Source organism: Chanodichthys erythropterus, chromosome 21, assembly GCF_024489055.1.
Source record: "Chanodichthys erythropterus isolate Z2021 chromosome 21, ASM2448905v1, whole genome shotgun sequence".
NCBI lineage: Eukaryota > Metazoa > Chordata > Actinopteri > Cypriniformes > Xenocyprididae > Chanodichthys > Chanodichthys erythropterus.
The window spans coordinates 13,129,989-13,258,958 of NC_090241.1; the positions used below are offsets into that span (position 1 = coordinate 13,129,989).

The 128,970-nt window shown below is 38.0% G+C and overlaps 3 protein-coding genes across 6 annotated transcripts; 2 read left to right on the forward strand and 1 right to left on the reverse strand.

Moving 5' to 3' along the window:
- Window positions 1-3,863: 3,863 nt before the first annotated feature.
- Window positions 3,864-13,325, forward strand: rhebl1 (Ras homolog, mTORC1 binding like 1). Of its 2 annotated transcripts, XM_067373437.1 has the most exons (9): window positions 3,864-4,056; window positions 4,143-4,208; window positions 7,669-7,740; window positions 7,962-8,029; window positions 8,128-8,210; window positions 11,061-11,117; window positions 11,207-11,254; window positions 11,686-11,767; window positions 11,931-13,325. In XM_067373437.1, the coding sequence occupies exons 2-9, from the start codon at window positions 4,157-4,159 to the stop codon at window positions 12,021-12,023; spliced, it is 555 nt and encodes a 184-aa protein (XP_067229538.1). In that variant the 5' UTR covers window positions 3,864-4,056; window positions 4,143-4,156; the 3' UTR covers window positions 12,024-13,325. The 2 variants fall into 2 exon arrangements, with proteins under 2 accessions (XP_067229538.1, XP_067229536.1); XM_067373435.1 differs by having other exon boundaries at window positions 3,864-4,208.
- Window positions 13,326-40,948: 27,623 nt separating this feature from the next.
- mtmr14 (myotubularin related protein 14) lies at window positions 40,949-69,171 on the reverse strand. Of its 3 annotated transcripts, XM_067372696.1 has the most exons (20): window positions 66,305-68,444; window positions 66,144-66,221; window positions 65,636-65,784; window positions 63,015-63,123; window positions 62,528-62,603; window positions 56,351-56,411; window positions 55,975-56,094; window positions 54,502-54,575; window positions 54,283-54,353; window positions 54,056-54,130; window positions 52,515-52,581; window positions 52,320-52,405; window positions 52,063-52,139; window positions 51,373-51,409; window positions 51,038-51,108; window positions 49,641-49,699; window positions 49,155-49,287; window positions 48,250-48,456; window positions 46,468-46,626; window positions 40,949-42,913 (listed from the first exon to the last, which is right to left on the reverse strand). In XM_067372696.1, exons 4-20 carry the CDS (start codon window positions 63,066-63,068, stop codon window positions 42,733-42,735), a joined length of 1,608 nt encoding a protein of 535 aa, XP_067228797.1. In that variant the 5' UTR covers window positions 63,069-63,123; window positions 65,636-65,784; window positions 66,144-66,221; window positions 66,305-68,444; the 3' UTR covers window positions 40,949-42,732. The 3 variants fall into 3 exon arrangements, with proteins under 3 accessions (XP_067228797.1, XP_067228796.1, XP_067228795.1); XM_067372695.1 differs by lacking the exons at window positions 66,144-66,221; window positions 66,305-68,444 and adding an exon at window positions 68,477-69,171 and having other exon boundaries at window positions 48,250-48,444; XM_067372694.1 differs by lacking the exons at window positions 66,144-66,221; window positions 66,305-68,444 and adding an exon at window positions 68,477-69,171.
- A 13,425-nt stretch (window positions 69,172-82,596) lies between these two features.
- On the forward strand, window positions 82,597-120,584 carry lhfpl4a (LHFPL tetraspan subfamily member 4a). Its single transcript, XM_067374274.1, has 5 exons — window positions 82,597-83,008; window positions 110,402-110,638; window positions 113,012-113,028; window positions 113,624-113,662; window positions 120,531-120,584. Exons 1-5 carry the CDS (start codon window positions 82,603-82,605, stop codon window positions 120,582-120,584), a joined length of 753 nt encoding a protein of 250 aa, XP_067230375.1. The 5' UTR covers window positions 82,597-82,602.
- Window positions 120,585-128,970: the final 8,386 nt, after the last annotated feature.

The following is a 128,970-nucleotide window of genomic DNA, read 5'->3' on the forward strand; positions in this document are numbered from 1 at the left end:
TTTTCATGTGATTATTCGTTTGTTTACGGCGCTTGTGTAAGATGTCAAAAAAGTATCAGTCCACTGATCTATATAATCTAGATTCAGATTTTGTAAATATTGTATTCCTCTAATATCATATCAGTTTCTCTTTTCGGTTCGCAACAAATTGCTCATCAGCCGACACTCATTTTCCCTCCGCTCCTGCTGCTTCGATGTGAAATGATGCGCATTTGTCCAGTCAGGCGCGGAAACACACCCTAGCAGTCAAACACTGCAGTTCATAGGAACGTGAATTCTTGAATGAACTTATTTACATATCCTCTTAATCAGTCAAGACGCATTATCGAGTAGCCTATTGAGGCAGAACAGTCTAAAAAAACTGAAGAAAAAAAGTTTGTTAAAGTCACCATGAAATAAAAATAAACATTTTTATGGAATATTGCAGTATTTATTATAAATAAATAATTATGTTGCACGTCATTATTATTTTTTTTTTTAAGTAATCGTAATCTTTAGTCAAAATAATTTCCCGTCCCTCTTGCAACATCTCTTCTCTGATGACGTATTCACTGGCGCGAGGGCTGTACAGCCTGTCATTACATTACAATAATGCTTTTAGCTTTTAAAGCGACTTACAAAAGAGGAACAAAGCATTCATCAAAGAGCCAACAAAAACGTTGAAGCACACAATGCCAGGTTTAGATTAGGAAACAGCTAGAGAAGAGAAGAAATGCAGAGGAGAATTAATTAATTTATTTTTTTTTTTGAGAGTGTACAGTGATTAAGTGCTCGGGGAAGAGGTGTGTCTTCAGCTGCTTCTTGAAAGATGTGATGTTCTGTTCTGATGTTCTTTTGTTCAGTTGGGGTGGAGGTTGGCAGCTCATTCCACCAGAGAGGAACAGAGAGGGTGGAAGTTTTGGAGAGTGACTTTTTACCTCATTATGAGGAAACAACAAGGCATCGCTCATTCAATGACATTTGTAGTAGGTTGAGGTATGGGGAGGAGCTGTTCAAGTGGTAGTCCTGAAAGCCAGCGTTAAAACTATAAATTTGATGTGACGTGGGTTTTCTTTGGCTGATTGAAGACTCAACGCGCTTCCACATTCTGGATTATCAGCAAAGGCTTAGTCATCCTGATTGGAAGGCCCGCCAGTAGAGCATTGAAGTAGTTCAGTCTTGAAATGGACAATTAGCTGTGCTGCGTATTCTAACAGGAAGGGTCTGATTTTCCTAAAGTTGTAAAGTGCAAACCTGCACGACCGGCCATTCTTAAGATGTGGGTGTAAAAGCTCAGCTGGTCATCAAACACTACACCCAGGTTCCTTGCAATCTAACGATTCAATCAATTCCTGATGAACAAAATCAAGTTCTGACGTAGAATTTTTCTTGTTCGAGAAGCCATTTATACTTCACAATAGGGATGAAAAGACAATTGCAACTTCAGTTTTATGTCGACTTATATATTTTGGATAAACATGTTCTGGGTGCAGTCTTGCTCCTTACATTTTCTGAGAAATAAGTGTTTATCCTCGCCTGTCACTCATTATGGGTCAACGCAGATGCAAAAATAATGTCAAATATTTAGTTTGAAAAATCTAGCATTCTCCTCATTTAATTAATTAATTAATTCATTGAGACTATCATTTTAAAACTGATTTTCAGATCAGTCTTTTGAATTACCATAACATTCAGACAGAAAATCTCCAATAGTTTTATCAAAAATGTGACAGATAAATAAGATAATCATATTTATATATTATTTATTTATATATTTATTTAATCAAACTACCATTTATAAACATTGCAGCGCATGTACAATAAGTGGTAAACACAGCCGATTTAGTTTCAAATTTCAATCCCCCTGCCAGATTATTACCCCCATCGATAAAGCATGCAGCCTAAACCCTACCCCCATAAGTAACCCTAAACCATAACCATACTATAGGCTGAGTTTTCCAAAAGCATCATAAGCCTAGATTGTAGAACCATTGATGGTCAGTTACACAAGGGTTACAATAATGGGAGCAATCCCTGGGAGCAATCTGGTGTTGCAAATAGTAGCTACAGTAGGTTCACAGGAATCCTGAAGGTTCACAGCTATTCTTTTTTTTTTTTTTTTTTTTTTTTTTTTTTTTGCTTTGTCTCCTGAAGACAACATTTGTATTCAACAAAACTCATATTTTTAATCTAACAAAATTGTCTGATTCACTTTTTTGTTCTGTCTTATAAGTGAGTGTGTGATCCAACCAAACAGACTTTAAAGGCCAAATATAGCCTATACTTTAAGCACTTACCTCACTAAAAATTTGACTCCATATCAGAGGTCTATAGGCACATATACATTGTATGCTTTTTCCCAGGGCTTTTTCCCAGGGCTGTTACTGTATATTAACTACTTCTGAGGATCAGTATTTTCGTATACCCTTATACCCATTTGTTTTACTGCTTCCGAAGTCCAGAATCTACTTTCAATGTATCTGATTCTTTGTTCTAATTGGTGCATTATCATTTTAATTTTTCCATTCCCTGCCTGTGACAACTGCAACCACCACTGTCATTAATTGAGGCAAGACAGAGAATGAGTGAACTGAAGACAATGTAATGGTTAAAGTTAAAGTCACGGTTAACCTAACATTCCAATAACACTAAATACATTTTGGAATTTAAAAGTGTTTTCCTTTTGAGGAAGAAATTGTCAAAGATTTTATTTACTGAAGCAGGTGGCCTTGGTGCTTCATACTTTATAGTAAAGCAAAGATTTGCTCTGTGCACATTTCAGTGCTCTGACCAGGCCATTAAGGGAATGCGAGACTTAATTGAATCTCCCCATACTGAGTGCCAAGATTTGAAACCCCCTCAGGAACTGTATGCAGACCTTTCCTGTCAGACAGTGGAATGCAGGAGAGCTTTTAGTCTTATGAATATAATTGTCTGAAAGGAGGTCTACGTGTCTTGTTTTAAACATTGCAGGATTAATGATAATTAACCTTAATGACCCATCAGTTACCGAGATGTGTGTAAAGCAAATGGGTAAAGCAAGATATCACCGCACTGCATGACCAACAGTAAAAAAAACAAACAGACTGCAGTCACATTTTTTGTATTTGCTTTTATAAAAGAATAATCATCTTACTAATAACCCCCCACACACTCACTTCTCTTCTGTTAATTACTCTCCTGAATTAATTAATTTTTTATTTTAATTATTATTTTTTTGCGTGGTTAGCTTCAAGGGATTCTGAAATAGAAATAGTATACCACAGTATATTTTATTCAAAGAACTTCTTTGCAAAGATTCTGTGTTTAGAACTCAAATGGAGCTGAATACAATGTCCAAAAGATGCAATAAACCTGAGTTTAAAATAAATTAAATTTAAAAGTGTTAGTGCAAATATAAGTGCTTGTGCAGCCTGTATAGGATAAATATGCAAGGAGCTTCAGGATATTTTTTATAATACTGACCAAAACATAGCGCCACAGCTATGAAGCTTTATAAAAGTGGCAGCATTACCTTGCAGCAAGAAGGTCCCTGGTTCAAGGCTAAGCCAGAAGGCCTACCACTAATTGTTGAGATTCCTATTCAGCACTTGTATTGTAAATTGTAATCAATGTGGACTTTCAGAAACTGTGCATGTGCTGATAAAATGTGAATAGAGAATCCAGCTCAGAGAAGAAATCAAAACCTCTTGATATAAATTTCATATAAAATTGTTTATAAAGAATATACATTTCTTTTAAACTATTTAAAATAAATAACTTTTAAGCTTTTATATTTTATAAGCTTTTTTCTTTTCTGTTTTCCCTTCTACAATAACGCTTCACACTCCATCCCAATAGGTGGTGGAAATGCACCAACAGATATTTTACCAACCGCTATTAAACTAAGAAGAAGAAGACACGCTACTGCAGTGAATAAGCATTTTAGTTCATTCGTCGTAGTTTTAAGACGTCACTGTATGCTTAAATGTTTACTTCCAAAGAAAGATATTTTTGATTATACAGCGTCCACCAACCGAAAAGTTCATTTTATGCGACAGAAACAATGATGAAGATCTTTCTGGAGGGCGTGGAAAAGTTTGTTGTTATCACGTGATAGACCTCTAATATTTGATAAACTATTTCTTTCTTAACCTCCAGTTGTTTGGTTTTGACGTTCAAAGGTTATTTTCAAAGAATGCCTCAACCTAAATACAGAAAGATCGCTGTATTGGGGTATCGTTCAGTTGGTGAGTGTTTGATAAACATTTTTGAGTAGGAAGTATTTGATGTTATGTAGTCGTTAAGTTAGTTAGCAGAGTTCTTGCAGCTGAATCGTAAATTTCATTTTAGCTTTTTACTGGTTTCCAGCCACTTTAATTTTTACGTATTTACAAATTTACATATTTATTTCGATGCTGTCAAGAATCTTCTAAAAGCGCACCAGCATTTGGCGACATGATGGGAAAGCGCATGGTGCTGGCAGGAATTAGCAACGTGCTTCTTCAGTCAAATAACACTCAATAATCGTTTGCCAACCAATATTCGAATATCACCAATCGGGTAATTCTAGTAACATGTCAGCATGTCTTAAAACTGATCTGTACAGCGATGCATTTCATTCGTAGCCTATTATTCGATAAGCTAAAAAGATAGCGCTTTCTGTTCCACCTTAAATGACGCTACGCTAAACGTGTTGGTGTCTATGGCGCTGTGTCTATAAAGGGATTTAAAGCGCTGGTTCTCGGTCATTTTCAAGTGTACGTAAAATGGCATTTTAAAGTTATAAACGGTGTAGTGCCCTATCAAGATTTTTGGCCTCGAATCGAACAATTTTAACATAACATTTTTAATTGTCCTGTAAAATGCATGTACGATAACAAAGAATAAGCTGTCCTGTTGCATCTCTTAGGCAATTTGTCTATCTTTCTCTCTCTAATTATGAACAAGTACCAGTCTTTTTTAATTAACCCATGAACTTTACATTTGAGCCAATACATATGAATGAATCAATATTTATTTTACCCTATGCCCATGTGAAATTTCAAGTGTGCCTGGAATATGAGGGCTGATACAAAAACAACAAATTTAAAGAATTACTACTATACAAATCAGCATTTCAAAATCAGATATAAGTTCTAACAATACAGCAGATTGTTGAAGCCACCATACATGAAATTATTTTTTGCTTAAGTTAGTCTTGTACAGTTTTACTAAAAAATATTTTATTTGGAAAGTGTATATTTGTAGATTAATATCAACCTATGTATAGCTTTATCTTGCACACCTGTCGACCTGTGAAATCCTTGTATTGCCTCCTGAAGTGCCAGGTCCTGTGGTGGTGTTTGCAGACTGGTGCCGTTAGGTCTGCAGGTTCACCAGTTGTCTGGGAGTTGAGGGCATCAAGCTATATCTTTCTTATTCTATCATAACTCACTGCATGTCAAATTTTTGGTAATGTAAGGAACCTTGGTGTGATATTTATAGCATCCATTAAAAATAAAGAGATGGGAATTGCAAATACAGTGCTCAATGGCAGTAGTTTTATGAATTGGTGGAAAACTGTGTGGTTAATTGCTCAAATATGATAGATATATTATTATAATTTTGTACTTTGTTCAATGCGTTATGAACAAACTGTTTAATCTTTGTACTTTGATTCAAGGTCACACTGTGTATCAGTTTCCATTATCATATTTAACACGGAGTGGTGCTGAAAGGAAATGGGCGGAAGGTTCAATAAGATTTGACGCATCTATATTTATTTACCCATATGTAAAGTTCATGGGTTCATAAAAAAAAAAAGGTATGCTAAAAAGAGAAATTGGGCAGAAGGAACAAAGAAATGGCAACTTATTCTTTATTATCCCATACAGTATGTTGACTTGAAATGGTTAGTTCACTCAAAGATAAAATGTCTGTCATTAATTACTCACCCTCGTGTCATTCCACAGCCGTAAGACCTTCATTCATGTGTTCCAAAGATGAACGAAGGTCTTACGGGTGTGGATTGACATTGAGTACTTAATGACAGAATTAAAATTTTTGGGTGAATTAATACTTTAATGGAATCATACACATTTTGAATGGCAATACCAATTTTGTATTTTCACAATACATTATGCAGTGTATCAAGCCTTAATGTCATATTTAATGTACCAATGAAAATGTCTGAGAAACCTTAACCCCGAATTGGACAAGGGTTGCAATTCCGTATTCCGTATAGGCATGTGACGGTATCAAATTTTCACGTTGTGATAACTGCTGAAACTTTTATCACGGTATATGATATTATCACAATATTGAAATAAGTTGCAAAAAAAGTGTTGTCATACTATTAAAGGTTTTAATAACTTCTTATAACAAATAGACCTCTGAACATTTAAATATAAATAAAGCAATAGACAAAAATGTTTAAAGTGAACAAATGTTTCAAACAGATTAAAGTGCAAAAGAATTATAAAAAAACAATAGGTAACTTTAAAATAAGGTCTCATTAGTTAATGCATTAATTAAAATTAATAATGAGCAATAGCTACATTTGTTGGAGCCTTATTGTAAAGTGTTGCCGAACAATAATAAAGAATCAGCATTTTTAGTCAATATCTAGGACATGTAGATAAAAATGTAAAAATGTTCAGGTTTGAAAATAAATTGGTGCTGCGATGAACGCCATTTTGAATACAAAAATGTCAATGGCTGTTTAAAACATTTAAAGGGTTAGTTCACCCAAAAAGGAAAATTATGTCATGTCAGTCATGTCATTCCAAACCCATAAGACTTTTATTCATCTTCGGAACACAAATAAAGATCTTTTTGATGTGAATAAAAGCCTAAATTCAATCTGTTCATCATATAAAGCGATCGAGTCTCTTTACAAAATTTGGACTAAACCGCTTCAATTCATGGATTAGTTTTACGATCTCTTTATAAACATTTTAAAGCGTCAAAGTGGTAGTTACGTAGCTATGGAGCGACCGAAATCACTCATATTTCATCAAAGAGATCTTCATTTGTGTTCTGAAGATGAACAAAAGTCTTATGGGTTTGGAATGAAAACAACGAGTTATTGATGACAGTGTTTTCATTTTTGGGTGAACTAACCCTTTAAATACTGTTCAGAAACAGAAAGTAGTGCAGCTGCTGTGTGTATAGTGTTACCGGGAAAAGCTGCATTTCTCCTGTTCCAAAAGCGTCATCTGTTGTCAGAGAGTGAATGTGCATTTTCATTCATCACATCTTTACTCGTTCTGCCAAGTGCATCTCATGCTTGTTGGGGGTTGTTTCAGAGTGGATGCATTCTAAAAATCTATTTTGAAGTGCCCATGTTAACAATATCACACATGTTCATTATCATGATATATCGTATTATCGTATACCATCACATGTCTCCATATAATACACTGTCAGTACATTTACATGTAATGTTAGTGGTATACTCTTAACCTGCCTATACATGTGGCTTGATCAGTAAGCAGCTTTCTCAACACTTTTCCATTACTTTTGTTATCATTTTTTTCATAATAATAATAATAATTTTATTAGCCTATTATTTAATGCCATTCAACACACTTATAAAAGGTAATAAAGCGTCCTTGGGTTCTTGAAAGGCGCTATATATATAAAACATATTATTATAATAGCTGTCACTGTTGTTGTTACTAATTATTAACATAACTTTGATAATCATTTTAATTTATTTTACAACAGGAAAATCCTCCCTCACGATACAGTTTGTAGAAGGACAATTTGTAGATTCCTACGACCCTACTATTGAAAACAGTGAGTACTGAAATATTTTGACCTACTATATTACAAGTATTATGGGCAAATACATTAAATGAAATAGCTAGCAACTAGTAGATCCAAGTTTTAAGATCATTGTATAAAGTAGAAGAATATTGTAATATTGTTGCTCCAAAATCATACAATTACCTGACATTTGGTCCCCTTTGAAAGTTTTGATGTCCCCAGTTCAATATATCTTTCTGTTTGTCTTTAAGCTTTTAATAAAATGGTGTCTGTGAATGGCCAGGATTTCAATCTCCAGTTAGTTGACACTGCTGGACAGGTAAGACCCCTCCCCCCCACAATTGTTCTGTATAAATCTTTTTCTTTTTTTTTTCATCATTTTTCATACCAGTTGTTCCCCTCCCCTTTTCTGTTTAGGATGAGTATTCCATTTTCCCCCAGTCTCATTCTATGGATATTCATGGTTACGTTCTGGTGTACTCTGTCACTTCAATGAAAAGGTCAGGGTTTTTTTTTTTCTTACTTGCATTGTTATTAATCTTTTTTGTTTTGTTTTTTGTTTTGTTTGGTCATACAACTGGAATGTTTAAATGTTTGGTCCATTTTGACTATTTTATTTTCTTAAAGGGTTAGTTCACCCAAAAATGAAAATTCTGTCATTAATTACTCACCCTTATGTCATTCACACCCGCAAGACCTTCGTTCATCTTCGAAACACAAATGAAGATATTTTTGAAATCTGATGGCTCAGTGAGGCCTGCATCGCCAGAAAGACAATTAACACTTTAAGTGCCCAGAAAGTTACTAAAGACTTATTTAAAGTTCATGTGACAACCCGTAATGTTTTAAAGTGACGAGAATACTTTTTGTGCGCCAAAATAACGACTTAATTCAACAATATCTAGTGATGGGCGATTTCAAAACAGTGCTTCATGAAGCTTCAAAGCTTTATGAATCTTTTGATTCGAATCACTGGTTCGGTGCACGTATCAAACTGCCAAAGTCACACCCCCCAGTGGTGAACCATTGAAATTTCAAAACACTTATGATGTAACGAAGCCACATTTACTGAAATCATGTGACTTTGGCAGTTTGATTCATGAAGCAGTGTTTTGAAATCTTGATAATGTTGAATAGTCGTTAATTTGTTTTTTGGTGCACAAAAAGTATTCTCGTTGCTGTAGAACATTAAGTTGAACCACTGTAGTCACATGAACGGTTTTAAATACGTCTTTAGTAGCTTTCTGGGCAGTGAAAGTGTTAATTGTCTTGCTGGCAATGTAGGCCTCACTGAGCCATCGGATTTTATCAAAAATATATTAATTTGTGTTCCGAAGATAAACGAAGGTCTTACGGGTGTGGAACAACATGAGGGTGAGTAATTAATGACAGAATTTTCATTTTTGGGTGAACTAACCCTTTAAGTGACAGGTTAATAATGCAAATAAACAAACTTGCATGCTTATGTAATCATTCTTTTTTATTATTATTTCATTCTTCATTCTTGGACTCAATATATTCATCAATATACCCAGTGTTGTTTTTGTGTGTTTAGTTTTCTGACTTTGTTTGCACTGACTTTGTGAGCCTCGAAAGTTTGGACTGCACGTGCAGTCCTTGCAGCAGAACCTGCTGCTGATGAAATTTACATCATGCACTGTGCAAGACATAGCAGCAAATGAACAACTGAAGCATACCCTATTGAAGGGTCATAATCACTAATTTTAGTGCTGGTCATCACATCACATTTCTCTGCCTCGATATGTACTGAAAGTTGTCATACAAGATTTAATCTCTTAGCCCCACTTTTTGCTCTTTCAGTCACGTAAATTATGCGTTTACATTCCATCCGTTATCACGAATCCCACGACACACAACAAACACCGCTCCTATCATGGCATCCTCCATCCACCGGTTTTTAGCGTTTGTAATGCCGGAAATAGTTCCTATTTCCAGTGCAAATGCAACCACATACATGGCCCAGGGGGGAAATTAGTTCTTGGGGAACTATCCTAGTGACTACTTCCTATAACTGAGTTCCTAGAAGTAATCTGTGCGAAAGCCCCTATTATCTTTAGAATTTCTGTTTAAAATGTGCGATAACATATTTAAATCTTACCACATATGTGCACTAATTCTACTTAGTACATTTATCAAACTGTTACCGTTTTCAACTAAAAATGGGAAACATTTTATGCGTTTTTGGCATTTATTTACACGCCAATGCCGTTTTGGGGGCCTGAAAACTTTTGAAAATGGATTTCAAAGTGCAAGTTGTTGGAAAAATATAGCGTTATTAAAAACGTGAATTTGTGAAAAAGGTGACATTATGCGCATGCATATTAGGTATTCAGTCTATGGGCAGGTAGTGTTTCTTTACAAAATGACATCGCCAACTACTGGCCTGGCATGCATGCCTGTACAGCATTTTTAAGTCATTTAAAAAGAAGTCAAGAGTCTGTGTGAATGAGTATCATTTTGCCAAACATTTTCTGTTTTTGTTGTAACCACTACGACTGTGCCAAGACATACACTATACTATACTATAGATATAAATGTAACTGCTAAAAATGTAAATAGAATGCTGAAATCATGATCACTGGCTTTGTCAAGACCCCTTTTACTCTGCCATGGTTCTGGTGCAGGTTACTTTCCACTGTCAATTCTCCAACTGTTCTAGGCTGGAAAAATCGATTCCACTCATGCCCTATGGCAGTCTCACTGAGCAATGTAATAACATTGCATAACATTACTCTGTAGGTCTTAATATGTTAAATTGCATGAGAGAGAATGAATCTGCGGGTTCAGTTTCAATCTCAAGCAAGTACAGAAGAGAGCACGGTCAATATACCTATACCTATATACCTATGACTACCGGTACCGTGAACAACATAACGTAGAAGTGCTGCTTACACAAACATTGACACGTCATTTTTGTTTTTGGACTGGTTAGTGGTTATGTAGTCATAAACAACATAAACAACACATATCACCTTTTATCAGCTTGTCTGTGGAGAAACAGGGCTGGTTCTAGACAGACTTCAATTCGCCCAGCGAAACACTGGCCGAGAACTTGATTGGCACCAGAAATATTTTTATTGTGTGCCTTAAATCAAAAAATGAATGAATTTGAATTATATTTTTTATTTTTTTTTTAAACCATTGTACTCTTTAGACATTTCTTCAGATACTAACACTAGTGACACTCATTATTGGCTGAGAAAAAGTAGCTTTATTTAACCTCATAATCTGATATGTGTAATTACTTTTCTGATTGTAAGGGCCTAGATGCTGATTTGAATGCTTTTCAGAGGCCAACAAAATTTAAACATAATCCACTCTGTTTTCAGTTTTGAAGTTGTGCAGGTTCTACATGACAAGCTTCTTGATATGGTTGGAAAGATACAGTAAGTGTGGTTTAAACTCATAAACATATGGTCAAAATATTATATAAGGTCACAAAACATGTAGTCATAAATATTGCATATTTACCCAGGGTACCTACTGTTCTAGTTGGGAACAAAAAAGATCTTCACATGGAAAGGCAAGCATATACTATTTATTCACCTCTTGCATGGTGTTGGTCTAATTACTTTTTATTATTATTATTATTATTATTTTTTCTATTTTAAATGTATATTTACATTTCTTTGGATGTTATAAACAGTACATTGCATAGACCCCGACTTACACCTAACTTTGTAGAATGGTCCCAAATCCTGATAATTTTGTAATTAAGTTATTAACATTAAATTCATAAATACTCCCCATCAATGTGATGTAATGTACTCATCATCAATGTGAGTTTTTGTGTTTTTATCTATAACATAAGTTCTTAATTTTTTTTAAATATTTATCACATTTCAGACCACAAAATTGTCTTCCAGACTTTGAAACTTTTAAGGTTTTGTACCATTTTGAAGGCCAGCTTTGTCATATTCTCTCTCTCTCTCTCTCTCTCTCTTTTAAATTTAGAGTGATTAAACCAGAAGAGGGCAAGAAGTTAGCTGATTCTTGGGGTGCTGCTTTTATGGAGTCGTCCGCTAAGGAAAATCAGGTAACACTTTCTTTGTATCTTGAATAGGAACTTTTGCTTGCCTACAGTTAGTTTAACAAAACATTTTGTAGACACATTTATGCAATGAGCATATATTTGTTTTCTGTACAGTTTGGACATTTGTGTATATGTTCTCCTTTTTAAAAGAACATTAATTTTACAGACCGCTGTAGAGGTTTTCAAGAGGATTATTCTGGAAATGGAAAAAGTGGATGGAAATGCCCCATCAGAGGAGAAGAAGTGTGCAGTGATGTAGGCATGCAGTAAACTCACATGCTGAAATTAAAAGACACATCACCTTGCTATTAATTATAACGAAGCAGTTCAGAAATGGGTCCTCTCCTGATTAATTTCCAAATGCATCAAGAAACATTATTCCAAAAAATCATATTCAGTATTGGGAGTTAAATATTGATGCTTTTTGATGCTCAAATTACTGTAAAATGTTTTACTTAAAATCTCCCATCTCTGTTACCTTCAGCTTTGATATGCTGACTGACATTTCATGTTTAATCTGACAGGTACTAACCTGTCTACACCTACTATATCTCCATTTATCTCAGCAATACAGAGTTGTTCTTTTATTTTATTTTATTTTTTGCTGTCCCTCTGACACATATTTACTAATTTTACTTCTCTTGTGTAACCAAAAGAATTAAAATGGATAAAATGGGTAGGCCATTTAAATTGAGTTTATACAGAGACATTAAGATGGCACGTATGACAATTCAGTGCTGTGCTACTCCTTTCCTCTTCCTAGTGGAGTATGTAAAGTGTGGGTATATATAAGATGATGTAAACATAACCCCAAAAAGATCCACTCTTGCCTGCCACTGGTGGTTTTATACACAAGTGACTGCAAGAATTGTGTTCTTTTTAAACCTTCAGTATAAAGTAAATATGGGATCTTTAAAACTTTATTAGAATTCTATCTTTGAGATTCAGCCTTTTTTTTTTTTTTGGTTTTGCTTTGCTTAGATTCAGAAATTAATTTTGTTACCCCTAAAGGTGCCCATGGCATATAAAAGTGTTCATTAAATAAATGCACTTTTTTAGTATAATGCTGAACGTCATACATACCACATTTGCAATTTGTGAAGGCATAGTCTAATATTTACATAGTTACCTAGGACTGATTCATGGTCAACAATTTCCCCCTGTGGAGTCTTATATGATCTTAATCTTGATTTAAAAGCAGGGTCACCAACATTATCTCTGTAGAGCAGTTAAGACTGATAATACAATGGCTACAGAAAAATGTTGTTCCAATGCATTTCTGATATATTTTGCATCATCCTCCCCACTTTCTGTTTGGTAACATTTAGCTATATTAAATAGTACCATGACATGAATACCATCCTGGAATTTTCTGACCCATACTACATTAAATTAGCACTACTGAAGTCCAAGGGTCCTTTAAAATCTGACCTCCTCATTTTCCTGGGAAATTCAGGGTGCCAGGTTTTTCATTTTTATAATTTTGACAACCTTCATTATAATTTTAGGGACTTCTGTATATGGATTTTTTGTATGTGGAAAAATAAACATTTAAAGAATGTGTTTTCTGTGTAGTTGTTGTTCTTCCATTTGGATCTCTCACATCAAAGTTGAAGTAGACAGTTTCCATAACTTGCTGCTTACCCACCTTATTAAGTACGAGTCGTTGGAGAGTATGGTTCCCTTTAATCTGTTCACTCAAAGCTGTGATACAACGCTATGGGAACACCTTAAGCCGAGTTCAGACTGCACGATTTTAGCCCCGATTTTGGCTCGCCGACAGGTTGAGAAATCGCCGACAAATGCCCGAAATTACAGGCAAATCGGTGCTCGTTCACACAAGTGACAATCACACAGTGTGAATGAGCAAGACGCGATCTGAGAGAATCGCCGACGAGTCGCCGACACCCGTGAGATATTTGGCATGCTAAATATCTGGACCTGGCGGCGATTCAAAATCCTGCTGTGTGAAAAGTTTTCTGACTGAAAACTACATCGGCGATGACCGACAGCCAATTAGAGAGCAAGATACAGAGCAGCGGGGAGTTCGGGGAGTTATAGACCACAATATCAGCAAGCATGGCTTCGTTTCAGAAAAACATTACAATTCTATCAAACAGAAACAAAGCACAAACATTTGCTTGACCATCCGCAACAGCAGCACATTGAAAAGTTATGTATTTAGCTCCAACTCTCATTGCAGAACACACAATCCACAGTCTCCTCAACCATTTCCTCCTCCATATTCTTCTTTTCTTTTTCTTGTTTTCGCTGCAAATCAGCGCACAGGCAATTTGTATTGCAAGCTTCTTGCGGGCTACTATTTTTAATAATAATAATAACTTCGGTCTTGCACGCGTGATATCGCGTTGTTTCCTTGTCACATCTCGCGTGTGTTTGGTTGTGAAACGTAGTTTGCGTGCCAGACAGAGTTGTCGGCGATTCTTCCTATTGTAAAGTCATGCAGTGTGAAACCTTCTATCGCCGATCCATCGTGCAGTATGAACACAGCAGCGACTGAATGCTGGCCAAGATAGTCATGCAGTGTGAAAAGAACAGTGACCCAACTACTTTGAAAATCGTGCAGTCTGAACTCTGCTTTAGGTGTGGCCAGAAGTGTCTAGTCCTACCCCAAGAATATGTCACATATGCTTCATATCAGTGTACTAGGCGCCATTTCATCAGAGTTCATTCCTTCAGGAAGTGGATTTTCTGTTGCCAGTTGGAAAGTTCTTTTCACGTGTCCATAGCTACCTTTTCAGAGCAGTTTTCACTCCTCTCAAGAGGACACGATGAGTTACAGGAGATGTATAGACCCGTGTGACAGGCTCATAGCAGGAGGAGACACTCATGGCAGGTGCGTGCGATGTTTGGGCCTTCAGCATGTTCAAGAGCCTATCTTAACAGCCTATCTGACTGTCGACACTGCGATAGCCTGCGTTTAAAAGTGTTGCGCTCAAGGCTTTCCTACTTTCTGAGGAAAGAAGGCTGCTCGCCCAACCCCCGCCTCTCTGTTTCTGGGGTGCCGCATGAGATGGACGATTGGGGTGATGAATATAAGCCAGAGCTTTTGGAGAGCGAGCAGATGGATTTTTACCCCTTTCTCTCCCCGTCTCATGTGCATGCATTTGAGAATCATGACGCTGACCCTGTTGTTTTCATTCATGACAAAATGCGGCCTACCCCAGAAGCTTGCGATGGGATTTCTTTTGGCTGTGGCCCCTTTGATGATGATGTGTTGTCTACAGCAGCCTCTGATTCTTAAGAGCTTGTGGGTGATTGTTCTAGCTCTCTCCCTCTGAGTGGACAGGAGAAACGCACATCCCTGTCGTATAACAAGCTTTTAGAAGTGGTCACTCGTGCTGTAGATAAGCTGGAGATAAGCAAGACTCAAAACACATCTTTTTACCTATGCATTTGCTGATTGAGCACTGTGCTATGTCTGAACTGTTTATACTTTATTTTATACACACTATCTTTTTTTCTTTCAACTCTTTCTTATTTTTTATTCATTTCATTTTTAATGCATTTTATATATTTTATGTATCTCTTTTATTTTCTGACTTTTAATGCATTTTATATCTTGCTGTCTGGTTGAAAGAGCTGGGAGAATTAGGAAGTAAAAATTTTTTTTTCCTTTTTTTTTTTTTTGTTATCCCTGGATGCAGCTCTGTGACATATTTATTCATGTATTTATTTATTTTTGGTCATCCCTGGATGCAGCTCTGTATAGAGTTAGTCCAGGAAGAATTGTCTGTAAGGGTACTGTTTAAATGCACAGCTGCCTGACAAATATTTTTATTTTTTTAGAGTTATCCCTCGATGCAGCTCTGTGTAGAGTCAGTCCAGGAAGATTTGTCTGTAAGGGTAATGTTTAAACGCACAGCTACCTGACAAATATTTTTAGTTATCCCTGGATGCAGCTCTGTTTAGAGTTAATCCAGAAAGATTTGTCTGTAAGGGTAATGTTTAAACGCACAGCTACCTGACAAATAAAAACCTCTGCGTGAGGAACATTCATTTAGATCCGCTCTGACGGACAACAAAAAACTCCCTGAAATTTCCTAACTCTTCCATCTAGATAGCAGATAAAATTCTCTGTTTTTACTGTTTTATCTATTTCTTATGTCTTCCATTATTATTATGTATTTGGTTCTTCTTTATGTTAAGCACTTTGAATTACCATTGTGTATGAAATGTGCTATACAAAAAAAAATTGCCTTGCCTTACTTTACCAAGCATACTGCCCATGCAATAGGCAGGTCTATGGCAGGAATGGTGTCAGTAGAGCACAACCTTTTAACTGACATCAAGGAAAAGGATAGGTCTTTCCTATTAGATGCCCCCATGTCCAATAACGGCCTATTTGGTGAGTCTGTGACCGCTGTGGTAGAGAAATTTTGAGCAGCAAAACAACAGTCCGCTGCCGCTTTTCACCAGCTCATCCCACGCAGGTGAGGCCGAACGACAACCACTGTCAGTTCATTCATGTTCGTCTTCTCCACAGCGCCCCTGTGAGGTACAGTGAAGTGAACCACCACCTATAGAGCCCCCCCATCCACCCACCAGTTCGCGCACGGCAACGCAGATGGATAGACCTGAGGTCGACGGCCAAGGCCTCTTGTTCTCAGGTCCCCAACAGCAGTTTTCGCTCGTCTTCAGAGGCCAGGCCCTCCATTGGAGAGTTTTGACAAACCACGCAAGCGTATTCTCATTGTGAATCTCTCATTGTGCATAGTTTTCAGCAATTTAACTAAACACACTAACACAGTCAATTGGAGGCATCCTTTTTTGTTTATTCTTGTACAGCCTGTTCTGTTTCATACAGAGCGCACTCTTTCTGTGTTGCCATGGTCACTCATTATAAGCATTTTGGGCTTGTTGTTTAAGCTCGTCTTATTAAGCGAACGGGTTTATGGAGTTATTAATGTGAGCAGACATGAATCACAATATATTGGTCTTATTTTTAGCAAAAAGCATTTGGATTTATTTTGGCTTTATTATGGGCTTAATTTTGTTTGCTGATTTTTATTTATTTTTTTCTAGCAAGGTCTGGCAATTCGAATGAGTCAAGGCTTGTGCTTTCCCTGTGCATACAGAAGAGAGACACATCTCCGATGCACATTAAAAAACGTCATTAACAACTAGTTGTTCAGTTCGGTTCCATACACACTGCATAGAATTTCTGTAAATGCGGTTGTCACTACTTGTATTTTCCAGGAGTTAATACGGTTGTAGAATGTGGTTGTCACTCCCATATATTACTGAACTGTGTGTGTAGAGAACGAGATGAAGCACTAAAAGGTGAATTGACAACCAAATTTAACTGCAGTGTGTACGTGGCCTTACAGAAAGTGGCTAATACCCCCGCTCAGATAGAGTAAGTCTTTTACAGACGTTATTTTGTTGTGCCCAAAAAGGATGGTGGTTTATGTCCAATTTTGGACTTGTGTCACTTAAATCTTGCGCTCAGAGTGGGCAAATTCAAAATGCTGACGTTAAAGTCCATTCTGTCTCAGATTCAAACCGTTGATTGGTTTGTGATCATCGATCTAAAGGATGCATACTTCCACATCCAGATCATCAAGAGTGTAGCATTCCCGGCTGAACAGATGCAATTTACTCTCAGGAACTGATGTTTATAAAGAATTTAATTTCCAAAACACCGTAAGAGCTAAATAAAAAACAAACAAACAAACAAACATTAGACATCTGCCTGCAAATTGTATACAAATATTCATGAATCTATAAACAAATACACATTTGCAATTAATTGGCTTACATCGTGAATAATGTGTCAATAAATCACATTTTAGTAAACTTGCTAACGTAATAACCTATATAAAATTATTGTTTTAATTACAACAATCTCCTTTTAGAGTGCAACGTCAACTACGTAACATGAAACATGAGTTAACAATTAATTAATTTTAGTAAAAGAATTAAAAACAACAATAAAACAATTTAGAGAAAAGCATCAATTAATTATATAAAATGACCAAACAAAGTGCTGGTTTAGTGTAAACAATTTATCTGGGGCCTGTACCATGATGGTAGATGAACAAACTCAGGGTTATAGGATTAGTTTCGAGTTGACAAAACCAAACCACTCCAATCCGGCTTTGTTGGTACCATGATGCTGATCATCAACTTTCTCTGTCAACTCAGGCTTTGATCCTGAGTTTGTGAAGTGTGTGCACATGAATCTGTGACATCAGTGGTGAACAGCCAATCACATGCCTTGCAACAGAAATAAACTGTGATTCACTTCTCACGAGAGAGCCAGCGAGATTCAATTCACTGAAAATTAAGAATTTAAACGCATTTACACTAATGGAAAATACTTATCTTTGAAAGAGGACAAATAAAAGAAATGATCTTTCTCTATCAGTCCAAGTGAAGTTAGTTTATATGGTTAATAATATATAGCGATAGAGACTCAAACATACAAGCTCACATGTAGTCATATTTAAATAGTATATTTACACCTTATTTATATTAGCCTACATATGATCAATATTCATTGAAACTAAGTGCTTAATAACAACTGTTAAACTAAACTTGCATGTGTGTAATGGATTAATAAAAATATAGATCATATACAAATCATATATAAATTATATTATCATTAAAACCAGACAATTTCATCATTAAATATTTGTTTTTACTATATAATGACCTTTAATTTGGAGGAAGAGAAACTGGGGGAGTGACTTTATTGCGTTGGGTGTGTCAGTGTCACTTAGCTTACACCTGATTGGTCCAATTTCAGTTTGAGATCTCTAACCCTGAACATAACCTGCCCCGGAGCAGGTTAGCCGTGGAGCGTAAGTTACCATGGCGATGAACACCGCTAAAAGCCAAGTCACTTTCATGGTACCTAAAACCCAGGATTGGTGCAAACTAATCTGAAACTTACCTGGCTAGCCAGCTAATCCAGCTTCATGGTACAGGCCCCTGGAGTGCAAATCAAGAGAAACACTGACGAGGCAATAACAACATGAGCTAAAGAAAGAGATAGATAAAATAAACACTTTAAAGTCCTTCAAAGTTTAACACACAACATAAAGCTAAAACGGTACCTTGTGCCCTTCAGCCAGGAGCTAAGATGTAGAAAGAAACCTTTTTAAACGAACATTTGTACAGTGAATACCCAAAGGTTTATCTCTTGCAACGTTAAATCAGAATGACGCTTCACCTAAAAAGTGCGCAAAAGTACACACAGGGTGCCACTGCACTTCCTTTTCCAGACTTCAAAATAAAAGCATGTGAGGTAAAAATGTAAACACTTAATAAAACAAATAAGAATACAAATGTCCACATTAAGTATGCAGCGAGAATTATTAGTAAACCAAAACAAAGTAACTTTTGGCACAATTTTAATAATAAAGTCCTTTCTTGTGAAATCCTTTCTCAGGAATTCTATGGCAACACTGCCCTCTAAGGTTGGAGGTAAAGATGACGGCCTACTTCAGTGATTGAGGATTTAATGGTCATTTACACTCCCACCAAATCATGAGTGAGTTGTATAACGTTAAGAAATATAAATTACAAATGATTTTTAAATAAAAAATGACCTTTAACTCAGAAACGGACGAAGAGTGCCCATACTATGGAGATTAAATGCTAGAATTTAAGTAATATAATGAAAAGGATACACTTGGTTGCTATTGGAAGCAGCTAGACGGTCTCTAGCAACAGGATCAGCTTCTGGACTGGGCGTTCAATGACAGACAGTTTGTTGAGACGACGACCATCCTTCTCCAGATTCCGGTCGCCAAGACATACCTTGACTCTTCTCACAAACCCATCTTTATCTGTAGTGGCCTCTGTAACTCTGGCCAGCCGCCACTCATTTCTAGGCAGACCATCAGCCTTTTCCATGATAATATCTCCTACTCGCAGGTTTCTCTTTGCTCTGTGCCAGCACTGCCTGGTGGCAATGTTGGAAAGATACTCCCTACGCCAGCGACTCCAAAACTGCTCTGCGAGGTACTGAACATGACGGCACCTTTTTCTTGCATAGATGTCTTCTCTGATGAACCTGCCTGGTGGTGGTAATGCTGGAACAGACTTCATAGTAAGCAGGTTATTAGGGGTGAGAGGTGCAAGGCTGTTGGGGTCATTTAGGTTGTCAACTGTTAGTGGTCTACCGTTTACGATCGCCATAGCTTCGTAAAAGAATGTCCGAAGTGATGCATCATCCAGTCTGTCAAAAGAGAGTGAGAGAGTTGAGCGAGGAACATTTCTCACTGTTCTGATTTGTCTCTCCCATACCCCACCTGCATGACTTGAATGGGGCGCATTTAGGACAAAGTCGCACTGCTTCTCAGCTAAGAATACTGTCAGACGACTGGCATCAATCTCTTTGAGGGCATTTTTCAGCTCATTCTTGGCTCCTACAAAGTTGGTGCCTTGGTCACATTTGATTTGGCGCACTGCTCCCCGTAATGCAACGAAACAGCGCAGGCCATTGATGAAGGCATCTGTAGACATGTCATTTAGCATTTCAATATGAATAGCTCTGGAGCTGAAACATGTGAAGAGGAGGCCATACCTTTTATGTTCCTTTCGACCCTGTTTAGTGACAAAGGGCCCAAAGCAGTCCATACCACAGTATGTGAAGGGTGGAGATGGATTTGTACGCTCCGAAGGGAGGTCGGCCATTCTTTGTTCTTCGGTGGGTCTCCTGAGCTTCCGACATGTCACACAGTGATGCACATGGGATGCTACTGCTCTGCCCATTCCTGGAATCCAGTAGCCTTGTGATCTGATCTCATTAATTGTAAGGCCCTTACCTTGGTGCTTGACATTCTCATGACATTGAGAAATGATCATCTTTGTTAAATTGTGATCTTTAGGAATGATCACTGGGTGTTTGACTGAGCTAGGTAGGGGTGCCTCGCAAAGCCTTCCTCCCACCTTGAGTATTCCTTCTTGATCTACAAAGGCATCAAGATGATACAGCTTGCTGCTAGGTGACAGCTGGGCCCCCTTATTCAGTAACTTTATATCCCCTGTATAGGTGTTTCTTTGGAGGTCTTTAATGATGATGCGTTTAGCATTTTCTCGTTCAGCTACCGTACTGTGACCGATGGACTTATCCCCTTTGGCTCGTCGAACAAGGCGAGCCACAGCTTGTACAGCTCCAGACCATGAAGACAGCTTTGACAAGCGGTCTGAGAGGGTGACTTCTGTTGTTTCTGCCCTCAGTGTCTGAGCCTGTCTCACTTCAGGATCTCCAGTCATTAGTGCTGTGTCAATATCTGCAACAGGAGGTATATCCTTCTTCCATAAGAATCTTGGCCCTGTCAACCAATTGGATGTAAGAATCTCACCAGCATTTAAACCCCTTGATGCATAATCAGCAGGGTTTTCATTAGTGTGAACATATCTCCACTGTTGAGGAGTAGAGCTGAGATGTATCTTCTGCACTCTGTTTGCCACAAACGTGTGAAAGCGGCGTGCTTCATTATTAATGTACCCCAAAACTACTTGGGAGTCGGTCCAGAAGTGTTCTTCTATGTCTGCATATTCCAGCTCCTTTTTAAGCATATTGCTCATGGCAACTGAGATGACAGCAGCAGTCAGTTCGAGCCTGGGAATAGTCTGGACCTTAATGGGAGCAACTCTGGATTTACCTATGACCAGGGCACAATGGATGTTACCTTTTTCGTTTGTGACTCTTAAATAGGAACACTGGCCATATCCGCTGTTGCTCGCATCAGAGAAGTGATGAAGTTCTCTTTTTATGACCTTTCCAAAGTTTGCAGGTACATAACAGCGGGATATATTGATCTTTTCCAAGTTCATAAGATCAGCTTTCCAATGCTCCCACCTTGGCTGAAATTCTTTAGGAAGAGGGTCGTCCCAGCCTGTTCCGTTTCTGCACATTTCCTGAAGCACTAATTTTCCACGGAGCACAAAAGGAGCAATAAAGCCCAGCGGATCATACAGTGATGCAACTGTGGATAGTATGCCACGGCGTGTAGCTGGCTGGTCTTTGAGGTCAACAGAGAATCTGAATCTGTCAGAATCAATGTGCCAGTGGATCCCTAAAGCTCTCTCTAACGGGGTGTCATCAAAGTTGAGGTCAAGGGCCTTTACTTCAATGGCTCGTTCAGAAATTGGAATGCTATCCAGGACAACTTTGTCATTTGAAATAAATTTGTGCAGTCTAAGACCACCTGAGGCACACAGTTGTCGAGCTTCTTTTGCTACCTGGACAGCTTCTTCTGCACTGGCTACACTGGTCACACCGTCATCTACATAAAAGTCTGTTGTGATGAATTTTGAGCCAAGAGGATACGTACACTCATTCTCCTTGGCGAGATGTTTCAGACCATAGTTGGCGCATCCAGGTGATGAGGTAGCACCAAAAAGATGGACCTTCATGCGATATTCTTGTGGTTGTAAAGTTAAGTCTCTGTTTTTCCACCAGAGAAAACGGAGGTAGTTTCGATCTGCTTCTTCCACATGAAATTGGTGAAACATCTTTTCAACATCGCACATAAAGGCAACGGGATGCTGTCTGAATCTTACAAGAACACCAGTCAGCTTATTCATTAAATCTGGGCCTTGGAGCAAATGGTCATTGAGGCTGGTTCCCTGGTACTTGGCGGAGCAGTCAAAGACAACACGGAGTTTGTCTGGCTTTTTAGGGTGATGCACCCCATGATGAGGGATGTACCACCTCTCTCCAACCTTTCCTTCATCATGCACTTCTTCCGCATCACCTCTCTCAATGACCTCTTCCATAAACCTAACATAGTGTTCCTTGTACCTTTCATCTTTCAACAATTTCCTTTTAAGATGATTGATCCTTACAATGGCAAGCTGCTTATTGTTAAGCAAGTGAGGTCTCTCTTTGAATGGGAGAGGCATCTCGTAATGCCCGTGATCATTCTTCCTTATGCCTTGCTGTAGTTTGTTCAAGAAGAGGATGTCATCCTGCGACACAGTTTTATTATCTTCACCAGCATCTTTGAAGTCAGACTCCAAAACCTTGATAACATCTGCTGGAGTCACTGGGGGAAGCTCTTTAATGCTGACTCTATGACAGATGGTGCTGAAGCTTTGTGATTCATGGTGTGAAGACAGACGACCAACAATACTCCATCCTAGGTCTGTATAAACTGCATAAGGCTCATCGTCTCCTCCTAAAATCACCTGTTTTGGTGCTAAAGCCTTTGGACAGCTGTAGCCTATCAGGAGACCACCCTCACAATCCTGCAGTAGTGGAATTTTGTCCGCTATTGTAGAGAGATGCTTCCAGTGTCGTGCTGTGTCACAAGTAGGGATGTGAGTACCGTTCACTGGAATGGAGTCCTTAGTGTAGGCAGGAGGAAGGTTGAGGACAACAGGTGAGCTGAAACCTCTTACTTTGAGACCGGACACCTTTTCACTCGGCATAACAACATCTTTTGCAGTCATGGTTGTCAACTTCAGTCTCACAGGACAGGAGTCAGCTTGTAGCTTGTTGCTCAGATCTCGGTCGACAAACACAGTATCACTCTGGGTATCAAGCAGAGCATAAACAAGTTTTTCAAAGGCTGGATTCCTCTCGGTTGATACCCACACTGGCACTATCATTGAAGTATTGGTGGATGGCTCATCATTCTCTACTTTGTGAGACGTACTAGTAGCCATCTCTGTGCCACCTTGGTTTGAGGTTGGTGCAGAGTTGACTTTCTTTGTGTAGTTTTCATCATGTAGACACGTTGGATGTCTACCTCTACAGGTGTCACAGGATAGACGGTGACGGCAGTCTTTTGCACTGTGGCCTGGTCTCATGCAACCATAGCAGAGCTTGTTCTCCTTCACATATTTCCGTTTCTCTTCTAATGACTTTGCCACAAATTTAAAACAGCTGTGAATCTTATGCTTGCTGTCTTTGCAGAAAAGACACATATTATAATTTCCTTTAGTGGGCTTTTGTTCGTTTTTGTCATTTTGTTTATTTTCTGTAGCCGTTTGAATGTGAAAGACATTAGCCCTGTTCCTTTTACTGTCCTTAAGGTTTTGTTTTTCTGAAGTGGTGTCAGAGGCACGAAGAGCACTGAAGGAGGTGACTGGATTGCAAGTAACCTCTGCTTCCATTGACATGAAGGTCACAAAATCTATAAACTTTGGAAAGTCATGAGTCTCAATAAGTGTCTGTGTGACCTGACGGTTCCACCGTGCTGCTGCCCAATCTGGTAATTTGTGTACAAGTTTCTGATTTTCATCACAATCATTCAATATTTCAAGCCCTTTGACATGAGGCATAGCTTGCTGACACGCATTCAAGAAGTCAGAGAAATATCTGAAACCTTCAGCATCTTTAGGCTGAATCTTAGGCCATTTAGCTAGTTTTTCTCTAAATGCCTTCTGTATGACAAATGGCTGACCATAACGTTGGTTCAACTTGTTCCATGCATCATTATAAGCCTCATCATCATTTCTGTAGAAGATGCCATCTAGGGACTTACGAGCTGGCCCACCAACATACCTTTTTAAATAGTGCAGCTTGTCAGCAGAAGAAATAGCCCTTCCATCAATGAGCAACACAAATGCAGCCTTCCACTCAATGAACTGGATAGGATCACCACTGAACACAGATGGTTCTGTTATAGGCAGTCTGTTCAGGGCTATGCTATCTTGAACAGCTTGAGCGAGATAAGATATATCAGATTTTGGAGGAGGTAGTGTTTCTGTGATGTTGGTAGGACATTGGATGGGACATGGAACCACATGCTGCTGCACTGCTACACTCACATCCTGCTGTTCCCTTGTATGCGAGCGTGAAGAATGAATGCTGACTTCCTGTGCCATTTCTTGATCATAGGCCTGCAGTCTGGCTCTAGCTGCTTTTAGATCCTTCTCTGCCTTTAGTTTTTCCAGTTCACACTTTCGAGCTTCGATCTCTTGTATGACTGAGTATTCCGCTTCTTTGGCTGCTAAATCAGCTGCTGCATCTGCACGCTTGGCTGCAATGGACATAACTGTAGACCTTGATGATGTGGGGCGTGAGACTGTGGATCCATAGACGGAGCAAGCATAATTGTGATGGAGTAACTCATGCAGGCTGTGTTTTACATTTTCTCTGTCAAAGTCCTCAAGACATGCCATTCTGTCAAAAATTATCTTTGAAATATCTTTTGTCACAGCTTCACACGTGTCGATTCTGCGTCTAGTGTCACTGGATGGAGCAATGTAATCTCTGATTTCCATGTAGACATGCATAACATCATCCCTTCCCTTCTCAAGTGTGTTAACAAGCACTACCAGTTGACTCTCACTAACGTCTGTTTTTAGCTATTCCCTTGTGTTGCGAGCCAGGTCCTTCCATTGTTCATACAGCTGAATCAACCTTTTCTCCCTTTTCAGGGCCTCCTCCTTTTTATATGCACGCATCTTCTCCGTGGGGTTGCGTTGTCGACTACAACGGTGAAGCTCCTCCTCTTCCTTTCCATTATGAGGGGCCTCCACTTGCTGGTCGGGGTCTTTATTTTCAGAAGCATCCATTTTCTTTACAGGAGTGCATTGGACCAGATTATCAGATCAAGTCCTCTGGTTGTCATTAGACAGCTGAGAGAGGTGAGGAAGGACTGATTAGGTGAAGCTATTGTTCTTCTGGGTAAAGCTCTTACTGTAGCATTCCCGGCTGAACAGATGCAATTTACTCTCAGGAACTGATGTTTATAAAGAATTTAATTTCCAAAACACCGTAAGAGCTAAATAAAAAACAAACAAACATTAGACATCTGCCTGCAAATTGTATACAAATATTCATAAATCTATAAACAAATACACATTTGCAATTAATTGGCTTACATCGTGAATAATGTGTCAATAAATCACATTTTAGTAAACTTGCTAACGTAATAACCTATATAAAATTATTGTTTTAATTACAACAATCTCCTTTTAGAGTGCAACGTCAACTACGTTACATGAAACATGAGTTAACAATTAATTAATTTTAGTAAAACTGGCAATCTCAATTTAGAGAGAAAAGCATCAATTAATTATATAAAATGACCAAATAAAGTGCTGGTTTAGTGTAAACAATTTATCTGGAGTGCAAATCAAGAGAAACACTGACGAGGCAATAACAACATGTGCTAAAGAAAGAGATAGATAAAATAAACACTTTAAAGTCCTTCAAAGTTTAACACACAACATAAAGCTAAAACGGTACCTTGTGCCCTTCAGCCAGGAGCTAAGATGTAGAAAGAAACCTTTTTAAACGAACATTTGTACAGTGAATACCCAAAGGTTTATCTCTTGCAACGTTAAATCAGAATGACGCTTCACCAAAAAAGTGCGCAAAAGTACACACAGGGTGCCACTGCACTTCCTTTTCCAGACTTCAAAATAAAAGCATGTGAGGTAAAAATGTAAACACTTAATAAAACAAATAAGAATACAAATGTCCACATTAAGTATGCAGCGAGAATTATTAGTAAACCAAAACAAAGTAACTTTTGGCACAATTTTAATAATAAAGTCCTTTCTTGTGAAATCCTTTCTCAGGAATTCTATGGCAACACTGCCCTCTAAGGTTGTAGGTAAAGATGACGGCCTACTTCAGTGATTGAGGATTTAATGGTCATTTACAAAGAGAGACAGGAAGTTCCTCAGGTTCGCTTTCGAGGGCAAAGCTTACCAATACTGTGTTCTTCTGTTTGGACTTGCTTTGGCTCCTTGGACCTTTATGAAATGTATGGACGTTGGAGAGGATGTGATAAGAGGATGTGAATATAATCCAAATATAAACGTTAAACCCAAATACAAAGAAAATAGGTGGTGAAAGATGTCCAAACAGTCAAAGAACTCTGGCTCGGGCAAATCCTTGACAAGTAAGCAATCTAAAATAACAGATTGTGCCTCTCCCGGGAACGTGGCGGCCCAAGCTAGTGCTGGTAGGCCAATGACGGCAGAGACTGATATCGCCCGAAAAGACAGCACACTCGAAAGGGTGATTGAGAAGCTGGATGGTGTGTGCCGTAGTGTGGAGAGATGGAGAGCTGAAATGAGGGCTGAGATTGTTGCTCTGAGGACTGACCTGGGAGGAATGGAGAGGCGTATCCAGGGCCGCATCAGCGATACAGAAGACAAACTCCCCGAGTTGAGAGAGCTAAAGGCATTGAAAGCGGAGGTGGCTCAGATACGTGAGGAGAACGCTCAGTTGCGGGCTGAATCTCAGAATCCTGGGAATTCCGGAGGGAGAGGAATCAGCAGATGTTGAGGGCTTCCTCAAATCGTTGATCCAGGAGCTGGTAGAGGTTCCTCAGGTGACAATAGAATTGGCGCACAGGCTCGGTGTGATAAGAGGAGATGTGAATCCTCCGCATGGCTTCATAATGAGATTCCTGTTTTTCAAGGACAAGGAGCGAGTCATGCGCGCCGCCAGGAAAAACATCCAGTACAAGGGGAAGAAGATCTACTTTGCCCAGGATTTACCGTACCCCATTCGTCAGCAGCAAGCAGAATTCCAGCGGGCCTGCAAGGAATTCAGAAGAAGGAAACTAAGGCTTGGTTTTTGGCTTCCCTGCTACATTGCTGTTGACATACGAAGGAAAGAAATATGTGTTTGCAGAGAGCCTCCTGAAAAAAAAATAAAAAAATGCAACAAAGCAGTGCAAGGGACTGAGCAGATGGACTGAAAGAGATCCACCAATATGAGGTATGTGAGTTCATGTCTACTTTGAGACTTTTTTGCTCTGAAGTGGCCCAGAAATGTAGCTATATGGCCGTTTTTTTTTTGTTTTTTTTTTATGTTCTGGGGCAAATGAGAATCGGATGATTACATTACCTTCTTTATTTGGGAAATTATCTGATACAATGCATCTGAGTTACTGGACACTTATAATCAAATACCCTGTCATTGGCTCTGTGATCATAGTATGTTCACTATGTGTCAACAAATAAGTACTTAAGTGAGTACCAAATGTGGAGGGTTGGGTTTGAGAAAATTCAATATATTACTAATGAAGGCAGCAGAGCATAGTGGCTTACCTTTGTTTTCATGGACTGGATGGTTACCAGAAGTCTTGGTATGGAGGACCCTCATTTAGAGATGGCTCTGCCTCCAAGTTTTGATCTTTTAGTTGATCAGGTTTTGGAATCATTGCACGTTTTTTGTACAAATCCTTTTTTTTTTTTTTTTTTTTTTTTTTGCTGTTTTTTTGCTGTTTTTCTTTTTTCTATGTTAATTGTTGTTGCTGTTCCTGTCCTAGTGTGTTCTGTTTGACCAGAGAGCTTTACTATATCGATGTTTTAATGGTGGTGAATTCAATTCAAGTGAAACAATGGCATCTGATAAGTTACGAGTAGGATCCTTTAATGTTAACGGCATATTAAACCTAATCAAATGGTCAAGAATACTAACGAAAATGAGGAAAGAAAAAATAGAAACCCATTTAAATGACTCAGAACATCAAAAACTAACTAAACTCAGTTATAATAAACTGTACTTTTCCTCGTTCAAGGGTAGACATAAGAGGGGAGTTGCCATATTGCAAGGGGTAATATTTTGAGGGGTAAAATTATCGCCATCACCTCAACCAAGAAGAAACAAAGGCAGAAAAAATTGAACGATCTGCAGGACAGACTTAAACAATTAGAGATCAATCACGCAAAGAATAGAAATCCTCAGTTGCTACAGGAAATTAAAAAGATAAGAGACGAAATTAATGATCTGACCACACAGGAAATAATTAAGAAAATGCTCTTTACTAAACAAAGATATTATGAATCTGGATCAAAATTCTCTAAACTACTAGCTTGGAAACTTAGAAAACAACAAGCTGAAATAGCAATATTTAAAATACGAGATGGGCAGAATAGTGTAATTTTAACAAAACAAGACCAAATTCAATCAACATTTGAATCTTTCTATAAAAAGCTTTTTTCTAAAATCTCAGGAAGATGAAATAGATTCTTATATATATATACACAATAATCAATAATTACCTGCTCATACCTGAATCGTCAGGGAGGGCTACGCTCTCTCCTCCTGTACAGGCTGGCGGAGCATGTGCTTCTTTGGGCACAGACCGGGTTTCTGTCAATCAGAGCGGTTCACATTCCGGGTCATTTGAACCTAGGAGCTGCATCCTCGAATAGTGAGCCGATTCGTTTGCTCCCAGGGGTGCTGCACAGGGTACGAATGGACAAAGTGAGACATCTGTTGTTAGTGGCCCCCTTCTGGCCCAGTCAGATTTGGTTCTCAGGCCTGGTCAGTCTGTTAGTCGGGCCTCCATGGGAGCGGGACGCTTTCAGCTAAGATCATAGATCCTGCCACATTAATGCGAGAGCCCCCTCCACAAGACACCTGTATGCTTTTAAGTTGAGGTTATTTGCCTCTTGGTGCATGCAACATGAACTGGACCCAGTTCATTGCCCTGTCAGTTCAATATGGAGTTCTTCCGCAGGAGCAGCTCCCGCCACTCTTAAGGTTTATGTGGCAGCTATATCTGCCGATCATGTACAGCTAGGGGGTGTTTCTGTTGGATGTCAACCCCTGGTCTCTCATTTTCTGCAAAGGACGAGATGCTGATTTTTCTGTCGTCTTAGAGGGGCTAACAGGTGGCCCATTTGAACCATTGGAGCTGGTATCAGAAAAGTTTTTGACCCTCAAGAGGGTTCTTTTGATGGCTCTATCCTCTCTTAAGAGAATAGGAGATCTGCAGGCTCTTTCAATCAGCCCCGGGGTTGGTTAAAGTCTTGTTGCAACCAAGGCCAGGATATGTTCCTAAGGTTGCTTCAACACCTTTTCAGTCCCAGCAAGTGGTCTTGGAGGCTTTTTCCTCTCCTGACTCGGAGACTGGGAGTGATGTGCGGCCTCTTGGTCTCTGTCCAGTTAGGGCATTAAAGATCTATGTCGACATCCCAAGTGGTGTAGATCGGAACAATTGTTTGTGTGTTTTGGTGCTTCAAAACAAAGGAGCTGCAGTCACCAAACAGAGAATGTCTCATTGGGTGATCGAGGCTATCTCTGCGGCCTATGAGGCATGTGGTTTGGCTTCGCCTCTAGGTATACGTGCTCATTCCACAAGAGGAATGGCTTCTTCTCAGGCTCTCTTTAAGGGCTCTTCTTTGGAGGATATTTGTGTTGCAACACAATTTGGTGCTCTGATGAACAACATTATGAATACAAAAAAATGGCAAACTGAATGGCTGTTTGAAGAATTTCAAATATTGTTCTAACAGGATATCATCCGCATTGACCCATGTATGTTCCTCCGGGCCATACCCCTCCCAGTTGACCAAGTACTGGAGCACTCTTCCTTGGCGCCTGGAGTCCAGCAGCTCGTGAACCTGATAAGCCTCTTCGCTCTCCACTGCGATGGGCGGGGGGCCCTGACCACCGGACACCTCCTCTCCCTCCTCGCGGGGACCATCGGCAGGCTTGAGTGGGGAGACATGAAACGTGGGAGAAATGCAAAAGTGATTAGGTAATGCAAGGCTAAATGAGACTGGTGTAATCTGACGTGTAATATTAAATGGGCCAATGTACCTTGGACTTAACTTCTTGCATAGAAGTTTGAGATGTAGATCTTGTGTGGACAACCAAACCCATTGACCCGGGTGGTACGTGGGACCTGGATGACGGTGGAAATCTGCTTGTTCTCTCAGGCGACTGACTGCGTGTTGCAGGTGAGTATGAGCTCTGTCCCATGTATCCTCACTCCGATTCATCCAATCGTTCACAGCAGGTACGTTAGGGGGCTCGCCGGACCAGGGGAATAATGGTAGTTGGAAACCCAGAATGCATTGAAATGGGGTAAGTCCAGTTGCTGGCTTGCAGAGGGAATTTTGGACGTATTCTGCCCACATGAGGTAACGAGCCCAGTCGTTCTGGTTACAGTTGCAGTAGGACCGAAGGAAGCATGTGAGTTCTTGATTCAGCCTCTCTACCTGCCCGTTCGACTGTGGGTGATAGCCGGAGGTAAGGCTGACGTTAATGCTGAGAGCTTGACAGAAGGCTGACCAGAGGCGGGAGGTGAATTGGGGCTCACGGTCGGATACAATATCCTCTGGCAGGCCGTAGATCTGGAACACCCAGTTGCAAAGATGCTGGGCCGTCTGCATGGCAGTGGATAGTTTAGGCAGAGGAATGAAGCGGCAGGCTTTGGAGAAGCAGTCGATTACGGTCAGGATAGTGGTGCATCCATCTGAGACAGGAAGGTCAGTAATGAAGTCGATGGCTATGTGTGACCAGAGATGCTGCGGCAAAGGCAGTGGTTGTAATAAGCCTGCTGGGACCTGATGGGATGGTTTGTTGATGTTGCAGGTGTGACAGGATCTGACAAACTGTGTGGTGTCCTTGGGGAGTGACGGCCACCAGATCCGGTTTTGCAGTATCTGTATGGTGGAAGCGATGCCCGGATGACCAGAGGCGGGTGAAGAGTGGACCGACTCCAGGATGCGGCTGCGGAAGTTCGGCTGGACGTAGACCTTGTGAGGAGGACAGTCGGCAGGTATCTCACCCTCTGCATTGGCCTGGTCCAGTTCAGCCATTATATTCCACTGTATAGGTGCGACAACGAGAGAAGCAGGTAAGATGGTTTCAGGGTTAGTTATGTTGGTCTCACCTTCGAACTGACGTGAAATAGCATCTGCCTCGACATTCTTAGAGCCTGGGTGGTAAGTGACAGTAAAGTGGAATGCCTCCTTCATTGCCAGTAACTCTGTCACTCTACTGCGGTGAGTTTTCTGGAATGAAAAGCACAAGGGTAGAGTTTAGGTGGGTTACCTTGTCGTTGGGACAGGACTGCCCCTAGCCCAGTACTGGAGTACCTCGACGGTGAACGGGAGGGACGGGTCAGGATGATGCAGAATGGGGGCTGTGGTGAACCGTTCTTTTAGTTGTTGAAAGGTGTCGATGGCATGGGAAGTCCATTTTAACAGGTGTTGACCCTTCTTCACCATAGTGGTAAGTGGGCAAGCGATGGAGCTGAAGTTTTGTATGAAACGGCGGTAGAAATTGGAGAACCCCAGGAATCATTGCAGTTCTTTAAGGGTGTTGGGTCATGGCCAGTTGAGTATGGTGGAAACCTTCTTTTCATCCATAGCGATGTCGTCAGGGCTCAAGTTATAAGTGCTGCGGAGGTCGAGTTTGGTGAAGTAGCGTGCCGTTCATAGCTGTTCTAAGGCTGCCGGGACCAGAGGTAGGGGATAGCGAAACTTGACAGTAATCTCATTCAGACCCCGGTAGTCAATGCAAGGGCGGAGACCCCCGTCTTTCTTGCCCACGAAGAAGAAGCCTGCAGACGCTGGTGACATGGATGGGCGGATGAAGCCTTTAGCCAGTTCCTCCTTGATGTATTTCCTCATGGCCTCTGATTCAGGTTGGGAAACAGAAAGATTCGGCCTTTGGGAGGTGCAGCTCCTGGAATTAAATCAATGGCACAGTCGTATGAGCGATGTGGTGGTAGTTGTGAGGCACGTACCTTACTGAAGGCTAACGAGAGGTCCCAGTATTCGTCGGGAAATGGAAAGTCCAGAGTGAGTTCGGCTGGCTCAGTGGGCTCGACAGCTTGGATGGTTCTAACGCACAGTGGAGGTGAGTGAGACAGACATTTGAATAAACAGTTCTCGTTCCAGTGGATAATTTGTCCCTCTCTCCAGCAGGGACCTAGGATGATGGATGAGGTAGAAGTGGGCAAGATGTGGAATTGGATGTCTTCTGTATGGAATATACCAGTTTGCATGGTGATCTGCTGGGTTATGGCATTCACGCATCCCATGCCCAGTGGACGACCGTCTATTGCTTCAACTGTGAGAGAAGAAAAGCATTCAATTAATTTGATGTTGCTGGGCATAACTGTGGGACATAAAGTTCCCCGCTGCCCCGGAATCCAGTAGGGCGGTGGTTTCTAGACACGCATCGTTTATCAGCAGTGTTATGGGTACAGAAACACACATATCTGAGCAATAGTAAGGATTGGATTCACTCACCGACCAAGGGCTCACTGGACGGGTTCGAACTGGACAGTTATTTCTCACATGACCTGGGTTACCACAGTACAAGCACAGGTGGCGAGTTAATCGGCGACTTCTCTCCTCTTCAGACAGGTGGTAGGCATTCACTTGCATGGCTTCTGGATTATCTGCATCAACAGGTAACGGGGCACGCACACTGCGTTTCTGACCAGCTTTACGGGAACGAATGAGATTGTCTATTTGTATAGCGAGTTCAATGAATTGGTCTAGGCTTTTACCCTCATCACGGCAGGCCAGCTTCGTCTGTTACTCATGGTTTAATCCTCTCCTAAAGCAGACTTTCAGAGTGTCACTCACCCAGCTGGTTTGAGCCGCAAGCATTCGGAATGCCAGAGCGTATTCAGACGCTGTTTTACGTTCCTGGGTGATCAAAAACCTCCTTAAACCTCTGCAGGAAATATTCATATGTGGGAAAAGCAGTACCATCATCTCTCCACACCGTAATCCATTCCAGTGCCTTCCCCGTGAATAATGAACAGACTAATGCAATCTTACCAGTGTCGGTAGTATACACGGCAGGTTGCTGACTTATGAAGAGGGAACACTGGAGAATAAACCCTTGACTTATGATCATTTGTTTACTGTTTTTAGTAAGACTTGTTCATTGTCACCCCCTACTTGTGGAAATATGCAGTGTCAATGTTCATATAAAAAAATGTTCTTATAAAAAAGATTTCAAACAATTTCACAAATAAAATAAGTGTTTGTAAAATAAGTAGGTTTGCATTGCTGAAATATATAGTAGTTCAGGTAGGTGTCACATCAATTTTAGATGAACACTTTTGATCAGTACCTATAGCAACGTTCTGCTTGGTGTTTTCTATAAACCTGACCGTCTCATCAGGATCATTCTCCACAACACTCTGTGGTGAATATTTCAACGATTATTGAGCTGAAATCTGAGTTGATCGGTTTTAAGTTTTGTGTGGTGGAATCCGAACACAAGAACTGTCAACATGTCTTGTGTTCATTATAATTTTCCAAGTAAACTCACCCACAACACGGTCCCATTTGAGGGACTTCACATCACCCTGAGAGAGCTGAAACGCCAAATTATGAGGCGCGAGAAACTAAAGCTCTGTGACCTGCAGATCAGCAGCACATAAATCTCATTGATTTCAGCTTTCAAGTTCGGCGGTTGCAACGCACTTAATTCCGCCAGTGTCCACGGACAAGATGGGTGTTCCGCCTGTGTCTATGGACAAGATGGTCGCTCCTGTATTCGCAGAGTCCGCTGCAGACTCCGCACCTGAACTCTTTGCCCTGCCGGCGCCGCCCAAGCGTCTTGCCCTGCCGGCGCCCCGTTCCCGTCTGCGTCTCCAATGCACCCACCCCCCCTCCTGAACTCCATTTCCCATAATCCTCTCTTTGTCCTGACCCTTGCCTTGTCTACTGTTCTGTGAATGATATCTGCCAGCCCTGAGCGAGAGCCATCGCTATTTTCATTTTTAAACACTTGCAGTCTGTATAATGCACAAACACAACTTCATTCTTTATAAATCTCTCCAACAATGTAATGTTAGCTTCAGCCAAGGAGCACTATCAAACTCATTCAGAATCAATTGTAAACATCCAAATAAATACTATACTTACATGAACTGACTCATGCATGCAGCATGCATGACGAACATCTTGTAAAGATCCATTTGAGGATTATATTAGCTTGTGTGAACTTTGTAAATGCACTGTATTATAGTCGAGAGCTATGGGCTATTTTGAGCTGAAACTTCACAGACACATTCAGGGGACACCTTAGACTTATATTACATCTTGTAAAAACTGGTTCTAGGGCACCTTTAAAGTGGGAACGTACATGTTTCAGTATAATCAATATTGTTGTGTACTACGGGTGCAACGGTTCAAATTGCTCATGGTTCAGTTCGTATCACGGTTTTAAGGTCACAGTTTCGGTACGGTATTTGCTATGTTATGGCAAAATAGGACTATTGTCTAAAAATATAGAAAATAAGAACAAATAAACTATAAGCAACAGCACAAATAAATACAATAGAGCAAATATTCAAATTAAATAAACAGTGATTTTCAGGTTTTTCAGGTATCTAACTGTAGTTTTCAGGTACAGAAAATGGATAAAGTAATTAAATATAAAATAGCACTGTATATTATCTTCACCGTATAAAATAAATGAAGATTAATCATTATTGAAGAAAACACAGGCAGCAATAGTTTTTTTTTCCTTTAAGACATGCACGATCCAGTACATATATTGTTACACATGATACAGTATGTCTTTCTTGACTATTATATGTTCACTTAAGACATAACCGACTATGTTTGCTAGGATACTCGTCAGGATGGGCATGCTGACATAATTTTTGTATAAATTTGTCTGGTGAAGCGCAAAACCTTGAAAGAGAACTCAGTATTTTTGCACTGTCTGAAATAAACGTGAGCCTCTTATCCCTGCCCTCTCTCCACCCTGATCTAATTACTGTAAAGAAGTTTGAAAGTGAGCTGTTCTTGGCATGATCCTTCCTTCATGATGATTGACTAGTCCTGTCTACCTTACGCTGAACAATTAAGGAGAATTAAGACGACGTATAGATACTATTATTTGTAAACACCAGTTGTTATGATTCTTCTTCATATCCATCTGATGTTTACTGAAGGTCCCTGATAATTTCAGTTCATTTCATGCATATTTCAGCACGGATTGCTCAATGTAATGCAGGCTTTGCAGTCCTGCAGCTCATGACAAATGATGTTTAAACACGTTTTGAATGCACAGTAGCAAAAACAGCCTTTTTATATTATCTAAGACAGAATCATAAAAAAGTCATGTTTACATAAGTTGACCCCAGAGGAAAAAAATAGTGTTGAGGAAAGTTATTTTTAAAAGTAATGCATTACAATATTGAGTTACTTCCTAAAAAAGTAACTACTTGCGTTAGTTACTTTTTCTGGAAAGTAATGTGTTACATTACGTGTTACTTTTCCTACTTTTCCTTGGGCTGGGCTTGCTTGTTTGTTTTTTAATAACAACAAAAAGGTTATATTTTTTGTCAAATGTAAAGGCCCTTTCACACCAAAATTGAAATGAATAAGCCTCAGGCTGATTTTGTCACGATCACCGTCAGTTCCTGTCACTTCCTGGACTACATTCCCCATAATCTCTCTGCCAATCACCTGCACTCACTCTACCAATCACTACACTAATCCCCACACCCAGCTGCCATGCATTACCTGGACTATAAAAGACTCACACACTCATCACCTGATCGCGAAGTCTTGTTTTCAATTGTGTTACATTTCTGAGCATTTCTCTGTATCCTGTCTGCCTATTTGTTCTTGATCCTGCCTGGTTACCGGTTTATGATTCCTTGCTGCATACTTCTGGACTGTTTATTGTTTCCTGGACTGTGAATGACATCTGCCTGCCTCAATCTACTGCCTGTACCCTGACTACGATTCTGCCTAGCCCTTGCTGTTCCTGTTTGCCCCTGCTTAGACCCTGCCTGTACGACCACGCTTACTTTTGTAATAAAGCTTGCAGATGGATTTCTGCCTGAGTCTCCATTTGTTACAGAAGACTTCGCCACAACAACGATCCAGCAGCTTTTCTGGTGAACCCTGGTCTGGTAGGAACACTGCATTATTGTTACTAGGGCTCAAGCAGGGCTCACAATCGCTGGAGGAATATGTTGCGAAATATTTGGACATTGCACATTATTCAGACTTGCCGGACTGTGCACTCATTGACTTTTTCTGTGAGGGTGTTAATCAACCTCTCAAAGAACAATTAGTTTGTAATGGACCACGTTTCTCCCTCAGTCATTTCCTGGAGTATGCTTTATGGTCTGTTGGCTCTCGATTTTTACCGTGGGTGTCGCAGAGAATCATGTAATGGCTGCCACTAGGAAGGACACTCACAAAATGGTGGCCACCATCACAACTACACCAGTCCATGTCCCCGCTGATCGCCCAGAGCCGCATCACGCCTCCGCTGATCGCCCAGTGTCACGTCACGCAGAAGATGCATTCCAGTGTGGCTGATCTACTGCCTGTACCCTGACTACGATTCTGCCTAGCCTTTGCTGTTCCTGTTTGCCCCTGCTTAGACCCTGCCTGTACGACCATGCTTACTTTTGTAATAAAGCTTGCAGATGGATCTCTGCCTGAGTCTCCCTTTGTTACAGATTACAAATGTGATATTTATCTAAAGTCATTTTTGCTTATTGGTATGGTTGAAATAGTTCATGAAGGTCAGCAGCAAAGACATTGGTTAATAAAGTGAGACTAAATACATAAAATATATTTGTTTAATATATTTAATTGCAGGTTTATGCAATTTTCTGAGATTGCATTTCACAGTTTTTATACATTTTGTGGAATTTTATATTGTTTTGCTTTTGTGCAAGTGAGATGAGTAAACGCTCACATTTAATCTAGAACTACAATAACCATCATGTTTACACACAATGGGTCTCATTCATGAAACAAGAGTAGAACGAATTTGTGTAAATCGTGTGTAAAGTGGTTCTGGCGTAAATTTTCGGATTCATTAAAATGTTCGTATTTTCCAAATGTTAGTTGGTACGAAAGAAATCTACACCTGCTCCCAGTCACGCATAAATAGTGCGTTTAATATCCGAACGTTTTGCTCATTAATAAGGCTGCATTTTAATTCACCTTAATAAGGTACATATTTACAGCATTTTGAGAAAATTATATATAGTAATCACATTTTTTTTTTTTTTTTACTTTTGTTGTGAGAGCCAGTAATAAGCTGCGTTCACGTCACCTTGTATTTACCGCTATCTTGAAATGACGCTATATTCGGAGCTGTTCACGTCCTTTTGGTCCTTGGACTGGAAATTATGCGTTTCCATGGCACCACTATCAACGTGGTCAGGTGGCATAGTGGCCACATGTTACATGTGGGAGCTTTCAGAAAACTCCCAGCTTACAAAATGTAATCACGAACTCTACGAGTACGTGAACGCTTTTTACAAGCTAGAATCTTGTAACTACAATAGGGCTGGGCAAACTATGGAACTTGTTTCCTATAAAATGGTGGATTTAATGGGCGGGATTTATGGTAATTGAGAATGAACGTGCACGCGCGTCCCATTTACGACTAATTGGAATTCATTAACACACAAACATTTCACTATCACTTCTGACGTAACGAAGTATTTGTGAATCAGGAGGAGAGTTTTCGGGAAAGTCTGTTTACGTGCAAATCACTCACATATTTACTCGTATATTTACGAATGTTTCATGAATGAGAACCAATGTCTCTGCACTTAATCTTGATTTATCTAAACTTGGGGACAGGAGAGCTCAGTCAATACATGGAAAAACATGGTAACTTGCGTTATTTATTTGAAAAAGCAACTCAGATATGTTGTTGTAAATTTAAAAGTAATGCATTACTTTAGCTACTTGAAAAAAGTAATCTGATCAGGTAACTTAAGTTACTTGTAATGCGTTACCCCAACACTGGTTAAACAGTTAGTTTTAACTAACCAAACTAGTTAAAATGTATTCACTTCATATTGCATGTGTTAGACAAACACAGGTTTACTGGTAAAGAGGATTTTATTTACACAGGATAAAGGTGAGGAGGGACGATGGTCCGCATTAGGAGAAGCAGTAGTTGCGGTTGTGCTTGTTGATCCACAAGTGCTTCAGTTTCGAATCGTTTATGTAGCGTTCAAGCAACAACTTTTTCGCGTCGCTCCTCGATTATGTTCTTCTCCTCCTTGTTCTTAGCCTTCTCCTCTGCCCAGGAGAACAGAAAAAGTGGCACTTTTCTTTTGCACTTTTCCTGGATGTTCACCGTGTGCAGGGTCTCATTCTTGGGACAGTCAGGAGAGATTACGCAGAAGAGCTTCATCGAGAGCTCATCGAGCTCTGTTTTTGTAGAGGCTTGGCCTTGTATGGCACTGGAGTCTCCCATTTCACTGGGGTCCTCTTCTTCAATTCCCTGGACATCCACCACTTTGCATTCCCACGCTTCCTCCTGCACCTCGCTGTCCTTCTCCAACCAAGCAACCATCTTTCTCGGTTTCATTTCTGCCTCCGGCATTTGGGGGCGTATTCGTTCTCCTCATCCTCTATATCAATCAGCATAAGTTCTGGAAGCGGCTCAAACAGGGAAGAAGTAAACAGCTGAGGCTTCCGGTTGGGAGGACGTTGCAGAGCAATGACTTTATCAGGTGCAGGAGTCGGGCTCGGAGGAAGTCGTTTGGAATGACGCTTTTGAGATGAAGAGTTCTGGAGTGAAACGACTTCATCAGGACATGGAGGAACCACAGACAGTTTGGGAGGATCCACTTGAGGTGCTGGAGGCAGTTTCTGAGGACTCTCAAGTGGTTTTGTCTCCGGCGGCAGGGGTTCGAAGCGAGCAGCTGGTAGAGCGAGGTGTTCGGAGACACTTGGAGGCATTGGTAGTTCTCCCTCTATTGGCTTCAAGAAGGAAGATCTGACTGGAGTATGCAGAGGTTTGACCTCCACAAGAAGTGGTGTTGGCTCTGTGGCCTTCCGTTGCTTCGGTTTTCTCTTCTTTTTCTTTTCTCCAGCTTCCCTAAGCTCACTTCCTCCCTCCATCAACTTTGAGACTGTGCATCTCTTTTTTTCTGATGCAGACGTCCACTCTTCTTTATCTTTTCAAGTCTGAGTGGCACCCTCTCCTCTTCAGCCTCATCTTTATGACTGATATTTCCCTCGATCTTCACCTCTCTTTCGTCCTCTCTCTCTCTCCAAGCTGGCACTTCTTAGGTACCTTGCGGCGTCTCTTCCTGCACTTCCTGTCATTGGCAGTTAAGTCGAAGCCCTCACACTCCTCTGGAAGTTTCTCTACTGCCACTAATTCTTGCGCTGCACATGGCTGTCTCCCTTCTTCTCAAGAAGTCGCATAAAAACACTGCTAAACAGCACCATTAATGGTCAAATTCAATATTTGTCGATATATCTGCAGAGAGTCTTGAAAAGTATTCGATCAGTTCACTCCTAACACACCAACAGCAGACCAGAGTCAGAGTTGCAGTTTAGTGCTGCCAGAATGGAATCTACACTATGATGTCACAACAGTGAGAACTCTGAACAATGTGAGCTTTTAAAATAGCTTTTTTTCCTCTTTTTTAATATAAAATAATATGAAATATATTTTAATGTTAATATATTGAAAATATATTAAATGCATTTTAATATTACACTAAATTGAAATTTATTGTAATGGCAAAGCTGAATTTTCAGCATCAGTCATTCTGTCTCACCTGATTCTTCAGAAATCATTTGAATATGCTGATTCGCTAATTTGATGGGAAAAAAAATATTATCAATGTTGAAAAATATTTCATATTATTATAACTGTTGTTCTGCTTAATATTTTTGTGATTCTGTTTGTGAAATGATGCTGTCCCGGTGTCTGTTTCCTCTGTATGCCCCACAAAAACTACAACGTTTCCCATCGAAGATGATTAGTTCAATTCTAAAGTTAATTTTACTTTGAACCTTAGAAAAAAAAACAACTTTGTATTGTGAATTCCACACTTCTAGGCCCGGTTTCAAAGAGAGGGCTTAGACTAAGCCAGGATTAGGCCTCAGTTCAATTAAGACATTTAAGTAGCCTAGCTTTTATAAATGTACATTTCATCTAGTGGAAACATTTGGTACTGCGCCCAAACAAAATCTTACTGAAAGCTAATTTTTTGATAGGCTATATATCAACCTCAAATTTGGAATTGGAACAACTTTAGATTTATGGCTTTTATTTTCTCAGTTTTAAAGTAAAATGTGTTTTGAAAAATATAGATTTCATATAAAAATTGAAAATAGTATTGCGGTGATGAGAATTTCAGCAGAAAATGTAGTAAAATAGGCTAAAAAAAAAATTTCTTTGTTGAAATTACTATTTCTGCAAGGTAGAAAGCACAATTTTATTATTATGATATTTTATATTACTAAATTATATTTTTTTAATATCTGAAGTCATTAGTGACATGGTGTTTTAATGGTTTCATGAATGACCCAAGTATAAATAAATAAGTTTAAATGGTTTCAATTTCAGCCTACTAGATTTTCAGCTACTTCAACTTTTTTGACGGGGAAAAAAACAACTGTCAAACTCCTCCTAAAATGTACATCTGATCTTCACTAAGGTTGGCACAGAAAAAAAAAATTACTTTATAAGACACACTAAGAGGACAGTTGAGGACATGCTGCCTAAAAGTTTTTTAATATATTAAACTGTTCTCATGTAACAACAACAAATATGATGGCAAGATGTCAAAATACATGAGGCTGTATTGCAATGCTTTGGCATACTGACATTTTACATGAAACCATAGTCTGATAACATAAACTCGGTGACAGTGCCACCTAGTGTATAAACAAGAGCTGCAGGCAATTATATTATAATTATGTTTAATTATGTATTTTAATCACTTTCATAAAATAATCACTGGGATGTTGCATCCTATTAAACTTGTAACAGATTTGCCACCACTGTGCTTGACCCCTCATATTCAATCAAAAAAATCAAACTCGTGAATTGACAAGGAAGAATTATTTTATAAGTCTGTATTTTGCCCAACACCGGAAGTTGCTACAGTGCAGAAGGACGTTATTGTGTCATAAATTAAAAAAAAAAAGAAACAGCAAGGCATGATCTTAAAATCTAAAAGTTGAAATAATGAAATAATGCAGCCATGCATGAAAACAGAATTTTAGCTCCTTTAAATCAAAAGGCACAATAAAAGGCCCTGAGGTAAAGAGGCCACAATGGTTTTATGACCAAAATACTACAAATGACATGTTTTCAATCCTTGAATTCAAGTGCCACTTTATAGGCATTCATGTAAGTACAGGAATTAATATCTGTAATATTCTGCCAAGGCAATTCAGTTATTTTGAGGCATTTACCAAAAAAAAAAAAAAAAAAAAAAAAAAAGAAAGAGAAATCATTAGCAAGAAAAACAAAATTTTGTCTAATAATAAAACAACTTTGCTTCGGAAAACGTAAGTGCCAGACAAGGGCTGCTGCTCTCGATAGATTAGTTCTGATAAAATTAATCTTTACTATTTTGTGTACTTTATTGATACGGTTTAAAATTAATTGAATTAAAAATAAATTGAATTAAATTCATAACACACTCATTAAATAATCAAATAATTGATCATTAAAAGAACAATGACATTGTCTTACATTACTACTGCCCAAACAACTGACAGTCTTTAGGCTTAGTTCAAATCTTGAACACAGCTTAAGGTCTTTACAATAATTTCAACAGAATAATTTTACAATAATTTCTTTTAAGTGTATAAGACAGTCAGCAACTAAAATAAAACAAGCATTTAAAATGGGGAAGCAAGACCCTCTTTCTGTGTGAAAACATTTTCCCCCAATTACATTTACCTTTGCCTTTTTATTCCTTGAAGTATAATTTTTTTATTGTTGAGCTTGGTGATAATTTTCCCTTTTCTGCCAGGATCTCATTAACTTCTCTATTCTTCCCTATTACAGTACAAATGTGCAACACGCAAAATAAGTAACAAGGGTAAAGAAAAATAAAATTGAAGCAGCGCTAATTAAAATCTAAATTAGAAAAATCAACAAATTATTTGGTCTGTAAAAACAAAAACACTAAAAAAGTAAAGGAAAAAAAATAAACAGTCAGTTTAATGTAGCCCTGTATTTAGATTTGGCACTTTTCCTTTCTGCAAGTAGAGACTTGCATTGGAATAAGTGAGAGAATTGAAATTGAAATTGAATTTAAAGAGAAGAGAATAAGAGCGAGAAAAGAAGAGGAACTAGAGGCTGAGAGATGGAAAAGAAAGGGATGAAGAAGGATTTACTGTACAGCTACACCAATAAATTAGATACTCCTGATGTGGTAGATATGGTGCCACATCAAGGTGCAGTAGGAGGAGAAAAAAACAATGACATCAAAAGTCCTGAGGATGTGTAATAGAGTTGAGTGAAAATTATGGCTGCAACAGAGGAAGGCTCAGATAATGGCGTTGGTGCCCCGAAGGCCGACCCCACGGGCAAACTGCTCCAGCAGGCCTGAGATGGCACCGGAAGGGCTTGGAGATGACGATTTGAGTCCTACTGTAGAGCTATAGGCTGAAAGGAACAATTCCCTCACTGCCTCCAATCTCACCTGCCTATCAGGTACAAATGTGCACCTAGAAAGAAAAGAGAGAAGAAAACACAGAAACTGCATTTATCATATTCTGTCCCTTCACTTAATGACCAAATTTTTGTGCCTTCCTCACAGCTCAATATGTACAAAAAAAAATCTTCATGCACTTTTAGATCTTACAATATCATAAAAGCCTGTGTCCTATTCACTTTGAAGATTTTACATTCCACTGTAAGAGTTTGTATGTGTTTTAATTTCAATATATTATTAAAAAAAAAAAAAAAAAAAAAATATATATATATATATATATATATATATATATATATATATATATATATATATATATATATATATATATATATATATATATATATATATATATATATATATATATAGAAAGAATATGCCTACTTCCATACTGTATAAGTAGGTAAAAAAAACAGTATGTGAGTAGTATGTCCGAATTCATAGTATTCATAAAACAGTAGGCGAAAAGTACCAGGATGACTACTTATGGTAAGATTCTGAAGTGTGCATAGGATGGAAACTTTACTATCCCATTAGGCCAAAGGAGAGGGTTTGTGATGCAACTGACAGCGTGGGCAATGCTCAAAGTGGGCTGGTACGGAACGGTACGCAGTACCAGCACTTCTATATTTTAAGCTGTAGCATACCCACATTTTTTTCTTGTGTACCGGCACTTCTCACATGTTGCCGGTACGGTGTCACTAGGCCCTTTTTCTACTCAAGAAAGTGGGCTGGTACGGAACGGTACACGGTACGCAGTACCAGCACTTCTATAATTTAAGCTGTAGCATACCCTAATTTTTTTCTTGTGTACCGCCACTTCTCACATGTTGCCGGTACGGCACCCCCCAAAAATTTTTGATTAGCATCGTAATCTGTACACAAATTCGTAAAAATTAAACCGCATATGAAAACGCCGGCAGACTTTGGCTCCCTACTTCTTTAAATCTGTGCTATATAGCGCATTCTTCAGTCTGCAGCGGTGCAGCGCCAGAGTATAAGCAGAGGACAAGGTGTGTGTTTATCAATAGACTCATGATATCTGCATCTTTTTTGTCATAAATTCCATTTACATAATGTCATGCAGGTAATTCTGTCATAATGTCATTCTGTCCCTTCACTGAAAGTCCATTCCACCAATACTTTGATGCTTCAAAAAGTTATAAAGAAATTGTATTGAATCAGGATGTTTAAGTCTTCTGAAGAGACATGATCGCTTTATATGATGAACAGATTTAATTTTTATTATTCACATATAAACATTGGTTAGTGCACTTACATAGAGAATATCAAATATGGCAAACAGAAGCTTAAAGGGTTAGGTCACCCCAAAATGAAATTTCTGTCATTAATTACCCTCACCCTCATGTCGTCCCAATCCCGTAAAACCATCGTTCATCTTCGGAACACAAATTAAGATTATTTTGATCAAATCTGAGGGTGTGAGATCCACACATAGTCAGCAATGTCATTGCACCTTTTGACATCCAGAAAGGTAGTAAAAACATTGTTAAAATAGTCAACGTGACTACAGTGGTTCAACCTTAATGTTATGAAGCGATGAGAATACTTATTGTGCACAAAAAACAAAACAAAAATAACGACTTTATTTAACAATTTGAACTGTTGACATAGTGAACACAGACTTCTGTGTTTAAGCCAAACGCCAGCTCAGTATTGGCCAGCTCCTGCGTCAGCATCACATGCATGCGCCATGGTGCTCACATGTACAGCTTTCGCCAATACTATTTTAAGAATGTTTTTACTACCTTTCTGGACCTTAAAAGGTACAAAGACATTGCTGTCTATGTATGGTTCAGATACCCTCGGATTTTATCAAAAGTATCTTAATTTGTGTTCCGAAGATGAACAAAGGTCTTATGGGTGTGGAACGACACAAGGCTGAGTACTTAAAAGAAATTTCATTTCTGAGTGAACTAACCCTTTAACCGTACTTGCTTGATGCACAAGAACAAACCTCTTTTTGTTCTTTCTTAAAGGGTTAGAGTTCCCAAAAATGAAAATTCTGTTATTAATTACTCACCCTCATGTCATTCCAAACCCGACTTTCTTTCATCTTTGGAACACAAATGAAGATCTTTTAATGAAATCGGAGAGCTTTCTGTCCCTTTGCTGACAGCCTACACAACTACCACTTTCAAGCAAACCAAGAGCAGACAGAAAGCACCACGACACATGCGTGTTATGTTGACACGAGAGCAGATGTTGTTGCGTGAATGTGCGTTGGAGGTTATTATTTTGTAAATAAAGTAGTAAATTATGTTTTTTGCACAAACAAAGCACACGTGTTTGAGGTTAAACCACCGGAGACACATGGATTACTTGATGACGTCTTTACTACCTTTCTGGGGTTTGAAAGTGGTAGTTGCTTAGGCTGTCAATGGATGGACAGAAAGCTCTCAGATTTCATTAAAAAGACCTTCATTTGGGTTCTAAAGATGAACAAATGACTTACGGGTTTGGAACGACATAAGGTTGAGTAATTATTGAGAGAATTTTCATTTTTGGGTGAACTAACCCTTTAAGCTCAAACATGCTTGTGTGACAAGCAAGAACAAACCTCATTGACAAATCTCGACTTTTTAATCAATGTTTTGGGTGAATGGAGAGAAATCTCTGATTTCATTAAAAATATCTTTATTTGTGTTTCAAAGATGAAAAAAGTCTTATGGGTTTGAAATGAGGGTGAGTAAATGATGACTGAATTTTCATTTTTGGATGAACAGTTATGTCAAGGGTTTGTAAACAGATGTGACAAAACATCTCATGTCAAAATAGATCTGTACATTAGGTATGCCCATAAGCATAAATGCAGCCTATTAGACATGTCGCTGTCTATGATGTCATTAATAATAATCAAACAACAATAATGCTGAGAGGGAAAAAAAAAAAAATCACGCACTGCTCCTGTCTGAAACTTTAATAAGCCCTCTACAGTTAGATACTTAAAGTATTCTTTATTGCTTTCAATGTTTCTTTGCTCTTCTTTATTACCTATTTTTCTTTGTATGTTTGAATTCGACTACATGACTACACACAGTTTTTTTAATTATTTTAATAGTGCTTTAAATAGGAAATTTATTTATACAATACTCCTTTAAAAAAGTAGTTAGGCTAAAGGTTCAGTGAACAAATTTAGTTCTCTTAATTACTGATGTGTGTGAATACTGACAAAAGCACGGTGCTGTGTCATAAAATTCTTCACATCTTCCAATGATGAAGCTGGCTTGGGAGCCTATTCCCATCATGAGAAACTCATAATTATCATATTGTTTGCGAATATATTACTGTTTTAATCTCTTATTTTCACAACTTTGTCCATTTTTTTACATGCCAAACCACCTTTGTACAGAGAGCACATAAAGTTTGGAACAAGAATTTCTAAACAAGAGAATGGGGGAAAGGAGGGCTAAATTGCATTTAAAGTTATGATTTTTGCAAACACCTTCTTAGTTAAAGTGACTTAAAATCTAGTGCCCAAATACAGGTAAACTGCAGGACTGGCAAGATACAGTGAATAGGTGGGGTTGGAGTATGTTTGAGACTCACATTCGTCCACTGGGACCCTCATCCTGGAAGCTGAATGGAAGAGGAGACTCTGAGGGCACCGGGGGAAGATCATGGATGCTCCCACATCCTGAGACAATCTGCCAACTGCCATAATCTGTGGATAGCGAGGAGCCTGACCGAGCATACTCGACCATTGGTCTGAGATTGAGAAAGACATTGGAAGTATTAAAAGATTAATAGAGCAAGAAAAAAAAAGATAGTTAGAAAAGACATTTTGTATAAAATTCATTTTGGCCAGTATGGTTGGTCCAATAACAAAATTTTGGCTCTTTGGTACTTAAAATTATTATGAAAGTGTGTGTGTGTCGACAAATTTCAACTTGTTATCATTAATTCATGCCTTTCGAACACAAAACAACTCATATACACTGCCAAGGTCAAGAACTAGAATTGGTTCTTCTTTACTTAGTTCACTTGAGTGCTGGTTCAAAGCCAGAGCCTTGTTTCAAATCAGTTCTTTGTCTTTCGACACCCAAAGCACCAGCTCTGAACCAGGAAAAGTGGTTCGTAAGTAGCACCAAAACATTGCTGGTCTAGAAGTAAGAACCATTTTTGTCAGGGGCTGGGGGGCGGGGTTACCATGACCAACAAGACGAACAGAAACTTGTGCCATTTTTGAAATAGCAGCTAATCGAGCTAATAGCAGCTCAATTGTAATCTCTGTCTATGCAAATTACGGGGAGCTTTCACAAACACACTGGATTTTAAATTGGTTCTTTTAAAAAAATACTATAGTTCCGAATACAAGACGGTGCTTTTTTATTGGAAATACATCTGAAAAAAATTGGGTCATCTTATATTCAGGATCTAGACTTTAGACCCACAACAATAGGTAACGCCAATTACATGTAAAATGAGTGTGTCATCAAGTGTCAGAGCGCAATTTTAGAAGATGGCAAGGCAAAAAAAAAAAAAAAAAAGAGTCTTAAAAATACTAACAGTCAAATAAAAAGCTTACAGCGGTCCTAAAAGCAGCCGCTTCGAAGAGACTGGCAGGCGGGTGTGTCGGTGTGTGGCCAAGGGAAGAAATGAGGGGCTTCCCATAACCAGAGCAGTCATCCAGCTGAAGGCACTGGATATGGCCAAAGAGCTGAACATACCCACAAGCAAGGCCTCTCATTTCTTGTTTCGCTGCATGCTGACACGCTTGCCTGTTGATTTCTTAGAAGTGGCCGCTTTGATGCAGCGTAGGAATAATACGGTGTAATGGATTAGCATTATGCTACAGAACAAGTCCTCCAACTTCATGGAGAAACTGCTGTCTTTTCAGCACTATGTGATTGGCCTAAAGAAAAAACATTCATAACCCCTGGATCAGATAGGTAATGCGGATCAAACACTTGTGTTTTTTGACATGCCACCATCTGTCACTGTACGTAAAAAAAAAGGTGAGAAATCAGTCATTGAGAGTTCTACTGGAAACGTAATGGTATGTTTTTTTGTTTGTTTGTTTGTTTTTTAATGTGATTGTTGGTATATTTTACCAGTATTTATCAATTTCAATATAAAAATTAAAATAGGAAAAATATTCAATAGGAAAATTATTTTCAAATAAAATAATTTTCTTTATAAAAGGCAAGATTAGGTTCTCAAAAAGCCTTTTTCCAAAAGGAACCCTAAGGTGCTTTCATCAAGCATGTACACTGAAAGACACAAATGGTTTGGTATAACTCCTTCCAAACAAAGACAAAACTATTTAATCGATTTACAAGCCAAACAAAACTGGCAAAAGCACTACAAATAAACTTTACAAGTACCAACCTCCTTCCTGGTACAGCTAATGGGGTGCTTCCCGTCCGTGTGAGATTTTGATCTGAGTGGTTGGATGAGGAAGAGCTTGAGGACTTAAAGGACCCCAGAGGACTAGCCTCAGTGATTACATTAGGTATTCGCTCCTCTGAAGTGATTGGTCGGTTCCAAAGCACAGAATTAGAAGACAATGGCATGCCTTTCCTCCTGTGATAAACACTAAATAAGTCAACAGCATTTAAAACCGCAATTGTTAAAACAACAATTATTTATTGCAATATAAAATGTGAACAAGAAACTGAAAATAATGAGTTAATTTCTGTGATTAAAATTGATTGTTTAACGCATTAAATAATAATATAAACACTTTACAATAAGGTTTCATTTGTAAACATTAGTTAACTATATTAGTTAACATGAACTAACAATGAACAATACTTCTACAGCATCTTAATATTAATTTAAACATTTATCAAAACATTATTAAAATCAAAAGTTGTATTTGTTAATGCACTGTGAACAATACTTTTTTGAAAGCATTTTTACTAACATTAACAAAGATTAACAAATGATATCAAAAATGTATTGTTCAATGTTAGTTCATGTAACTAATGCATTAACTAATGTTAACAAATGAGTCCTTATTGTAAAGTGTTACCATAATTATGCAGCATCCATTTTTCCTCCACTACTGAGGGTACGCCAATATATTTTCTCCACTTTCTGTGGCAGAGGTTTAAGCTTACAGTAGAGTGAAGCAGACCTACAGAGGACAATTGGCAAGAGACCCATGTGTAACCACAGTCTCCATCTGGCCACCTGACTGATCCCGCCAGTGATCCTGCTTGTCTTACATAGGTGTAAGTGCATTCATACTAATAAGGTGCCATTAAAACTGCTTATTTTGTAAGCCCTACCCGCTAGAAGTATGTGGTCCAGTGGTAATTGGGTCTGTAGCTTCTGCATGTAGACTGGAGGGAGCAGATGTATCTTCTGTGATGAGAGAGAAATCACTGCTCAGACTTGTCACACTACCCCGATCTCTGGACTCTGAGAAAGAAAGAAAGAAAGAAAGAAAGAAAGAAAGAAAGAAAGAAAGAAAGAAAGAAAGAAAGAAAGAAAGAAAGAAAGAAAGAAAGAAAGAAAGAAAGAAAGAAAGAAAGAAAGAAAGAAAGAAAATAAAACAGCATTTAGTCTATTTAAAAATAAAAATCCTGCAGGGACAACCACAAGCAGGAGGATCAAATACTATGACTATAACTAGATAGTTCTTATTATCACAGTATACATAAAGGTTTGTGAGTCTGCTGCTTGGCCACTGTAGTCAGAATATTCACTGAATCACTAATTTTAATGAAAGGATATTCTGAAAAACTGCAGAAATTTAGGAAAACAGGACTTACTTAACTGGCAGAGGTCATCAACTGTGAAGTCAGCATCTTTGAACTGAGAATTTTTTCTTCTGAATAGCAAAAAATAGGGAAAAAGTACAGCCACAAGATGCAATTATTTGGGTCCAAGTGCATTGAGAAATGGAACAAATATTACCTTAGTTTCCGAATTTAGCAGAACAGAATACATGTTTCACCAATTTGGTAAATCAAACTTTACGTTATGAAACAATTACAGAACCTATAAAGATGTTGAACTTACAGCCTGCCTTATTAGTGGAATTTGACAACATTTTGAGTGCAGTACAAGTGGAATGTATTTGCTAAACAATTTATAGAATTTTTTCCTGTGGGAATAATACATACAACATGTCACACCAATTAGACAAACTTTCTGGGAGGAGTTTGATTTTTATTTATAATGATCTAATCTAAAGAAAGAGAAATCCATATGGCCATTTGATTTGGAGATACAGACAAATTTAGAGGAAGAAAAAGCCTTTGTCTATCATCAGGCTGGTGCAAATCAAATTACAAACAGAATTTTGTCAATTTTGTATATTTTGTTTAGGTGTTATAGATGCTTTGTGATGTTAGGCAATGCCAATAACTGCTGATGGTCCTGTCGATATGCCAAATTCAAAGTTCAGCATGTATTTGATAATTACTGACCTATGTACTCCAAAGAATCTTCCTCCACAGTTTTTTTTTTTTTTTTTTTTTTTTACTTTGGCAAAAATCCAAAGACTAGTTTGCAAAATCTTAAATATTTTATAAAACTTTTAACCAACACCACTGGTTCTTGAGGCAAAGTTCATCTGTGGTACATGAAACAATTTGCCTGCATGTAAAACATTTCCAGTGGGTGTTTTTTTTTTTTTTTTCCTTCCAAAATTTCCCACAGACCCCCAAAAGTCAAATAAGTCAACCACATTTTGTTTCCAAATGACCTTGTTCAAAAGCTACTATAAGTTGTTTGGTCAGCATTTTTTTCCAGATATTTGACTCTCATTATAGACTGGGGGCAACTCTGGGCCTAGAGATCCACTTTCCTGAACTTAGCTCAAACTAACCAAACACACATCAAAGTCATTGATTTGCTTGTTCATCTCTCTCTCTCTCTCTCTCTCTCTCTCACACTCTCTCTTTCTTGCGCGTGATCAGTTCTCCTTGCACCTGAATGGTCAAATGCACACATAGTTGTCAAAATGTCTATCGTGTGGAGTATCTCAAGTAAATACAGTCGGTTATGGCTTAATTGGACGTAAACATATGGGTGTATACATATACATATACATATATATTATTCCCCCCAAAATCAAAATGAGAACCAACCTGTACTGAAATTACTGGTTACTGTTTTTTATTGCTAATACTGGATATCATATTTAAAATCATAAATAGCTTACCTTTGTTTTTTCTTGACTGAAAATGTCTCACAAACAATATGCTTCAGAAAATTGAAGCAAAAAAAGAAAATCTAGGAGAGAAAATATCAAAACTCAAATTGTTTTCATACAAAATAAAATTATAAAAAAAACACTCTTGACTTATATCTATATCTATATCTTGACTTATTTATTTATAATAAACATAGCAATCAACATTTATACAATTCTCACACACGAACAATGTCTGGAAGATGCACACCAAACCATAATTACCATCTAAATCACATAGACTGTTACTCCATTCAAAAGTAACAGATATTCTTGGCATAGGTTAAAAATAGGTGAAGTCTCACCTCCTCCCCCTTAGAGAGTCGGTCAGGCAACATGTGACTAGAAAACAAGGACAAAAAATAAAAATCAATAAGAATATTCTTATATTTTGTTGCATATCTAATGATGTTACAGCACTTCCTGCAGACACAGTTTCTTTTACCTGTAGCAAAAATGTTTATATTCATGTTGTTGAACAAAATGTGAAAATTAAATATATATATGTGGTAAACATTGCTTGAAGATGCATTCATGTTTTGTGCTTATTGCTTACAAAATTCAAAATTAATCAAAGGGAACACATGGTGCCAGGTAGCTTTATGGATTTCCTACAAATTAACGTCATAAAGCTGCTATTATAGTTATCTTATAATTTACTGAGTCACATTGCATACTGCATGTACCAGTCAAACAAGTGCCAAGAGATGAATGAGAATGTTAATGAATAGCTCTCTCCAGGTATATCAGAATTCCTTGCAGTGTTAGTTGTGTGCATTTAATAATAGCACGGTCGGTGTCTTCATGCATTAAATTAGTTGAGTTCAGTACTTTAGTAACATGAAAAGTTACCTTGTGTGATATATTTTATATTTTTTCTAATTTTTAGAAAAAATAACATGAAACGAATTATCAGCTTATTGTTATGTGCCAGATGTTTAATATTGGTACATTCCAAGACACAGATGTGTAAGTGAAACAGGAATGAGACTAACCCAAAAAGAAACCAGTCATATGCGATAGTCAGGTAAAGGATCTCAGACGGCTCCAGACTGGCATGAATGGCACCGTCCTATGAAAATGCAAAATTAATTCAAACATTCAACTCTTAAAACGTAATAATTGCCCAACATTAGCCACAACACAAACAATGGTAAGGAAAAATAGAAGAAATGAGTGTAGTTAGCACTGTGGGGTGAATAAAGTTATAAAATGAGGACAGATGTAATGAGATACAGGAATGGATACTCACTGCCCACAAGGAAAGTCTGAGCAGGGACACAAAGAGGGGTGTCCTGTCCCAGCCTGATATACAGTGCACCAGTAAACCGTTCATATCTGTAACACACAACAGGCCACAACACACCAAACGGTTATCCAAAACTACACAGACAAGTAAAACCTGTCGTACAGTTTGGTGAGGACGTGTGTAAGGACAGAAGTTTACCATCAGAGTTGATGATGTGTAGAAGCAGTTTCAGATAGTTCTGAGTCTGCTGCACCAGGTCCCATGACTGAAAAATACAAAGGCCCTAATTAAATTTAAGAACATAAATCTGTGGATCACCATCCTGCATTCTTTATTAACCTTTGTTAGAGTATTAATCATTAAGCTACACTCTTTATGATAACAATGACATTTTTCAAATTTTTCATTTAATTTTGTGAAGACACCTAAAAGCTATCGGTCAATGCAATATTCTCCCTCTTTGTTTTAATATGTATTTATATACACACCGATCAGGCATAACATTATGACCACCTTCCTAATATTGTGTTGGTCCCACTTTTGTTGCCAAAACAGCCCTGACACATCGAGGCATGGACTCCACCAGACCCCTGAAGGTGTTCTGTGGTATCTGGCACCAAGATTTTAGCAGCAGATCCAATAAGTCCTGCAAGTTGCGAGGTGGGGCCTCCATGGATCGGACTTGTTTGTTTAGCACATGCCACAGATGCTCGATTAGATTGAGATCTGGGGAATTTGGAGGCCAAGTCAACACCTCAAACTTGTTGTTATGCTCCTAAAACCATTCCTGAACCATTTTTGCTTTGTGGCAGGCCACAGCCAACAGGGAATACCATTTCCATGAAAGGGTGTACATGGCCTGCAACCATGCTTAGGTAGGTGGTACATGTCAAAGTAACATCCACATGGATGGCAAGACCCAAGGTTTCCCAGCAGAACATTGCCCAAAGTATCACACGGCCTCCGTCAGCTTGCCTTCTTCCCACAGTGCATCCTGGTGCCGTGTGTTCCCCAGGTAAGCAAAGCACACACACCCGGCCATCCATATGCAACAAACTGTGATACACTTGTGTATTCTGACACCTTTCTATCAGAACTAGCATTAACCTCTTGAGCAATTTGAGCTACAGTAGCTCGTCTGTTGGATCGGACCACAAAGGCCAGCCTTCGCTCCCAATGTGCATCATTGAGCCTTGGCCACCCATGACCCTGTCGCTAGTGCACCACTGTTCCTTCCTTGGACCACTTTTGATAGATGCTGACCACTACAGACCGGGAACACTCCACAAGAGCTGCAGTTTTGGAGATGCTCTGACCCAGTCATCAATCCATCACACTATGGCCCTTGTCAAACTCACTGCCCATTTTTCCTGCTTCTAACACATAAACTTTAGGCAGCAATTGAACATTTTCTCCTCAATGTATCCCACCCACTAACAGGTGCCGTGATGAAGAGATAACCAGTGTTATTCACTTCACCTGTCAGTGGTCATAATGTTATGCCTGATCGGTGTATATCCTTATACATGATATCAGTAAGCACTGTGCCTTGGCACCAATTACTAAACTGTTTTTGACAAAAACTCTACAAATTCACTCTCAAATGATCCAAAAAGTATTCTTGCAGGCAGTGTAGTTTGCTTCAACACATTTTTGGAATACGAAGCTGTCCAGCACACTGTATTTCCATCTAAAAGACAAAAAAAAAGTAAATAAAGTTGATGAGGAGCTCTGAGCACCTGGTATTCACTCCAGTTGATGTTGAGGTTACTTGTAAAGCGAATAGGAATTGTCAACGGAGCATCCACATAGTCCTACAAACACACAAACAACCAAAAGTGATGGTCAGTGTAAAATCAACTTTATTTACTGAAACAGTTTCTGTTACCTTCTCTGTCCAAACAACAATCTAGCCTAATATGCTGACATATGAAAGTGACTTTTAGTGTTTGTACTTGGTACAGACCTGATTCCAGTTGAAGACAAGTCCTTCTGCTGTGTAATCTCTGTCTTTATATTCCCTGAAGAATTCACATCCTGAAAACAAGCACATGAAACTACTACTATTAAAACTACAGTCCATTGTAACGATTACTGCCACTGAATAAGCAAAATAGAACAAAACTTGTTCCTTTAAATGAAATCAGCACAAGCATAAAGTGAAGAGCAAAGGCAAGATCTAGACCTGGATAAGGCACAGAGAGTAGGGTGAAGTCAGAGTAGCGTTGGGCCTTGTCCACCTTTTCTGAGGAAGTCACACTGAAGACAAACACAAAATTGTAAAGAGAGTAAGAGATCACTGGAAAGGCATCTCATACACGTATGAATAAAATTGAAGTCAACACACACAGTCATATCATAATTAGCAGTGGCCAGGGTCCAAAATTAAATCCCACAAAGTGCAAAAAGTGGGTAAATTCTCCATTTGGCCAGGGAAATGATGAATTTCAGTGTTACTGTAAGGTAATAAGACCATTACAGATTCGTTGGATATGTGTGCTGTGGGGGTACAGAAAACCTTACAGAAGTTAAAACAATGTTAGCATGAAGACCTATTTGAAAAAAATGGCCACAGGGTAAAGTGCAGCAAGACAACTGCCAAGTTGTCAAAAATCTGGAAAGCAGCCGTGCATTTGTGCAGAGTGCATGTGCCGTTTAATGTGCTTGAGAGACGCATCTCTCAGTGCAAAACTTACATTTTACTGTTATTTTCTATATTCTGTAAATGTTTCAAAATGAAGTCCAAAACAGTCTCTCATGACACCAAGTGAATTGTCTTTAAATTTCAAATGCCTTCCTGAGTGAGTGCACATGTACGTCAACTAGATGAAGCCAAAAATAGAAAGTACACCAAATTTATGTAAGAATGTATTTATAAGAACTGTAATGGGATTATAATAAAGAATCTCTTGCATTTAGAAAAATAAATAAAAGGTGCATTCATGCCATTTCGGAATTAATATAATAACGAGTTTCCTACTTTTTGTAAAAAGTGTTCACGTCCTTGTAGAACTCATAATTACAACTTGTAAACTATGATTTTTCAGAGAGCTCTGTACCACATGGCAAATGTACCACATGGCTGCTGCAGATTCGTGCCATTGATAGTGTAGGCATTGAAATGCATAGCTCTAGAACATGCTGTCATCTCATATTTACATCTTGTATGAACATAGTATAAATGACAGTAACATGTTAACACATTCAGAGGTGTGAATGTGTGAGTTTCTGGAGATTATTCTTCCGCTTACCACTTGAAAACTGTGACTGTGCTTTTGTTTTTCTGTTTTATCTATAATGTAGTAATTGTCCTGCTGTGGGCAAACAAGCTATATTAAGTGTATATTGTAACATTTATACATTTAATCTCTTTGGCAGATAATATAGAGCATATACAAAATAATTTCAGAATAAATTTAGAATCTATTTTCTTACAGTGTATGTTTAGAATTTGATTTAGAATAAAAATAAAGATTTCAATGGTAATAGTTTTGCCACCTTGGCTGGTAGGCAAAAAGTTCATTTTGGACCCTGATATTTGGGTATGAATGCCCTACATTATTTATGGCAGACACCATTTACAAAAATTCAGAGAATGGTACATAATGTAAATTTTAACAGAAGCATTCTAACATGAATATAACAGAAGTTCACTCACTTGAGGCCAAACTTGACCTTCTTCTTCTCTACCATGAGGTCACAAATGTAGTGTACAGACAAATACTTCAACAGCTTAATGTCAGAGCCCCTAACCTTATCAAACAACTGTGAATCATTCCTGTAGAAAGAAAGAAAGAAAGAAAGAAAGAAAGAAAGAAAGAAAGAAAGAAAGAAAGAAAGAAAGAAAGAAAGAAAGAAAGAAAGAAAGAAAGAAAGAAAGAAAGAAAGAAAGAAAGAAAGAAAGAAAGAAAGAAAGAAAGAAAGAAAGAAAGAAAGAAAGAAAGAAATTATTCTCACAAAACATACAAAAAATTAGTTAATAATTCAAACATTTGGCTCCTTGTGAGATTGTGTTCCTTGCCAGCTTATCTTACCGAACTGCACAGTCATCCTCCAAAACCTCTTCAGCCTCACCCAAGGTGTCATCTGAACCCCCTGAAATAGTTTGAGATTAAACCTAATGCAATCCAACAAGTAATTTCCACAACTACATCTATACTGCCCCATAGTATAAGCTCTCCGAGTCAATTACTGTATCGTGAGAGGTTCAGACCATGTGGTTCAAATGTTTCAATAATCTCTAAAACGTATTAATGGGGGGCAGTAGTGACCTAATGGTTAGAGAGTCAGACTTGATTCTGAAGGTTGTGGGTTTTATACTTAATACTGGAAGGAAAAATATAGGTGGGAAAGTGCAAGAACAGCGCTCTCTGTCATCCTCAGCAACTGAGGTGCCCTTGAGCAAGGCACCAAAGCCCCAGTCGCTACCCGATCTTGCCGCTGGAGGGCCACTACCTTGCAGAACATTATTAAACACACCTGAACCAGCTAAACAAATGCTGTGTTCATTCCATGTCATAATTACTGTAAAGAAACCTCATGCTTTTTAATCGCTCTCGCAGTACTTTGATGTCATACACTGATCGGTTGCTGCTTCAAGTCGAACACCTGCCGTGTGGTCAGGTGGTACACACCTAAGGTCTTCAAGGTACTGTGCCTTGAAGACCTTAGGTGTGTACCGATGTGGAATGACATGAAGGTGAGTAATTAATGACAGAATTTTCATTTTTGGGTGAATTAACCCTTTCATGATTTCTATATAGAAACTTCCAGGCAGGTGTGTTGATGGAAGTTGGAGCTAAAGTTTACAGGAGGTTGACCCTCCACAAGCAAGATCAGACCACTGCCAAATATGTGCTTGCACTGGTTCAGCGACTAGATATGAGCCTGTGCTACAAATACTACAACATTTTCATGCATATTCTATATTATTTTCACATAATCCCCAAATGTGAGAGATGCAGTGACAGTGGTGAACTGCTCCAACCAATCAAAGCACAAATGATAGAGGAGGTAGTGGGTGGAACATAGGGCTGGGTGATATGGCAAAAGTGTAATCTCGATAATTTTTTCCCATATCGATCGATAACGCTATACATTTCGATATATAAACTGTTAATGCTGCCAGCTTTAAAAAGATTATTCCAACTATGACTGAAGCCACAAAAATTTGAGGGTTCATTAATTACATTTTAAAGTATAGTTTATTAACAAAAACAGATTACACATTTGGCCTTAAAAAATTAAGACAACTTACTTAGAGTGCGACTTAATTATAAACAAGCCCGAAATACACCGGGACTCTTATTTTGAAATGTCTACACAATTGCAGGCTGATCCTTCAGATTACAGCCGTCTAAAACATTTTATATAAAAGCCATAAAGTAGACATTGTAATAATTCATCAACCCGAGTTCATTTGTGAAATATCCACCGCATCTCTGCAGCGCACGTGGGAATGTCAGCAGGAGTAAACAGTTCTGGCGCACACATAATGAGCAGGTACGAAACAGGTAGGGCGAGGGGAGATTTTCCACTAGTTAATTGATCGAGGATGGTTTCATTATCTTGGGCGGATACAAATATGAGATATGAGATATGAGAGGATAAAAATAATAAAAGCATAAATGTGTCTCCAAATATATTTAGACGGCCGTTAATATACCTGGGTGGCCCGCCCAAGTTAAGTCTATGTGTGGGAAGCACTGTGATGGAATAGGTTGGTTGAGTTGCCAGTCTTGTTTTTCACCGTCCGACGACATATTTTACAGATCGTTTTAATCTACGCCTGGTCGCTTTTCAAATAACCAAACCACTTCCATATAACTGAATTCTACTACCTTATTTGTTGACAATTTCATCTTTTTTGGATAACTCGAGGTTAGTTTCACTTTCGTCACTACTTCCACTCAGTTTTGTCGTCCTTGTGTCGAGCTTGCTTTACAAATTGCCGAAGGAAATTCACATCGTTCTTTGACGTGAACGTTTAAAGCTGCACGCTGATTGGCTGTTGTCGCATATTTCTGCTGTATGATTGGCTCTTATATTAATCCATATCGAGTAAAAATGCCTAGAGCTTATCATCGTTATTGACATATATTTTATCGCGATTCAATATGATATTGTTTATCGGCACAGCCCATAGGCACAGCCCTACATGATCAACACAATACAACTAGTCATATGCAAATTTTATGTGAGAAAACAGCCGATGGCCATGGGTGGCCAAAAGCTTACTTTGAAGCAACAATAGCTACATTAAGACTTTAATTTCACAAACCCATAACTATGAATGACCAACTGAGTTCCAAGGAAGGATAGAAGAACCAAAAAATTACTTATATGATACAAAGAGTGGAGGGGAGAGGATATACGCCATTACAACAGAGGAATAATTGTACATTTATTTTTTACCATATGTGTGCATTTTAGGGAACAATAATGCTTTAATATTTTAACTCCACTTGAGCAAAAAAACATATCTAATCTCCCAAGATCTATAAGCAGTTGTTTTGTTTTTTTGTTAGCTCTGGCTGCAATGTTGGAGCGAGCTTTGAAATTTGCAATACAAAGTGACTTGAGCTAAGTCAGTGCAGTGAGACAAGGAGTATGTTCAGTAATGAACAGTGATCCATTGTTTTTGCCCTTCTGGAAATTGAAACCTGATAGCACTGTTAATTTTGTTGACAAATGATTTTTCATATTTTCCGTCAACAACATTTTTTTCACTGAGAAAAGCTGGATGATAACTGAACAGTTTGTGATGACAAAAACTATAACGAAAATCTACTGACCTTTTTGTCAACGAATAAGTAAGAGATGAAAATGTTAGGGTGGGACTATTTGAGAAGAGATTTAATTACAAATATAGCTGCAAGCAGCAATTACGGGGCCAAGCACAAAAACGGCACAAGAAGCCAGCCAACATGGCCGTGAGCATCAGACCAACAGCAGCAGTGAGCAATTAGAAAAAAAAGTTATTAGCATTTTTGTCAAGTTTGTTATAACTTTTGAGCACGAGGTGGCGCTGGTCCGAAACTTCTCAGGCTGCTTCAGGGCATTGTCCTGATGACCCATACCAAATTAATGAATTTTGGTCAAACCCATCAGAAGTTATAAGCAAAAATAGCCATTTTTCATATCTCCACTCCAGTAGGTGGCGCTGCGCCGAAACACTGTATGATGCCTCAGGTCATGCTTGTGATGACACGTACCAAGTTTGGTCTGAATATGTCAAAGCATTGTAGAGATACAGCTTCAAGAGTAATTTTTGCATCATCTCTCAAATTCTTTGCTCCGGTATACGAAAACGGTTTGACTTATCAACTTGAAATCCATAACTTTTTGTCGGCATGGTCTGAAGATGATACGGTTCAATTTTGGTGAAAATCGGAGCAAAGGTCTAGGAGGAGTTTGAAAAAGTAGGTTTTTAAAGAAAAACAATATGGCGGACAGGAAGTTCAGCTGAATATGGCAAATTTGATATCTATGTTCTCAGCATGACCCAAGGAATCTATTGAGACCAGTTTCATTACAATCGGTAGATATTATCAAAAGTTATTAGCATTTTTGTCAATTTTGTTATAACTTTTGACCACAAGGTGGTGCTGGTCCGAAACTTCTCAGGCTCCTTCAGGGCATTGTCCTGATGAACCATACCAAATTTATGAATTTTGGTCAAACCCATCAGAAGTTATAAGCAAAAACAGCCATTTTTCATATCTCCACTCCAGTAGGTGGCGCTGTGCTGAAACATTGTATGATGCCTCAGGTCATGCTTGTGATGACACATACCAAGTTTGGTCTGAATATGATAAAGCATTGCAGAGATACAGCTTCAAGAGTCATTTTTGCATCATGCCTCAAATTCGTTGCTCTGGTATACGAAAACGGTTTGACTTATCGACTTGAAATCCATAACTTTTTGTCAGCATGGTCTGAAGATGATACGGTTCGATTTTGGTGAAAATCGGAGCAACGGTCTAGGAGGAGTTCGAAAAAGTAGGTTTTTAAAGAAAAACAATATGGCGGACAGGAAGTTCAGCTGACTATGGAAAGTTTGATATCTATGTTCTCAGCATGACCCAAGGAATCTACTGAAAACAGTTTCATTACAATCGGTTAATATAGTCAAAAGTTATTAGCATTTTTGTAAATTTTGTTATAACTTTTGACCACAAGGTGGCGCTGGTCCTAAACTTGGTATGCTCCTTCAGGGCATTGTGCTGATGACCCATACCGAGTTTCATAACGATACGCTAATGCGTTCGTAAAATACAGCATTTTAGCACCAAATTTAAAATGGCCGACGGCCAAAATGTCCAATATGGGAAAATTGGATATCATTCGACTCGGCATGATTCCCCGAATCCAACGAGACCAAATTCATGATTTTTGGCCAAACCCATCAGAAGTTATAAGTAAAAATAGCCATTTTTCATATCTCCTCACCACTAGGTGGCGCTGCGCCGAAACGCTGCATGTTGCCTCAGGTCATGCTTGTGATGACAGTTACCAAGTTTGGTCTGAATACGATAAAGCGTTGCGGAGATACAGCCTTATGTCTATTTTCGCAAGCACTACGTACAATTCGTTTGCGTGTTTTTCGAAAACGGTTTGAGAAATCAACTTGAATTCCATAACATTTTGTCGGCATGGTCTGAAGATGATCTGGTTCAATTTTCGTGAAAATTGGAGTAACGGCCTAGGAGGAGTTCGAAAAAGTACGTTTTTCAGAAAATTCAAAATGGCGGAAAAATTTTCATGACGGAAAATGACGTCATATGGTGCAATCGATTCGTCTTGACCCAAGGAATCAGAGGGAAAAAGAATTTTGTTTCTAGCCCTTATGGTTCAAAAGTTATTAACATAAACATAAGTGCAACTTTGGACAGCTGATGGCGCTAGAGGGATTGAGTTAGAGACTCCAAATTTGCTATGGACAAAGGTCAGACTGTCCTCTAACTGTGTGCCAAATTTCACAACTTTCCCGCAAGCGGTTCTATGGGCTGCCATAGACTTCAAGAGCGGAAGAAGAAGCGGAAGAATAATAATAAGCGTACGGAACGCCAACAATAACAATAGGTGCCTAAGCACCTTCGGTGCTTGGCCCCTAATGAATCTCTTGGTGAGGTAGTGAGGTTGAGCAAATTTGAATAACATACTGATCTACCCAGTGGGTATATAGCCTAGACGTGCTGCACATCTTATAAAATGTTTAAAAATGTCAACATCTGCGAGAAATGGAAAAAACTGACATATAGGGATAAATTTCACATTTGATGTCAAGGAAAACAAGACCATTTGTAAACCTTGTGGAGCAACGTCACAATCTCCAGGAAAACACACAGAAACTTACAATACAATACAGGGCCCAACAATAAGAACTGCACGATGGCCCTGGACAGTTGAAGGATTTGACAAAAAGTTTTTCATGCATTTACATGTGTTTTTCCAATTTAAAAAATAGAGTAATTTTAAACTATTTAAGCACAAGAGGATGCGAAACAGAACACAATTTGGGATGGTTCAGTACTCAGGGGCACACACATACAAAGCGCACACACAGAAAGCTGCCTCTATGACAGCTTACGAGTGCTGAAAGGACGAATACACATTAAAAAAAATATATCAAACTGTGAGTATTCATTTAAGCAGTCAGTTATGTCTTAAGTGAAAGTAAACAGTTGGGAGAAAATTGTATTTGAATCCATGCATTAGTTCTTAAAGTGACAATAGCCTAAACCTGCTGCTGTCTGAGTCCTTAATGTTAATTCAAATAACAAAAGATAAAGAGAAAATCACTCACTGCTTTTTACTGAGTAACTTTAGTAGCTTTAGTCGACTAAAATCCTATGATATTTAGTTGACTAAAACTAGACTAAAACTAAAACGATTCAGATGACTAAAATATGACTAAAACTAAATGGCATTTTAGTTAAAAGACTATGACTAAAAATAAATCAAAATTTGCTGTCAACATTAACACTGTCTGTGAGAAATCACTCACATAAGACACATTCTGTCTGCACTATTTTTCCATTGTTGGGAAATGTCTTTTGTGGCAGTTGCACCATGCATTTTCAGCATCTTGCAGCATGCTGTCAAGTTAAAAACTGTCAAATTTTGACATCATTTTGATGCTGGAACAGCTTGTTTTGGGAAGACGAACAAACACAGAGCTATCTTAGTAGCTTATTTGGAGTGTGTACCTGAAAAAATGTAGTTGTATCCAGTGCGACCATAAAGTTCACCCCAACCTGCTAGTGTGGAAGATCGACACACATGCTGCAACAGAGAAAAAAGGAGAGCTTAAGGTTGCTATACCAAAAAGAGAAACACAGGCCCCTGGTAAAGCTAACTACAGAGAAGTCTTAAAGCTTGTTGGTAGCTCCCAGTAAATTATACCAACCTTCAAAGTCATAGGCTGATAGTCCAGAACTCAACATTTAAGATCCCGACAGCCAGATTTCACAAGAAAAAATTAAATCTGTTATTGACACTATGATTTGTCTACTATCAATATATTCAAATATTCTAAAAGGGGCATGTCCTACAAGGATAACATAGCAGTTTGTTGAAGCAGCATGAACATGAAACATGAAGCAGCAACAGAAAGCATCTGGTGGTCCAAATATACAATGCGGCAAACTTTTCAATGAAAATTTGGCCATTTGATTGGAGTAGCAAGATAGTTACCTTTCCATTGTAGAGGATGACAGGACAGACAAATCTCCCTCTACAACGAGCCATCTTACTACGGTTCACCAAATCCTGTAATTTACTGATCTGCACTGTACTCTCAAAGCTGAACAAAGATGAAGAAAAAGAAGACAAGAACATTTATATATAAAAAAAAATAAATAAATAATAATAATAAAATGTACAAAACACTGGTGACAGACCAAGTTATTGGCTGATAATCTACCATTCGATACAAGATCAGCCAAGAACTTGACCAATTAAGTAGAAGTAGTTATAAGAATAAAAATGTAATGTCAACATTATGCTAAAACAGAATTCATTAAATATTAGCCTGTATTTAGAGAAAATCAGGGGATCAAACATCCAATTTCTTTCAATGAAGTCTTCCCACATTGTTCTTTACTATAGATATGGCATTACGATTGAGCAGGGAGATAAGAGATGTAGTTGCATTAGACAAAGTAGTTAAAAATTTCTATACCAGTAATTAGTAAATTAGTATTTACTAATTACTAGTACAATTTCTATACTAGTAATTAGTAAATTAGTAAAGTAAAAGACAATTACAAGGTAGAGACTTATGAATCAAAGTAGGTAGGCTACTTATGTTTGAGCAGCTACACTAAAGTTCCATGTCATTGTTTTAACATTTAAATTAAACGCATTAAAAACAGATTGTAATGGAACTGTAAAATCTCAGATGTAAGATTCTGGTTTACTGCTAACCTATTTTGGATAGCTAACTTATTAAGAAAGCCTTAAATTCTTAATTTAAAGTGGTAAAGAATTTCCAAATGGTATCTGGGTAATAGTTTTAGAATTAGAATTGAATTGTCAGAACACAGGGGTTGTTTTGGTTCTTAATGCAATCAGAGCAGCTCTGGTCTCTATTTAAAATAGATTGGTGCCATCTTAACACGTCACAGTCAACTTGAAAAATTATATTCAGTCTCGTTTAGCTTTTCTGCAATTCCTTTTGAGGTTTATAATATTTTTATTCCCTCACTACCCTTGACCCCCAATAGAAATCAACAAGTTCATCATGAATAATTCTGATACCACTATTAAAAACATTGAGCATTGAAAAATTTCTTTGAACACTGCAACAGACAAGGCATTACACATCACCCTCTGTGATGCCTTTTTTTTTTTTTTTTAAATGTATTATTGATAAATTTAAGTTAACAGTAATAATTAAACACAAAACTTAAAAAATATAATATAATTTACTTTCCTGCAATGCTGAAAACCTGCAGTTTTGTTTTTAAATTAAAATGTCTTAAAAAATACTTTTGTAAGGAGAAACAATACTAACAATACTACAAATACTACCAAATGAGATTTTTTTTCTATTACACTCCATGTAGGGTTTTGCACTATCAATTGTTTTGATATGTTCATCATCTAGTCTGTGCTGTTCTCCTGACAAAGAGTTGTTTCAGTCCCATTTCCTGTGTCTACTGTCTACTGGTACTTTCCTGTCAGTTCCCCTCTGTCCTTTTTAGTAAAAAGGCAAAAAAGCCAATAATCAAAACAACAAATAAAAGATTAGATATATTTATCATCTTTAAAAACAAAAGTATATTATTTCCATTCAAAAGAAAATTACACCATACATTTTAATTGCTGACATTCTGAACCATTTATTAAAGCAAAAGTTGTCTACTTGTAAGAAAAGTAATGTCGTCACATAATATTGCATTTACACTTAATTGATACAATAATAAACATTAGAAGTAGTGTGCATGTCAGTTTTCTGGTTATAGAATTTAGTCAGGGTAGACGCCACATTGAATTTTATGTGAACGAAAACAAGGCAGTGAGGGACAGACTTACTATGTTTACCATGGTATGTGCTGTAAAAATTTGTATATCACATGTATTTTTCAAAACTCACAACTTTCAAACTTTTTATAGAGTTTTTGGCTACTGAAAAGTCTTTTGGAAAGATGTTTTGTCAGCTAAGTAATCAGTATGTTGTTTAAAAAAAAAAAACAGTACAATCCATTGAACACACTGTACTTCTATCCCTCACAGCCATGTTTTCATTTCTGTCGAAAAGTAAATATAGCGCTACCCTGACTCAGGTCTATGGCCGATGTTTCAGACCTCACACAACTGTCAACAGTGATAAATTACATTTACATTGAAATACCATATAGAAATAATTATGAAACAAAATATTACATAAAATATGTAAGAAATATTAAGGAATTGTATCTATACTTAATAACAATTAATTTGAATTATAAAATAGATATATAGTAAAATACTATATATCTAGTATAATACTATATATCTATGCTCACAACTAAGCTTTTAACCTTCACACAGCTGGTGTAACCGGCCCTTGGTAACCTACTACACATAGCAAGAATCAAAGTATACGAATTTTGTGGAGACATGTAATTAGTTCAGCATAGCAATATAATAATCATACCACATTGAAAATCTTCTTTTACTATAAAAAGCATAGTAGTTTCAAGACTTTTTCAAAGAAATAATGGTAAAACATAAATATAAAATGCTTCTTCCTGAAATTCACTTTTCCCCAACATTACTAATCTGTCTACTGTGTGTCTTCAGTAGACTAATAGAGATAGTGATGTTATTACCTCTCTTTATTATTGTCTGAAGATTCATATTCCAGAAACACGATCTTCCGTGGGTAGTGACCACACACTTCCCCATTGGTGTTGTGGATTATGCTGTACTTGTAGTCCCGGTCAAACAGCTCCAGATAGCGCTTTTCTACTCTTTCTACCTGAAAATACATATAAAATATACATAAAGCTTTTAAAGGCATTTTAAGAACATTTCATACAGCAATCATTATCAGAGAAGGATATCAGAAGAACAGAAAGCAAGTTCATCCCTCTAATATTAGCAAGAAAAAGAAACAGACATGACTTCTGAGGTAATTTACTTTTTTGAATGCTGGAATTTAATCATAGGTCAGCAGCAAAAAAAAAAAAATTGAGTCATCTTATGTACTTTTGTTTGTATTTATATATATTTGCATTTCCTTAGGCTATATCGTCACTTAACTCATCACTCATTTACAAGGATGTTACAAAATTGACCCTTCGCAAAGACCCGCCCCCCTTAGTTACTGGCTCTTACTTTGTGTTGTGACAGATGGCTCTTTAATTGCTGTAGTGCCTCAGCTCACGTGGCTCGTGAACCAATCATCTCTTCCTACTAGTTAATTTATAGCATCAAATAAACATGAATGAACATGAGAAGGAATGTCGTTTAAAACACGGAAAGATGTAAATACACACCATTTTTCAAGTTCAAGTCCACCGAGGTTAATCTTCTAACAAAATGGCAGATTCTGCATTGATTGGTTAGACCGCTTGTCAATCAAACTCCTGACGAAGTGTCAATTGTGAAGCATTCACACTGATTTTAGCATGTAAGCCCATAATGTGTGCGAGAGTGAAAATTAATTTCACGGAGCTGGGGTTACATTTATTTGCTTGGATTCTGAACTGCATGTAGCCAAAACTTATTAACTAAACTTAAACTGAAGTAATCCTTTAACATTGCTGGGTCAAGCATTCTAACTTTGGTGTCAATTATGAAATGCTGAGGCTATGAGAATACTTTCAATAGACAAGTTGACTTTATTACAATGGAATATTTAACTGCATTTAAAAGAGTTAGTGCAGTTGTTTAATATGATTTAACCATCTTTATTTAGAAAATATCAGTGCTAAAACTCTGCCAGTAAAATATAAGAATGGTTATGTCATTTTGACAGAACATGCATTATTTCCCTGGATTGAAACAATGCCTAATGTTTCCCTAAGATGTTCCACACTGAGCCATGATGCTCATGTGGGCAATACAAGTACGAATCCAGTATCCTGATAATTGGACCTGCATTTAAAAGTAGCGCAGGCAATTTCGGTTAGACTAGCAACAGCAAGATAGCTTTGAAATCATAAGATCACACCCCCTCCCTTCGAGTGTTCTCCAATTCCACGCCCCCTCCAAAACGCATGTACGCACACAGCCAGAGCAGAGTCTGCAAAGCGTCACGAAAGACATCATTAAAATACCTCATGTCTCAAAGCACATAACATTACAATAATAATGAACGTAAACAACTTAAAGTGCTGACTTGTACCACCTGAGTGCTGCAGATTCATTTGGGCGTTGATAGTGATAGCAAATACATACGTTGACAGGCAGGTAGGACATCCTATTATTGCAACTGGATCAAATGCAATGATTTGACAAACATTTTTTTTGATCCTGAGACTTTCACAGTAGATACATGTACATTTTTTAATATTTAGACCACTTCTATTATTGATTGCTATCAGGATGTGAAGAGAGTGTCAACCAGTATAGCTAAAAAGTGTTTATGAAAAACATACCTAACCTTTAAGGATGACCTATTAAGAGTATTTTGGGGTCACTTTAAGGTTACAGTTAAGAGCCTGTTATTTCTCTACATCGGACCTACACCACAGCCTCTATGCAGCTGTTTGCATTTATGGTTTTGTGTTGGTATGTCCGTGTCATTCTGCAAGTACACTTGCAACCCCAATGTACACATCCATTTGTCATTTTAGGTTTCAGAAGCTCCACAGCATACTTCTAAGTCACAGAGGAAAGACCGTATTACAAGCATCAACCAATCAGGCTATTACAGTCCCAATATAAGCAAAGCTTCCAGATATATTTCATGCCATGATAAAAAAGGAGGATCTCTGGTTACAAAGTGGACCAATCACAGTTGTTGTGCTATATGTAGTCACAACATATAATTACATTTTTGAAGAGGAGTGCATCAGACTACGGAAAAGTATAATTCAGTCTTTAGGGATGTGGATTAGTTTTAACTACTGTGGGTTATTTTTACTAGTGGGTTGACACTTCAGAACACCAATATCCTCTCTTCATCACAACCTTGTTTTGTTCCTTAATAAAATTAGCAAAAAAGGTAGAAACTGAACTGAAGAAGAACATGTATAGGATAATTTTTCTCCACTTAATCTGTGACTATGGAAAGAACAGGATGACTCATGAAATTAGTTTCCCTTTGGAAGTTCCTTACAATCACATGAGCTGCTTCCAGTTGCTGTCTCAAAACGAATTGAAATGCTGACCTAGATCATATACTGTCCTGATTATTATAAATTATTATTATATACTTATTAACATTAATAAATTATAAATATTAACTTTAAATGCATGTTGTGTATTTACACTGAATGACATTTTCAAAATCATTAATTTGATTTATTTATGTATTAATTTGTTTTTAGTTACTTATTGTTCATTGATCAAAGTTTTTCAAAATCATATTAAACCAACATGAATACATGGACTAGATTTATAAGAATTTTGAATTTTTTTTAGGTCATTAGTCATTGACATATTTAACAGTTGCTGTGCATTATGGGAAAGAACTGACTGATGTTTGATGTGTTCGGTCTTACCCACGGGGTGACCTCCTTCGCTCTGTACTGGCTCTTAGAGAACTCATATATCAGATCGGTTATCTCCTCGCTCCTGCTAGCCATCATCGAGCACCTGCCGTCACCCGCCTTCTGCTCGATTCGAACCCGCCCTTCCTTAAATAGCGCAGCTCCCTGGGGCCGAGAGGATCCTCCAGGCCATCCCTTCAGGACAAGCTTCTTCCTCACTGCCCGCTTTAAGGCGCCGGGGCCGGAGCCGGGGACGCGTCCCGAGTTCAGGGTCTTGGCGAGATGATCCCCCTCCACAACACTGGTGATCAAAATAGCCCGTTACCGACGGTACTATACGACGCGAGAAAGACTTCAAGACTTCTTACCGCTATTATTTCTCCAATCAACAAAAATAAAAAGTATTGTCCGTTTATAATGAAATATACGCTTTGGTTTATCTTTTGACTTTCAGAGCCCACATCAGAACACCGCATCCCACAAAATAATCTCAACACCGGCCACCAATCACAGGAAGTCCGCACGACAAGTCTTCAACTTAATTTCGATCTGGAGAAAAAACATTGTGTTGTTTACAACGCCAAAACTGTCGGATGTATGTTAAAGGCAAACAAAAGAACGGTTTTATAAAATTGCAATGAAATGTATCCGTGTTGGATGTAGCCAAGGAACTTTAACCAGGGCCAGTAGTAAACAGGAAACTGACGTGATCATGTGATCAATACTTCCTGAAAGGTGACGTCAAGCGTCGCTGGCTATCTGTCAGTTTGCTCTTGTTTTTATGACTTTTACCCATGTTTAAATTAGTATTAGATCATTTTTGTAAATCAATCTGGATTCGTGAGAAACAGAAACATATATATATAAATATATATGTTTCTGTTTCATATATATATATAAATATATATGTTTCTGTTTCTCACGAATCCAGATTGATTTACAAAAATGATCTAATACTAATATATATATAATTTTTTTTGATTATTATTATTTATTTATTTCCTCTAAATCCAAAGGATTTGATTTGGATTTGTGGCTCATAGATCCAAAATGACCAATTTTCATATTTTATGTTAATCATTTACAGTTTTTCTAAACTGCTTAAACACATTTCTTGAAATTATGCCTCCTTTTCTCAAAAGCACAAATCCATAACTTCTCACCCAATTCCCCAAACTTCCTATTTTCAGGTCAGAATGAAGCTCTCCACTCAAAACCATTCTTGCTAAAAAAAAAAAACTAAAAAAAACTTTGACCTCAGACATGACACAGAAGCCCTAAAAAACACATACACTACAACATAGTCTTACACACTGATGAGATAAATTCAAAACAATACTAAAAAAAGTCAAAAATATTTTCACATGATGAACACAACAAAAGACACAACATGTGTATACATTTGCATATTTTATTATTCCTTAATGTACTGTACAGTACAATACAATACACCAAACTGTCACAGTTCCCGTGTTCCCCGGACTCCATTTCCCACAGTCCTCCTGTTCTCCACACCTGCACTCACTTCCCTCGTCATCTCCCCATCATCACTTATCGTCATCACCTGGACTTCCTCGTTTGCACTCCCTTTATATATGGACTCACTCCCTTCACTCCTTGTCTGTTCTAAATGTTATTTGATGTGTTGGATGTTGTTTCTAGCTCCTTTATGTTAATAAATACCCATTTACTGTGGAAGTCCGTGAACGCCTCATCTCTATAACACCAGCACGTAACCGAAGAACAGACCTTAACCGCTGGACTTCCACAATTCTAAGGATGGGTATTTTCCTTGTTCCCGTACCCCCGAAGCCTCTCAATGCAGAGGAAAGACTTTGCCATTTGTGACAGGGTGGCGGGCCGTTGGAGAGGTATGTGGAGGAGTTTTTGGAGGTTTCTTATTTGGTGAGCTGGTCTGATGCTTGCCTTAATGCTGTTTTTCTGATGGGACTGGACAAGGAAGTTATTCGTTATAACGAACCAGCCTGTAATTTCTCCTTAGTCGATTCTCTAAATTTAATTCTCTTTTTAAATGGTTCTAATTTTGAAGTGGATAAAATTCAAAAGAACCAGAGTCCTTGTCTAGCCCCATCAGCAGCTTATCGGGCATCACCAGCTCACCTCACCCCAGAACCCTGCACATACCGCTTCAACGGTCCTGCCCACTCCTGGCCTCCAGCCGCCGCCGCCGAGCCCTCAGCTCCAGCCGCCGCTCCAGCCTTTCACGGGCCGCCAGAGGAAGCTGGCTGGTTAATAGACTTTGTTACCGAGCCCTCCGCTCCAGCCTCAGCCGCCGCCGAGCCCTCGCCATGCTCCTCCACCCACATGTCCACGATGTTTTTGGGACTCCCTATGACTATCCAAAACCTCCCCAAGTATTTTTTGGGGGGGGGCCATGTGAGGGACACACATGTGGGTGGGTCTTTACCATGGCCGCCCACTGCTCCTGACCCGCCGTGGCCGCCCACTGCTCCTGACCCGCCGTGGCCGCCCACTGCTCCTGACCCGCCGTGGCCGCCCACTGCTCCTGACCCGCCGTGGCCGCCCACTGCTCCTGACCCGCCGTGGCCGCCCACTGCTCCTGACCCGCCGTGGCCGCCCACTGCTCCTGACCCGCCGTGGCCGCCCACTGCTCCTGACCCGCCGTGGCCGCCCACTGCTCCTGACCCGCCGTGGCCGCCCACTGCTCCTGACCCGCCGTGGCCGCCCACTGCTCCTGACCCGCCGTGGCCGCCCACTGCTCCTGACCCGCCGTGGCCGCCCACTGCTCCTGACCCGCCGTGGCCGCCCACTGCTCCTGACCCGCCGTGGCCGCCCACTGCTCCTGACCCGCCGTGGCCGCCCACTGCTCCTGACCCGCCGTGGCCGCCCACTGCTCCTGACCCGCCGTGGCCGCCCACTGCTCCTGACCCGCCGTGGCCGCCCACTGCTCCTGACCCGCCGTGGCCGCCCACTGCTCCTGACCCGCCGTGGCCGCCCACTGCTCCTGACCCGCCGTGGCCGCCCACTGCTCCTGACCCGCCGTGGCCGCCCACTGCTCCTGACCCGCCGTGGCCGCCCACTGCTCCTGACCCGCCGTGGCCGCCCACTGCTCCTGACCCGCCGTGGCCGCCCACTGCTCCTGACCCGCCGTGGCCGCCCACTGCTCCTGACCCGCCGTGGCCGCCCACTGCTCCTGACCCGCCGTGGCCGCCCACTGCTCCTGACCCGCCGTGGCCGCCCACTGCTCCTGACCCGCCGTGGCCGCCCACTGCTCCTGACCCGCCGTGGCCGCCCACTGCTCCTGACCCGCCGTGGCTCATGGATCCGCCCACTGCTCCTGACCCGCCGTGGCTCATGGATCCGCCCACTGCTCCTGACCCGCCGTGGCTCATGGATCCGCCCTGGAGACCTCCACTCCTACCCATGCCTCTCCCTGCACCGGCATGAGGTCTCCAGGGCGCCCACCCCCCCTCCCCGGTGTTCCATCTACGGCGCGAGGTCGCGCCTACCGGGAGGGGGAGGTACTGTCACAGTTCCCGTGTTCCCCGGACTTCCTTTCCCACAGTCCTCCTGTTCTCCACACCTGCACTCACTTCCCTCGTCATCTCCCCATCATCACTTATCGTCATCACCTGGACTTCCTCGTTTGCACTCCCTTTATATATGGACTCACTCCCTTCACTCCTTGTCTGTTCTAAATGTTATTTGTGTTGGATGTTGTTTCTAGCTCCTTTATGTTAATAAATACCCATTTACTGTGGAAGTCCGTGAACGCCTCATCTCTATAACACCAGCACGTAACACAAACAACAACAACAAAAAATTATTCTGCCCCACCCCAGCATCCTGTCTTTGGTCTGGGACAGGCCAGAGAATCTCATCAACATCACAGGCTATATTGGTCCTAGCTATGGCAGCGGGGTAAAATCCTCTTGCTTGCCTGATCCACCCCGGCACGCATCAACTGAAATTCGTTGCCCAGCCTCCCTCATAGTCATACCATGGACAAGGAGTGACAAGAATTTTATCCGAGGCTGCTTGTCTCCTTGCCTTTCCCCTTCCTCATACTCCTCATCTTCCTCCTCATTCTCTTCCTTCACATCTTCCTTCTCCTCTCTGGTATCCTCAACCTCTTCTATCATTGTTCCATAACTGAATGAACTGACATATCTATGATGGTTCTGATTGGTGTGTGATAAATTTTGACTCTTAGTGTTTCCAGCTGGGAATTTGTGTGCTAACAGAGCTGAAGCCGGTCTATTCAATGAGAAATTAAGAGATTTGTGTCTAGAGTTTTGCAGTGACAGTTCAACAAATCTTAAAAGTGAAATATTCTTCACAATCCTCTATGATGTCTTTACATCCATTATGTGTGTATTTTGAGTGGCGGTTTCTCTCTGCAGATAATAAGGTTGTGGGAGTTTAGAGTTAGAGTGTGTCTCTTCCAATTATGTAAAAACAATTTTTATTATGAAGGAAAAAGTGATATGTCATGGGATAGCTTTAATGTTTTTTTTTGTTTTTGTTTTGTTTTTTGTTTTTGTGACTGATTATGTTTATGCATTAAGAAATCATTTAAAAAAATTAAACAATATGGATCATAAATTAAATTGTCTCTATGACTTTGTGGAGAAGAGAAAATGAGTATCTTTAACTGAACAGAGTTGATCACACATGTTCTCTTTAACTAAAAAGAGAAAAAGACATGATTGGTAGGAAACCTATTACAATTTTTAAAGATAATATTTATAGACATTAAGAAATAAATCATTTACCAATTGAGTGTAATAGAATGTCTGAGCTCCAGAAAATCAGTAATGAGGTGGCTTTGACAGATTTGAAAAACAAAAAGGCGGGAATAAACGACCCTAAACACTAAAACAAAGAACCATTTCAGCATATAAAGGGTTCTTCAGGACGATATTGTTCTAAAAAGAACTGTTATATAAAGAACCTTTAAAGAACCGTCTTTTTTTAGAGTGTAGAATCTACTCATAATTGAGGCAACAATTTGCACTCAATTTGTTTGGGTAGATTTTATCCCATGTGTTGAGTAAACTACTTAGATTTAACAGTTGACACACTAAAAGAAACATATAATTTATCAAACCTGTCATTTATCAATACATTAGAATTACTTATAAAAAATAAGTAAAATGAAACCTTGATTGTTGTTGTACATTTAAAATAGCTTCAGTAGCATAGCAAATGCCTGCAAACAAGCAAGTTACTCAAGGCTGTGCACAGACATTTTGAGGGTTTTTTATGCGTATGCTAATGTACCCAGCCTAATCTTTCTAAACTTGCATATTCTGCATGCATAAGGCCTCCTGAGACCCGGGAAAAAAAAAAGTTTTTTGAATTTAGTATTTTTTTCACGTCATTATATTGTTTAGAGCATAAGAAACAAATTAAGAAATACAAATTTTGAAAAATTATATTTTATTCATATGTTATGCTATGTCCTCTGTAGTGGACACCAGGACTAAGCTGTTTAAAAAATAACATGACATGAAATTACATGTATAGGTGTAACGAAGCTGGACAAGTGCAAAGCTTTTATTAAAGGTGAGCGTGGTCATACAGGCAGGGTCAAACGGGAACAAACAGGAACAGCAAAGGACAGGCAGAGACATGGTCGGGATACAGGCTATGATCAGGACAGGCAGATATCACTCACAGGTCGGTATACACAGCACAGGTCAAAGGTAGGCAGCAGAGGTAACGTAAATGGGTAACAGGCAAGATCAACAACAGACAGGCAGACAGGATATTAACGCTCAGAATTGCACACAAGGTTAACAAGACTTTGCAATCAGGTGGTGTGTGAGTGAGTCTCTTATAGTCCAGGTAATGTGATAAGCTGTATGTGGCAACAGGTGTGTAGTGTGCATGTGACTGGCAGGGAGGATTATGGGAAATGTAGTCCGGGAACTGACAGGAACTGACGGTGATCGTGACAATAGGCAAAAACAACAGGATTTTTTTTTAATCACCAATCAATTTATAGGCTTCAGGATTGTTTTTAACCAAACTTTGTATAAAGATGATTCTCAACTATGTTATGAAAGACATAATAGAATCAATTGGTATACCATTTTACTTTATGCAATGTGTGGGTAAAATAGTCATATACATTGATTTTCCAATTCAATGTATCTATACACTGTATCTAATTTGCATATTTATGTGTTCTTGGACTAACATGCAATGAAAAAAGAAGTGCAATAATGGGAGTAATAATTGGCAACAATTTCATAATAATATCTAATAATTAATAGGAATATTGATATATAAATTCTTTCCCTATTCACTCACCTAAAATGCCTGATAAACATGTTTTAAGTCGTGGTGTGCTCTACAGAGGTCATGTATGAAATCATGTATGTCCTGTTTCATAACAGAAAGTCATATTTTGATTTGAAACCCCATAACATTTTCCTGAGATGTTGATTTATAACAAACAATTTGAAAATTAATCTGATTTAAATTATCATTACAAAATATTATCATATTTCCAAAGAGTGCTAATTTTCATTTTCAGTCATATTTAAAGATCAAGTTGTTGTCATGGTGAAACCTCTAAAAATTTGGTATCTCTGCAAAGCCCTGAAAGTGTTCTTTACAGGACATCCAGACTTAAAACTGTGACATGTATGATTTCAGAGAAAATCACTAAAATATAATGTCCACTACAGAGGACAAAAGTCTATTCCTGGGTCCCAGAAGGATATAATATTTAATGGATCTGAACTAACATGAACAAACAATGAACTGTTGTATTTTTATTAACTAACATTAACAAAGAATAATAACTACTGTAACAAATGTAGATTCTTGCTCATTGTTAGTTAATGGATTAACTAACATTAACTAATAGGGCCTCACTGTAAAGTGTTAGCTATTGTTCTCTATAATTCTTTTGCATTTTAATCTGTTTGAAACATTTATTTACTTTATACATTTTTGTGTATTGTTTTATTGTATTTAAATGTACTTTTTGTTATATGAAAAAGATATTAAACCTGTTAGGAGGACAACACTTTTTGGTAACTTAATTTAATACCATGACAATATACAATATACTATGATAAAAGCTTCAGCAATTATCGTTATATGAAAATTTGATACTGTCACATTCCTGTCACAGACTCAGTCCCATCCACAGCACCAGACCTGTCAGCTCTGCCCACTCGATCACAGTCACCCGAATTCTAATCACCTGCACCTGTACCCGCTCATTAGGGCTCATATTAAGCCACTTTACACAGCACCTTTGGTCTTATTGATCTTTATGGAAGGACTTACCTGACTGTCTTCAATTACAGTCAACTCCTTGTCTGCACAAAATGCCAGTCAGCACCTGTAATAAACACAGAACTGTTAATACTCAAGCTTACGCCGACCATCCATCTCCACTTCTTAGTTTTCTGCCTCTGCCAGTCCCATGGCCTGAACAGTGACCTACTCCGGCGAGGTGGATGAGTGCAGCAGGTTCCTTCTTCAGTGCTCGCTCTTTTTTGAGATGCAACCACAGTTGTACCCGACAGATCAAGCGAAGATAGCGTATGTCATCTCTTTGTTATCCGACAGAGTGTTACAATGGGCTAATTCCATCTGGGAAGCTAGTGGACCTGTGATGAATTCCTTTTGAATTCCATTTACCAAGCACTCTAAGTAAGCATGCTATCTGTGCACGATCAGCTCTTCAGTTTACATCAAGGTAAACTTTGTTGTCGATTTTGCCCTAAAATTTCATACATTGGAAGCTACGAGTGGTTGGAATGAAACTGCACTTATCACGGCTTGCCGTCTAAAGACATAATTCCAGCATTCTTCAACAAATGGCCATTCATGATGAAGTCATTGGCTAGGAAAGCTTTATTCAATGCTTTAATCAATGCCATCTTGGGAGAACTGTTTATGATCAAGCTAATTGCTATCCATTTGCATTGAAATCATTACTCACCTGTTTACTGCTTCTCTGAACTACTTGTGAATAAAGACAGTGTTGTTTACATTACCTCTGAGTCTTAAAGTTAATACCTTAAAGTTAGTACCTCTGAGTGTCAAAGTTGAGGTGTTCGTATGTTTCATCATGACAAACATCATGACAAACAAATGAGAAACTCGAATAAACCCATAATAAATCAAATTCCAGATGGAATCATAGTCCGAAGTGAAAAAAAAAATCTACACTATGCAATTTTCAGTGAAATCTGTCAACTCCGACTGCCCAAAATCTGCAGACTGGCCCTGACTTTCTGCAACCAGTCTTGCCTCCTCCAGATTATAATTTTTCAATCATGACTTTCATTTGCAAGTCATTTTCTGTATCATTGCAAGTTATTTTCATTTTTGGGTGAACTAACCCTTTAACTGCATGAAGATGAATGTGCTCCCTAAATTCTTATATCTTATCCCAAAGTCCTTTTTTGTTATACTACTAGATAGTTCTATTTCTCAATTCATATGGAATGGCAAGAAAAAAAGTATCTTGCAGAAACCAAGGCATTTGGGTGGTCTTGCCCTTCCTAATTTTCAGTTTTATTATTGGGCTGCGAACATGCAGTCCATGCTACACTGGATTAATTCAAACAATTTGGACAGCCCCCCAGTATGGTTAAACATTGAGAATGCTTCTTGCAAATCCTCCATATTGAATGCTCTTTTATGTTTTCCAATCACATAGTACTCAGAGTACAAGTACTCGGATAACATAATAGTGAAAAATAGTCTCAAAATTTGGATTCAGTTTTTATGTAATTTTGGCTTTCAAGTTATGCTCCTGTCTTCCCTGATACATTTTAATCTGTTGTTTCTCCCTACTACCCTGGATGCTGCATATGCTTATTGGAGGAATCAAGGTGTCCACTCTGTAGCTGATCTTTACATTGAAGGTACATTTGCTTCATTTGATCAGCTAAATGTTATGTATAACATTCCGAGAAGCCACTTTTTTAGATTTTTACAAATACGTGACTTTGTTCGTAAAAATTTTGCAAATTTTCCCAACGCCCTGCGTCTGTCTGCAATTAATACCATCCTAAGTTTTAATGTTTGCTCTCAATTTCTCAGGGTCATTTTCTAAGTTAATCAATACTTTTGCCACTTTTTACAGTCTTTCCCTGTTGACAGTTTGCACATCAGTTGGTCTTCAGACTTCAATCTTGAAATAGACCAGGAAACATGGGAGGAAGTGCTAGACAGGGTCCATTCCTCATCTATATGTGCACGCCATTGCTTTATTCAATGCAAGGTGGTTCATAGAGTTCACTGGTCAAAATTTAAGCTTGCACAGATTGATCCAACGTTTGATCCAGAGTGTGACGGGTGTCACTTAGGTGACTCGTATTTTTTGGACCTGTCCAGCTCTTTCTTTGCTTTGGGGGTGTCAGTATTTAATATTCTCTCAGCCATTACATCTGCAGACATACCACCATCACCTTTCATTGGCTTCTTTGAGGTGTTGCCCACTAGTTATTCACAGCCCACTCACATTTTTAATTTTATTGCTTTTCTCACATTGCTTGCTAGACGTGTAGTCTTATTAAACTGGAAAAGCCCTCAACCATCATTTTAACATGCTGGATGAATCGTCCTTTCGTGTCATTTTTTGTTTGTAAAATTTAAGAAATAAATCATAAAAAAAGAATACCCAGGGATATGTTTGGCTTTAATGATGGAATTATAAGTAACTCATTGCCAAGTTAAATGTCTAAGAACTGGCTTTATAGCCTGACAATGTGATCTTCCCTTGTTTATAATAGCAACGACTGCTTCATTTTCACAGTACATAATTATACGTTTACGCGACCAAGCCGAGCCCAATAGGACACTGGCTACAGCAATAGGGTTAATTTCATGTAGGGCAGATGAGGCTGATTCTTGGGCTAAGGAAGACAATTCAGCAGGCCATTTTTCCACAAACCACTGCCCTTAAAAAAATCCCCCAAAACCAATAGAGGGGGCGGAATCAGTAAAAAGCTAGAGATCGTCAGATGATTCTGGAACATCATTGTTGAATGCCGTTCCAATTGTCTAAAAGAAGCACCCAAAGCTTAAGGCCAAGCACCCATTGTTTTGGTAGATTGTATCACTTAAATTTTAAACAGGGTGAGTCAAAGACAGCAAACAAAAACAAAAAAATTGACCTTGGGGAATAATTCTCATCACAAAATTAAGATGGCCAAGGAGGGAGGAGCAGGTAATGGGTCAGGGCTGGCAGATGACAATCGGAAATCCAAAACAGAGCAAATAGTCCAAAGGGCAGGCAGCAGAGAATCGTACACAGGGAACAGACAGGAACAATAACGGGCAGACAGACACAATGATGACCGCTCAGAATTGCAACAGAGTATTAACAACCTCACAATGTGTGTGAGGATGTGACTAGCTTAAATAGTCCAGATAATGTGCTGCAGCTGAGTGTGGTGATTACTGATTGATGAAGTGAGTGCAGGTGATGACTAGGGAGGATTATGGGAAATGAAGTCCGGGAATGACTGGAACTGTGACACTTACATTCAATAGGATCCAACACAAAGCCACTGAAAGGAAATTGAAGATATGCTGACTACTCCTACAGCTTTAGGTGAGTCTCACCACAAAATAGAATTTAGATTCTCATTTGTCACCAAACAGAGGCCAATCAGAGGGGTGAATAGGCATGAATTTAAACGCATCAGTAATGTCAGCTTTAGCTAACAACTGAACTATCCATATCCTGCCAGTTTGGTTAACTTTAATAGCATCATCGACTGAAGCATAGTACAAAGAGAAAGGTTCTAAAGGGGATACATTCATTAAAGCTAGCAAAACTATAGGGAAAGGACATGTCAAATATCAGATGAATATTTTTTTCCTGAATATTTGCATGTGGCTATGCAGATTTGGCTCGAAGCAGTGAGAATGGGGGTGGATGGGTGGACGTTCAGAATTTTTTCTGAGGAGGTGCTTTTCCTCGTGTTGCAGGTCCGAAGTGCCTTGGGCAGACAAATTTTGGGTGCAGGTCCTCTGCTAGTATGAGTTTTAGGGCAGAAAGATGACTGTGGGAACTGCATACCACACAGGTCTGAGCACCAAAATGCCTGACCAAAATTTCAGTATCTATGATAGATCAATCCAATCTAGTGTTGGACAACGTAATGAATGAAGCAGAGTCTGCTGAAAAAGATCTGTGATATTCATAGAATAAAGTATTGAAATCTGCCATCATTGCCAAATAAAGATCTAATTCTTCCCTGCGATCAGGAAATGCCACATATGTCTCTGTAGATTCTGAAAGCTATTACAAATTCACTGAACGAAAGGTTGCGTTGCAGTCTGGGATCTGAAGTTTTCAAAAAGACTGTCACATGACCACAGTCAACCATTTGCCGATTGTTAGATGGCGATGGATGCAGCAAAGCAGCTAGATTACCATCCTTACCTTGGATAATATCTGATCTCATTTTTGGTGAGACAGTAGCAGCAGCAGGATGAACAAAACGCCTATCAAAAACTTGCGCTGGAATAGCTGTGGTAAGGTTATAATGAGGTGTAGATAGTTGAGCAGAGACATCTTCAAATGAAGATTGCATTGTGAGTGGAGCCAATGCCGATGTGGTGGTAGACGGAGAAAGGGCCGTTGATGGATTAGCAAATCCAGGGTAAGAAGAAATAGCTGATGAGTTGCCAGGAAATGTGAAGGGCATAGATAATCCAGGTGCCTTAGAAAAAGCAGACTCAAAAACTCCCAGTCTGGTTTCGAAACTTTTAACTGTTTCAGATAGTCTTTGTTCAGCTCTGATTAGATTAGGACATTCTGCTTTAAAGCAAGGGAAAGGTAGTGGAGTAGGCACAGAACTCTTAGATATTTTAGCTTGTCGAGGTGAAGATGACTTATGACTTAGCAGTCTGTATCCCACTGGTTTGTTTGGGTTGAACTGATGGTGTTGGGATGGAAGAAGTGCCATCCGTAGTTGAATTAAAGGGTCAGAAAAAGGAGATCTTTGCATGGCATTTCACAGTTAAAGGGTATGCAGACAGCCCCTAGTGCAGCGATGATTTTCTCTGAAGGCCACTGGGCCCAAGGGGAGTCCTGCATTTGGATACGGGAGCTTCGACGCATGGCCGGAGAAGTAGGCAGGATGGGCTCTTTGTCAAAATCAGAAATATCAAAATCTACCACTGTTTGTTGTGCAACATTGTGAGTCAGTGAGCGAGATGCAAGTAGAGAGCGGAACTTCGGACACGTCACCTATGAGCAGCAAATTAGAGAGTAAGATGAGACTTGTATAGAGTCGAACGTATTTGGCTTGATGTATTTAATGTTGTGGCATTAGTCTTTGAACTTGCGCTTTAATTTCTCCTCTCCCATTGCTTTATGCATATAAAAAGATGAAGACTAAAGGATCAGTATCATAATAATAAGCTTTAAAAAGACTATCAGTCTGTTGGCTTTGACAAGACAACCAATTGTTTAAGGGTATGTTGGTTAAATTAGATCAAGAAAAAACTAATCCAAGTCAGCAGACAATCCTAGTAAGAGGAAAACCCTTTCACCCCCTCCTTTCCCATTCACACTTTTCTCATTATTATTAATACAGATTTTTTTATGTAAATAAATGCATGTTAATATAAACCCAATCAATTAAAGGCTCTTGATTATCACTTTTGAGCCATGGTTTGTAGACATACATGTTGTCAAAATAACTGAATCCATGTGGGATATTGACACAAAAAAAAATGTTAGAGAAAAAAGTAATATGCGCACAGCTCAACTTAGAGCAAGTGCTCGATCATCAGAGTCACTATTAGGTAAACAAACAAAAAAAATGTTACAAAAAAAAATAATTTTAACCTAAAAAATATGCTTCATGTGATAGCCTATCTAAAATAATTGATTTTATTCAAATAAAATGTTATTTAACATTACTGAATCAACCTGAATATATTAGGTTACACCTATAAAGCTACATTTAAGGATAACATAGCTCTTTAATGTAACAACAGGCTACCACTTTTTACAGTGTTGTAGATACATTCTGTGTGTGACAATTTAATTTACTTTAATGTTACACTTCAAATAAAAGGTAGCTCCCTTTATTTTATACTGTCTAATATGTTGTTCAAAGAAAAAAACACAGTATAAGAATTTCATAAGTGATAAATTCATGATTTATCATTAAATTATAGAGATATTATATTAAGGTTTGATCCTGAAAGCAAAGAATTAAATTATGAATAAATAGATAGGCCATATTTGTAGTTTTCACTATTGATCATTGTTAACATCTGTTCCTCGTGTCTTGTAGGGGTTATGCTAAAATAAAAGAAGCCATACAACAGTTTAGTGCTCCATAATGTGTCCAAAAACAATTACAGCTACTTTGTATTGACGCATGTTAAAGGGGCGTGTACTTATTGAAATTTCTGCAATATCCCAAATCGCGTACGCGCATTCACCGGCAGCTCTGAACATCACCAAGCGTGTGCGCGCAGAGAAGAAATAGCCTAACAGGATAACAGAGAGATAGTGGTTTTGGTAAAACCGCGAAACGAAGTGCTCTTCTGAATGAAATTCAGATTTTTTTTTTTCAGGTTATTATTACGATGATGTGCGACGCCTCACGCTGATGTTCCAGCTTTCGCTAAATCTGCTCTCGCTCGTCTGCGGAAGATCCATCATTGAGATCTTGACAGCATTACAGCCGATGAGAGGTGCACCGGATATGCTATTTATACCCAGACACATTGAGCAGCAATAATGCGTATTGTCGAATTTGTCATAGACATTTATTTTGCAATGTAATCTCAGTCGTCTCGCCTGCATTCTTGCACGGAGAGCGGAGGTGGAAAGGAACAGAAGGGTTTTTTTTTTTTCATTCACCGAATGCATTATCATAACAACGCTCCCATCAATTATTTAATTGTTTCATGATCAATTCCGATGTGACAAAAGGACTGGTAAATCGAATCAAGGAAGGACACCGCTTACATCTTGTCTACTTCAAATCAGACAAATCTTTATTTAGGCTATCTCCAGTCATTGGACTCGCGGCAGAAGCGCATTTCTGAGGGTACCGGTGGGGTAGATAGGGGGAGATAGAGACGCCGGAAATAGCAGAAACAAATCACAGGAGAGTAGACGGTTGGGAGCAAGCGAGAAAAAAATGCTACCTTCGCAAGAAGCCTCAAAGATTTACCATGACAACTATATGCGTAACTCTCGAGCCATCGGTGTCCTGTGGGCCATCTTCACCATCTGCTTCGCCACCATCAACGTGGTAGTCTTCATCCAGCCTTACTGGATAGGGGACAGCGTGAGTACACCACATGCCGGTTACTTCGGCTTGTTCCATTACTGCGTGGGCGACGGTAACTCGAACCGGGAGCTGATTTGCCAGGGAACATTTTCCGACTTCAGTTCCATCCCGTCCGGCGCGTTTAAGGCGGCCTCTTTCTTCGTGCTGCTGTCCATGGTGCTCATTTTGAGCTGCATCGGCTGTATGGCGCTCTTCTTCTTCTGCAATACCGCCACCGTCTACAAAACCTGCGCTTGGATGCAGCTGCTTTGTGGTGAGTATTTATTATTATTATTCTGAAGGTTTTTGTAGGAAATAGATAAATCTAGAATACGGCATCATTTACCTTATTTTCCACAAAACCAGTGTAAACGGTTGATGTAAGAACTGATGCTTGTTTATTTGAATTGAGCTCATTGTGGGTGCGTGTGTTTTCAGAGGGTTCAGTAAAGCTGTTTGTCACTGATCATGCCTTCATGTTGCCTTGCTTGCTCTGAGATAGCGCAGTGGGAAATGTTATTATATTTGCCGTATTCATTAAAAAAATAACACGTGTGTGTGTGTGTGTGTGTATGATATACAAAATGTAATGTTGGTTATTTCTCACTTTTCTTCAACAGAACAAAACGGGTATGAATAAAAATCAATAAAGCACTGTGTTCTCAGTGCACTTTATGAGCCTTTTTTATGTTTGCAATATTTAATGCTGTTAATTTCCACATGACAGTGTCCTATTTTACTCTAGAAGACATCTATTACTATTAACCATTTCCTGGAATGAGGAAATTTAACTTTGTGAAAAAATTGCTTGTCTGTGCAAAACTCCACCATGATGATTGCAGGTGGTTGCCAGGTTTTGCTATGTGGTTGCTAAGGTTATGACTGTATAAAAGGAAAAAAAGCATGTAATGTTAGACAGAGGGAGAAAACCTTGGATGGAAGCAAAAATACCTGGCAGGCACATTTTAATTAATGAAAGCCTTAATGATAATAGCATACTACAATTAGCATGTCAATAAAGTGCTGCATTTGAAGTTAACAACAAGGTTTCTGTGTGGCTGTTTGGCTGATTGTGAACAGTGAAGTTGATAAGTTGATGCCTTCTTAATGGTGCTGGCTTATTTTAACTGTAATGAACTTTGGAAGGAATTGCTATGCGTTTCTTTCCATCCTCTTTTTTTCTCCTCCTCATGTTTTTCTTTTTAGAAATCATAGTAAAATGCTGATTTGCATGGTGGATTTGACAGCTACAGTAATTTGCTACAACAAATACAGCTGTGCAGCACACAAATTCATACATTTATTCTAACATTTAACCTTTTGACTGGTTTATATATCTGTTATCTACTTTCTCTTCATATGTCCAGCCAGTCTACAAGTAAAAGCCAGGTCTGCAGTAGTAGGTCAGTGTAGATTCTTGTTCTTATATGAGATTGTCTCACATCTGCAACTGTAAGTAGCAACTGAATGATCCTCAAGAATCCTGGAACCATATGGACAAATAGAGACAAAGTTCCTTTTTTTGGTTGACATTGGTTTTAATCAAACATAACAGGGCCAAACACTGTGCATTTCATGAGAAGAACATCACACCACAGTCAAGCATGGTGGTGGTAGTGTTATGGTTTGGGGATGTTTTGTTACATCTGGAACTGGATACCTTGCCATTATTGAAGGAACTGTGAATTGTGCTCTGTATCAAAAAAGTCTCTAGGAGAATGTTAAGCAGCGTGTCATGAACCAAATCAATAGCAAAAGGGTCAAGCAGCAAGACAATGCATACCTCGGAATTAATGTTTTGGAATTGCATAGGCAAAGTCTAGACTTAAACCCCATTGAAATTCTGTAGAAAGACTTGAAACACACAGTTTTGCATATTAGTTTGGAATATCAGCATATTAAAATTATTTCTGAAGGATCATGTGGAAATTGAAGACTGCATTAATGGCTGCTGGAAATTTAGCTTTGCCGCAGGAATGTATTCTGTTAGCTTCTAGCAATTAGTGCTCCTAATAATTCTGACAAATACAACCAACAATATTCCTACGTCCTACTTCCTGTCCACTCTCCACTATGCTTTATTTAAAGGTAGAAATCATGACAACATCAAGCAAAAATTTGTGCAGCAATACCTCAGACCACAAAAGCACAACACAGTTTTTCTAAATTCAGCATACACAAATAATTTAAATAAATATAATCATCTAAACCAACTAGGTCGTTATTCTTGCATACTGGTTTACAATGCACTAAAATACACTGAGATGAAAATAGTATTTGCTATTATTTGAAAATACTGCTGTTTTCACTATAGTGTAAATACCATCTATTGCTATTTTCACTTAGTGCAAATTGCCTTTGCCATAAAATAAAGCTGAAAATCATAACATATACACTAGGGTTTCAGAATCAGCTGTAAGTGGCAATCATCGGGAGGAGGCAAATCATATGGCGAATCGTATGATATGAATTATTTGATAGAACCATTTATATGCATGCAAAACATGATATGGTATTGACTGGTGGCCATATTTTTTAAATTGTGCACATTCTTTTAGTGTTTGGAGGGGAGGAGGCAGGCAGACCATGATACTGGGTATTCAACATTTAAAAACAGTATATTCACTTCAATTAATATGTTTTCCCCCACAGTTTAACATTTAGATCCCCCCCCCACCCCCCACCCAAACTGAAGAGAAAAACAGTTGTGTGAAAGTTTCAATGAATATATAAAAAGCACGTGAATATTTATGGAGGCAAGGGACGTTTAGACTATTATTGGTTATTTGTTTGTTGCTAAACAATTGGCCGTAACATTTATCATCGCCACAGAATAAAAAATTAAAAAGGTAATTGCGAATTTTTTTAATATCACAATTCTGACGTTTTTCTTGCAATTGCGAGTTTATCTCACTACTCGGACTTTATAACTCACAATTGCAAGAAATAAAGTCAGAATTGTGAGATAAAAAGCTGCAATTATCATTTTTATTTTTTATTCTGTGAAGGAACCAAGCTTCCATATTTCCATATTTTTCTTGCAATTTCGAGTTTATAACTCGCAATTCTGACTTTATTTTCTCAGAATAGTGAAGTATAAATTTGCACTTAAAAAAGCTAATTGTGTTTTTTTTAATCCCACAATTATGACTTTTTTTTTTCTTGCAATTGTGAGTTTATATCACAATTCAGGCTTTAAAACTCACTCACATTTACAAGTTTATATCTCGCAATTCTGACTTTATTTTCACAATTGTAAGTTTTTAACTCGCAATTCAGACTTTTCATATCTCTTAATTGTGAGATATACTGGTGACTTTAGCTCCTACCAAGGATTTTTCCTCAAATATTTAAACATCTTAAGGAGTTTTCTCTTTCACTGTTGCATTTGGTAGCTGTTTGGTCACTGGAGTAACTTGAACTGTAACTTCATGAATGTAAAATCTTCATGAAACTGATCATGGTGAGTAAGGGCTAAGAGTGGGACTGCAAGAGTCTGATCTAGGATGATGTGAGAAATAGGCCTGACTGTCAAATGGGTAGCCCAAGGCACTTCTGCAGTACATTTTGTCATGTAGCCTTGGTTTTATGGTGTCATATATGCCAGCTGCTTTGCAAAGAACAGTTTTCATCCTTTAGAAAGCTCTTAGCTGGTATACTGGGCAACATTTGTTTTCTTCCCTTTTCTTTCCTGTCCTGTTTAACCATGTGAGGTTTTTTTTGTTTGTTTGTTTGTTTTGTTTTTTGTCTCAAGTAAATGTATTAACTTAAATTAGTTTCCACACACCTGTTTCTGTTCTCTCTGATTATGTTCCCTGTGTATATAAGCCTTGAGTTTTTTTCTGTTCAGTGTCCAGTATTGTCAATGTTAATGTGGTTGTGTTTGAATTATTGTTCCTCTTATCTCCTGTGTGTTCTTGGTTTGATTAATAATTAAAGACTTTATTAGTGATATCCCTTCGTCATGCACTCATTACAGCCATTTCAGGACAGTCATGGGCATATGCCTAATTGTGTGGACATGCCTAATTGTTCACAATTAACAGTTAAAAGCTAGGCCATAGTATAATAAATATAACATGTATAACTTTCTAGAAAAACCCTAACGATAATACATATTCTTCTTTTTTTTTTTCTTTGTTTTGTTTGTTTGTTTTTCCTATTTTTCCACCTGGTTTCTGGTTCTTTGATTAAAATTTTAGATATTTTTATTTAAGACTTCAATGTGATGCCTACTGTCATGACTGTTTATCATCTTTGCATAGGAAATAAGTAACATCGCAGTTGCTGTTAAGTTTCTTTATTTCTTTCTATTTTTGTTTAAGATTTTCTTTATTTCTTTCTGTTTTAAGATTTCTTCAGTTTCTTCCGGTGGACTCTCAGGCTGCCATCTCACACAACCATACTGAGCAGCTGGTCCTTGTCCCCCTGTCTTCTGCTGGTGAACTTGAAACCCTTTTTTGCTTTCTGTCTTGAGATAGAGGTGCCATGATTAACATGCTTAACCGTTGTTCAATTAAGCAAAGCTTTGAGGTGTATCAGTCATCATTTAATTCTGTCAGTCTCATCAATGTCAGTCTGTTTGCAGATCTTAGAATGGTGACATGATATGACTTTTATGTTCCTTGTAACATTACACATAAAAAACAAGCATTACAACTTCAAGGTCCTACAAAACAGTAATTATTTGCAATAACCATATTAAAGTCACCATTAAATCAATTTCTTATTTTTTATGGAATATTGCACTAATAATTATAAATGATTTATCTGTGCACATAATTTTGATTTATCCATACACATGGGGGAGGCTGCTGCTGCAGAGGCACTGTACGCTCAAGTGACTGTTGACTGTTGATTGTGCCGGATGCGCCATTCTGTACTCTCGTGTTCAAGTTCAAAACAGCAATCCAAAACAGTGAATCTAAATCACCATACAGGCAAAAGTTCACTTCAAGAATGACCACACTGCTGATGTGATCTCATCGCTAGCACTCCTTGCACATGTGAGTTATCGCAGGCACATAATCAACATGTTATCTTATCGGTAAAGCATATCGGCATAATTTTGTGCTGCTGGCGAGTAACATGGCTTACTATATACTCTTGTGTACTGTATGTTCATTTTTTGTTCTTCCTTGTCATTTGTTTGTTTGTCATCTTTGGTTTATTTTTTGTGAAGCATTATTTTACATTGCTTCAGCTATGATAAAGAGACATCCACTCTTGCATTGTGTGTTCATGTATTTTGGGGGCGGAGCAATGAAGGGAGGGGTGTGTTTGTTTGGGTTGTTTGTGTTGTTTCTCAGAAATCGCTTACTGCATCTTTATGCTGACTGTTTTTTACAGTTTATTGTATTGATATCATTTTATCATTTGTGTAGTTTTTTTATAGTTTCTCCAACATCCCAAGCATACCTATAGGCCTATTTTTAATGTAAGAGTGAGCATGGCTGCAAGGCTTCCAGTGCCTTCCAGCTATTTTACCTGTACAACAACAGTCAGTTATGCTGCTTGATATTACAAACTGGTATTTATCATATTAGTTTAATTTATTATCATAATCTTAAACACACTGGTTTGTAGCACAAATAGTTTTACTGCACAAATATTTTTTACTGCACTATGTTATTCTTCTAGTCATTTAGCTCTAGCGGCTAATGAATCGGAAGTCTCTTACATCCAAACAAAATGGCTTACTTCCACATTGAAGAATAAGGTGGACAGAATGGTGTATAAAACAAATTAGTCAAAAAATTGTAAATAATAAATCAGCTACAAGGTCTTGGGGTATTCCATTTAAACCTATAATTTCCACCAATAATGAAAAAAATGACTGTGCATTTGTGTGTGTTTTTGCAATTTCCTGTCTTTCATTCAAAATATGATCACAAAAATCTAAACTTTACCTTTAAATCTAACCTAAAAATCACAATTATTGGCACTCCTTCCTTTAATACTTTGTGCAACCTCCCTTTGCCAAGATAAAAGCTCTGGATTGTCTCATATAATGCATAATAAGGTTGATGAACATATGGCAAGAGATCTGAGGCCATTCCTCCATACAGAATCTCTCCAGATCCTTCAGATTCAGAGGTCCATGCTTGTGGACTCTTTTCTTCTCATCCCACAAGTTTTTTTTATGGGGTTTGGGTCAGGGGACTGCTACTGTATGTTCATGGCAAAACCTTCATTTTTTGGCCTAGTTTAAGCTTCCAGACAGGGTCAGTCAGGTGTTGATTTAATATCTGCTGTTACTTGATGGAGTTTATGATACAGTGTATCCTAACAAGTTGTCAAGTGTCTTTGGAAGAAAATTATCTCCACAGAATTAAAGATCAACCACCATACTTTACAGTGGGGATGAGGTTCTTTTCCTCATGGCTAGGTTTATGTCCCTGCCAAACCCACCTCTGGTGTTTTTCCAAAAAGCTTAATTTTGGTCTCATCTCTGGTCATAAAACCCAGTCTCACTGAAAGTTTTAGTAACACCTGGCAAACTGTAGGTGTGTGAGATTGCTGTTTGATATCACCAAAGTTTTATAAACAAGTTATAGTTATATAGATGAGGTCTGATCATAGTTTTGGAGACTTTCTGACCCCTAGCACCTGTAATTCTCTGTTACCATCTCCAGTTGATTTAAACTTCTTAATTATTGCCTGGATAGTAGAAATGAGTATTCGAACAATTAAACTTTAAAAATTAAACTCTTATAGCCAATTCATGATTTATTGTGCAGCTCAACAACTTTTTGTCACACATCATTGCTGTATTCTCAGGTTTTCCCCATAGTGATGGGTGCCTATAGGAATCTGGCCTGAGTGGCACTTCATATTTAGAGCCCAGTGAAACAGGAAGTCATGACTTATCACTTACGTGAACTTAAAACATACTTCATACTCCTTAGAATAAGTAGGGTGCTAATAATTTTGGCACACTTCTTTTGGAGAAAAACATTTATTCCAAATGTATATTTTGTGTAAATTAACTTAAATTAAAGGTTAGATTTTGTGAATATTTTGAATGAAAGACAGAGGAAAAATGGCAAAAAAAACCCCAAAAACAGTCAGTTTTTCTATATTTACCAAGGGTGTCCGTATTTGTGGAGCCCACTGTACATCCAAGACCACAAGAAGCAGGAAAGTTAGTGACGGAAGAGCAGAAAAAAAGTGGAATCCAAATGGATTTCTTTTTAATGTTGTGCCTTCCACAGTCAGGCCTCCACTGTAGTGACAAACTGAGTCACTGTGAATTAAAAGTGTAATTAAATGCAATTGCCGCCTTAAAGCTCTTATTATAGTTACCAACATGTTTCCTCTTCCTACCTGAATTACAGGTGGAAACAGAATGTCTCTGTTAATTTAGCACACAGGTTCTTAAAGTTGAGCAATTTTCTTGTGCACAGTTCAAAGCAGACATGTTTACTTTTAAATCAAATGCATAAAAATAAGTCACAGGAAACAATGTCCTCAAAAATGTCATATCCTAGATAGCATTAGACCAGGCTGGACATGAAAGTAAAGCAGCTGGTTTAATACAGAGTCAAAATTTTGGCCACACACTTTCGGTTCTTATTGAACCAGCTGTCCATGGACTACACTCAAATGCTACAAAAATGTCTATGCTTAAAGTATTTACTTTTTCTATCTGAGTTAAAACTGGCTGCAGATGAAGTCTTAATTGTTAGTGATTTTAATATCCATGTAGATAAGGGGTCTCCAAACTCAGTCCTGGAAGGCCACTGTCCTGCAGAGTTTAGCAAGTTTCTTGTATGCCTAGTGAGGCCTTAATTAGCTGGTTCGTGTGTTTAATTGTGGTTGGAGCTAAACTTTGCAGGACAGCGGCCCTCCAGGACTGATTTTGGAGACCTCTGATGTAGATAATGAAAAAGATGCATTGGGATTAGCATTTATAGACAGTCTAAATTCTACTGGACACTATGTGTCAGACCCACTCATTGTCATAATCATACTCTTGACTTAATTTTGTCACATGGAATTGATGTTGATGGCATTGAAATTCTTCAATTGTTAGTTCACCCAAAAATGAAAATTCTGTCATTTATTACTTATTACTTACTCACATGTTGTTGCACATCCGTAAGACCTTCGTTCATCTTTAGAACACAAATTAAGATCTTTTTGATGAAGTCTGGGAGGTTTCTGTCTCTTCATAGAGATCCAACGCAACTACCACTCCAAGGTCTAGAAAGGTAGGAAAAAGATATCATTAAAATACTCCATCTGACTCCAGTGGCTTAAACTCAGTTTTATGAAGCGATGTGAGTGCTTTGTTTGTGCAAAAAAACAACAACAACAACAACAAAAACAAACATAATTTACCACTTTATTTATTACCACTAAATAACATTATCCAAAGTGTGTTTATACAACAATGCCAGCTCTCGCATGAACACAACACACATGCGTTGTGAAGCTCTCGTGAACGAGTTGCAGATCAATATTTTTGTAAGTAAAGTGGTAAATTATGTTTTTTGTGCAACCAAAGCACTCGCGTTGCTTCATAAAATTGAGTTTAAGCCACTGGAGTCACATGGAGTACTTTAATGATGTCTTTTTCCTACCTTTCTAGACCTTGGAGTGGTAGTTGCATTGGATCTCAATGGAGAGACAGAAACCTCCCAGATTTCATCAAAAAGATCTTAATTTGTGTTCCGAAGATGAATGAAGGTCTTACGGATGTGGAGCGACATGAAGGTGAGTAATAAATGACAGAATTTTCATTTTTGGGTGAACTAACCCTTTCTTGTGTATACTCCTTTTATCCAAGCCAAGAAGACCAGCTCCTTGTTACAAATATGGTAGAACTATTATTTCTACCACAAAAGATTGCTTTATATATTATTTCCCTGACTCATTAGAGTATAAATGATTTGCTCTTATCATCTTTCTCTCTATCTCTTATCATCTTTATCTCTCTATTAGTGTTACTGGACCTTAGTGCAGCGTCTGATACTATCGACCACAACATTCTTTTAAATAGACTCAGAAAATTATGTTGGCATTAGTGGAATTGCATTGTTCAAATCGCACTTATTTGTAGCATTAAATGAAGAGGTATTGTATCAATCATATAAAAAGTTCAATATGGAGTACCGCAAGTCTCAGTACTACAACTGTTGCTTTTCAACCTGTGCATGTTACCCTTGGGAGATATCATTAGAATACAAAGAGTTAATTTTCACCACGGCTCACAGCAATCATGTATAGACTTTGCTGAAGTCTTTTAGAAGCCATTTATATAGCAAATCCCGGCTACTTGACTGTTTATGGCATCACATAATGTAAACTGTATTATTGCACATAATATACAATATATACAACTTTATCTGCATACATACAGTCTATTCTATGGCAAAGATTGTTTCAGTCACTTAGTGTGTATTTTTAGTTATGTTAATATTGTATATCAATTTCATTGCAAGTGCAGTGCACTTGCATAGAGAGCCCACTCACTCACCCTTCTGATTGTCTTTTTTGGCAATTTTTTGATTGATTTTGTCACATCTGGTAGTCGTGTCGCATCTGGTGTGGACAGAGAAAATGCTTGTTGCTGAAATTTTATCGCATTGCAACTGGTTAGGACATGGTGTAAGGCATAAAGATATTATAAACATTAAACATCATGATTTTCTGTATAGCTGTAAACCGTTTTCAGCGCCCAGCACTTTGCCACTTTCAAGAGAAAGTAACAACGAGTAGGTTACTGGAACTGAATCTGGAATATAATTGTTGTTTTTGCCTTTATGACATACTGTACAAACGTGTCACAAAAGCTTTGTTTAGTCTGCATGTCTCATTATTAAAAATATACCTAATTCAACTCATCTGTAGAGACTCCAAAAAGTCCTGAAATGTCTATGCCAGATTAAAAAAAAAAAAAAATAGTGTACTAAAAATGTGTACTAAGACTGCAAGAATGTCTCTCTCCTCATTTTGGACTGTAGAGTATGAAACTAAAAGAAAGCTAAACTAAAGCTAAAATGCATTGGTTTCAGCACCAGTTTTGTTCTATGGCTGAATTCTAAAAACCTTGTTATGGAGATAAATGCCAACCTTTCTGGCCTGGGGGCTGTGCTTTTGCAGGAATATCTAAGTAAGGAGACCTTTCTAGTAGGCTTAGACCATCTGAAAGAAAAATTCTTATGCTTAAATAAGCAGTCTCAGAAACCTCCAGGAAGTATCTGTTAGCTGCCTATGTGATGTGTACTGATAGTAATCCATTGAGATACCTGAACACAGCAAAAATTATTACAGTAGAGTGGATTTTTTTGCAGTGGAAATGAAAATTCAGATACTCTGTCTCGCCAGTAAATGGAGTCTGGACAATCTGAGGTTCCGTGGGAGAGGGTAGATGGAAGAGAATGTCTACCTGTGTTCAGTCTGATGTTGCCACTCCTCCTGGTAGTTGAGTGCAGACCATGCAGGAGAAAGAAACTGTTGTTGGACCTTCTTGTACCTTCATATCTTGTTTACAGATATCCTTGAAACATAGATGAGGGTGTCCTTGGGCTCTCTTCCAAATGACCAGCTCTCGATAGAGAAAATCTTTTAGGATCCACCCATGTTTAAGTCCACAGAAAAGGCCATGCCAGCAAAGTCAGCTCTGCCTATGGAGCATGAACAAGTTTGGAATGTTACCACTGTCCAAGACCTCTTTGTTTGTTACTCGGATGGTCCACTTGCTGCCAAGAATGTGCCACAAACATTGCATGTGAAAAACGTTTAAACTTTTCTTGTCTTAAATAAAGGGTCTAAGATTCACAGCCATACATCAAGGTACTTAGAGTGCAGGCTCTAAAAACTGTCAGTTTGGTGTTTTTACAGGCGATGTTTTTTCAGCCCGGCAAGTAATGAAGTTGTTTGTCCAATTCCTCTGTTTATCTCAGTGCCCATGCTGAGGCTGTTTGTTATCTCTGAACTACATTTCCCATCATCTTTGCTGGCTTCCACCTGCACACACTCCACAATCGCCCACACCTGCCAGCAATGGCTCCTCCCTGGCTCCCTGAACAGCCGGCTCCTCCCTGACTCCCTGGATGGGCTGCACCTCCCTGGCTCGACACCAGGGCGCCCGCCCTCCTTCACTGGGTGGATTCGGTTTGGCATGAGGTCACACCTTCTGGAAAGGGGAGAGTACTGTCACGATTCACCTGCGACCTCTGCACTACATTTCCCATCGTCCTCCTTGGCTTCCACCTGCACACATTCCACAATCATCTGCATCTGCCAGCAATCACCCTCATCAGCTCCACACCATAAAAGCACATACTTCAATCTCAGTCATTGTTTGGTCTTGTTTACAGAAGGACTGTTTACCTGTTCTCCATGTTCTAGCAACAAATCCTCTAAGATTATTCCAAGTTCCTGTTCTCCATGTGTCTCCATTTTCCTCCTCGTGTGCATTTCCTATTTATATACTACTTACCTGGATACCTGGCTGGATCTCAATGAGGTGTGTGCTCATCTCTGGATCTCCATGTCCACAATCTCCTCTCCACCTGCAAAACAGTAAACCCGGTTGCCATTCTATCATCTTTCTGAACTGTTATATCAAAGACACGCTTACCTGTTTATTCCTGTTTACATCTGCTGCAATAAATACTCAGTTATTCAACATCATCCTGTTGAGTCGTTCTGTTAGAATTAGAGCCTAGGTACATGAGCTCATTATAATGCATGGCTCAACTGACTAAATGATCGTATTTTGCAACTTTTTCTTCTGCCAGTGCGACTAAATTTTGTTGCACAACTGATAAGAGCTGCCATTTCTGTTTCATAATAGAAACAACAAATGGCAAACGAAAGTGAAATGAAACAACGCTACTCATTTGAGCTGTGCAGCACGGATTGTTTATCAGCACTGAGCAATAATACTACACACTGCTGGGAAATCCCGTTTGAAACCATTTGAATTTGCTGCAAAAATGAATTACATCCCAGTGAGATCAGTGGGAAACATTTAAATTCAGTGCAGAATTGACAGTTTGCAAATACCTGCCGCCTTTAGTTACTGTCTGTTACTATGTCCGACAAGCCATGCCGTTCTCACGCCACACGCCATGTGCTCATGCAGTGAAAAATACATTGTGGAACAAAAAGAACACTGACAACACGTTGACAGACAAAACAGAGCAGGTTACAGGATACAGTCTCAAATTTCAATTTTTTAAATTTTTAAAGAAATTTTAACAATTTACAGTTTTGTGGCTCTTTAATGTGTTGTGACGTGTCGTGTAGTGCCTCAGTTCAAGCGGCTCGTGAACATCATCTCTTCTTACTAGTTAATTTATAGCATCAAATAAACATGAATGAACATCAGAAGGAATGTTGATTCAACTGCGGAAAGACATCAGTACTAGGGGTGTAACGATATATCGCAGTACGATATTTCGCGATGCAAAAATGTTACTATATGTATCGTTGAGTGATGTCGATACATTTACGATATGACTGCAGTTTAATCTTATTGGTTGAGCTGCCGACGTGACCTACTCTGCAACATGGAGGTGGCAGTGAGAGAAGCCAGGTTGTCACCGCATATTAAGGGTGTGTCTCAATCAGCTCTCTAGTTAGTAAGTGTTTTTGCGCACACATCGAATCTTGCAAGCAGGTTTAAATGTTTCTCACGTCAGTCTCTTGCTTGGTCGCGTGAGAAAAGTCCTGGCTTTCTTTAACCGCAGTTCCACAGCAACAGCTGTGCTCACAGAAAAGCAAAAGATGCTTGCGATGCTTTGTTTTAAGAAGTTAGGGGACGTTCACATATTGCGTCTTTTCCACGTGCAAGTCAGTTATTTCAAATGAAGCCACATGGCAGGCACGCTCATAATGGAAGCAACACGGTCGCAATGCGTTTTCCAGGGGAATCGAGATGAAAAATTCTCAACTTTTCAGAATGCCTCAAGCGCACCGCAGGTCAGGTGACATGAACCAACCGATCAGCTTAGGCCTTTTCGTAACAAAACATCAAAACCTCAGCCTAACAGCTGATCATAGCTGGACAGGGTGGTTTTTATATCTTATCTCGATAAATATATCTAGTAGTAAAGCTAATGCAAGGGCTAAAATCAATTTATCCTTTGCTGAAACATCCTGATCCCCTTGTCAAGCACAGTTCATGGTTGCAAAGCAACAACTGATGCCATGGGAGCGCAAGCGCTTAGGAAAGTAGAAGCGGTGCGGCCGCGCCTTCCACACGTTTTTAGACGCGATATGAGAACGGTCCCTTAGGATTCTTAATTCTAAGTTCATGTTAAATTTAACTTTTTTTCAGTGACAGACAGACCTATTCAGCTGTTAATTTGAATACAGAAGGATTTTATTAAACCTGAAATGTGATCTTGTATGTACAACAAGGAAATGTATTGAAATTTGCTAATGTTTTTAAAATAAATGAAACTGAAATTCAAAAAAGATTTTGTTCAAAATATCGTGATACGTATCGTGACGTGAACTCCCGGCGAATGGTCAATTCTCTGCTATGAACCACAGATCAGATCAAATAGCACTGACGTGGAAACCAGGAGAAACACTGTGCCATGAACAAGTTCTCGCCAGTCCACAAATCACCATGGATTTAATGTAGTAAGGTTTACTAAAACCATTGCATTGTGGCAGAATTACTCAAATGCTTTTACATTTTTAATTTCAGGGTTCATGCAAACTTTTGAGAGTGAAACTTTCGCTTCACACTTTTTCCAGCACTTAAAAGCTCTAAATATTATCTAATTTTAATATTGTTTTAATGTAATGATTTGTAAAACTAAAAGTTTAAAGAGGAAGGAAAACTAACACTTCTAGGCAAACATACACTGAAAAAAAGACATGAAATTACCACTAGATGATGGCAGAGAAGCACTTATTGACTCTCTAATATATGGAAAAGTAGGAAAAACAACAACAAAAAAAAACTTCTAATTGTGACTGAATTACACAGAAAGCAAGTACAGAACGCTCCTTTCATAATCACTGAAGCTGTCAGTCAGTTCAGTATGGTACATTTAATAGGAGTAGACTATTTACAGTTTTCCCTATAAATATGTTTTTGCGTGTTACTATTAATAAGTTAATTTTATCTGCATCTCAATTCAAGCTTAGTGCTTCACTGTCAAATTTCCAATGAATAAATATGTAATATTATTGGTAACTACACGTATTTATGATTTAAAAAGAAAAAAAACAGCACCACCAAATCAGGTGCTGGTGCCACCTTCTGTAGAACTTAGTGGCATCAGCGCAAATGCTTTCCAATGTTAGTCTGGAGCCCTGAATTGATAATGGTAATTGAAAGAGGATACTCAACACCTTGGCACGTCATATTTGTCTTCTTCAGATTCATGTTTGAGAAAATCTGTCCATAAGCTGCTATAAATCCTCTTCCTTATGGGCTGACAGAGCAGCATCATAGGCAAACAGCATGTCTCTGAGTACCTGGCAGACTTTGGTTTTTGCTTTTAATCAAGAGAGGCTGTAGAAGTTACCATTTGATAAAGTATGGAGATAAATCCCTTCTTTGGTTCACCAAATGTGTGTTTTAGCATGACTGTGAAAAAGATCCCAAAGAGTGCTGGGCAAGAATGCAAGCCTGTTTAAAAATGCTCTTGATGTTAAAGGCCCTGATGATGAGCCATCAAACTTAACAATAATCTCCATGTCTGTGTGTAATGACCGAATCATGCTCAGCGGCTTAGGTGGGCAACCAATCTTTAATGCGTCTCCATTCTCCTTCTCGTGTGCAATCCCTATTTGTATATTACTTACTTGGATACCTGGCTGGATCTCAATGAGGCGTGTGCTCATCCCTGGTTCTCCATATCCACGATCTCCTCTCCACCTGCAAAACATTAAACCCGGTTACCATTCTATCATCTTTCTGAACTGTTATATCAAAGGCTCACTTACCTGTTTATTCCTGTTTACATCTGCAGCAATAAACACTCACTATTATTCACTCACTGTTATTATGTTGTTCATCATCCTCTCTGATTGGACAGTGAACCATCTTTAGGCCATCTTGACTGACAAGGTCAAAAGCTTTGTCAGGTCCATGAAAGCAATATGCAGCAGCTGTTTCTATTGTCTGCATTTCTCCTGAAGCTGTCATAGGGAAAAGATCATGTCTATTGTGGAGTGTTTTGATATCTGACCGCACTCTGACTCTGGATAATCCCAATCTGCGAGTTTTTGTAGACGATTTAGAATAACCAGAGCAAAGAATTGAGCCAGTGATATTTAATAGTAGTGATGGGAGACCGAGGCTTTCTGAAGCGTTTGAGGCTTTCATCAAATTGTGCCGAAAAATGGTTCATTACTCGAAGCTTTTAACACAGTGCGCATTAGTGACATCTGGTAGTCAGACTTGTTTTCTTCACCATATCTAAATCATTGCGGAGCAGATCTATGGTTTGAAAAATCACATGACCAAAGTGACATACGGAATCACTGTTGTCTTGAATTTGTTTTTATCTAATCTGATGTAATCTCATCTAAATTAATTTGTGACAATGAGACCACAACTCGTGTCGTGTGTAACCTGCATGGTCAACAGATTCACATTTGATCAGTAATATAAAATATACAATGATGTGATCAAAACTGACATGAGTAGTTAAAAAAATATTTTAGATGAGCCGTTTAACCCTTATGGTCTGTTCGGGTTCTCTGAGACCCCAGCAATAAAACATGATTAAATGCATTTTCCTTTATGTAGGCTATCAGTGAAGCGCCAATGTTTTCAAACCAGCTGTCTCGACTTTCCGATACTGCATGACGTTTGAAGCTTCAAACGTCATCAATCACGTGGTATTGTCATTTCGATACAAGCATCGGTACACAGTGTGATACAATAGTGCTTTGAAAACTGTTTCGGAGCATCGAAGCCCCGGTATCAACCGTCCCATCACTATTTAATAGAGAGATCCTACTATAGTTATTGCAATCACTGCAACCCCCTTTGTTTTTATTCAGGGTGACAATGTTGCAGTCCTTCATGTCCCAGGGTTCCTTTCTTCCTCCCAGCACTTGGAGAGTATTGTGTGCAGGTGACTTGATAACACACCTTTGGCACACTTTATAACCTCTAGGGGGATTCCATCCAGTCCTGATGCTTTCTTGGTGGACATAATATCAATGGCTTTGCTAAGCTCTTCTGTAGTGGGCAAACCATCAAAATCCTCTGTAACAGGCATCTGTTTAATGGCTTGGGATGCCATTCTACCCATATCTCCATCTGCTTGCCCTCATCTGTGATTGTTTCCCCTGGATGCCAGCTTGTGTTAGGTTGGGCCACTTGAGTTCTTTATCTCATGGTACATGCCATGGATTTTTCAGCATCTTTTGCTGCCTGGATTTGCTTTAAGAGTTTCAGCCAGAAGTCATTTATACAGTAACAAACATTTGTTGTTGTTGTTGCTGTTGTTGTTTCTCAGTGTCTGTAGTCTTGACTGTGATGTGTGCAGTTTATATTCCAACAGTGCTGCATGCTTTTTTTTTCTATGACTGCAGTGGGCACTTTTGAGTTGGCCTTGTGTCTTCCATGCTTTTTACCTAAGGTTTCAAATGCAGCTTTGTGAATAGTGTCATTTAGACGATTACATCTGTTCTGGATTTCTCCTGCTGGGGTATCCTTAGGAAGAGTCTCTTCTAAGGATTTGGTGAATGCCTCTGCCTTCTCCAGATGATGTACCTTACTGGTATCAATGTACTGTATGATTCTCCAGGTGGCTTGTCCATGTGGCTGATCTTTGTATGTAACACACCAAGGAATGTTTCCTATCCCAATCAAGTCTAGCTGATGCCAATGAAGATGCCTCCTTGATGAAGAAACTGTGTGCTGAAGCTCATTCTGAAAGGAGTTTGTATGATGCATAAAGAGTACAGAGCTCAAGCAGACATTCTAAGGTTCTATGATGACCCAGGCAACACCACAGAACAAAAACAGTCCAGGTGGGCTTTGTGGGAGGAAGAGCCAGGGTCACAGAAGGGAAACAGATCCCCACTTCAGGGCAGTGAAGACGATGGGGGAACTGGTGAGCCAAGGAGATGCAGGAGGTCCTAAGGAAGATTTGGGGGATCTCAAGTTATGGCAAAGCCAGATGCTAATGGTGACGGCGGAAGGTCAGTGATCCTGGATGGAACCAGGGAATCAGTCAACCCAGATAGGACCAGCAGAGGAGGAAGGGCTAAGTTCCTGGGTGGCACCAGGGATTCAATCAAGTCAGACAGGACCAGCAGATAGTTTTTTTTTTTAATAACAGAAGACACATGACAATACCATTCACAAGATAATGGACAGTGAGACCAGTTTAACAACACTGCTGAACATTCTGCGCACCTTAGCTCTTGAACAGATGAGGTGTTGTCCAAAGTTCCTCTCTGTTAGGCTATGTATATAACACAGTCTGTCAGTGAACTGATAGAATTTCAAATTATTTAATTGTTTGTGTGAGGACCGCAATTTGATTTATTTCAAGAATTATGTTGTGAGATTGTAATAAGATTCAGGATACAACAGTGTTGTGGCAGCCTAAAAAACACGATGCTGTCTTTTTTATTACCTCATTGGACCTAGAGGGATTTATAGAGCTGAGCAAAGAAATGTGCCAGTGGGAGCTGAAGGGATTCAGGTCAATGATGGTGAAGAACAAATGTCAGGATGGTCTAGAGCTGATGTGTGCAAATTTCAGTGAAGGTCTGACCAATGGCCTAGGAAGAGTTAGAAAAAGTATGTATTTTAACAAATTAGAATGGCAAATATTTTTTAGATCATCATAAAAATTAGATTTATATTGTACAGGCTTGAAGCAAGGATTCAGAAGAAATAAGAATATACCAGAACATGTAGCATATGGACCAATTAGGCACACAAAATTATTCAATATATTTAATGAATTACCCATGAACTAATTTTGTCAAAGTTCTGTGAACCCATCCCTCTAAAACTGCAAGCAGCATCCCAAATGTAGCTAGCACACAGGCAGAACTAGGTGTCCTGTTACAGATACATGGTATTTTTTTATTTTTTTTATCAGAAGGAAGGTGGTAGAGACTAGTGACTCATTCTTTCTGAGAGGGACAAATAAACTCTCTAAATCCTCTATATAACCACTTAGGAAATGTATAAACATGTATCCAATTTTCCCATCTCATGACTTTCCTTTTATAGGCTTTATTCTATGTATTAATTCTCTCTCTTTTGAACTATTTTGGTATTAATGTTCCATAGTTGCAAATGTATAGTTAACTGAAATCACATTGGTAGCATGTTTGGTATCTACGGACTCCAACTTTCGTTTCCTATTTGGCAATTTATGTTACATGTTAGTTACTAACTCTGTGACACATTAGTATTATAAGAATCTAGAAGGTTCTTTTCTCATTCATCCAATCCAGTGTCTTATGCTAATAACTTGCTACAGAACAAAGACTCGTAAAACTTCCCTCCGAGGGGGCAACTCCTTATTGGCTCAGACACCTTAAGAGGGTGTGACATCTTCACCCCTTATATTCACTGATCACAAGATCAAACTCTCTTCCTCTTCTTCTCTTTTACTGACAAATGCTGATGTCAAGATGTCGCTGTAAGAAGCTAGAAGCTTCTAAGGAACCCCAAGCTTGTGCCAGGCCTTGGCCTAGACCTTCCATTCACCAAAGATCCTCTGAATCCAACTGGTTCTCTTTCGTCAAGACAATATCAGCAAAGATTCGACGGAAGCCTCCACAAATAGCATCAGGACAGTTTTAATTCAACTTGGAGAGACATGCAAGTATCAAACTTAGTCTCATTATCGGATACATTGAGTACCCTTGCCCCTTTTAAAGAAGGGCCTGTTAAAACTAAACTGATGGTTTGCTCAAGTCTGTTGATCTGCTGAATGTCAAACTGCTGTAACTTCTTGCTTCCTGTATTGTGCTTTAGCTCTCTCTCTCTTGGTAAACTGTATGCATGTATGTGTGTGAATGTTAGAGTAGTTTAAGTGTTTAGTCTAGTTAATAAAGTCTTTTTCATGTCACATGTAAAATTGTCCGTGTTTTGCGCTCTCATACTGGAGTCCCTATTCATGTAGATCCTGACTACAGGAGATAACAATAAGATTGTTATTTCCCATAACCTGGAAATGAACATTTCTTAGAATTAATAAACAATTAATACTGTGCGTTCATTGGACAACAGGTTAATTGATTGTAATATTAATTGTATTACATTAAGCTAATTGTATTAACTTATCCAAATATTTATAATTAATTATAACTAGTTTTGATTAATTATTCATGTTTATTTTGAGCTAATTTGCTACACACAGTTATTAGCTAAAACATGAAGTTGATTATTTCAGTGCCACCTTGGGGCTGATTTTCAAAAAAATTTGTACACATTCATTTTCACAAGATGTACAAATATATACATTTTTTTGTGATGGTAAGCCATTTAGATTTGATGTTATTAGCTACCGAAAATGATTGGCTGCTGGCAGCCATGTTTTTTTAAGTATCCGAGTCATATTAGAGGATATGTTAGGATGTCCACCAAAGAAGATGCATACTAATTTTCAACTTTATGGATCATATGGTTGCAGAGTTATAATGTTTTTTTTATTGGAGTGCCCCCTATTGGTGTAATTTTACGAAACTTGTGCATCCTCAAAATGACCTGTTGTGTCAAGTTTTGTTAAGCTATAGGTCAACTCGTAAAAATGGGCATTGCCTGACCAATTAAATGACTTAGAACTTTGCAATGCTTCAACGAATCAAAATTCTTTTGACAACATTTTGCCAGCACCAGCCCTTGCTGCTATGTGCCTGTTTTGGTGAAGATCAGAAAATTCAAAATATACATTTCACGCATACAGAGGAGGCTGGCTTGACTCAAGGATTCTGGAGGAAAATAATTTTAGGGTTCCAAAGTTATGATCCAAAATGCAAATTGCCTTATTATAGTGCCACCTAGTGTTGGGCTGGTGTATGCCTGTAAGCCTGAGTAGCAGTGCACGTTTAGGACCATCCTGGCAATTTTGGGGTCTCTACGATTTACGGTCTCTGGTGCCCATACATACACACATGAGAACATCAACAACAACAACAACAAGAAAATCAGTGCAAACACAATAGGGTTCCAGCACCTTCAGTGCTTGGATGCCTAAATATTTAACAATATTTATGTTCTATGATTTTAAAGTCATGCAATGTGATTGATATTGTTTTGAATTGTTGACAAAGGTCCTTTTTTTTGTCATTTTTCCCTCATGTAATAAAATATGTAAATTCAAAGTTGTGAATAGTGAAATAGTCAAGCAAATATAAGGAAAAACTTGAATGCAAAACATTACACAAGAGTCTACACAGATCAGCCAAAACCTTAAATACACCTGCCTAATATCGTGTAGGTCCCACTCATGCTACCAAAACAGCTCTGGTGCGTTAAGGCATGGACTCTACAAGGCCTCTGAACGTGTCCCATGGAATCTGGCACCAAGACATTGCAACCACATCCTTTAAGTCCTGCAAGTTGCAAGGTGGGGCCTTCATGGATTTCACTTATGTGTCCAGCATATCCCATAGATGCTCATTTGTATTTAGATCTGGTGAATTTGCATGCTGAGGCAACATATGCATAGCCTTTACTGTATCTGAATATATGTAAGTGTTAACTTGTGAAATGATTTATTAACAAAGTTGGGAGGAGCATTTATAGCTAATCAACCAAATTAGCACAGGAGGAGCACATTCACTTAATCAACTCAATAAGCATGACAGGAATTATATATACAGCAGACTACCTCTGTCCCATGACAGTTTTCCAGCATCCCTCCACCACCCCATCTTTTCACTCCTAATTATTCCTATCCATTCTGCAAATAAACAAGCCTTTGAATATCTAATAAACATTTAAAAGGGTCATTACAATATAAGTTTGAACACTAACATTGTATGTTTGTGGTTACTACCATTAAGTTTGTAGGCTTCAGGGTGGCAACCTTTGGAAGTACTCCACCACAGTCCAACATAGAGGCTGTTCTAAATTTACAGTCTTTCTTAGGCATGATGGTGTTTTAAATAAGGTTCTTAACTTCTTACCATATTTTACTGCCATTGAACTGAAGAATTTGTAATGCCTCTGCCACACCTGTTTCTGCTTTCTTCTCACAACTGTAAAATGGAATGGAGAAGACAGTGGCATTCACATCAGAGAATTCGTCACCACACACTTACCATCAGAGCAAAAGTAGTCATAGCTTGTTTGCAATCACATGATTCTGATGACGTGTAAAATTCAGATAGAGGGCAGGAAGTGAAAAGCAGAATGGACAAGATGGAGAAAAGTCCTTAATGTACTGGTTTAAACACTATTACAAGAGAGGTATAAACAGAAAATCACAACATATGTTGGACGAGATCCTTATGTTATAACATAAGTTAAACTAAGGAAAATTACACTTAAGGTGCTTTATGCAACCGGGCACGGACATCCTTCTACACCAAAAAAAACAAATAAAGCATACAAAACTATGGAGGCATACTACATTTTTGTTAATGGTTGCATATGCAAGTATTAACTTTTGGCAAAGTGGTCACTGCGCACACAAGAATTATCTGACTCAGCTCCTTCTGACCACAGATGCAGGATTACAAGCCACTTTTTCCTGTATTTTCAGTCAATTTCTTGCATTTTTCCCCCAGTGAACAACGACTTTTGGTACACAATAAAGGCTCCTTGTGGTTTTGCGGTTTGATCGATTAGAGCAACCATAAACGACACAAAACTTAGACATTTCATAGTGCTTCCCTATGTAGAAAATCAATTCCTGCCCTCCATCTGCATTTCGCGCCACCCCATGACATCATGTGCAAACAACCTATTTGCAGAGAGAGGGGAGCCTTGGGAATACTGTCATATTTTCCTGTATGGCCTTACTTTCACCTTTAAGATGGACCACCTAGCCCACACATCATTGATCTCTCTGCCTCTAGGACTGGGTCTGACAGACTGTCATGCTCCAATCTTGCTCAGCCCCTTCAAACAATTCTGTAACCATAGTCAAGTCAAGACAAGTCTAATAGCACACTTGAATAAACTTTTTTTTTTTGTAAGAGTAAAATTTTTTGGGCTGCTTTTTGCCTGTTGGAGTGTGCCCCAGGCAGTGCCCACCGACATAGGTCACATTTTCTGTCATCTGAGTTTGCCAAATTCTTAAATGCCAAAGGGATTCAGCAGATTAGCATTGCATTCTAACACATTCACAGACAAATGGGCTGTTGAAAGGTACAACCAATCCCTCAAAAGTGGACTGCGTGCAGACCTTCTCAGACATTACTATCATACCACTCAACATACCACTATGGGTGTGATGATTTCACTACTGTATTCATTGATGCAGGATGGGAGCATGACATTCCTCTGACTAAACTCTGACTCTCACACATCATTGTGCTCATCAGGTTAAGACATTAGTGCAGAAGCACTAACACATCATGAGGATATGATGAACAGCATTTAGCCAAAGACACTACAATCAGGATCTCAGGCTGACTCCCTGAGAATGGGATATCTGTTGAAGTTAATTTCACTTAACAAAATGTGTTCATTCGCAACACCCTGAAATGTCATTAAATAGAGATGAAACCTAAGTCGCACATATTAGAGGAGTTTAAGGTTGGATGCCATAATCTGCTATTGTAATTAAATATAACATAATTTACCATACTTTCATTTAATATACATGTGTATAAAATCCATATACGTATACGGGGAAGTTGAGGCCTAATGGTTAGAGAGTCAGACTGGTAACCCGAAGGTTGTGGGTTAGATTCTCAATACCAGCAGGAAAAGGTTTCCTTGAGTAGGGCACCTTACCTCCAATTGCTTCCTGAGCACCACAGCAAAAATTGTTGCCCATTTCTCTGGTTTGCAGTGTGTGTGTTCACTACTCACTAGTGTGTGCATTAACTGGATGGGTTGTCAAATTGGATGGGTCATGTCAAATTGAAATGAGATTAGATGCTTTCATGTTTTGGCCCAGTAAGATTTAACTTTTGGTTCAACTTATGGTTCAGCTTTTCAACTTCAGATTGCTTCATATTCACATTTGACATTACGATTTGGCAGGTTTGCTTGGCCATGAATAAGCAAAACACCCCTAAACTATAACAGTCTCACCACTTTGTTTCACAGTTAATATGAGGTTCCTTTTTTTCCAAATGCAGTGTTTGGTTTTACATTTCGAACTGAAAGCAGATGCGAGAAAAATGGATATATAGAAAACAATCAGCCATACCCCCGGAATAAATGGTGAAAATTATTAACAGAGATGACATCATTATGCCAGGCTAGCAAAGAGTGTAACATAAAATTACTTCAGGTATCCAGTACAAGTTTCGACAACATTGTCTTACTTCCTTTGAATTTGCAGTTGTGTTGTTTTTATTCCACTTCACTATATTGACTATGTCAGCTAAATTCACTGATCTGATCGATTACACTAGCTAAATATTCTAGAAACATAGCATGCTTATTATATCTGCTAGTTAAAGCCATGCAAATGCAACAAGAACAGCAATGACATGTTGTACAAACTTTGAAACCACAGCGCATAATCTTAGAATAAACAGACCATTATCATTCATTTTTGTGGACGTAAATATAGTTATCGTTATAGTTGTCGTTCTTGGTGTGAACCGGCCATTAGCCTTGTCACCCCACACCTTCACAAAGTGCGTGGATGCCGCTCTGGCTTTGTTGCAATTCCAGGGCATTTGCGCAGTCAATTACATCAATGATTAGTTGATTCTAGCTCAATTGGAACATATGGCGGTTCGGCATCGAGATGTTGTCCTCGCTCATATGAGGTGCTTGCGGGTTAATACTGAACTCCAAGAAGAGTGTGCTTTCTCCATTACAGAGGACCACTACTTTTCTAAGGGTAGCCTCAACTACCATGCAGGCACAACTGTCCAATACTCATATTGAGTCGATACTTTTAGCCGATTTGTAATACAATGAATTCTTTAAATTAATAAAGTATATGTAATAGACTCATTTATAACATTTTAGACATTGATAAATAGACTAATTTTGAACATTAAATAAAACATTTTATCAGAATCTCTAGTAAATTAGCCCTACATATTGTTTTGTTTGATTGTGTAATGTTTTGCTTTCCGAATCGTGGGATGACTGTGATCTCTATTCTAAAAAATACAGATTATCCAGAATCATAAATTTCCTTAACCATTTTCATTACTCTCATGCTTGATATAGTCCTATTTGATGATCAGTGGGTTGCTAGGTAACACTTTACAATAAGGTTCATTAGTTAACATTAGTTAACTACATTAGTTAACATGAACTAATAATGAACTGCACTTATATAGCATTTATTAATCTTTGTTAATGTTAACTTCAACATTTACTAATACATTATTAAATGTATTAAATGTATTTCATTTTAATTGCAATGCTCTGCCAATTGAGCTACGCAAAACCTGAAATACGATGCAGATAAAAGGGAACAATGAAAAATGAAAGTGTCCTGTTGTCGATAGGGGCGCAACTTTAGCAAACGCTCCTATGAGTCATATTTCAGGGAAGTGACAAACGACCTATATGGGCGTATCGGTTGGAGAACATGTTGAAAAAAACTGTGACTGAGGTCTGCATGCCATGCAAGGGTTTCAGTTTGGTATTTGGCCACTGTGTTGGAAGGCCTTTTGATGGGCCTATTGAGTCTGAAAACAGTTTTTCTGTTGGTTATTATAAAAGTGGCACCCCTTTCGACAACAGTATGCTTTCATTTTAGTGCACTGTTCCCTTTTATCTGTGTCATATTTCAGGTTTTGCGTAGCTCAATTGGCAGAGCATTGCAATAACAATATGCAATCATGTGATCATGCGATCGTGGGTTCAATCCCAGGGAATGCATGTGCTCATAAAGTGTATATGCACTATAAATCACTAAGGGTAGGTTTAGGGATGGGGTGGGTGTAGTCGTTTATAAAAGTTTTGCTAAATGGAAATGGTGTTAAAAAAAGTCCACACATTGCATTTAAATGAACACGCATTTTGATTGGTAACGTGTCATCATTTCATGATGACAGACGTAACACAACACTGTCATTATTTTTACGGCAGCTAGAGGGTGCATGACTTTAAAACGTAAATATAGGTCATAATAAGGTGCTTTATAAATGACCTATACGGTAGTTTTTTTTCTGGAGGACAGTCTCGTCCATTCAGAGCACTGGATACTTTTGTACACAGAGCTGCCCTGTGGTGCAGATCTGATCAGCTACTTTGGGTCACCCAGGCGGGGTTCCTCAGGAACTAAATATAAGCATAAGCAAGTGGATAGCAGAGCACATTCAACTAGTAGTATGGTGGCTTCGAAAGCCTTATTGTCAGGAGTTTCCCTGCAGGAAGTATGTGATGCGGCAGGCTAGTCCTCTCCGCACACATCTGTGAGGTTTTATAACCTGACTTGGACTCCAAACCAGAGTCTCGGGTGTTTTTGTGCCCACCATGATTCACACTAGGATAGGCACTTCTCCGTATGGCATAGTGAGTTTATTGTTCCCATAGCTTCAACAACTGGTGCAGCGTGGAGTTCCCTTGAAAGGGAATGTCTCGGTAATGACTATAACCCTGGTTCCCTGAGAAGGGAACTACATACTGAGAAGGGTACTTCCTACATGCCTGTGATCGACTTGCTTTAGCCAATCAGAAGCTGGCATTGTTTGGTCAAGGTGTGCTTTATAGCTTTCTGGTCATGACGTCACATGCTACAGGATGATGTCCCGCCATGCCATTGGACTGATTTCACTTGTGCTTCAAGATGCAATCACATAGATTTTCAAAATTATGTTGACTTTTAAGTATATCTGTAGATCCTTATATGTAACAAAACAAAAACAAACAGAACAAGTAATTCTTAGGTTTTCTAATTTAATGCTATAATCTAAAATCAAATAATTTAAATAAACACCCATATTACGCATTGTTATGGTCACAAGTACAGTCACTCTATTTAGAGGTTTAGTCTCCTTTAAGACTTCAATTAAAATGTCTACTGCTATGATTGGGTAACATCTTTCCTGTCTCTCCATATCACATCACTAACACACACCAGTGGGTGGGCAAAAGAGGATATAATGAAGAAGTAGATGATGATCTGTTCTGTGCAGGCAGTTTTACACTAATTATTCATCTGTGTGAAATCAGACAGAAGTAGAAACAGTGGGACCTCCAGGAAAATCATAGTGGGGTGGCCAGGAGAATACAGTAAAAATCCTAGGGTGACCCACTAAAATGTACACTGAAAAAAGTGGTAACCTGCAATTGTTATTTTAAGGATCTATTTCTACTTCCTAAAACATACTTTCATTGATGTAATTTTTCAGGTTAATATAGTCATATTAGTTTACATTTTTGACTTCTATGCATTACATGTCCTGAGAAACTGGTCTTTTGATTTGAAACCATATTTGACACTTAGATGCTCTGTGTGATGAGCATCTAAGTGTGAAAAAACTAATATATTTTAGTATTAAATCAAGATAATTAGGATAATTTAGTTGCAATATGGGAAACAATCATTCTTAATTACAGAGAGTTAAAAGGTTTGGGTATTTATAGTACATAAATCCTCTTATATGTTAAAATATCAAGGAAATTTTGATTCCTCAATGCATGACCCCTTTAACTAATACTAATTAAATCCACTTTAGTGCAAAAATAAGTCCAGTGTACTTCTTGTATTTATGTTGCATTGTAAAACACTTGTGCTGCTACTGAGGTGGATACGGGTAAGATTAGGGGCAGGTTTGGTGGTATGGTTATAGGTTTAAGGGAAGGGTTGGGAAGGGAAGGGAAGGGTCAGCCATGTAATTATAGATGTAATTACAGAAATTAATTACAGATGTAATTATATGCAGGTAATTATAAAATAATTGTTCAAATGTAACAACATGTATTTAATTAATAAGTGCATTACCAAATGATTAATTAAAATGTTAGTACATAGTAGTTAAATCCACCTAAAATAAGTGGGACCAAAATAGTTGTCAGAGTGCTCAGTCATTGCTGGACTCCTGCTCTGTACCTATACCTGTACAAACCATATTTTGGGAACAACCAGGGAATTTGAAAACTAGTTTGAGGTGCATTAAAGCAACATTAGTAATAGTGTTGTAATTATATGGGCCCTCAAAAAGCACTCAATGGTTTCCCTACCACCTCCGTTATTTATTACTAATTAAATGAAGTATAAGCAGCGACACAAAATAATTATGTGGAATGAATATTAATTAGGAATTAAGAATGAATATGTAGTAGTGCAATACTGCTGTGTATGCACAGAAACACTGTAAAATAAATTATGCTCTTTTTATGACAAAATTTTTAATTTGCCTTAATTCATGTTATTAGTGTACATACAATTCACACATCTACTTCACTCACTGATCCTTTTTTTTTTATGAATTTTCGTTTTTATTTTATTTTTATTTTATTTATATATATATATATATATATATATATATATATATATATATATATATATATATATATATATATATATATATATATATATATATATATATACACACACACACACACAATATCCTTTGTCTCAGTCTCTCAAACTTTCTCTCTTGGCAGCTGTGTGCCTGGTGCTGGGCTGTTTGATTTTCCCAGATGGCTGGGATGCAGAGGTCATCCGGGATATGTGCGGAGAGGAGACAGGAAAGTACACACTGGGAAACTGTTCAGTTCGCTGGGCTTACATACTGGCCATCATCGGCATCCTAGATGCTCTCATCCTGTCCTTTCTTGCTTTTGTCCTCGGAAACCGCCAGAACGACTTTATGCACGATGAAATCAAGGCTGAAAATAAAGGTGAGAGGTGGCCTACAGATCGCTGTTTATGCATGCAGTCTTAAAATAAAATAAGCAGATAACATCATTCATAGTCAATCAATAAAGTGGTTATTGTTCAGTGTTGCTGTGGATTTTTGTGATTTGTTTGGGATAGCTTCAAGGTGCCATCATCTTGTTTTGTTTGGTCCTCTTTGGTAACTTTATGATGTGTAAGTAAGCTTGAGTGGCTGGGGGTATTTACACTTGGCCAGCTTAACTATTCAATCATGAACAGACCAAGTGTAAATGCCCTCCATGGCACATTCAAGATTCATTGCAATCCAATCTTAAATCACTTGAGGGGTCGGTTTAAGATGTGTTTCAGATCTCAGATCTCAACTCTTTCAAATGTTTAAGCATTTGCTTGACACATACGCAAGCTTTACTTCTTCCAAATGGGAATATGTAAGCATATGAAAGATTGGTATCCCCACAATCCACATGTGAGTGAGTAATAATGGATGAGACAGATGGACCAACCGCCAAACTCAAACATTAATTGCCATATGGGAAGAAAAGAGTTATCATCAGCACGGAAGTGATGCATGTGCAAAATGTGCACAAAAAAAGTGCAAAAGTTGTATTTAGGGGTAAGTTTTATTTAGTTATATTTAGGGGTACAACAGCTTGTCATTGGGTCAGTACACTTAAAAAGGTCAACCCTTGTTTTGCGTATGCATATTTATGTAACTAAGCATAAATAGATCATTTTCATTTGGATAGCAATCTGATCATTAAAAAACACATGAAGTGGCCAGGTGTTAATACCATCTTGAAATATAAAGAGAAGAACACTCTCAATTCCTTTAACGCATTCCAAATCAACTAGAGAAGTTGTCATGGTTACATGTCAGATTCCAGGAAGATAAGAGGATCTCCTGTTCTCTCCCCAGCAACTTAGCACTCTACAGCTGTCCTCTAACACCCTTGCACTCTGCTAATTAATTTGGAAAGAGGGTACATGTGACAGTATGCAGCCATTTGTAACTTGAATGTGTCATTTGCCCCCGGTTATTTTACCTGTCCAGAAGCCGTCTCCTGCTTGATATTGCAAACTGGTATTTATCATATTATTTTAATGTATTATTATAGTCATAAACACACTGGTTTGTAGCGCAAATTGTTTTACCGTTTACTGCATTTTGTTACTCTTCTAGTTATTTACCTACAGTATAGCCACTTGGAAGCCTGCACATTCAAAGAAAATAAAGCTTGTGGATACGCATGTGTTGAAGTTATATTGTCTGGCACTTTAAATGCTCAAGATCTTTAAAGTTTGGAGGATTCTAATTGGTTACCAGTGTTTTTATTCCTCCAATCCAACAATATTGTTATCAGTTATTAAAACTGTACATTTATAGTTATCATTCTTAGTGGCCTTTACTGTGGATTCCAGAGTATGGTCAAAACCCAATCACAGAACATAAACCTAAAAACTACCAGCAACACTTACATACAACTAACCAATATAACATCGAGACAAAACAAATGGCTGACAGATATTTGGACTAGACATGATCGTGAATAAACAGGTTGGGGATTGGCACAGTAAGCATGATAATAAAGAGCAGGACAGCAAAAAAGACAACACAAAACCTAAAAAGCTGAGGGCAGTGATACATCAATAAATACTTATAAATATGATATCCCTTGTCTTTGCACTATTCTTTTGAAGGCTTTGGGGAATAAATGCAGTACTAAATCTTCACACAAAACACCCACATTTTTCATGTTTTATGAGGACATTCCATGGACAATAGGATTTTTATACTGTACAAAAAGTGTATATTTTATCCTCTACCCATCACAGAAACCCTTCTGCATTTTTACGTTTTCAAAAAACAACATTTAAATGATTTATAAGCTGTTTTCCTCATGGGGACTAACCAGGACAAGGATTTCAGATATTGCCATCTTTGTGGGGATATTTTGTCCCCATAACGTAGGGTCTACCAGGAACACACACACAGAGGTTTGTTTTGCAATCTTAGTGAGAACATTCCATAGGTGTAATGGTTTTTATACTATACAAACTGTACATTCTATCCCCCAACACTAACCCTACTCCTAAACCTACCCATCACAGAAAACATTCTGCATTTTTACATACTTTTAGTATGTTTTTAAACTTATTTTAAATATGAGGACTCATGAAATGTCCTCATAAAACATGTTTACGTTGTAATACCAGTGTAATACCCATGTCATTATATAATTTGTGTCCTCATAAATCATGAAAACAAACACACACACACACACACACACACACACACACACACACACACACACACACACACACACACACACACACACACACCTTACTAAACAACCACTTCTATTCTGTCTTCACAGATTTGGCAGTATCCAGGGTAAGTCGTTCTGCTGCTATGACTCTTGTGCTTGTGTGGTGGTGTGAAGTTGTTGTGGTATAAACATTAGTCTTGTAGTACCTTCCTTATTATATGTGCTCTCTGTTGTCATGGTTAGAAATTAGCTTAGATTATTAGCACTCTGACATATTATTTATGAATGTCACTCAATGGGTAGACAATGAACACAAATCATAGCAAGGCATTTATTGTTTATAGCAGGAAAAAGACTGCATGAAAAAGTGCATGTGTCAAAAGCTGCAGAGCATGGAAGCAAATATCTGTCCTGCTATTGGTACTACATGAATGTAGTGCCTTTTGACCCTAACATATACAAGACTATTATTATTACAGAACATTGTAAACCAAAATATATTGTAAAATGTAAATGTTTCTCAATGCTAATGAGAGCTTCCATACAGTACATGTGGAGAAAGAATAATTTAACACATACGCAAAAAATATATTTGGAGTGTTAACAAGTCTACACGCTGCACATTTGGTACACCTGATTGTTGGTATTTTATGTATACAGTAAAATGTGTAAGTATAGTTACAGTGTCAGAATATTATTAACAGCAGGTTTCCTCCCCAGCAGCCTCTACGTGTAGGTTCTTCTCTTCGAGTGGATGGAGTAAGCTTAATTTTAGTACAGTTTAACTTCACTGTCTCTTATCAATTGATCCATTCCCTCAAAAAATATGCATGAAATCATAGCATGTAGCTTAATCCTTACCAAGGAACTTCACACGTGGAATATTTTCTGATTATTTCGGCTACAGTGCTGATAAAATAATGGTGTTTTACTCTCCCTTGTTGTGTCCTTTTGTGTGTACTGTTCTTTCCTTGGCAGTGGCGTAACTATTGTGTGTTTAGGTGAAGCAGTCACACTTGGTCATTTCACATTGATTTACATTCACATGTAAACCAACTTAATTAGAGGAAAATGTTTCGATCACTCCTCACTAGGGATGTAACAATTCACTCAGATCTCAATTTGATTAAATTCACAATGCTGGTGTGCACAATGCAAATTATTTTACAATATTTTGAATGTTTTTTTTTATGTATTTCTGAAATGTTCAATGTTCACATTTTTTTCTTCCAATCAATGCTGAATCTACTGTTAAAAATGAAGTAATGACAGACCTTAAAATTAAAATGCTAGAAATCTAAAAAATAAAAAATAAATAAAATCAAACAATATTGTTAAAACATATTCAGTTTTTCAGTAATTTTAGTAACAACCACATTCCACAGCCAAATCAACTCTCAAAACATTCAAATAGTGTTCTGCATGCATAGTGTGTACAGAGATGAACTGAACACCTAGTTATTAAGCTGTTTCTCTTCTCCAAAGAGAGGCTGGATTATATGAATTCAGTTATATTTAGTGTAGGTTTGTCTGACTTGAAAAGTCCCATCCTGCATAATAAAATGACAGAAATAAAAGGGATAGTTAACGCAAAAATTTAAAATATTCTGTCATCATTTGCTCACCCATTTACTCTTTGTTCCAAACCTGTATGCACTGGTAACCAAACAGTTTTGGTGACCATTGACTTCCATTGTATGGGGAGGGAAACAAAAACACTAAAAAATATTCTCAAAAAATATTTCTCAAGATATCTCCTTTTATGGTCCACAGAAGAAAGGGTGAACGACTCAAATAAGACAACTCTCCATTCCTGACAACTTCCATCCAGGTTTAATGGCAAGACTGAGTTAATTGTATGATTATTTACCCCAAGTTTAACTTTAAAATGCAACATGTAACAGTGAATCCCATAAAGCGTTTTTTGCACTAAGGCCCATACAAGTTACGCCACTGAACCCCACAATACCTTTCTAATTAAAGCACAGCCTCATACTTCCAGCCTAAGGAATTCTTGGAAACACAGTTTTGTAGCTCATGTTACAAAGCTGAGATGAGATGTGCCCACAGTCATAATAAAGGCATCTTAAAGAAAGAGTCTAGTATCAGCTTCTGGCTTCTCATATAAAAATACACAGAAACTGATCCTGATCATTTTTTTACTTTCAGAAAAGTTACCTCTTTGTGAATGAGTATCTTTGTGTGTGCTGTGCTCATTTGTTTCGATTTCTCCTTGAGATGAGGCTGCGCAAACCTCAATAGTGCAACCTTGTTACCATCAGTACATTATATACTACTTTCGATCGCCACTTACACTAAATGTAATAAAATCAGTCATTCTCGCATATTGGCGATTCCTTAGTTATTTTTACTTTATTTATTTATTCAAGTGTAAATGTCAAGCCCTGTGTAACAGCATTCTTTTCATCTTCTCTCTTCAGCTCTCTACATTTTGCTCACTAGTTAGTTCCCTGTCAAGTGACAGTGGTGCGCAGTGAAAGGGAGTGATTGACGGCTATATTAACCAACCCATAATCTTCTTTAAACTTAAGAACATAAAGATGAAGTTTAATTGGTTATGTGATAGAATGGTGTACCAGTCACTGTATGCTCACAGCAGGCACATACTGTGCAGTTAGCAAACATTTTGTAGAGAAATTAAAACAGGTCGCACCTCATCAATAATTTGCAAATTGCACTCGCACAAATGCTCCCAAATATATTTTGAGGTCACACACCTTAAATCTAGGGAGCATATGTGACCTAAATGGTCACAATTTAGAGCCTTAAAATATAAATATAAAATATTGCTTGTGTGTAGCAAATTATTGTTTGTGTAATCCATCCTTTACTGTAAATTGCATTTGCTCCCAAAACCCACAATGATTTATTATGACTCATGTGTATAATTTAATTTTTGTTAAATTGGCTGATGTTTCAACATGAGTCATCAGAAAGAGCTATTATTAAAACAGCCAGGAAGACCGAACCTCCATAGAGGCCCAATCTAATAAATGGCTATGTATGTTTGTGGAATACTTTGATGCGTTCATAGAATATTTGTCATATACTAAGTGAAAACAACAACAACAACAACTTGAAATAAGTATTAGCATTCAATAGGGCAGTAGTTCTCAATTCCAGTCCTGGCGACCCACCACCCTGCACATTTTGTAAGTCTCTGTTATCTGACACACATAGTTCTCCTAACAAACTGATGATCTGAATCAGGTCTGCTAGATAAGGAAGACATACAAAATGTGTAGAGCAGTTGTTTCCCAGGACTGCAGTTCAGAACTACTGTATAAAGGAGTCTAAGTGTAATGTTCAAGGGGTGTGGCAGATTATTATGTCACATGAATTTGTTTTTCCATATAAACTCCTTACCTTTGCAGGCAATTCATAATTTATGCAATCACTTATGTCTCTCTTGTTTCACCTGTTTTGCCATTCTCATTTGATTAATTGCCAGTGCTTTGTCTTTGTTTTTTATTGGTTCCTATATTCTTCACCTGTTTTTTGACTATGCTCTGCTGGTGCTAGTTTGTTTACATGCCTTGCTGCCCAGCTGATACATATTGGCAGCTCTGTTTACCTTCCAATGTCTTTCTGTTTGCCTTTTCCTGGATAATCCTCATTAAAGTCTGTGAACTGACCATCTGCTAGTGATTCCTCATTCAAACTTGGCATAACAATCTAGCCAGCATGGAATAAGAGGAAGGGTTTCAGCTGTGGCTCAGCAAGATGTTCTTTTGTATGCAGCCAGTATCATCAATCTAGGTGGTGGGCTCCATCACTGCTCAGGTCACTAATTTGATTCCTCTTCCAGTGTTTGCTGGTTTCCATCATTCAACCCTCGAAGCAAAATTCCCTAACATCATCATTCTGCTTCCTGCGATGGAGTGGCTGTGTGGGAAGCCCGCTCCCCTGTAGTGATGTTTTTCTGAATTCTCCAAGGAGATGAAGAAGTATTATCGTTCAGTTTACTACAGGGAAGCACATCTTCTCTTTCACCTTCACCAGAGGAATTGAATATTGGACTATGCCAGGGGTGGTGAACATCAGTCCTGGAGTGTCACAGTCCTGCAGAGTTTTTCTTCAACCCTAATCAAACACACCTGAACAAGCTAATCAAGGTCTGAAGAGTTACATAGCACTGGCAGACAAATAGGAGCTAACTGTCCTGAGTTAAGCATCCCTCTGAGCACCAGCGTCCTCAATGGTCAATACCTGGCTTAAATCTCCTAAGCAACCACTCCAGGGAGTGCTCTCCTTTCCAGTATCCACTGAAATGAGATCTCTTAAGGGTAGTTAACCCAAAAATTTCAATTCTGTCATCATTTACTCACCCTCAAGTTGTTCCAAACCTGTATGAATTTCTTTCTTCTGTTGAACACAAAAGAAGATATTTTAAAGAATGTTGGTAACCAGACAGTTGACGGTAGCCACACTGTAAAAAACACATGTGACATCTACAGTAATTTACTGTGTTTGTGCACAGAAAATTACTGTATACAAGTTCACAGTAGAATACTGTAGATTCAGTCAAAATTTTGCAGTAATGAAAGAAGTACTGTGTGAGTCACAGTAACCAGCAATGTCCTGTAGAAAATCCAAGTAACTTCCAATGTACTGTAGAGAACACAATAAATACTTATGCACTGTAGAAAATCACAGTAATTACCAATGTACTGTAGAAAACACAATAACCAATTATGCACTGTAAAAATCTCAGTAACCTATTATGTATAGAGAAGAAAAAACACAGTACATTGGCAGCTGGGTTGCCAGCCAATTACTGCATTTAAACTGAACTCACTGTAATTCAATTACATTTTCACACTGAAAAGAGAAAACAGGAGGCAAATGTATTCTTTAATAAAATGTATGTTAAAAATCTCCAGAAGGTCCCAGAGATTTTATTGTTGTCAACAGATCTAGCAATCAGTGAAGAATGAATACTGAAGCTTGTAATAATGGTGAGCTGTTTAACTGTGATTGTCGATAAATGGATATTCATATTCAAATCATGCAATATGCATTACGTATTTTAATTATTTATTCAGTTGGGCTGAAACAATATAACTAAAAAGCACTTAAGCATTAAGATCCGATTGGTGCCAATAGCCTAGCACACTGACATATAGTGCAATTGTGCCTCTGGTGTCCCAAGTTTGATTCCTGCCTTAAGGTTCTTTGCTGATCCAATTCCCATCTCTCCACCCCACAGTTTGTTTCTCAATCACTACACTGTTCTGTCTAATAAGCAAAAAAAAAAAAAAAAAAAAAAGCAATACTTGAAAATTAGTGAGTTTTACTTTACAGTTACATGGTTGCTACTGTAAATAATAACAGCGAAAATATGGTTATTTCTTCTACAGTAAGTTACTTGTCACTAGCTGCCAGTTAATTACTGTGAATTTCACAGTCAGTTTCTTACAGTACATTGACTTTCATAGTATTTTTTACTACTATATACTATGGAAAACAGGATGACATTCACTGGTGAAAAACATTGTAACTACAATTGAGCTTGATATTGGAAAAATGTTAATAATACAATCAAAGTGTCTGACATTATATAAAGCCACAATACTAACATGGTGTTTAATTATTTAAAAAAGTTTTTTTTTTTTTTTTTTTTTTTTTTTCTGCATATTGCAATTCTACACTAACATGCAATTTTCACTGGTTTTAAAACACACCACGCTGGATAGTACCTGGCAATCATCATAATACTTTAACGGTTGGTTACATATCCTTGAAAAAACTCCTTAGATCCAAAAGCTAATTCCAGCGACTTACCTATGATGAACTGACAACAACTGAGTGCGTGGGCATTTCACTCACATTGGATTCATGATTGGTTGACTGCCAAATTTAAATATTAGACAGAACAATAAAATAACGTTATAAACCGGTTAATGGTAATTTCAAATTAGCGTTTCTATTCAGAACAATTAAACTTGATTTCATTTTTGTTTATGTTCCTGTTAAAACTTCATTAGTTTCCGTTTGTTTTCATTCCTACATTTTTTATCTGATAAGAATGCATGCAATTAAATTACGATGGAAATACTGAATAAATCCCTTTATGCGCATAAAAAAACTTGTATGACTTTGACTCAACAGTGGATGTGATTGGAGAACTGAACTAACCAGTGGAGAAATTCTGAAATCATTCTGAAATGCCTGAGCCAAAGTCTGTCATCAAAATTATTTGATTTATTTTTCATTTTTATTACAGATATGTTGCGCCAATTTCCCAGGGAGTGACGAATTTGTTCTCTTGAACACGTGGAATGGAAATGGTGCTTTATTCTCAAATGTTTTATGCAATATTCCAATTTTGTGCACAAGTTAAATTTGCAGATTTGCATGGAAACATAGCTATACTGACATCTCTCCTTCTGTTCTTCATTGTCTCAATGGAAGTCACCTGGAACTTGCATTGACTTCTACCTGCAGGAACATATTCTTGTTTTGCAAGAAAAACTAAAAACTTAGTTTCTTGTAACACTTATAGGCTATAAGACCAAGCAGGATTCTTTAGTACGTCTTAAGTAGGAATAAAAGTTTTTGAAGAATGTCTCAAGTTAAATGCAAAAACAAAAGGAATTAATGTTTGTAACCTTGCACATATAGAACACTAGAGAGAGCTAAAATCCACTGGGATGTTGGATGTGCTTGTTTGATTGAACAGACAGCACAAAATTTAAGCACTGTGTAAACTGTAGTTTTACCACATTCACAGACATATTATATGTATATTATATGAGCTATAGATGCATTGTTTATACAGAAAATACTTTAGTCTCTCTTTGGTTCGGTAGTTGTTTTCTACATTTTCCTTAAGATTCAACGCAAAAACGGGACCAAAGTTGGTTAGGAGGTAGGAGGATGTGCTGTCTGTCTGAATGAAACCTTTCCCTTCTTCTGTCAATCAGTGCTGACCCAAGCTATGCCATACTACTCCTGTGTCATCACTCCTCCAATCCCTCCTTTGTTTAAATGTTCTCAGACAGCTAAAAAAAAAAAAAAAAAAAAAAAGGCCAATTGATTAACGGAGTGTAACACTGATTGCTCCTGATTAGGTCAGTAATTTTATGCTCCACTAATTCAGGGGTTTGGACTGTTGGGTTGTGATCTTTACCGAAGTGATGTTTGTTTAATTATTTATACTTGAAACTAACTTATGTTTGATTCCTTCTCACTGGGCTTAAAGGGATAGTTTACCCAAAAATGAAAATTCTGTCATTATGTGTTCATTCTCATGTAATTTCAATATGAGTTTTTATCTTCTGTGGAACACAAAAGAAGATATCTTGAAGAATGTTGGATACCCAATTATTTTGGTAACCACTGACTTCCATTGTATGGACAAACAAAACAAAACACTGTGACATTTCTCAAAATATCTTCTTGTGTTACTCAGAAGAAAGAAAAATACAGTTGTGGAATAACATCAGGGTGAGTAAATGATGACATAATTTTCATTATGGGTGAACTATCTCTTTAAAGTATAGTTAATTCTGATTTTAAGGTCTGCACTGCTCTGTATATAATTTTTTTTCTTTCTTTCTCTCTCTTTCTTTCTCTCTCTCTCTTTCTTTCTTGTATATTTTAGATTGAGATCCGGGATACCAGGGACCCTCGATTCGGTGTCCAGCGGTTTCCGTAATGAGACAGCATCCTCCCTACTTTATCTACTCCTCCATCCCTCTCTCCTTGTCCTCAGGCCTGTGTCTCTAATCTCAGTCAGGATGCTGCTAGTGCAGCTCTTTGTAATATAAAAAAAAAAGACTGGAATACACTTCAAGAAGAGAACATATTCAACATAAACCTATTTAAAAACCATGAGAAATTAAAACCAATAAAAAGAAGAAAAGATCAGCTTTACATAAACAACAACTCTGGGAAGTAACAAGTTATACATATTACTACTGTTATTTAATAATGCTTTGATGACAATTATGATGATAGTCATGATTATGCTTGCAACAGCGATATTATGTTCAGACTTTCATATTTTATCTAAAATGGGGAACATATTTCTAGCTTTAAGAAAATATATGGATTCAATGCATATGTACAAGAGATTGGGTGCTACTCTGGACATGCAGATGAAAAGGAAAAACATCAAGCCAAAAATTTAAATAAACAACAAAAACAAAACAAAAAAAGAAAAAAAAAAGAAAAAAGAAAGAAAAAAGGGAAAAAAAGAAAAATTTTGTACAGCACCAGACGTAATTTTGAAGACCATCTTTTTCTGACAAATTTTGAATTCCCCTCTTTGTACATGTGGTCAGCAATCAGAGTTAATTGATTAATTAAATAGTTAAATTGCAAATTCTATATTTATATGGATACAGGGTACAGCCATTAAGCATTTATTCACCCACATCATATTCCGGAGTGGATTTAACAGATAAACAGATTATTTTGTCTCTCAGTTCACCTGAAGGTACCAATGACCATTCTATGACTGTGCAGCAGAAAAGACTAACAACAGCTAAATACACCGCTATCCCACCGACATCTAATTTTGGCATGCAAATCTCTTCTTACATTTCTTTTTTACAGACACTTCCTCTCTTGATATTTCCTTTTTCAATGAACTGTTGTGAGATTTATGATTAGTGATTAGCACATATTGTTTGGACTCTGCTACATTAATTTCATAATTTATCATTTTCTTCAGTGTTTTGTGGTCAAGGTGATTTTTTTTCCAATTATCATTTGTCTTGAGAAAAAGCCCTGCATGCTGCATTTTACTCAGGCCCTTATCTGCAATTTCCCACACTATGTAAGTAGAGCACAGTGGTACAGCACAAAGTTAACCGTAACACATCTAGGTGACCCCTGCTGAAAAATCCAGTGTGTTTATGCTAGTTAGAGCTGGTATAGTGCTGGTGTAGTTGGTGGACCAGCATAGTCATGCTGTTATAAAGCAAAACTGAGCTGGTCCACCAACACTCCGGCTTCTCATGCTGATGACCAGCAATGTTGGATTTTTCAGCAGGGAATACTGAGACTTGGTACACAGTCATGACTACAAATGACTACATCTATGTTTCCAAGGCAAGATGTGTAGCACAATTGTTCACACAATTTCTTAGCATATTCACATTACATTCAATGAACTGATGTGACTTAATTCTTCACATATGCAAAATGCAAAACCGATTCTCGTAACAGAAATCAACAAATAAGAAAAATCTCAATATTTTGTTATAAACTCCTTAAATATTTGAATTATGATAAACCATTCAAACAGAATAGGAATTTGTGCAAAATCAATATTCATCTAAGGTTGTACTTTGTTTCATTTGTGTTTTTATCAACATCTCCCTTCACCTTGTGTAAAACTTCTATCTATTTTGTAATGGTATGGTTTTTGCTAAGTGGCTGGAGCTAACACAGACCTTCAAGGTGCACTGGAGAGGAACGTTTACATCAATTAGGATCATCTCAAGAGGAAAGCCCTGTTGGGGGTAGGTCTGGCCCCTAGTCTGCAGCCCCTTGAGTAGCGGATTTTGGAGATGACATGAAATGGACTAAAAACGAATTGTGACATACTCCATGGTGCTTAAACCCTCCTAACCCTTATATAAAGACTGCTTTGCTGCTCCCCATCTACCTCAGTCTTGAACCCCTCCTACTCTATTTTCTTGATATGCTCCACTGGGAGATGAATGCTGAGATCAGACGGAGAGTGGGGGTATGAGGAGCAGGAAGATTAGACTGCACTGGACTTGGGTTTCTATTCCGTAATCTTAAAACACAGCTTCTTCATAAATTGCCCTCATTCATCTATTCTACACCACCATTCAAAAGTTTGGAAACGCTAAGACATTTTTTGTTTTAAAGAACCCGACACTTTGATTCACCTAGGATGCATTAAATTGATCTTAAACTAATGTAAAAGGCATTTACAATGTTACAAATGCTGTATTATATACAGCTGTATTATAAATGCTTCATTATTTAAAGAGTCTTACCGTACATGTGCAGCATTTACAGCTTATGCATTCTAGCAGTGTTATTTAATATATTCAATTGAAGTTTCATGTTTCATCTTTGTGATCACTGATAAAAATTTCAGTAAAAAAAAAAAACTAACAAAAAACAGTTATTTCAAACCGTATTGATAATTTACAGTTTCACTGGTTTATTGTATTTTGTTTTGACTAATTAAATGCTACATTGGTGAACAGACGGATTCATTTCTTTTTTTAAAAAACATGTCACAAAAATGTCTTGGTTTTGCCAAACTTGATGTATTTCTGTATTCATCATTCACATTTCATCTGGTACAGCACATCATACATGCAAAGAAATTCAGAGCCCAGTAAAACTACAAACAAAAACATATTCAATGGTAATTTCATCCTGGGTGTACTGTGCTGGTCAATCTTTATTTGACACTCGAAAAACAGAGACTCACATGCACACAAGCACTACCCCATTGACAACTAGTTATTTCTGAAAATTTGGCCATCTCAGGGGCAGTGTATTTCTGCAGTACTCAATATAATTTCTTCTCAAAAGCCATTTATATTTTGTGTTTGTCTCACAGAACATTAGCTTAACCACTGCCCAGATGTTTTTACAAATTAACTGATTCATGCAACATTTTTGTCTTCACACACATGAAGATGTAGAAAGATTTCTGTATTCTGATCATAGTGTAAAACTAATTGGATATTTACGTGTTGGTCTTAGCTGTTATCTTCATTGACGCACAACATTTTTCAGTTAATCTCATGTGAAACATTGTCATCCAACGTCTAGTCATTAATATTTAAATTTAGAAAACAATATTTGATAGGCCCATGTTACTGAAGACTTAGTAGTGTTTGTTTCATTTGTTTTTAATTTTTACTTTCTCTTCTGTCTTGCATCACTTTTTTCTTAATCGACCATTTAAAAAAAAGAAAAAAAAGAGAAAAAAAAGAAAGAATATAATGTGCCAAAATTAAAGAACAAGACTACTGTGGAAAGATATGACATAATTAATTTATAAATAATAATTTCTGAAGTTTACATTGTCTTTTCTTGTGCTTCACGTGTTTAATGCCTCTCTTTTGGAGATTATGCTTTTTGCTCTAGTTGTAAATGTTTTCCCCCCTCTGATCTTTCTGGAATGCTGTTATCTCTAAATGAAACAAAAATGTATAAAAATATTTCTGCAAGTCATAGGGGAGTGCAACATAACTGACATCGTCACCATCACTGAAAAATTGTTGGTGTTGTTGTATAAAATATTAAAAAAAAAAAAAAAAAAAAAAAAAAAATTGAATACCATTTTATGGGTTTATTTTGGGGGAAGATACACATTTACTCAGGTATACAAACCAAAAAATGTTTTTTGGTGTCAAGCAAAACAGACGAGAAGAACGTGGAAACTGCAAAGATTCTGGATCCACATTCTGAACGATGTGTCCAAGTTTGTTATTTATCTTCTTTACACATTTGCATTGAAAAAATATGAATATGCTTATCAATAATTTTAGGCTGGTAAAATGGCCATATCTGAATATCCACACACAAATAACATCCCATTTAACACCCTGAAAACTAGAATAAGAGGTCCACACACATGACTTATTTGTTTTGATTCAGTATGAATTTGAGTGAGTGTGTATAGTGCTATATTTAGCTGTATCTGCAAAAGAAAAAATATGCTGGAAGCCTGCTTGCACATTATATAACAATTATGAAAAAATGTTGTCTGCGTGTCCAGTCTGGCAATTGTCGGCAGAAAGCCACTTCATGTAGTGCTCATTAACAGCACCAGTAGAGAATGAAGGACTAGATCAAAAGAGCGAGGGATGATGAAAAGGAAAGGCTGGGCACTGGCCAGCACAGACAGGATGGGCCATGGCCAGAGTAGGTGCCAACATATCAGCAGGCATTAAACGCATCTTTGGTACAGCCAGGTGCAGCAAGCTGTGCTATCGAGAGTAAATCCTCCATCCTGAGAGTAATTATAAGTTGGCTTCATTAGAATGCCAAAAATGTGACTGCCACACTGGGTCACAAAATGATACATCTTGTGTTCCAGTACACCAAGTATTGCTGTAGATTTCCCTTAATTGCTCTTTTTAATTTCATTGTCATACATCATTTCATGTCAGCAAACCTTGCATATTGTATGGATCACATGAAGCAGTCACACTTTATATTAGGTAATAACTTTAACTACTATGCATTGGTACAAAGTACTAATTGTGTTCATGTTGTATTGCAAAATACTTTTGTGGCTATTAAGGTAGGATATGGGTAAGGTTAGGGACAGGTTTGGTGGTATGCTTAGGTTTAAGAGTGGGTTAAAGGGTTAGTTCAACCAAAAATGAAAATTATGTTATTACCCTCGTGTCGTTCCACACCCGTAAGACCTTCGAAACACAAATTAAGATATTTTTGATGAAATCCAATGGCTCAGTAAGGCCTGCATCGCCAGCAATAACACTCCCTTTTTCAATGCCCAGAAAGCTACTAAAACATATTTAAAACAGTTCATGTGACTACAGTGGTTCAATATTATAAAGTGACGAGAATACTTTATTTGCACCAAAAATAACAAAATAGCGATTTTATTCAATATCGAGTGATGGGTGATTTCAAAACACTGCTTCATTAAGCTTCGAAGCTTTACAAATATTTTGTTTCGAATCAGTGATTCGGAGTGCATATCAAACTGCCAGTAACATGAACTATTGAAATTTCAAAACACTTATGAAGTAACGAAGCCTTGTTTACTGAAAACATGTGATTTTGGCACTCCGAACCACTGATTCGAAACAAATGATTCGTAAAGCTGAGGGTGAGTAATTAATGACATCATTTTCATTTTTGGGTGAACTAACCCTTTATAGTGTAAGGGAAGGGTAAAAGGTGTAATTATAGATGTAGTCAATGATTAAATGTTAATAAATAGTAGTTAAGGACACTTAATATTTTTTGAATTTCAAGTAGTATAAAGTATAAACGAAGTATAAACCAAAATGAAACCACAGACTAGATTTGATTTCAAACTGGACACCTGTGTCTGTAACAGTGTTATACATGTCGCAAAATATCAAAAATAAGTCTTGATATTTCAAATACGAATACTAAACATAACTGGCTTTTTGCTAATACTTGATGCTAATCATGATGAAAGAAATCTGCAATAGTATAGGCTTACTGTGATTTTTTTCCCTCCACAGCTTGTTCCATCTTTGAAATATGTGGCTGTTGCATATTAAAATGCCATAACTAATTTAAGAAAGCTCAACCATAGATGTCACAGTGGTCATCAAAGCAACAAGATTTTCCCAGCATTTTTAGTGAATGGTGTGATACATGATCACTTTTTTGTTAATTCTGATGTCACGAGTGAAGTAAAAACTACACAGACTGTCAACAGACTCTTCACAGGTACACTTGAGATATCCTTTTTATGTGTTTATATTTTTAAATTGTAACTGATTTCAAAAGAAGAATATTCCTAAATAATACCAGATTCTTCATGTTGTAGTATCTGGGGTATCTGGTACCATAATGTCAACAGCAGGTCCTGCAGCTCCCATACATTGTAGAGTGTTGGCTATGTCGTGCAAACCTGCTTTTCCAAGTCGAACCACAAATGTTCGATTGGGTTCATGTCAGGCCAAGGCATTAAGCGAAATTCTCCATCATATTCCTCGAACCACTCCTTGATGATTCTGGCAGTGTGTCATGGCGCATTATCCTGTTGGTAAAGGCCATCACCAGCAAGGAACACAGTTGCCATGAATGGGTGCACTTGGTCCACAATGATGTTCAGATACCTGACAGCTGTCAGGGATTGTGCTATTGGGATACTGAGGCCTAAAGTGTTGGCAAAGCTTTACCAGTCTTTACCAAGAAGAACATAAAAGGCTGACTTGAATATGCTTAAATTCATTTGGATATAACTGTAGAGTTGTGGAAGAATGTTTTATGAAGGGATATGACCAAACTGGAACTTTTTGGACCCATGGATCAGCAGTACATCTGGTGCAAAAAAGGCAAAGCTTATGAGCAGAAGAACATCATCTCCATGGTCTTGTTATGGGGGTTCTTTGCTATGGCAGGTAGTAGAAATCTTGACTGCATGAAGGACATCATGAATTATTTGAAGGATCAAGCCATTTTGGCAAAGATGGTGATTCCTTTGGTGCAGAGATTGAAGCTTGATGATCAATGGACTTTCCTGCAGGACAGCCATCCCAAAGTGTACATCCAAATCTACTTAAGCTTGGTTCAGGGATCAGTCATAGAATGTTCTTGAGTGGCCTGTAAAGTCTTCAGATTGAAGTCCTCTCATTGAAAATATTTGGTAACCAAAATATTTGAAACCAAAGACTATCAGTGATCTGGAAACTTTTCAAGTGAGGAATGGGTCAAGATTGCAGTAGAGAGGTGACAGAAGCTTCTAAGCACTTACAGGCAGTGTTTATTGGAGGTTATAAAGAATAAAAGATTCTGCACAAAATTTGACTTTTGAGGGTTGAATAATATTGTACATGTTTAGAAGCATTTTTTTTTTCATCAACTTTATATTCTCAGAAAACATTTAAATGTGTATCAATAACCTGTATAATAGTTTACTGATGCCTCGATTAACTGTTTTCATTAATTTTGTTCTCAGCTCAAAAGTTTACATACCCCTTGCAGAATCTGCAAAAATGTTAATCGTTTTAACAAAATAAGGATCATAAAAATTGCATGTCATATTTTATTTAGCACTGTCCTGAATAACCTATTTCACATAACAGATATTTACATGTAGTCCACAAGAAAAAAAAAATAAAAAATAGCTGAATTTATAAAAATGACCCAGTTCAAGTTTACATACCCCTGATTCTTAATACTGTGTGTCATTACCTGCATGATTCATGACTGGTTGTTTGTTTTGTGTCCCTTGTTTGTCCTGAGCAGTTAAACTGAGCAATGTTCTTCAGAAAAATCCTTCGGGTCCTGCAGAGTCTTTGATTTTTCAACATCTTTTGCATATTTGAACCCTTTCCAACAATGACTATGATTTTGAGGTCCATCTTTTCACACTTAGGACAACTGAGGGACTCAAACACAACTATTAAAAAAGCTGCAAACATTCAATGATGGTCAGAAGGAAACACGATGCATTAAGAGCCAGGGATGTATACTTTTTGAATAGAATGAACAGGATAAATAGTACTATTTTCCATTTTTGTAAGCATCTTCTGTAGCTTCCAATGGGCAGTACTTAAAAAATATTGCATATTATAATAATATATATATATATAAAATATATAATATATTATATATATTATATATTATATATATATAATATATTATATATATTATATATATATTATATATATTATATATATATATTATATATATATATATATATATATATATATATATATATATATATATATATATATATATATATATATATATATATATATATATATATATATATATATATATATATATATATATACCCATAAAGGGTTTTACTATTGTTACAAGATGAACTCTCCTGACAGCAAAGCATGTGTTTATTGTTATGCTGTATTGTTCACTAAACCGGTTAATGCGACATACAAGTTTCTGTTACAGTGGAGTGTAAAAAGATGGACCTCAGTCTGCTCATTCATTCATGTGTATAAATCTTTCATGTATATTAAGAAGCCATTTGCTACATTCATTTAAGCTCATTTTTTCCTCAATGTACACACAGCACCCCATATTGACAGAAAAACACAGAATTGTTGACATTTTTGCAGATTTATTAAAAAAGAAAAACTGAAATATCACATGGTCCTAAGTATTCAGACCCTTTTCTTAGTATTTAGTAGAAGCACACTTTTGATCTAATACGCCCATTAGTCTTTTTGGGAAAGATGCAACAAGTTTTTCACACCTGGATTTGGGGATCCTCTCCAGTTCTGTCAGGTTGGATGGTAAATGTTGATGGACAGCCATTTTTAGGTCTCTCCAGAGATGCTCAATTGGGTTTAAGTCAGGGCTCTGGCTGGGCCATTCAAGAACAGTCACGGAGTTGTTGT

Excerpts from the sequence above, each read along its gene's own strand:
- mtmr14 (XM_067372694.1), bottom strand. The coding sequence starts at position 68,563 with ATGATGGCTAGCAGGAGCGAGGAGATAACCGATCTGATATATGAGTTC. Across the intron at positions 62,604-63,014 it reads TCATCCTCTACAATGGAAAG|CATGTGTGTCGATCTTCCAC; the intron begins GTAACTATCTTG and ends TCTCTGTTGCAG. Across the intron at positions 51,109-51,372 it reads GACTCTCTAAGGGGGAGGAG|ATTTTCTTTTTTTGCTTCAA; the intron begins GTGAGACTTCAC and ends TTTCTCTCCTAG.
- lhfpl4a (XM_067374274.1), top strand. The coding sequence starts at position 82,603 with ATGCTACCTTCGCAAGAAGCCTCAAAGATTTACCATGACAACTATATG. Across the intron at positions 83,009-110,401 it reads TTGGATGCAGCTGCTTTGTG|CTGTGTGCCTGGTGCTGGGC; the intron begins GTGAGTATTTAT and ends CTCTCTTGGCAG. Across the intron at positions 113,663-120,530 it reads CTTCTCTTCGAGTGGATGGA|ATTGAGATCCGGGATACCAG; the intron begins GTAAGCTTAATT and ends TGTATATTTTAG.
- rhebl1 (XM_067373435.1), top strand. The coding sequence starts at position 4,157 with ATGCCTCAACCTAAATACAGAAAGATCGCTGTATTGGGGTATCGTTCA. Across the intron at positions 4,209-7,668 it reads ATTGGGGTATCGTTCAGTTG|GAAAATCCTCCCTCACGATA; the intron begins GTGAGTGTTTGA and ends ATTTTACAACAG. Across the intron at positions 11,118-11,206 it reads GATATGGTTGGAAAGATACA|GGTACCTACTGTTCTAGTTG; the intron begins GTAAGTGTGGTT and ends ATATTTACCCAG.